The sequence below is a fragment of the Platalea leucorodia genome (genome assembly GCF_965183815.1).
Source record: "Platalea leucorodia genome assembly, chromosome: 12".
Lineage (NCBI taxonomy): Eukaryota > Metazoa > Chordata > Aves > Pelecaniformes > Threskiornithidae > Platalea > Platalea leucorodia.
The window spans coordinates 9,149,342-9,265,566 of record NC_138834.1 but is presented as its reverse complement, the minus strand read 5'-3'; the positions used below and the strand labels follow the sequence as shown (position 1 = coordinate 9,265,566).

Here is a 116,225-nt window from a genome sequence, read left to right as displayed (position 1 = left end):
AGGACAGTGCCGCCGCCTCACGGAGCGCAGCCAGGCAGGGGGAGGCTGCGGTTCCTCTGTGGGAGCTGGCACTCGACAGCTTCCTTTGCTCAACTTATGATGCAAATAATTAAAGCATTCTTTAGATTATTAATGCTAAATTAAAGCATTATTGCTAATTAAAGCTTACAATGCCTAATAATTAAAGCAATTATTTGGCTTGGAAGTGTCCTGACTGGGAGGGCAAACCCCCCAGCCATCGTTGCATCCACCCTGGCACCACGGTGCTTCGGGGACACCTTTGCTGGCCACAGTGGGACGCATGGCTGCGGAGGAGCCGCCCACCCTTGGCCGGGCCCCCCAGGACAGGGCTGAGCCCCGCAGCCATCGCAGTTGGGCTGGACTCTCACAGAGGTGCTGGCTGCGGAGGAGGTGAGCAGCTCCCATCCCTCCTGCTGAGCCCTGCCGCTCACCTCCCTCCGGGCACTTTGGTCTATCAGCGCCGGCTGGTGAACACGGCAATGCCGCTGGCAATGAGCGGGCAGCCGGGAGGCAGGGGGGATGCGGGTGGCATTGAGAGCATTGGGGGTGCGGCAATGGGCCCTCCTCCCCGCCCAGGAGCACGGGGTCAGGACAGGCATCCCGCTGGTGGGGTCCCTCTGCGCCCCCGGGAATGAAGGGGCCAGAGCCGGGATTTTGAAACTCCAAGCTTTATTCAGTTGCTTCGGCAGCGGCGTGCATCACACGGAGGGAGGCGGGAGGCGAGGCCGCGGGGGGACAGCAGCGGCCGGGGTAAAGCTTGCTCCGCTCCCCGCGCCCCGGCGTGGGCCAGGGGCTCTAGTTGGTGGGGTGGTAGGCGCCGCGCTGGTGCCACTGCATGTCCCGGATGCGCCTGACCGACTGGATCTGGGGGTGCTGAGCGCCGAAATCTGAGCTGTCCTTGTAGTCCCCCTTTTCAAACAGGTACTGGTAGCCCCTGTAGCCGGGATACTGGTATCCCACCCACCTGCCAAGGCAAGCACGGGGGTCACGCACCATCACCCGTACCACGGCACAGCCAAGGCTGCTCAGCTACGTGATGCTCTGGCATCGCCCAGGTCCCACCGCCCCTGGTACTCACGTGCCGCTCTGCACCCGCACGGACGAGACCTTCTCCTGGTAGCCGTGTGCGTGGAAGCTGGGCACGTCGTCATCTATGATTTCAATCTTCTTGCCGGTGAAGCTGGGGTTTTCGTACAGCACGATCTTGTGCTCCTGGCTGTCCTGCAGTGGGGAGAGCAGAAATGGGGCATCAGTGGCTGCCGGCACCCAGGGCTGGGCAGGGGGGAAAAGCCCAGGGCTATGGGGAAACCAAGGCAAGGGGCTGGCACCACGTGCCGCCACTCCCACCGATGCCGGGGTACTCCACATCCCTCCATCCAGCTCAGAGAGCCGGTGCCCGCACGGGCACTGCCAGACTTACCAGCAGGCATCCTCCACTCTGGGGCCACCTGCCACTGCCCCCATCCCCGCGCTCCCTCCGACCCCCCACCGGCTCCCCGGGCCCCGAGGGCCGGGGCGAGGGTGCGCAGGAGGGGGTGCCCCTCCGCCCGTGGGGCTGGGGAGGGCGGGGGAAGGCTGGGGAAGACTTCTGGCTGCAGACCTTGGTCTGGCGGGTGGGTAGTGGCTGTCTGGGTGCTCTCACCACTTTGATGGGTCTCAGGGAAGTGATGCTGTCGCTTCTCCGACTGTTGGTCCAGGAGTCCCAGCGGGGGTACTCCCCCTTCTCAAACACAAACTGCTCCCCTTTGCAGCTTGCCTGCTCGTAGCCCACCCAGCTGGAAGAGATCAGGGGACAAGCTTCAGACGGGGCAGCAGTGTGGGGACGGACACCCCAGCACCGACCCCGGCAAAAACCCTTGGGCTGAGCCCCCGGCCGTGTCCCCTGACAGGGCGCAGGCCCTTCTGCTCCCTGTTGGAAAATGGAAACAAGCACCGTGGTGCCTGGTGAGGTGCCGGCAGTGGTGCCAGGGTGGGAGCGGGCAGCCCTGCCTGCGGAGCAATGCCTCTGTCCCACGCACAGGGCCTGGCATGGCCAGTCCTGGGTCTCTGCTGGCAAAGGTGTCGCAGGAGCATTGGCATTGCCGGCGTGGATGCTCTGACGTAGTGACTGCCCATCCTTGGTCCCTGGGGACCCACAGAGGATGGGATCACCCACACGTCCCAGACGGGGCTGTGCTCCTCCCCGGGTGCTCCACAGCTGCCCCGTTGTTCCTGGGTGCAGCGCGCTGCTGGCCACAGGCAAGGAACCCACTCCAGCGCTTCCCCAGACACTTTTCAGGGGCACCCCATTGCCCAGAGCCCCCAGCCTGGGGAGCACAGCCCCTCTCCCAGAGCACACACAGTGGTCAGAAGGCAGATGGGGAGAGGAGGTGCTGCCGGCAGCGCCATGCACTGCCGAGGGGGTGCCATCTCCGCCCGTCCCTGATCCCGAAAGGAAGGGCACCAAACTGGGGGTAATGCCGTGATCCGTGCCCATGCCCACACCCCTCCAGACCCCTCCCACCAAGCAGGGCTGGGGGAGACCAGCCCACCCAGGGGACCCTGTCACCCCCTGCTCACCCCCTGCTCACCCGCTGGCACCGGGCTCCCACCACGGCGAGGTGGGGAAGCAGCACAGCAGCATCAGCTGTGTGAAATCTGGGGTGCAGTGCAGGTGCCGGCTGTGGGGGACCCCCCTCCACATCCCAGCCCCTGCCTCCCTCCCATGCACCGCCATGGCCCCCCAGACCCCCTGGCACGTACGGTCCGGAGTGCACGAGGATGGAGCCCACTTTGTCCACGCCGGCTTCTTTCAGGTTGGGGCAGGCACCGCTGAGCTCATGGCAGCGGCCCTGGAAGTTCTCCTGCTCAAAGATGGCGATCTGGAAGACAGCAGGGGCCTCAGAGCAGGGCACGCTGCCCCTGGCACCGCGGGGGGCACACGCTGTCCCCGGCCAGCAGCTCAGCACGGCCCCACGTCTGCTGCAGCCCAGACCTCATGCTGCCCCCCAAAACCTGCACTTTAGTCACTCTTAACGAGCCTGCTAACATGAACCAGCGTTTCCACCCCTCTGAGCATGCAGCTCTCGCTCCTGGATGACTGCGAGTCCCTGCCGGTGGCGGCCCAGTGCCCTGGTGCTGCTCACAGAGGGATACCTGCACTCACACCAGGCTTCAGAGAGCCGAGCAGCTCAGGCTCTGGCTCGAGCATCGCAGCCGCCGGTGGGACACGGCGCGCAGGGCACCCAGCACACGTGGGGGAGGCACCAGGGCAGCCCCTGGGGCCGGGCGCTGCCAGCTCAGCACAGATTTCACGGGTCAGTGGGGTGGCGGGAGGCAGATCTGCTGTGTCTGCAGAGGTGGCGGGAGATTAGGAGTTGATCCGTTCCCACCCGCTCCGCCTGCACCGGGGCTGTGGGATGCCAGCAAAATCCCGCGCGTCTCCCACCCCGCTCCCCGACCCCTCGTCCCTCTGCAAATGGCTCAGCACCACAGCTGGCCATGCTCGGCACCAGCCGGCAGCGCTGCAGGGTGCTGGCAAGGGGCTGCATCATGGCAGCTCAGCTGCTCCCCAGGGGTGTCCCGGGGGGACCATTTGGGCACTCAGTAAGGCTGAGGGTGCCCTGGCCCCACTGAAGAGCTGAGAAGTCACACACTAACCTTGGAGCTGGCTTGCTGCTGCTTGGAGGCTGGCATTTGGTGCTCAGAAGCCATCATAAGCTGGGTTGTCCGCTGCCTTGGGAGGAAAACTCAGAAGGTTATAGTTGCCACCTAGGATGCACCTGGGACTGCGCTCATGGCCCTGTGTCCATGCCCACCGTCCGTACCCCACAGCCTGCCCGGCGCTTGGCCGCTGCCTGCTCCTTGCTGCTGAGTTGCACAGAAAGGGGGAAGGGGTGCCAGGGCTGGGGTTCGCGGCACGGCGGGAGCAGACTGGGTTTGCCAGGGCCGGTCCCCGCTCAGGGCTGCTCAGCACCACAAACCTCCCCAGGCTCGTAGAGGAGCCCAGGCGATGGTCCCAGGGCAGCATCACCCATGATGGGACCTGCAGAGGGTCTCCAGCCCAGAGCAAGGGCTCAGGGCATTCCCAAGTCATTCCCAGGGGAGCTGAGCCCCTGCGGCCGAGGCTTTTCCCGCTGTCCCTGCCCAGCGAGTGACAGTCACAGAGTCCCTGTCCCACGCGGGTGCCTGCACGGGGTGACCGGGGAGAAGACCAGGGCTCCCACCACTCGCCCCAGTCATGCACATGTGTGTGTGCATGTGTGCATGCCTGTGTGTGCAGGGTTGCCAGTGCCGAGCCCTCCCGGCTCTGCCTGGCACAGCCGCCCCTACAAAGGACCCTCGTCCTCAAGCCCAGTGGGACCTCCCGTGCCTGAGCAGGCTCCAGACCAGGTGAAAAGGGCTCATTCCCGATAAAACAAAAACCAAGCCACAGCCAGGTAGCAATAAACCTGAGCTGGCCACCCGGTTTGGGCTGCAGGGACAGGACCGTCCCCGCGGCTCACCCCCTGCGTGCCCGCATCCCACTGCCACCTCCGTGCCTCCGCCCGGTGCTGCGGGAGGGAGCTCCGGTGCCGGGGGTCGGGAGGAGGCAACAACAAAAAATAGGACAATAAATAGAAAAGTCTTACCAGTTATACCAGTACCCTCTTGAGCCAGTGCAGGGCTGGGGCCGAGAGGTGGAATTTATACCGAGCTGCAGAAGAATGGTGCCAAAACTATTTACAAAATAGTTAAAGCATGATTCAAAGCGAGAATGCTGGATTAAAACCCAATGAAAACCAAGGTCAGCTGATCGGCCGCAGCCTTTGTCTCCCCAAACACCAAGTCGGGGAGTTATTTCATTAGCTTTCACATTCGAGTTGCCCGCTTTGTTGGGTTTGTTGGCAAGGAGATTTGGAGTTTGCATGCATCAGCCGAATGCATGCCAAGACCCAGACCGGCCCTTGCAAACAAAGCACCCGCCAGCCCTGCTTCAGGAGTTTTGGAGCCAGAGACTTTATCCCTCCAACAAACTGGCGGGCCGCCCCGCCGCTGGAACCGCCGAAAACTGCTGAAGTTGGCTCTTTCCATGTGTGATAAAACGAGCCTTCAAATAACCGGTAAACGTCTGGTTTGCCCGTCTGCATCCCCAGAAAGGGAGTGCCCGCGCCCCGCAGCCAATGCCAGTGCTGCCGCAGAGGGACCCTGTGAGGCTCCTGGGCCTGGGAGCCCCTTGGAAGCCCCTTCCCGCTGCCGGCTCCCGTGGGCGACCTGAGGCTGCAGGGATGGGCAGGGGCAGGATCTGGTCCCGGTGGCACGATGCTGTGGGGCAGCAGCCTCAGCCTGAGCATGGGGGCACGCTGGTGCCAGGCGTCGGGCTCCTCCTCCATTAGCCCCCACCCTTTTGCGGTCCCTGAGAAGCATCCCAGCCCCTCGGGGCAGCAGGAACAGCAGCAGGGAGGCCCCTTCATCACACCAGGACAAAGCCAAGGTCAGCGGTGGGGTCTCACAGCCTGGGATGTGGCCCCACAGCCGGGCTGTGCCTGGCACAGGCAGCACCCACCCGGGCATGAGCTGAGGGTTAAGGGCAGCAGCAAAACCCCTTCGCTGGCATCTTGCTGCCAGCTGACCTGGGGAGACAGGTCAGGGCTGTGGGCTGATTTTAGCTGCAGCAAAGTGAGTTTCCCGGGGGGGGGGGGGGGGTGACAAGACAGCTATCAGATTCCCTGGGTGCTGTGCAGCACCCACAGCCCCCTCTCACCCCCGGAAAAGCGGGATCCCCCTTGTCACCCCAGCAAGCGTCACACAGCGTTAACATGGCCCAGATCAGCTCTTTTCTGCATGCAACATTTCACGGGGGTCCCGCAGCAGATGTGCCGCCAGCCCCAGCGACGTGCTGCAGCCCCTCCGACAGCACCTCCAGATGCTCCCCCAGCCCCAGTGCCCAGGATGGCCACACACAAGGTCGCCTCCACCGGGGTATTGCTGTCGGAGCCTGCCCTGGCAGTGACATGTGGAGGGGTCGGTCCCCGTGCTCTGCACCTGCCCTGGCTGTGGGTAATGGGGTCTTGTGGGGCTGCGGGGGCCACAGGCGACTGTGCGGCTCTGCAAGAAATCACGCCATGCCACAGACAGGTTTTGGCAGGTCAGGTTTGTGAGCAAGTGTCTAAAATGTTCCCAGCCCTGCCACCATCCTTCTCCATTCCCTGTGCCTCCAGCTGTGGCACCGCAGAGGGATCCAGCCGCTGCCCTCCCCATCTTCCTGGGCTAATTCATAGGGGACCCCAGCCCAGGACCCCTGGCTGCTGCCCGGCACATCCCGGCCCCTTGTGCACCCAAGCAAGTGGCAGAGACAGTGCTCAGCACAGCTCCTGCCAGGCTGCGATTCCCTCCCCTTGGCTCTGCCAGGACGGTTTTAGCTCATCTCAGCCATGGGCAGTGGCAATGCCGCAGGCAGCCGCAGCCACGCAGAGCCCCGGCAGCCCCATGGACTGTCCTGGAAGCAGCTTTTGCCGCTCAGGGCCATGCAATCTCCTTTAGTAGCTGCAAACCTGGGCCTAAAAAGCTCTGGAGCAGCTGTTCAGTGACTGGCATGAAGCACCCAGGCAGCTTTGAGTCCATCTCCCGTCTCTGCCACCAGCCCCCGCTGGTCCCCGAGCGCGGCCGCTGTGCCCCCGCAGCAGGGCCCTGCCTGCACTCTGCACCTCTGCCTGCGCGGCTGAGGTTGCTCAATGCTGGGATGCCCAGCTCCCTGCTGACATCCTCGGGGCATGTGGCCCAGAGGCGCCTCTAACCCCTGCCTTTGCAACCAAAACAGCTGCCCCACGTGTCAGAGAGAGCATCCCCAGGGAGCAGCAACCCCGGGTGCTGTGGGAAGCTTCCTCAGGGCCAGGCTGGGGGCCCTGCAGGGTGCTGGGGCTGGGCACAGCCCTAACCCCGCGGGGTGAGTCCCTCTTTGGGGTGCACAAGGCCTGGCACCGCCCAGGGACGACCATTCTCCACATCCCCGCTGCCGCCGGGACCACCCCAACCTCACCGCCTCTGAGGCTGCCCGTGTCCCCCAGGACCCTCCAGCCACCACCGTGCCCTTTGGGCTGGACACCCTCCTGCAGCGGAGCAGGCAGGGCTGAGGGAAGTGGGGAAGGAGCGAGGCGTGGAGCTCCCCCAGTCCAGGGAGATGCTTTGAGAAGGGGCAGAGTCACGGCAAAAACCCTTGGCAAGTGCCCCAAGACCACCCCCCAGGGCTGGGCTGCCCCCGGTGCGGGGCTCGCCTCTGCGTCGCTCCACACACCGGCCATGGTAGCACCGCACCACAGTACCATTGGGGGTTATTTTTGGAAAGCTGCAGCCTTTATGTAACACTTCAAATACTCGCTCTTTCCCTGCTTCTGCTGTGCCTGGTAGATGCTGTGGGCACTGCCATGGCACCCATCCACATCGCACCATCCCTGGACCACAGCTCCACTCACTGCACCCCACCACAAGCACGACCCCGGCCCCAGACCAGGCGGGCCCCTGGCAGCCTCCAGCTCAGAGCTTTATTGAGGTTTTTGCACAAAAACCACGAAGGTCATGGCCTCAGCCGGCAGCATCACATCAGCCAGCCCCCGGCACAGGCAGCAGCGGGGGCAGCGCAGGGCCGGGGCGTCTCTCAGCTGTTCTCGAAGCAGCCCCGCTGGTGCCACTGCTGGTCCCGCACACGGCGCACAGACTGGATGAGGGGCTGGTTGGCATCCCACTCGTTCCAGTGGCGGTACTCGCCCTTCTCGAAGACGTGCTGGCGGCCCCGGTACCCGGGGTACTCGTAGCCAACCCACCTGCAGGGGATGGAGGCAGCGCTCAGCAGGGCCCCAGGGTCAGCTCCAGCTGCAGCCCCCTGCCCAGTGGGCACCCCCCCCCCCTCCCCACAGCAGGAGGGCAGCATCCCCATGCCACCCCAGAGGCTGTGGCAGTGCCGGTGCCTCTGCCCACATCAGCCATGCGATGCTCTGCAGCGCTGCCCAGGGCCGCTGCTCCATCACCACCAAGTGCCACTGCAACAGGGCTGCAGCTGCAGACCCCGGGAGGGGTTGGAGAGCCCAGTGCAGAGAAGGGGCCACGGCTCCACCACTCCTGCAGCAGTGCCCAGCAGAGCCCTGGGTCAGGGCAAGGAGCCGTCACACAGCCCCAGTGACACTGCCTCGGTCCCCCTCGCTCCCTGCGGGCCAGGGAAAGGGTGGCAGTGGGGAGGGAGCAAGGCACATGATGGGCATGAGCAGCATTGTGGGGACAGCTGCCCTGTCCCCACTGCAGCAGCTGTGCCAGACATTCCTGCCACCACCCTGGGGGGACCAACCAGAGTGCCATGGGACGGGACCTTGTTGGGGTGTCCCCGTGTCCCCCCAGTGCCACCGTCCTTACGTTCCATTCAGGGCTCTGACGCTGGCCACACGGTCCTGGAAGCCATGAGCCCAGAGGCTGGGGACATCATCGTCCACGATCTCCATCTTCCGCCCGGTGTAGCCCACGTTCTCAAAGAGGTGGATCTTGTGGTCGGGGCTGTCCTGGGGGGAGGCGTGGGTCAAGAGCTGCCCTGCCCTGCGTGCCCCCGGCCCCCCAACACCCTCCCAGCCTGGCAGTCCCCATCGCTGTGGCCATGCTGCTTGTCCCCAGGGGCACAGACACCCCAACACAGCCGCTACTCACGATCTGGAGGGGGCGGATGGACATCAGGCTGTCACTGTTGTGGCTGTTGGACCAGGAGTCCCAGCGTGGGTAGTCCCCCTTCTCCAGCACAAACTGCTCCCCGGCAAAGGCTTGCCGCTCGAAGCCCAGCCACCTGCGGGACCAGGGGGTTGGGGATGGCACAGCCGCCCTCATGCGGGGGGAGCACCCCAGCACGAGGCAGGACTGCCCCCCATGAGCAGGGTGCAGGGGATGCTTTCCCTGCTCTCCCCACCCCAGGGCTTCTCCTTCCTCCACACCCTGGACTTACGGGCCAGACTCCACCTGGATGGAGCCCACCTTCTCCAGGTCTTTCTCGTTGATGTTGTGGAGCTCCTCTGTCAGCTCGCACTTCTTCCCCTGGAAATTCTCCAGCTCGTAGATCATGATCTAAAGCAGGGAGAGACACCATCAGCTGCCACTGCAGCCACGCTGAAGGGGGAACACCCTGCACCGGTGCAGGACCTGCCTTGGCAAACACAAGCAGCAGCAGAGCGAAGAGCTCTGGCCATGTCCCCTCCATCCCTGCCGCCCCACGCCGACATCGCTCCTCTCCCATGGCAGAGCCAGGTCCCGCCACGTGCCTCTGCCCCGACAGATGGCTCCTGGGCTTTGCTCCACAGCCAGGTATTGGCCAAAGATGTTTGCTTGGTAAAACACAGGTTGATATTTCATCCATGACAGGCTGAAAACAAGTTGACCGGCTCAAACACAGCATCAAAAATACAGAGGATTTGTGCTAAGAGACCTCCAGGGCCGTGGGCTGCGGTCTCCTGCCCCCAGCCTGGTCACAGCCTGTCCTTTCCTTCTCACTGCTCCTGCCAGATCCATTCGTTCCCCTGGCTTGGCCTGAAGAAGCTCATTTTTTGGTGTTTTGCTCTAAACCCTGCCAGGTGCAGAGACTGCAATGCCTCCCTGGGACCTCCCGCTCTTGGCAGAGCTTCGGGGCTGAGCTGCAGGAGGAGTTCAAGCCAGTACCAGTGGCCAGAGCGTGGCGGGGAGCAGGGCCCCGGGTGCCCAGCACAATTTGGGGACCACGAGGGTCAGCACGGCAGCCAGGCTGCACACGTGTGCGGCCAGGCACCCCCCTGCCCTAAAGCGGTCCCAGCTGAAACCCCTGAGCCCGGGACAAGGGCAGAGCCTCCTGCAGGCACTGCATGATGGGGGATATCAAGGGACAGAGGTGACACCTATGGTCCTCAGGGACTTCTTTCCACCCCCAAAGCAATAAGCAGCCCAAGTTTCTGGCACCTCTTTACCCCATTTGCAGGATCTGCTCCCACCTCCTGCCTTTCTCCGCCAGGAGCAGCTTTGCCCGGCTTCCCGAGCTGGGGGAAGGGCTGCAGCCATTGCAACACCCACAGCTGATTTACCTCTAACCACCCTATGAGCATAAGAATTATAACCTAAAAAAATGCATAAGGAATTTCACTGCTCGAACCCACAGCCGATTCCTGCCGTGATGGGATACTTTATCTCCTGGATTAAAACACTGTGCAGCTGCACACCAGACCGCCAGGCAAATGTACTTGGCAGCCACAAATGCAGCGAGCAGCGTCTCCTCCTGCCAGGCAGCAGCAAATCCCCAGACGAAGCCTCCCTCCCCGGCCCGCAGCCCTGCAGCCCCGCGCAGCTCGGCTCCTTGGGCGAGGAGCGGATTTAGCGTAGCGGTGACGCTAACGCGCTGCTGCGTTAGGAGAGCCGGAGGCCACTGGCTTCCCCCGTGTGACCTGCAGCGCTTTGACACCGGTACCAGCCTGGTGCCTGCATGCTGCAACGCACAGTGACCTACAGCATCACTCAAAGTCCGTCCGTAACCAGTTGCCCCCAGTATACCTTGTAATTGCCACCTCGCTCGCCAGCACCCTCCCCAGTCGCCATCTGCTCGGGGGGACTTTGCTGCTCCGTCATTGTGCCTGGAAAATCCAAATTGTAGGAGATTAAAACAGCATCACTTTTATGTGAGTTTTAAAAGCCTTTAAATTATAAAGTGCTTAATAAAATAGAAAAGATGAAGCTGGCATGGGAACAGTAGCAAAAGTTAATAGAGTTCCCCCCGAAAGCTGCAGCTGTAACTCCCCAGGGATGTCCAGGCTGGGAGGAAGCGCTCCATTACCCATCCTCCTCTCCCTCCTGCACGTGGGCCCTGCATCCTCACCCGGGCATCACCGTGGGGCCAGAGAGCCGGTGACCGAACCAAGCCATCTTCCAAGCGACATGGGATCCCTCTCTGACCCTGGGCAGCTCACCCAGTTGCTCATTAAACTCCTGTCTAAAAGCCTGTCCTTTGTTTCCAGCAGGAATTTGCTGAGTTTCAGCTTCCAGCTGCTGCTATCTTCCCTACTAATGTAAATCTGAAGGCTCTCCTTTGCTCCTGAAGCCCAGCATCCCGGGGGGCATCAGACCCTCCAGGAACATCTCACAAAGTTCCTACTCGAATAGGAAACCCCGTCCAAACACGCCTCCCCCGCCTGCTCTCGCCACGCTAACGCAAGGGGTTGTCGAGAGGTTAACAGGAGACGAATAAAAGAAACCGAGTTTGACCGGCATCCTTCATCAAAACCCTGCAGCATCACTTCTCGCCGAGCGTAAGCAAAACATTCTCTATAGTGAGACCTCGACTGAGACATGCTAATTCTTTTTTAAAGCCCCTTCCAGTCCAAGCAGTGCCGCCGCTACCTCTCCCGGCGTAGTTCCGCTCTGCCGGCCGGCGCGGGCAGCCCTGCTATTTATGGGTTGCTTCTGAACAGAACAGCACATTATTTGGACGCTGATACAGCAGCTGCGTCTACTGAATTCCATCCATGAGATTTCATCTCAATAGCGCGGGCTCGCAGCGTGCTATGGAAACGTTATTCAGATTTCTCCCGGCTGTCCCTTAAAAATGTGCCACTCGATTTACAGAAGATTAACGTCGAAATTCCCATCAGCACGTTCATGCTGCTTCTTGCCAGGTTCTCTGGAAAACTCTCCCGTCAGCAGTTAACAGGAGGGTTTAGCTTAGAAACCAAGCACAGCGCAAAGCAAAAAAAAAAAAAAACCACGCAAAATATTTACAGCTTGTTTGGGCTCGAATGCAAGACGAGACGCGGGGCCAGCATCAACCCCCAGGAGCTCTGCTGGAAGCACGGCGGGGAAGCTGGGGGCAGCTGGTACCACGGCAAGAGGGCAGGACTGGCACTCAAGATTTGGGTCCTTGCCTCAGCTTTGGCCCTTAGCAGGAAGGTTTTCTCCATCAAGCCCCTTTTCCTTCTTTGCACCCCAGTCCATCTCCCCGCCCTGCGTGTTTGCTGGGAGCACTGCACACACGCTGCCCTGGGCTCAAGGAGACCGATGGGGTCCTTTGGGAGCCAAGTGCCTCGCACGTGGGTTGATCCATCTTTACAGGCAAAGCACGATCTAACGGGGGGAAAGCGCAGTCCTTCCACACCAGATGCCAAGCTGAGAGCGTTTTACTTTGCTGGTAGTGGATCCAGTTCACTCTTCTTCAGGGAACACTAAGCTACGTTCAGCCTACACACATCTCCACTTAGTGCTGCTCTCGCAGGCTTTTCTACCTGCTCTGAGCGTGTCTCATCTTGAAACTAAGAACTACACATGAAACATTTACTGAAATTGCCAAAAAGCTACTCCACTTGGCCAGGCTGGACAAACTTGAAGTTTGTCTAATTGGCAGACAGCCAGAAACCTGTCCCGTCTGCAACAGCACCCAGATGGAGCTCTCTGCTGCAGTTTGCTGTAGCATACCGTGCATCGGAGCCGCTTATGGCAAGGCTCTTCATCCCCATCCCATCACTGACGTACAGCCACGCCGGCGGCTCCCCCGGGCAGGACACACAGTGTCCGGTGTAGCACTGCGCTCCGTCTCCAACGGACTCTTTGTCACCACTGCGCATTGCTGCAGTTTCTGATGAACGATGAGAGAAATCACCTTCAAAGGAGATTTGCCTTCCCCATCGGAGCCTGCCCGCGGGAGGCCACGCAGCTCTCACAAACGGCAGTCGAGGTGGGGTGGGACGGGGTCTGAGCAATGTAAAGCTAAACATGAATGCAACTGGCAGCGCAGTGCAGCTCCGTAGCATTTGTTGTCACTGGTCAAATGATGTTTTATACCTACAAAGACCCCAGCACGGGCAGGGGTCTGATATAGTCCATTATTATTGCAGTGCCTTTTCACAGGTTCATCTTTTCTTTGAATACAAAACTGTTTGGCTGTAAAATATAAAGTCACTTCTGTACAGAAGGAGGACTCAAAGGAGAGCATGGAATGGATTAATTTGTCTTTTACCAACCACAATAGCATCTGTTTTCAACAAATTAGAAACAGAGTTTTTCTTACCAGTCCGTTCCTTGCCAGCGTCCCCATTACACTTAGCTCTGTAGCGGCTGCTGTGCCCATGAATCTTTGTTTCTCGAACTCGCAGAGCTTGCACGTTGATAAGGCAATTGCAAAAACATGACAGAAGGGGCACTAGATCTCATTGATTTGTCTTCCTAACAGAACTCAATTTCCTTTTGCTGTCAGCCTCTTAAATCCCTTTGAGAAATGCTTACAGTATAGTGTTAGAAAATAGATTTTTCTTCTTAATATCTCGTAAAGCTAAACTTGAATTGTAATTGTACAGTATGATACACAACAGCCAGAATATCTTTATTACTTAGGAAACTATGTAGTACAAAATATTTTCTGTAGCACAATATATTTATTGTGACCCATATTTACATATTTTATAAGGCTACGTGGAACAATATAAAATTTTAATATATACAATAGCTTCTTTAAAAACAGGCTTGATACCGTCATGTTCAATATGGAAAGAGAAAAATCTGTAAGACATTAGACCTTGTCTCTCCTCCTCCTCCAAATCCCACCAGAAGAATTGAAAGTTATTTCAGATGGTATTTTTGCAAAAATACCTTCAGCAAAGAGGATGGCTGCGGGAAGGGGAGAGGGGGAGGCGGGCGGCGGGGCGCGCTCAGGAGCAGAGCTCACCACGGCCAGCTCTTCCTAACCCCCTCAGAAAGGATGCCCACCGTTCACCCTCTCCACTCGTACCAGTGCAGGCAGAACCAGGTTGGACCAGAGGTTCCTGGACGCCGCAGTCCCAGCCGAGAGGCCTCAGAACACCCTATCCCCAAATCCACGTTCAAGTTCCACAGAGGCTGGTTTCTGACCCTGTCCTCCCCAAAAGCCCACCTTTGTTCCTTTAATTCACATGAAGATCTAGGAAAAACAACAGATAGCTCTCACGAGTACAGAGCTCGAGTTGATCAGAAAACAAACATTTGCTTTCCCTTCACAACATTTGTATTTGAGGACCGTGAGACCTTCGCCCCCAGCACTCACCCCGAAGGCAGCGGCTGGGGCGACTTATCCAACGCGTCCTTCGCACCCTGGGACGCGGGGTGCGCTGCAGGCTGCTTTGCTGGGTCTACGCCACGGGCTTGCACAAGCGTCCTTCAGGAAGGTGAAGACAGCGATCTCTGACCAACAGCGTCTTCTCCATGCGAGCAGAGTTACGGCGACAGCAGCATGCTTTTACTGGAATGGTTAGTTTCATTCACGGGGGCTGGCGTGGCAGCAGCGGTAACAGTGCTGAAAACTCGGCTCCAGGAGCTTCTGTACGCGGACGCACCTTCTGCGGAAGAGCCACGCTGCACGGCAGCACGCGGAAGCTCCCCATCTCCCAGCAAAACCAGGTATCCCAGGAGAAAGTGCGGGTTTACTGTTCCAGGTCAGGCATCTGCAGTAAGCGATCGGCAAACCCCTTCTGCCACACCACGTGTGGAACACACAGCCATCTCCCAAAGTACCACATGCAACTGACTTTACCATTTTTCACAATCCGGACACAGCCTAGCCCGTGCCGGCGATCCTGCTCTCCTCCATGGATTCGCCCTGACGGCACTCGGGGTACCACACACGGTGCGCATTGGGGCTGGGACCACAGGGGTTCTGGATATGCAGCTCCTCTGCCTCCAGAGGATCACGTTCAACATCTGCCAAAGGTGCTCTCGCTTCCTACACGCAGTAACGCTAAGGGCAGTAACACTGTAGTATCAGCAACAGATTTTTTTTTTTTAGTAAGGGGAAAAAGGCGTAGAAACAGAAGTGCCACTTACTGGGGCGCAGACTTTTAAAGTATTGTACTTAAAACTATTTATATGATATTTGTCTTAGAACTGCCCTGATCCCCACTAAGCTATTTTGGTGTATCAGCTCTCCATTTAACACCTTGACATCAAACCACATCCTCAGTTTAATACCTAAGACAGGAGGCATATTTCAGAGTGTTTGCACAAGTACTAAAGGTTATGAGCTAACTGATGCTGCTGCTCTGGCTGAAATGGATGATTAACAGTTTGCATTTATAAATCTGACACACAGTGCATTTAACAGTTTGCCCATAATTGTCTGCAAACACATAAGAGGGTAAAGCAAACTTTTGTGCAAGCGAAAAGATGAGGGGGGTTAATTCCTATAGGGCCGCTTTATAAAAAGGTTTCAGACTTCAAAGGCTGAAGAACAGAAACGTTGCATCTTTCTCTGCAGAAAGTAAAACCAAAGCAGCAACACTCTGAACAGCTACTCAAATTAAAGGACTCAAAGCCACACAGAGCTTAAAAAGGTGAATTTGCAAAAAGAAAAATAAAAAGGAAGAAATCTGCAACTGGGGATTCCAATAAAAAGAAACAGACTGGCTGTGTAAAACCCCAAATGACAAACTAAAACGGAGGGAGGATTTCTGGTAATAACGAGAGAGAAGTGCAATCAGAAAAGAAGTATTTCTAAATTCCACAAGCCATGTACTCTCACTTTTAAAAAGCATTGCTCTCCTGCTGCAGCTTTTTAAGCTGAGCAGCTGTAAAGGGAGGGACGAGGGCACTGCCCTCCCCGGGGAGCGCCAGGATCTCCATCACGTTCGTTACCACCCAGACACGGTCAGGACACGAGTTGAAGCCTGCTCTCAGGCAGGTTCCAGTAACCAGTGCAAAAGCATACCTGAACAAAGTGCTGAAGCTAAGAGCTTACTCCCGTCTCGTATTAAAAGCAAAATAAAGTATGTGGCAACAAAAGTAAAAGCATAAAAAATTCAACAAGCATTATTTGGAATTAAAATAGAATTGTATAAAGTGTATTACAGTATGTTCTATCATTTAAGAAGTAATAACATATTTATAGATCTTTTATTACATAGTGATAACCTGAAGAGAAGGAAATAGATATTTAATCCATGTACAATATAAAGAAATGATAGAGCAGAAAAAACACTTTCCCATTCAACAACATTCTAAAGATGCTTTTTAATTAGACATTTAAGCATTAAACATTTCTCAGTAGTATGTTAAACTACTAGATACAGTAAGTTTCAGTGCATTGTCCAAGCAGGTGTGGAAATGCCTACACATTCAAAGGGCTTTGTGGAAACCTAGTGTTAATCCCCTCAGTTTCCTCAAACACAGAGCAACGCTGCAGGTACAGAATTTCTGGCCTTCATTTATTAGACCAAGAACCAGTAAATCCTCCAACTACTGGTAATGCAACACTGTCCACCTGCTGAATTCGAAAATCAAGCCTGTGTAAATATTCTCGTAAGCAGGGGGAATTTACCTGATTTCTAGATACTGCTTAAAGTAAGCCCCACTTCATCTGAGTAACGGTAAGAAAAGCGCTCATCGTTCTTCTCTCACACCCACGAACACCGCTGCTCAGGGCTGACCGAAGCGTGTGTGTCGCACGTGGTATACAACTGATGGCACACCTTGAGGGCTGCCATAAAAAAAAGTATCCCAAAAGACAGGTATGCAAAGCTTATCTTAAAGAGTCGCCTTTTCCACCACCATCTAAAGAAGAGGGAAGAAAATATGTGCAATATTTTAAAATTAGCTAAGTGTAGCTCTTTAATAGTGGTCGACTGCATTCAAATGGAAGTCCATCTCCCATCGCCCAGGGTTAAAAGCCGCACAGAATGAAACGCTTGGCAGAAGTCTTGGGTGATCATTTCTTAATTAGTAGCAGAAGAGCTGTAAAACTGTAACGGTGGCAACAGCTCTGACGTGAAATAGGGCAAAGCAGCAAGTAAAGATTTTTTACATAAGAGAAATGTATTCATTTCATCTCTATTAAGTACAGGGAGCTGCTGTCGGAACTAAATCTGGGACAGAGAGATGCGCATATGGGACTTGTCTCCTGACATACTACTGTTATTTCCTATGAGCAGACTGGGACTAAAAATCACCTCATCTGTGACTCCTCCATGAGAAGAATTGGCACATGGTTTTGGCAGCTACAAGCTTCGTCGACAGCAGACCAGGCATGCCACTCTGGTTAGCAGATGCACCATTGTGGTAACCCCACGTAAATCAAGCTTTCCGAAACGCTGATCATTGAAAAAAGGAGAATGAGTTCAAGTGCTGGTGCTTTAATATCTAGAGAAGCCCATCAGCAGGACACGGGAAGCGCAACGCGAGGAGCAGCATCTGCTGCCGCTCCAGCCCCACCGCTGCCGCGCCGTCCCGCCGGCGCTGCGGGAGGCTCTGCCCTGCGCTGCAGGAGGGCACCGGGCAGCAGAGCGCTCCGGTCTCCCTTCCTTTTTCCACATTGCTGCTTTCTTCGTCGAGTCAAGAGGAATACTGACGTGACAGAATAACCTTCCTCGTTGGGCTACATTTTTAAAGGTTTACTGAAAAGAGCACTTATTTGGGGGAAGAATAAAGTATGTCTTAAATGGACATCTTGGTTGATTTCAGAATCTGTATTCAAAGATATTAACATATTTGAGATATTAGTGATATTTGCAACACCCGTGTTATGCATGATATATCTATACCGCTATTATAACATTGGTCTTACCAAAAGAAGAAAAGTAAATCATCTGAGAAACTGAAGATCACATTCAGGTTATTCCACAAAATCAGCATAAAAATAAAAACTTAAACCTGGTATTTACAGATTAATGAATAAAAATATGAAGTGGGACTATCCAAACTGCTACTAAAGTGACATTCAACAATTAACTAGAACCCTGATATGAGTGTAACATCCTCCCTCTTCCCTTCCTTTTTTGTTATAAAAACAGTATTTACATATTTTTTTTTTCTGAAGAGAACTGGTTGACATTATTGCTTGATCCTTTTTAGGAAAGACATTCCAATGAAGCAATTATTCCACATGCTGACAAAACACAGAATATACCATTTCAAGAGTGACAAAAGTTAACATTTTGTTCATCTAAAAATTATATTCATCTGCTAGGTCAGCAGATCACATGTAAATATAAGCCAATCAAAAATACATTTTACAAAAAATAATCAAGTTTCCTTTTTCAATATGGCAGTAAACATAATTTGTTCTTTCACTCTCACCTTCCACAAACTTCATTCTAAATAGGAGCTTACTATTTTTTCACAAAAAAGGATAAATTTGATTAAAATTGTTATTTTCATAAACAAACACAAAGCCCAGCCTTACACCTGACATGAATACCAAAAGTCATACTTCTGAGTCGCTGAACACCTATGTGGAAATGTAGTCTTTGTTCAACAGCAAGGGGATTTTCCTGGTGCACAGCACTCCTAGATCAAATATTACAATCTTTCAAGACTTTCTGAAGTGCTAACTATGAACCACCGGTTCTTCTTCCAGGCAGGTCTAAAGTGACTATCCTCTCATATCTGAAAAGATACAGCTTTGTATTTGACTATGAATATTAAGCAGCTTTCTCCACAAAACAGGAAGGCACCATGCACATAGCAGTTGAGGCAGGAAGCAAACAGCAGCAACATGACGTGAATTTTAGGTTCAGATGAGTTAAGGCTTCTGTTAAAACTTCTTTATCTTCTCCTAGTTAGATTCACTATCTGGAAAGAAAAAACAGAAGCAATTGAAGTAATGGTATGACATGGTCAAGAAAGCAGTCAGACCCCCCTCAGTGTCTGTAACAGCAAAGCCCCCACAAATGCATACTACTGTTGCAGTGTCTCGTCCTATTTAATGCACTAAACGCTCAAGAGCTGCCCAGAATACTGCTGAAAAGACATATACCAAGGTTTATAAAATGTGTGCAAGGCTGTTATTCAATGATCTCGCTTGATGAAAGCTCTATGAAATGGCAGCACAAACAGACTGAGTGTTGCTAAAATAACATTATTTGCAGAGAATCAGTGAAACTGCATCACCTGTGCATGAAAACTTCACTTCTATGAAACCTGCTCTGCCTCAACACAGAATTATTTTACATTCCTGGGTGGACCTTTCATAGTAAGTCTGCTTTAATGTTTATGCTCACAGGGTTGTTATACTGACTCATTAAGGAAACACTTTCCACGTGTGTTTTTATCACTGCATACTTTCACTTAGCAAAGCTCTGCTTTCTGTCAGAAGGTACCTTTTCAAACCTGATTCTCATAATGGCTCTGTCTCTTCTTTGATTTCAGCTCCTTCAGCCACTGAGGAGACTTTTCTTCTAACCTAAGATATAAAAAAAATACTCTTTATTCTTTAATTATGAAAACTCATTACAGAAACAAACAAAAAAAAGAAATATACAATTTCCCCTACAGCCTTGGGAAGCCTACTTGTGTTATTTTCTCTTTTTTCCACCAAAACGAGCATTAACATCTTTCCGACAGTGGTGGAAGTCTCTCACCTGTCCTCCTTTTCTACACTGGAGGGCAGCAGTCTGCTACCAGGAGTTCCAAGCTGCAGTTGTGGTTTAGGGGATTTGAAAAGCTGAGCAGAGCTTATTTCACCAGGACTCTCAGACTCTTGTCTTTTCCGCAGTTGGGCCTAAAAAATAAAAATCAAGAAAAGAGCTCCTTTTTAAGGCAGCACTCAGACTTTTTTTAGAATGCAAAACAAATCACTACGATATATAAAAACAAAGAAATCCATGCTTGAAATCAGCAAAGGGATTCCTTATAGACCTATGCAGTTTTGAAAGCATGTTTGCTATTGCAAAGCTCATTTTTTTTCCAAATGACTTAATATTTCTCACCAACAGTTAAAAGTGAGAAAGATAACTGTAAGGTTTTTCTACACATCACACCCACCCCCCACAAACAACATTGTCAGCTTCAGCAAAATTTCCTAGCTCTACTCCTAGAGAGCATCTGCAGCGACTGAACTGGTCTAACTCTCATGTGATGTGTTCTGCCCGTGTTCACCTTGAGAACAGAGTGGTCCATTCCTGGAAATATGGGAAGTCTCTGAGCTTGTACAGAAGACGATCTCGCAGTATGCTGTATCTGCTGTATCTTGTCTTCCTCGTCAGAATCTTCCTGTTGCATAGTTTTCTTCTCTTCTAATTAATTGTTTAAAAGAAAAGCAGAGGGGAAGAAACAATAGTCAGCAGGCTTTTCATCTATACCTTGTTCTAGATCTCTCCTTCCATTCAAAAACGTATTAACAGTAATATTAACACACCACAGGACTGGGTTCAATGCTTCAATAGAGATCAAAGCAACAAACGTACTAAGTACTCAGCAACAGAAAGATTTCTTGCTGACAGAGATGAGAGAGCAGAAGGTACTCCTAATTTAATGAATGTTGCTGCTTCTAAACGTCTCACGTTCTGTGATCAACTGAGATTAATTTAGATTGGAAGAGACATCTGAAAGTTATCTGATCCCCCCCCTGCTCAAAGCAGGGCTTTGATACAAAGAGGCCGAGGAGCAGAAGTCTGCATACCACAGGGAAAGATGCACTGGTATGGTTGGCTTTACATGCACTGGGTCTTTAGTTGATAATTCCACTCCAGCTTCCAGTACAGCATTTCTTGTTAAGGTAAGTCTTCAAAGTATTTTAGGTCTGTTAGACCTGCACCAAAGCAACCACCACACAGATAACAGTCTTTCCATTGATTAGGAGGCTACGGAAGAGATCAGTTTGATCACACATTCTTCCCTGTATTCATAGGCTTTAAGGGAAAGCAGAAGTGGCAGGTCACAAAATTGACTTTTTTAATAGGTCCCCTCAGTTACAAGAGCATCACCAGCTTCTCTAAAGAACAGGCTGCAACACCAGTAATTCCTCCGCTCACGGAATATCGAAAGGATATCTGCAGCACGTATCACCACAGCACCAAAACACTGCAGGGTACTAAATGGTGGATCTATAATAGATGTGTGCATTAAGCCATTCATTCACTTCCATGAGCAAGGATTTTCAATGCCCGATGCATTTCCTTATTGCATCCTAATGAACAGGACAGCCCAGGAGGGGGACATCTTTAATAGAATGGATTTGAAGGAGTTGATTTATCCTTAAACTAGGCCTCTTTAGTCCTACAGTACTTACAGATGCTAGAAAGAATATTTATGAGCACCTACAGAATATGAACAATTACAGTTGCTCTTATCAATAACACACAGGCTTAGTTATCAAGAATGTGCTAGAGAATGCATCCAACCATCGCAGTTTCTAAACTCGGTATTTTCTCAGCAAACAAAATTCTCTTAAGTCAGCAGCCAGAAGCTAAAGGCAATTGCATCAAAGCTCTCCTTCGCCCTGGTCTTCTGTAGGTCTGGTTACTGCAGCTTCCCTCACTCCAAAGGCTCCAAGGAATGGAGGCGAAGACTTAATTTAGAGAATGACCCAGAGGTGGGAAAAGGAAGCTGTTGTTAAACCTTGATGCACCTTCAGGTATGTTATACCATTCAGAAATTCCTGCCCTTACAACCCAGTTGATTACGGCTAATTATTTCAGACAGTTGAGGAATACCTGTGGAATCTTTAAACATCCAGGTATTATCTGGTTCTTCCGTCAGAGAAAATCTGTTTTCAAACTCCAGCCCTCTGCTTCTTCTAAGAGAGTGGGAAATAGGAGCCCGACGGCGTCTCTTTTTGCTGAGCTGTACACGAGTTTTCAGCGCACTGGAGTCCAGAATAGTGGTTTGCTATAAAAAGAAATAAAGCCTTTACTTTCAATCAGCCTGAAAATAAAAGTCATCTCCTCCATAATGATTTCCCAACCTACTTTAGTGCATTAACCCATTCAGTTTCATTAAACTATATATATTTGCCTGATTATTATTCTTGTAGTTACTTAAAACTATATTAAAGAGAATTTATGATGAGGATATGCTACATTGTGGCTAACTGGGTGCAAAGCTGGTTCTTTGATCTCTGTTGGCTGTGGATGTCTGATCTGCATGAATTATTTTCACTGAAATAATAAAAAAAATAAAATAACTGCAATAAATAGGATTTTGTTTCCTGGAGTGTTTCAAGAATACAGGCCTTGCTAGCCAGTAACAGCTGAAGGCCAATAAGACAACTGGGATCTAAAAAGAGCGACTACACAAAATTCTCTTGTAGTAGAGTGCTGTAATTTCATTGTTCTGATGGGTTGCCATCCACAGAAATTTCAAGCCGCTCACCAGCAACAAGGAAACTGCAAGTTAAGTGTCACGGCATTCAGAACATTTCTGTGATCGGTCATTTCAAACACATCCATCCCTGTGCCTGACGGTAAGAGAATAACATTTACAGAGCAAAAGAAGGAGCTGTAATTTATTTATTTATTTAAAGCAATTTGTTATTGAAGACTTGCCTGTAATCTGCAAACATCACTGAGCCTCCTCCTCTTATTTAGAAGATGTGTTTTTATTTCTTTTCAAGAGATTTCAGGTCAGGAATAAACAACTCATTAAAACAGCATATTGCCAGCTGTACTTGAAGCTATTAATGTTTTAAAGAGACACCTGTAGCTGTCCAGGGAACAGCACAATACAGGACCATCTCCACTACCTGCAGAACCACTGACAGACAGAGACAAAATGCCATCCGTGCTGTTCTGCGCTACTAACGTTTCCTTTACAGAGCAAAAAGTGCACTTGGGATATCCTGCCAAAGGATCATTAACCGATACCAAAGCCAAGGCGCGTGCAGTTAGGGATCTCAAATCAATGGACCACCAAACATGGCCTCTGCTTCAGAGCCAGAGTGGGCTGGAAGAGGGGACCAGCACCTACTTTGGAAAAACACAGATTTCTGCAGTTCCCCATAGATGACACCACCAGTGGAGAACAGAGCTGGCTGGAGGCGCTTTCCAACAGCCTACGCAGGAAGCAGCTGTGATTTTAACAGTCAATTCTGCTGCACCAGACCAAACTGCCTCCAGCACAAACCTGCTTGCATCCTTCATACGTTTTACAGAGCAGTCTACTCCTCAATTCAGAAGGCGTTATGGCACTGCGACAGGCAAGGCAGTATATCGGAGACCTTCCTAGCAGCTGCACGATCCATGTAAGTTGGGAACCTTGCACTTACCGATGTATCTGTCATTAGATATTATGCAATAAAAAAAGGTGCACCAACTCTTACTAAAGAAAAAGCAGTACTTCCTAGATGCTATACTGAAAAACTACAGTTGTGTCAGTGCTTTCAAAGAACATTAAACCTCATCTAACTGTGTATGGCCAGAAATTACTGTTCTTACACTAGCTGCAAGATTCTTAAGTATGAAAAAAATCCTTTAAAATGCAATTGTAAGCTACTACAGAAAGAGACCAACTGTAAATAAGAAAAATATTAGTAAATGTCTTTATAGGCTTAAATCTGCACGGCTGACAGCAGAGCAGTCACTAGCTATTTGTGTTATCTAATTACGTTTCCAATGTTCATAGAGGCATTTAACTCTTCTGTTACAGCTCACTGAGGAGCAGAAAGAGAAACAGTAACTTTATTAAGCCACTGGCAGACCCTCTCGGAGACCAACAGCTTTTTGGAATCTCTTGGAACCTAAGCATTACAGAAACTAGAACAACTTTGTAGCTTTCATCTTAAACTTTTCAGGCAAGAAGTCAGCTCGGAAAATTCAGTGTGATAAAGAAAAGGCAGAGGAAGATTCAGTGCAAAGTTTCCAAAGATACTGCTTTGCAGTGATTAACACAGGTAACAATATAGTTAGCACAGGAGAACTTCTGTTTCCCACTGTGGTAACTTACATCAATGAAAGAGAAATCAGCGGTCTTTTCATTAGGGCAAGTGTCTCCCGGAGGAGGTAAATCAGTCCCGTCAGTAGAGTCCATGTCAGTGCTGGAACGGTCCAAACTTGTGCTCCTTTGGTCTTTTGAGAAGTCATGGTGATCAACCAGGGAGGCAGGTTCCGTTTGAGAGGACAGTGAGGACGGGTGGCTACTTGGAGGTTGCTTTCTCGTTGAAATGACATCGTTTTCCAAGGAAGGCGATTCGGGCACAAAGCTGCAAATTAAGAAAATTAAATCTATGAGACTTCAGGGTAAACAAATACATGCAAGGATAGTTTGGATCACACATACTCAGCAGATGATAAATAAAGGTAGAACTGAAACTACGGCTACAAGTACCAAAGGCATCTTTGGAGGCAGTAGGTACCAGCAGCAAGGGTGTGCATCACTTCCATTACCACAGCTTTTTACCCACGTGGATTTACAGTGTCTTGAATAATGCAAGTATGCAGATAAATTGTAATAATTTGATTGTAACATGCTTTTATTGCTTGGGGTTTCTTTCCCCCAGCACAAGGGCCCCTTCAAACATATACACACAAACGAGATGAGGGAAATAGCAAGCTGCTTAAAAGCCCTAAGCAATTTGCCCATTTGATATATAACAGCAGCAGACCTTACACTTTGGCACTGTATACATTTGAAAACATTGTGACGGGTAATACCCTGTTTGCAGGCCTCAGGCAAAGAGTAACTGTTAAAAGATTCTTCTTCTTGCTCATCCAAAACTATCTTAAATACATATAAATGCTTATAAATACAAAACAATAAATACTCTTTTACTGTAAGTGAATTCCTGCAGGACACTAGAAGCTACTTGCAGCCCTTTCAAGAACACACCTTACAAACAGCTCTGTTGTTCATGTTCCCGTCTTTTCTCTAGGAGGGCACTTTTTAATATATATATCAAAAGTACATTTGTATTCTATTTATTTTAACGTAATTCATATTCACCTATTATTAATACATTATTATATATTTATATATATATGGTAGATACAAAAGTTGTACGCACACTTTCTGAAATCACAAGAAGGCTGTGTATACACGTCTGGACCTGAGGAAAACGTGAGTGTACTGGGAATGGCCCTAGCCACCATGGCAGCTCCTGCACCACAGTTTGTGCTCCGTGCATACCAAGCAGCAGGTGTGAGATGTATTACGCATCTTTTTCTATTACTTCATTAAGATTTCAAGTTTTATGAGCATATCTGTAAGCTACCAACAATGTTCAACAGGCATCAATTACAGATACTTGCTTCTCTGAAAAATTATGCTTCACGTAGTGCACGCAAGTATCAGCAGAGTAGTTATCACAAATATGCAATAAACTGAGATCAATCTTAAATTTAACTGCAATTAAAAGTGAATTAGTTTTAGCAAGACAGTGCTAAGAGGCCACAAAGAATGTGTTGCTTCAGCATGTGAAATTAGGAGTCAAAGTAAAGGAATCCTACTTTTTATAGTAACACTGCTGAGGACTCGGAATCAAAAGGCAGCTCTCACTACTTGCCTAGGGCATCACACAAGAAATAACGTCCATTTAAAAATGCCCTTTTATATTCTGTAACTGCAGATTCCCATCTATTATGGGTAGCTGACACCCTATAGTGGGTTTTCTTTTCCAAAACTTTGTTGTAGTCTAGCTTCAAGGATTTGAAGAAACAAATAGCTAAAACCTTATGAAGTCAGAGCTGTATAGATCCATCATCTCAAAAACACTGTCCCTTTTCTGTAAAAGAGAATTGTTTTTCATTATGAAAACTGTTCTGATCTAAAAGTAAGAATTTGCTATGATGTCAACTTGGAAAAGCTTACTAAAGCACTTGAGAAAAAATAAAAATAAAACCTTTTAGATAAGCTAAGGGAAATCCAGTTAACGCCTCCAAATTAAACCATCTCCTTCCATTCTAACAAGTTATTTGCCAAAGCCCATTGCAACCAGCCAAGAGCAGCCCCTTACGCTTATTCTAGTGGTGACTAAGTTCTAGTTGAAAACGATCCTTCCTCCGCCTTCCTAGAAGCTTATCTAGCAAAACAACCACGTTTATGCTGTTGCCATGTAGTCATGTTTTTTTATTTTAAAATTCTCTTCCTCTCTTACAGAGAATGAGTTCATTCACAGATGCATTAATGAAACACTCCTGAAGCAGCTAAAATAATTGCTTCACGACTCAAATACTGGAAAATGCCAGAAACTGGAAGTTCTTCCCACACAGCAGCAGCAGGCTGGTGACGTTGTGTTGTCCCCGCTGCCGCGGTGTTCCCCGTTTGCTCCCTGGGTGCCCTCCCAGGACGCAGGTAAGCGAGTCTCGGTGCCTGCCCCCTCGTTGCTCTCTCAGCTGTGGTTCAGCTTATGGCCAAACACCGGCTGCAAGGGCGTACTGGGGTGTGCGAGGAATGCAACACCACGGGCCATACGGCCGGCAAGATATAAAATCTAAGGGAAGTGAGCCAGGAAACAGGAAAGCAGAATTATCAAAGTCTCCTGTAAGTTCCTGCCTCTGGGCCGAGCAGAGGACGAGACAACTGCCTCAGCAGCGGCTGAATGCAGAGACGTGCTCGAATCACCCATGGCAAGAGGATGTCCTGGTTTCGGCCAGGATAGAGTTGATTTTTCTTCCTAGTAGCTGGTATAGTGCTGTGTTTTGGATTTAGTATGAGAATAATGTTGATAACACACTGATGTTTGAGTTGTTACTAAGTAGTGCTTATACCAGTCAAGGACTTTTCAGCTTCCCATGCTCTGCCCGGTGCACAAGGGGCTGGGAGGGGGCACAGCCAGGACAGCTGACCCAGCCTGGCCAAAGGGCTGTTCCATACCGTATGGCGTCATGCTCAGTATATAAACTGGGGCAAGCTGGCCGGGGGGCAGCAATCGCTGCTCGGGGACGGGCTGGGCATCAGTTGGTGGGTGGTGAGCAATCGTATAGTGTATCACTTGCTTTGTATATTATTATTATTATTATTACTACTACTACTACTATTATTCTATTTCATTTTACTTCAATTATTAAACTGTTCTTCTCAACCCATGAGTTTTCTGACTTTCACCCTTCTAGTTCTTCCCCCCATCCCACTGGCGTGTGGGGAGTGAGCGAGCGGCTGTGTGGTGCTTAGTTGCTGGCTGGGGTTAAAGCACAACAAGGAGGAGAGTGCCTGCGCTTGGCCCAACTTCTACTTCATAAAAATAAACTGCAAACAAAATGCAGGTTCAGTATATTCCAGGAAGATTTCCATTATGAATTTAATATTTAAAAGTACATTACTCTCATTCCTCTCCAAGTGCTTGAATTAATACACCAGTAATTCCCCTGCAAGGAACCATAAGTCAAGCTAAAGCAGAGCAAGGGGGTGACAAAATGCTGAAAAGTCACTATACTGTCATCGTTACACTGTAAAAAAAGACAAAAAACAAACATTTGTTACAGTGGAAATAAAATTCCAGGACCTGGGGGTTAAGAGTTCAATACTTCAATAAACTAGAATTTTTAGGTGGGGCTTTTCTACCCAGGAAGAATCCTCCAGGTTTGAAATAATGTTCAAACGCTGTTTATGTTGGAGCTAAGACAAGCACCTTTGTCAAGAAACTGATTTCAGAAAATGTCTATAACATACTGAAATCAAAGTTAATTTTACAGAAGACTTGGCACGCCACTTAGCTCACTGAACTTCAAGCTGAAAGCTACCCTGATTTCATAACCAATAAAGTATTTATAACGCACAGTTCTCAAGTGTAGAACACACCAAACATAATTGACATTAATGTCTGCTATAAGATCTCAACAAATATAGCATTAAAAAAAAAAACCCAGATAAAATGTTATTTTCATACTACACTGAGCAGATAAGATATTGATTCAAACAGTGCAGATCAAGCTATAATTTACACAACAGGTGTAAATTATAAAAAAACCTCACACTTTAACGCTCGAGGTTTATTTCATTAAATCATTTTAACAACAGAAAAGGATCAGTAACACTGTCTTCCATTCAACTGATATTCCATTTCATCCTCCACTTCACCACACTAAAATGCTTCAGAGTTAGCGAGTTGCGGACGTCGTACCCCAAGGTTTATCAGGACGCATCAGGGGCGCACCGCGCGTCATCCTGCGGTCGGAGCAGGTGCCTGGCGTCCAGAGCACCCATTTCCAACAGGTTTTGCCATTCAGCCTATCTAGCAGCACAGCTTTTAAGGCAACGTTAATTGGTATGGGAGAGACCACATTTAAACAAACCAAACCCCAAAACTGTTAGTGTACCCCGTCTAACCCTAATCAGACACTTCCTTACCTACCGGAGAGGGATGAAATCAGACAATTTTAGCAAAAATCTTCCCAGAGCCCTAGTTCTACCCATCAGAGGCACGTAGCACACAAGCAGGTAACCGCTTTCTGAATGTGAAAATGTACATTTCTAATTATAATTACAAACACATAAATACAAAGCATAAAAAAAGTTTTACTACCTATGTTAATCTAGTCAAAGCCATTTGCTGTATTTATTGAGGAAAAAAATGGTTTTCCCATATCTACCATTTTAGCATTAAAAAATGACATCCAACTTGTGTTTCACATAATAGTGGACTTGTTAAATCTATTCCCATCCAAGATGGCTTTGTTATTGCTTACAAAAGTGGTGATACTGCATTCTCACTGGAGGATGGAGTTTAAATTTCAAACCTTATTGCAATTTGCAGATATTAAAGAAGTATTTCTTCGCTTATAGACTAAAGAAACTTCAAAAAAAACCATACATGTATGCACATGGGCACACATACACACCCAAAACAACAGTTTCTTCTCATTACTGAGCTAGGGAAAGCTTGCAGGCATGGCAGAGGGGACCTTTCCCGCCCTTACCTGTCCCCACTGTGCCGCTGCTCATTCCAGGTGCCGTACTGGCTGTCGGGCTCCTGCACGAGCGTGTCTGTGTCCTTCACTCCCGGGGGCTGTCTGGAGAAGCACTGCTTCAGCTGATCCTGCAACAGAACAATCAGCAACATTTCAGCATTCCTGTAGCCCCTGGCTGAATGATTAACAGATTTTATTTGCAATAGTGTTTTTGAATGTACCAGTTAAACTTGGTCAATGTAAAACTAGGAATAAACTTAAACATGGAAAATGGCTATGAACTCAGAACAACGATTCTCTATAAAATGAGCACTGTTTTCCTGGGCGAATAACTGGTTCTAGAGGCCAGAACTGACTCCCTGGTTTTAGTAACTCCATATTGCTTTAACATTATTCTTAGCTCAGGTTGTACAAAATTTTTAGAAGCACCTGTGCAAACACAAAGAATTCTGCTGGGGACTACAATCTCCCCAGGCAGATAAGGGAAACACCAACTCTACTGCTCTTTTCCCAGGTTTAATAAAAGGACTCTTCCCCTCCCCCAACCCCCCAGCTCTTTCTTTGGAAGACATTCAAAATAAAAAGCATAAATAAATAAATAAATAAGCATAGTGCCAGACACTAGAAAGCTTTTGACAAATTGATGTGTGCCAATGTAAAGTTCAAACACAACGTACAATGTAGAAGGACAGACCACGGTGGTTTTTTCTGTGTTCTACTCTGACCTCTCATTTCCTAAGTATTTTTATTTCATAGATCTGCTGCTTTCATCGGAGGGAAACAGTGCATCTCAGGAGCCTTCCCTTTCAGGGGAGAGAAGTGGGTCAGCTGCTGCTGCTGGCACCCTAGATTTGCAGCAGACCAGCGTTAATATGCTCTAGAACATAGCACTGTCGCACCTTTTGTTTTGCAGTTGTATTGAGTTACACACTGAAGTTAGATAGTTACTGAAATAATACATTGTGTGCAGATAATTAAATGTTGGCCTCTTTTGCATTCATTATCCTGAACAAATACAAGAATGGCTTTCAGTGCCGTATCAACTTTGCCCATGAAGATCTCATCTGACAGCAGATTACATTGTCTTCCACCTGTCCTAAGCTTCTTCTCTCTTTAAAAACAAAGGAAAGAAAAAAAAAAAAAAAGAAACACCCACCCACCCCCTCAAACCCACCTAGCAGAACACGCTGGTGGAAACTACCAACACATCTATGTCACTTCAGGCAGCACACACAAAGTAACAACCACATTCAATGAAATGGGATTCCTTAACCTTATTGGAAAAACAAGAGATTGCATGTTTTCTTGTTTCCTTAATTTTCTAAACCTAAAGAATGCTGCCTTAAGATTCTAAAAATATTGACATTAAGAATAATTCACCAACACTGATACTTGGCTACTGAAGAAGTCCTACAATGCTTGCACCTTTCCTAACAAGTTGCTTACTTCCCCCACCGTGCTATCGGCCATCGCCATTCTCTAGTTCTATCACACTCCGCTGCTGACAAAGGGGTCTGTTTTCATGCAGAGTGAAATAAGCAACAAAAGGCTCCACCACTTATTCCAACTACTACAATGCACCATCACTAGACAAAGTAACATTCTCGGTTTGCAATACTCAAGTATAACAGGGGCTCAGTTTGTGAGTTACGAGAAACAGAATTTTCCTGCTTTTCATCTTCCAGATGTTCCCACGGCCTAATAATTCACTGGTAGTAATTCTTACACTTTATATATAGATATATACATGTATGCCCAGAGGTACATTTTTCAGTCCATTCCAGGTACAAGCTTTCAACTGCAAGCAAGGCATACACTTCTAACAGCTACGTGAGCGGTAGGAGAAATAGTCTTGTATTTCTTAGAAACCACAGGGCATTTCCTCCTACGTGGCATATGTTTTCCTTTCCACAAATTCCCTCTGTAGCTTCATGATGAGGCCGCACCTCGAGTACTGTGTTCAGTGTTGGGCCCCTCACTCCAAGAAGGACATCGAGGTGCTGGAGCGTGGCCAGAGAAGGGCAACGAAGCTGGTGAAGGGTCTGGAGCACAAGTCTGGGTGAGGAGCGGCTGAGGGAGCTGGGGTTGTTTAGGCTGGAGAAGAGGAGGCTGAGGGGAGACCTTATCGCTCTCTACAGCTGCCTGAAAGGAGGCTGTAGCGAGGTGGGGGTCAGCCTCTTCTCCCAAGTAACAAGTGATAGGATGAGAGGAAACATCCTCAAGCTGCGCCAGGGGAGGTTTAGGTTGGATATTAGGAAAAACTTCTTCACTGAAAGGGCAGTCAGGCATTGGAACAGGCTGCCCAGGGAAGTGGTTGAGTCCCCATCCCTGGAGGTATTTAAAAGACAGGTTGACGTGCTGGAGGACATGGTTTAGTGGTGGACTTGGCAGTGATAGGTTAACGGTTGGACTTGATGATCTTAAGGGTCTTTTCCAACCTTAACGATTCTATGATTCTATGATTTTATGCTTTGCACCAGGGGCTAAGCTAACACTCCTGGGCTCAGCCTTCTGCTGTCACTTGGTGGCCACGTAACCGTTGGCAAAGTTCTAGGAAAAGCCCTAACCACTGCACATCATTATTCTCACTTTCCTCCTTACTGTCCATGCTTGTTCAGGGTTTTTTTTTCACCTTGATGCTTGTTATGAATTTTTTTCAATCCCAATCTCACACTACAAGCTACCACATTCTTGTAAACAATATGAACAGAGTATTTATCAACTTTCGCCACCGCCTGCACAGAAGTTGCACCTGTATCAAGGGCTGTAACCGCAGCACCTGGCGGTCCTCGTGGCAGCACGCTCCCCTCCGCAGCCCCCGCCTGACACCCCCGGGCAACGCTGCCACAAACAAAAGGTGACCCAACAGACACAAGCATGTTATCCTTTTTGTTGGAAGCCGGTATTTTCCACTTGCTACAACTACAGCACATTCTCTCTATGCGTGGTACAGACTGTATTACTTGCAATTACTCACATTATTTCTAACTAGAAAATATACTCCAAAAAGCTCAGAAACGGGAATGGGAGCAGCAGAAAAGCATCTTGGTGTATTGCATTTAGGAGACATTGTTTACAAAAGTGTGTTATCATGAAAGTGACAGTTGTAAGAACAAAGCATGCACAACCCAGATAAGACCATTTCAGCAGCAACAGGAAAGAAATTTAGATGCAAATGTATCGCTCATCTGAAGGCGCAGTAATTCTTAATAAGATTTTACATTGCAGACAAACTGATCAGCACATACTCCTCAGTTTCGGGCAACATTTTACTTGGTGTGTGGTTTTATAACCAAAATGACACCATTAACACTCAGCGGTTCTCTATGCTAAAACCAAAAGAAGCCTGAAAAAAAAAACCAACATTGCTACTTCTGTAGACATCGTGGACTTCAATAAAACAAACTGAAAAAATCTAAATGTAAGGAATAAGACACTCCAAATTCTAAGAAATTACTTTGTTATATGGAGTAATGTTATTGCATTTTGCTTCTGGAGGCGGCTACTTATTTCAGAAGACGACGGTGCCTCTTTCCCTGGTGATACCCTTCAACCCATACTTTTTAATAGGCCAAATGATTAGTTGGAAAAAATAAACGTTCTTTCAAGTCTACAAATCGCTCCTTAGGCCTAAACTATTTAAAGACTCCAGTTTCTACCAGCTGAGAAGAACTGCAGAGAATTTAATGAGGTATGATAACCTGGTCAGCTATGTGTGAGAAAAAAGGTACCAATGACGACCAAAATAGGGAGAGGTAAGAGGAGCCGATCCTCTCCCCAGCTTGTGGAGGAGGTGTCAGCTGGGGGGACCGAGGGTGACACAGAAAAGCAATTTATAGCCCATGCAGCCTGAAGAAGATGGCGTGTGTTGAAGAAGGAAGCGACAACAAACCATAAAGAATATTCTTTCCAGAACATGATTATTAGTGAGCATAAGAATGATGAGTTTTAGCTTTTCTTTTGAAGATCTCTCTTGTATCATCTTCACCGCACTCCAGAAAGACTCAAGGCAATCTGGTAATACAGAAGCACTGGGCATTGGCACCACGGATGTGCCTGGGAAAAATCCATTCCCTTTGTTTTCAAAATGTTTACTCTCAGTAACTATAAGCTTATTTTTAAAAAATGGTAGAGGCTAGTCAAAAAAAAAAAAAAAAAGGCAGGGGAAGAGGGGGTAATTTTCTCTACTTGCATCCTCTTTCGGCCTTCATGCCCTCTGGATAGCACTTGTTATTAAACTTGCTATCAAGTTGCTATTAAACTTTTGGGGTTTTTAAATACCAGTCAAAATTACACAAATTCTCTGAGAACTATACATATGTATCATTGTATTTTATGGCTGAGATGCTTTTAGACACAAGAAATTCAGATTAGCTCATACAGATCCATTTGCATTTTCTGGCACTAACATTTTACTTGGAACAACTTGGTGTTACAGACAAAGAGCATGAATGAAGAACAAACTGGGATTACAAATCAAAAGCTTTAAAACATATGACACACTGGGAAAATAATGTATGACTCGCTCAATGTACTAGAACAACAATTTTTAGGTCTGCCACAAGCCCATTATATCACACAGCACACAGTGCCCTGTACCACGTTAATTTACGTAAAACCATAGAAGACAGATGGAAGCACCCTACCTATGCCCTAGCAGCACTTGCAACGTATCCAGTGGCACAATGAAGTGTGCTAAAGCCAGTTTTTACTCAAGTAAAAAGTAAAAACTTGGGTAAAAAAAACTGGGAGGAGAAAGAAAGAAATACTTTCTGACACGTACGGCTCCCAAACATGACCAGGTTCTGCCTCATACTTTGTTCCCTGGCCTAGATCCTGAAAGATAAAGAACTGACACATCTGGCTTTGACTTTTGTTGCTGTTAAGAACAGATCTGCGCTGAATGGAGACCTTTTTTTCTGTAAGAGACAACTACCCATTATTAACTCAATAAACTTGTGCTAATATCTGTGATCCATTCTCTTTCTTTATCCATCCTTTGGAAGAAGAAACCAAAGTTGAAAGAAGTACATGTGAAGCTAGGCCAGATACAGCCATTTCCTCGATAAACAGAATAGTCATGATACAGTAAAACCAGACATTTTAAAGGAAAAGGCAATAAAAAGAGGGGTCTGGTGTCTTCTTAGTGCACAAGATAAACCTAAATTAGGAATTTTCTTACTTACAATCACAGAAAAATCTCCCCAATCACATAAATACTATTCTCGATCCAGTATTCAAATGCCGTAATTCTCCGTGCTTTGATCTTTAACTTCATAATTCTTATACCAGTAGCCAGGAAAAAATCAACTTAATTTTCATATGAAATAAAACAGCCAAGTTGTATACTGATTTGCCTCTAGTTCTTCTTCTAAAATGAGACATTATGATTATGCCTCTTCTGGTACTCCCTTAGAATTAAGCTGGGTTTGGAATAGTCCAGGGCTGATTACTCCTGCAATTTCCAGTTCCTGAAAATGATGCACACACGATATTGGTCCTACCAGCACAAAAATTAACCGTAACTAAGAATGAATGCATACAGTTATGTGAAAAACTCTTTTGCACTGATGTGAAATAAAGACCTGGCATATGAGGAATACCAGTTGAAAGAGATCTCATGAGTCAGAATCTGTACAGACAGTTTCAAAAATATCTTTGTTTGCAAAAGAGACCGGAGACATCAGACAGCCCAAATGACACCCCACAGCTTGAAGTGCAAAAATTAAAAGTTAAACTCTACTAGCATAAATTGAATATGAATAGGTACTTGTACAATGGAATGAAGTTTTGACCATCTGCCTTGTTAATGCAAAACTCAAAGAGAAAACGTTTTGCTAATTTCTTGAAAAGCTTCCCCCCCCCCCCTTTTTTTTTTTTTTCTTTTTCTCTCTCCTCTTTTTAACTAGAAGTCAGAAGTTTGGTCAAATTGCCTATATTCAGAACAGCCCTGCCCCTTAAGTGTGTCACTGCACTTAAGGAGACTTTACAAGTCCTTACAAATCCGGAAAACGGCCCCAGTTGGTCCCCTGCAATATGCCAGGAAGATGGCAATACACCTTATTTTATTAAAATTTTATTCTATTATTTCATAGTTGGCTCTGCTTTGAACAGGATGCTGGGCTAGATGACCTCCAGGGGTCCTTTCTAACCTGAATTATTCTACAATTATTGTAATGATTCTAAGGATTATTACTAAAAGGTAAACTATATATTTTGGACCACTAACAGAATTATCAAGAACATAACACCATATCAAAACCAACCAACCACCAAAAACCACGACAAAAAGAGGGCCTTAGAAACCATCCAACATTTCACAACCCATATTATTTTTCCTTTGTATCTAAATGCCAATACAGCAAGTGGAAAGTCTAACTGTGTGGAATCAGCATCCTAGGATTCCCATATATACTTACTATCCGGCGAATTAGCGCTGCCCACAAGGAGTAAGTCATGGTTCAACACCAACGCTCCAGTTAGTTCCTAGCAATAGGAGAGATTTACTAACTCTGTGTTTATATAAATTATTGAAAGGAGTAACTGCCTTAGTGTAATGTCCTAGGCAGAAGGCAGCACCTTCTGCCTCTCACCCCACCCAACATGCTGCAGTGACAGATAAACAGTTCCAGGAATCGTACATTCTCTTTCTGACCTCACTGATGAGGAAAGTTAAGAGACCTGCAGTGCAGGCTCCATCCACGGGCATCGATACGCGAGGATGACTTTCCCAGCCCCGTCCAATACCTTATTCAGCACAATAAAGATCTTCAAGGAAGCACTTTACAAACGCTGGAGACCAAGTCTAAGAGCAGTGACAAAAGTAATTGAATTAATTGATCTCATAACCTCAAGGTCTTTACATTACTATATAGGCCATCTCCACTGCTGCCAGCAGGCGAGGAGACTGCAGCGAGCAGCCTTGGTGTCTCTGCTTACGAGGAACATCCCACCGGCCCCACTGCCCTCCTGGGATGAGGCTGGAGAGGACAAGCGGGTTTAACGTGGCAAACTGCAGCAGTTGCCGCTGCAGGGGTGCACAAGCACACACCCGGGGAAACACAAGCGTGCCCCAGCCGCCCCAGCCTGTGTCCGAAAGCACTCGGAAGTCCTCACACACAGCTCATTTAGCACTGTTACATCCTAACGATCCATGCTGCTCTACCCAAAAAGCCTTTCAGTCATAAAATGTTTAATTTTTCCCTGTGCAGTGGAGTATGTACTGAGTCCCACGGTATAAAACATTCTCATAAATGATATCAGCCACTATATCCTCACTGTTGCTATGCAACCCAGGGCTGTCTCAGCCATATGTGTTTTCTCTACCTCTTCCACCGGGATACGATAAGCAACAACCAATTATATCCCTAATGTTAAAAGCTGCAGCGTTTACCTTACGAAACATGGGCTGTTTTTAGCGGGTGACTGGTTTAATTCCCCATAGCTTCCCAGCTTGATGCATGGGCCTGAGTCCCAACCCCTTCCCCCCAGAAAGGCATGGCAAAAATTGCAGAAAAGCAGACCTGCATCTGCAGAAATAAGGGGAAGGGCAAGCGTCCCTTCCAGCCCCTAACCCGAGGGAGCAAATGCCAAGAGTAAGTTGTGAACAGCTGGTACCTGAGAGTAACTGGGTGGAGAGGGCAGAGAACGTCCCAAGCTGCAATATCCCACGTACACTCTTAGCTCAGCTGCTCTCCTTCAAAAAGCTTTATGCTTCACGACAGGCCTTATCACTAGTCCTACAGCCTTGCTGATAGGAAAGCCAGCCTTAATCTTAGAAGCGAAACTCTTTGCTTTAGCACTGTATTTGAATTGAATCGGAACAGAACTAAATCCATTGTATTTAACATACATTTCTTTGAAACGTATACATGCCTTATGCTATGGTAAAAATATTTTCACCTTAATCAAAATACCCAAACTGTGCAACAGACCTAAACACTACAAATGATTTGACAAGCAGGTTAGTGCTGAGCTGACAGGGATCCTCCGTGCCACACCAGCACAAAACATTTGGTGCAAACAGCGACAAAGGAGCCAGAGGAAATCACTGCCAGCAAGTTCAATGATTTACTCACATTCAAACAGCTTGTGCCCAGCAACACCCTTCCAGCCTAAACTTGAACCTGAATACTATCACAGCTCCCCCAACCCTGGCATTTTCCACACCTTTTGACATACAAAATGACTTCTCCTGCTTGCCGGTCTTTAGCTAATCACTTCTACGTTAATGCATCTTTCACTCATAACCCTCAGCTCTGTCGTGCCTCCCGGGCACCAGGTCCAGCTGAGAGACTCACAATTTGACAGGCGGCAGCACCAAAGAGAGATCCGAAGTCTACCCAGGGCTGACTCTGGCCACGACAGAGACTGTGGCCAAATTAATCCACGTGAAGTTAGTTTTGCCAGGAATCTGGTTACCATCGTGCAATGAAATCTACTCACTGCTTTTGCAGTGACTCTCAGTAGAAGTTAACCTCCTCGCTCCATTCAGGATTTCAAAGACATTTTAGAGTTTGTAATTTTTTTATACCCTGAAAATAGGGCTGCTATGACTTGCTCTGAACACTCACCACGCACATATCATGTGGTTTCTGTGCAAGGCTGAAGACAGAGCAGAGGTTGACTCGATGTGCAAAAAGCAGACAAGAACCAAATTCTAAATATACACCTCGCTAGGGCTGAGTGAGCCATGACGGTACTTCCGCTGAGAGGTGGGAAAGCAGAAAACCAAAGCAGAGCAGAGGAAATAGTTGGGAACATCTTTAAAATCCCTCTTATATCAACATATTAAATTTTCTTTTCGGCCTTAGGCAGTCAAGCTAACACGAAATTAAACCCCAAGAAACCAAAGGCAGCCGGATCAGAGCCGGAGGCATGCCAGCCTGTCCATCAGGAAGACCGTGAGCAGAACGGCGCTGTCCTACCTCAGAGCCTGAGGAATTCACTCCTTCCCAGAGGGCACACGCAACTCTCATCAGCATTAATAAAAGTTGGCACTAGGAGTTGAACAGGATCCCTCATCTTCAACATTGCAAGAGACACAAGCCAGAACAAGACCATTTTATACTGTTATGCTAGGAAGTGAATATATTTGCTTTTTTTGCAAAGCTACATGCTTGAAATCAACACCTCCTACTTGAAATACTTTATTTCACAGCTCTTCTGCACAGTTAACGTTTTTCCACATGAGACACAAGTTAAACTTCAAATAAACATTCCTGGGAAGAAAGGCTCTTTAGTTTAAAGTCTAGATTTAAAGATGCACAGAAAGTGATAGGATTTCTTGACAACAAGTGAATAACAAACACGCAGACTTTGGAAACTGTGCACTGCTCGTTTAAACAAAAATTTCAGACAACTTAGAAGATGTTTTAGAAGAGAGCAGTCAAAATACACACACACAGACCAATGAAAAACCACTTAGTATTTCCTGAAACTATCACACTGTTATAAAATTTCAATAAAAATGGATTGCCAGGGTTAAGAGTTGTGTTCAGTGGTGGTTTTGTTTAATGCAATTTATTTCCCTCTGAAAGCTAACTGCTATCACTCAGTGCTTTTAAAAACAAACAAACAAAAGCAAGGTGAATGAGCACAAAATGACCAGCTCTAAATATATTTATGTTCTTTTCTTATGCTCTAAGAACATGGTAAAAACCAACTCCTTGCAGCCAGCCTCAGTAAAATCACAGAGCAAAGTCGTCTAAACAATTATTCCTGCCAAAGTAACAAGGGAACAACAAAGGCAGTCTACTAAATACCCATCACTACAGTTTTATGGCCCAGATTTATGCTGCCAGCTATGTTCATGGCCTGTTAAACCAAAGAAAAGTTATTAAGAATGAAAAAGCATGAACTGTTTCAGTATTGGCCCTTGTATCTTCATTAATTAAACTGAACAGCTTTTACTCCTCCCCACTCCCCCCGAAACAAGACAAACAACTCAATGTAAAAGCGTGCCTTCTGCGAACATGCTTCACGCTACCATAACAGCTCTCCAGAAATTTAAAGATAAAATTTGATTCACTGATGGTACAAAAAAAAAAAAAAAAAAATTTTTGATAGCAATTCATTATGCTTTTGGTGAATATTAGGTCAAAATAGTTCAGCAACTACTTGTTGTAGGGTCTGTATCAAAGTAGCCAAGCTCAGAATAAAAATGCCAACTTGTATTAACTTCTTTTTACAAACGGTTTGTTGAAGGATGTTCACCATAAAGGACAAACATTTGCAGACAGACCTTGGGTAAAATCAAAACAGATAGTACAGATCAATGTTCTTTTCAAAGCAGAGATACAGCCCCAGGCGATGTGCAGGTGAATGGCACGTGCATAGTTCAAACCAGGTTTTAACAGCGCTCCTCTTGGTCCCTCACCTGCTCTTCAGTGCCAGAGAGGGATCCTACTCAGATGGACAAAGTGATAGCCCACCAAGTTTTCCAAGAAACAAGCTGACTGCACAAGCTTATATTGGCTAAACCGGCTTAGAAAGAAACATCTGTGAAGACGAAAAAGAAAAAACAAGATGGGAATTTCAACCTCTAGTAGAGAGGACGATAGTGAAAGGGCTGTAGGATGCAACAAAAACCTTCTGAAGGACTAAGCACCCTCCCAGCACATCTGGGACTCGTGCAGTCACACAAAACACTCAATTCCCATCTTGATTTTGGACCTATATTAAAACTGAATCCAAACAAAATAACTGATGCTGTCAGATCAAGCTTGAATGAAAAGACCATTTTCATCACCTCACCAGTACAGCACAAGTAAATGGACTTCGGTGTGATTTTTAGCACATGATCAGAACAACTCACGTAAAACACATCGACTACTTACAGCCCAAGCAGCCACAGAATTAATCGTTCCTGTTCTATTTCAAAATCTTCTCCCAAAGAATCTGAAACACCTCTGAGGTTTTCCACAGCTTTGTTGTTCATGCTAGCAGTCTGAAAGGAGTTAAATTTCTTACAAAGAAACAAACTACCACACTTTCTTAGCACTGTAAGGGGATAGCTAAGGAACTGAGGGTATTAAACTACCACCTGATTTTATTGCATGGCAACAAACAGAGATCTAGAACTAATGGTGTTGGCTGTGAAACCAGATATCATACCTGTAATAGAAACATGAGTGATATTACCATGATTAAAACAGAGGCAATATTTAATGAAAGTATCTCTGCTCTTATTAAAACAAAGACACTGAGCTGATGACATGAGACAAAAAAAAAAAAAAAAAAAAAAAAAAAAAAGGAAAAGCCTCAATAAAAATGTCTGGGAGAAAAATCAACTTCCATTTAAAAGGTTTCACTGTAAAGTAAAAACTTCTGCAAGCCCAGCCACAGATTCCCAGATCTGATATTAATATGCCAGAATAATGACGCAATTAAAATCGGTCCTGTGTCATTATGTGCGGACGGTTTTCAGTACACGTGACCTGCAACAGCAGGGCCCAGGCATTCTTGGGTGCAGCAGCCAACAAGTTTCTTCAGCCCGTGGTGACACCTTTTTTCCTTGAATTACATATGAGAACACTACATTACATCTATTTGTAGAAAATATTCTCAGACCAATTGAATTCAGTTTCAGTGGAAACAAAAAAGGCAGATGACTAGCTTTGAAGATATGGCTACACGAACAGACTCCCGCAAGGCAAAAGAGAGGAAGGAAAAGCTTGCTGGGAAACAGCAGCTGATGAGAAAAACAGCGTGCTCGGGGGTTTGTGCTATGAATGAAGGCAGGCCAAATGACAGAGTATTCCATCTCAATGAGGAAATTAATAGGAGTACTATAGGGAAAAATAATAATAATAATCCTTTTCCAAACAGTCCGCTGTTGAACATACCAGAGAAGCTATTTAAAATAAAAATTATTCCTGCACTCCTGTTTGTGATTTGCAGATTTGCATATATTAAATTCTAACTGATCAACTGGTGGTTTGAGAACCACAAGATAAATTCGTTTTAGCTCTCAGGCTCATTTTATCCCTTGATTGTCCTAGCTTTTAAGCAATTCTTAAAAACATGGCTGTACTTTCTCTAGATTCAGAATCGGATTAGACATTTATTTATCTAGGTGTAATTTAAGGCGTATGGATTGAAATTTAAAAAAAAAAAAAAAAAAAAAGAAAAAGTGGAGGTTAGAAGAGATTTTATAAGGCACAAATTAAATTCACAGTGTCCTGTGTATAAAGACTGGTTCCCATATAAAAACTAGAGGATGACATTTTAAATAAAGTATGTCCGCCCAGCCTCCCTCCCTGAGGAATCTGCTGCAGAACCTCCTCCCTGCGGCGCTACAGAGAAACACCGAGCGTCAGAGGCGGCGTTGGGTCGAGAAGCCAGCCCTGCCAGACGTGGAACAGGAAAATGTGACAAGGTATGAACAGAAAAACAAAGCAAATATGTAATCCCTGAGCTGTTAAAGAGAAGTGTTGGAAAAGAAAATTATTTCCTCTCTCTTGCAGCCTGATTCCTACTTTTATGACCTCCAGCAAGGAAATAACCAGTTACGGCAAATCCCTTTCACTCCAATCCTAAAGCTCCTCTGTAGTGGATAAAAATCTCTCTTATAGCCCAGAAAAAAATACAATATCCACGAGCCCTTTCCCAGCTACATAGCTTGCAGTAGTTACCAGCTAAAATATGTTGTAGTATGTTATTAATAGGTGCTGACCTGCCAGTTTCCCCACATTTAAAAAGACTGGGAACTGCCCCTATGTCAGACCTATGGAACAGCCCCAAGTTTTCCCACTGCAGGATCCAGCAGACAGCGTGCACAGCATCAGCCCTTTGCCATAACGGCTGCTACAAACATAGGATTGCAACTTAAGTACAGAACTAAAGAGAAAACAAGACAATATTTGAGCCTCAGCATTTTTTAAAAGTCACAGGTATCCAAATAAATGGATGAATACTTTAAATACAATACTCTTAACTCCTCTAGAAGATATCTGAAGCAGTACCAGGAGATTCATACAAACTGTAGCCTATTGTTTCCCTTGGTTATTTAATCTGAAAGTCCACCAAAGTCACGAGAGGGGACAAATGGACAGCTACCTCGATATGGTGGAATGCACTCACACCTCCACTATCTTCAATCTCAGCAGCAAGTTTACTCACACTATCTTAAATTGTGCTGTTTGACTTGAGTTTTAACAGGTTTCTTGGTCTTGTACAATGCTAAATTCTCAGCCAGCAGCCACCAGCGACAGCGGAGACGGTAGCTGAACGCTACCGGCCCTCGCTGTGTCGGGCACACGGCGGCAGCTGGCTCAGAAGCCAGCGAGCCCGGCTGCTCCTTCTTTAAAAACTGCATCACTGAAGTATCAGCACCAAGTGACTACTCTACAGGACATCCCTAAAACAACAAACAAGTCAGTTTATGATGAATTACGTGCTTTATACTAATTCCATATTTTTTTGTAGAAAAATGTTAGTAGCTCCAAGGACTACGTAAAACCAGGACCCTGTTCCAGACAGATAAAAAAATAATAGCTCAAGGTCTGCGTTCACAAGTTGTTCTGCAGAAGATGCAGAACTTTCTACGAACTTTCACAAATGCCAAGACCTTAAGTTTGGGCACAGGAGTTGGGCACAAGTTAAATCAAATTCACGCATAAAGCCAAGCACATGCAAAATTACTGCTGAAACAGAGGAACAGCAGCTCCAGCGGCTGTCACCAGTGAATTAAGTGAAAAGGTCGTCCTGTGTCCCACGATTTCTGCTTTGTAAGCAGCGCAGTGTAAGGAAAGTAGTACAGTTGCCCTCTGCAGGTTCCACGTCTCCATTTTTCAGTCTTCACCTCTTTTAAACAAGTTTTTTATTCAGATGAGTCTGATAAATCTAAAATATCAGCTTAAAAAAGGAAACCAACAGAACTTCACCATGCTAACACTGTAACAGTGGTTACCAAATATTTTCCTCTTCATTCTTTTGTGCTCACTTGACAACATTTTCTTTTCCAGTACAGCCAAACAGGAGATGAATAGCAAGCTAGGACAAAAATGCTATAGACCATAACTGATAAACAGTACAGGAAATAGCCCATACACAAACGCCACGCCTGCCCAAGGAATGCAACTTTACCATCAATCCTTCAGCGAACAAAGGCCACATCAGAACTTTATGTATTTACACTTACAACGAGTAACTGCTTGGTTTAAAAACAAAACGTTTTAGCCGCTTTAGACCGCATGCTGTTCAGGATTTACTCTCACACTGGTACCAAGGCTTTGGTCCCAATTCCACTCAAGTCGACCACAGCACATCCACTTCCCATGGTTTAAACACCAGTCTTAAATTATCAGTTTCAGGTACAACTCAAATCACCAGTTTAGGTTCCTCTCCATAAAATAAAACAGAAGAAGCTGCATCCGTTTACCTTTCAACACACTAGAACCTAAACCCGTCGCTGCTTTGCAGTATTTGCTGGAACTAGAAACAGGGGGTGTCGAATAATGGCTGCCAGGAGCATGGCAGACCCCAGCCCAGCTGCAAGAGCCCGCACCCCTTCCACCCGGGAAGGGGCTTCCCTCTGCACAACCGGCGATTCCTCCACCGCTTTGCCATGCCGTTTAATACGGACTGTCCTTCCTGAAAATAACCCAGAGACTAGGAAAGGTATTTCATGGAAAGGGGAGAGGTGGGGGGCTCTGTGTGGCACCCAGTTGTGGTGAACCCAGGCCTTGCTCTTCACCTTGCCTTTGCTGCCATGAAATTACACCCTGCCTCCACCCTGCTACAGCCCTCAAGTCATGCTGGTATGTAACTTCTATTACATGACAAAGTAGCAATTATACAGAGAAAACACATCTCTTTTTCAATAAAAGAAGAGAATAATGATCATTTACCATTGACTACAGAGTGACAGCGCTTAACTCTTCTTACAAATTTAGCTTCAGGCATTTTTTTACTGAAAAATTGCAAGTGTTGATGTACATTAAAAGTCACGCTGACCTATGGTGTTTGAAATGACCAACACGAGTGCAGTTTCAGACTAACTTTCTAATTTTAGACAAATATTTGTCCTGTTTTACTGTGTTGCTTTAAAAAAGATCAACAACGTTTTTCCCCATTCCCAAAACCGTGATTAACTGTGTTCCCTGGCAAATGAAAATATCCACCTGCGCTGAAGAAAGAAACCAGCTGGGAGCAGGCAGACAGACACCACTACTTGGAAGTGTTTTGGGGGCTATGTTTACATTGAAAAGCAGACATGATATAGGTTTTGTTATTAGATAAAACGCTGCAACAAACCCAAGATTTTTGCATTGTATTATCTACCTCGAGAGCTTCAAAAAGGTGTATAGCTTACAAGCTCAGGTGGCTCTGAACTGGTCTGCCTCTTCCTCAAAGAGGAAAACCTCTGCTGACTCCGCACTGAAAACCTTCGGAAGGACTCTCTGCTCCGGGATGCAAAGTGCCTGAAGGAGGAGGTTCGCTTGAAGGGAGTCCTGCTTCCACCTTCCCCGCTAGTCCGTTCATGAGCAACCGCAGTAGTGACTAAATTTAGTGCTTCCTGTAAGGATCTCCGCACTGTACCCATCCACTGGGTCATGTGAGTTTGTGCCACTGTCAGTTTGTCTCCAAGGTAATCCATTTTTCCAGCAGAGATGAGAAACCAATATTCAGTAGCAATTACTGTAAAAGATACTCTCCTTAACAACCCTGATTTTATTTTGCAAAAAAGATTCCACTTAGAAAATACTGTCAGCTAGTGTAAATAGCACACTATAACCATCAGCATATTTCTGTATTTAAATAACAAAAGATACGTGAGGTTGGAGATTGGTATTTGTCAAGTAGGAAAAAATAAAAGACTTTTCCTACTTACAATCAGATTTCCAGAGTTCCATCAAAATATGTTTAATTCAGCCACGTTAAAGAGAGAAATCAAGGTTTAAATCCTGACACAGTCACTTGAAATTAGTCCATTTACAAGCACAGAATCAGTCTCTTACTGCCTCATTTCAGAGCTGGAAAAGCAACTCCCTTTTTAAAAGCCAAGTTTTTGTTTTGCTGTAAATATCAGAAGGATAAAAGAAACCGTATTCTTCTGGCTCGGCAGCTTTTCAGGTAACAGTACATTAAACAAAGTTCTGATGCTTCTATGCAATCCATTTAGCAGCAAAACGATTAGATCTTCTGAACAATAAATCCAAATTATCTTCTTCCCAAAAAACTCTGCAGGAAGGTCTCAGCATCGGCAGAATCCCCTCCTCACCAGTCTTCCCGTCTTCAGAAGCATTCTACAAGATTTTCACTTCCAGAAATGCAGCTCACAAGCTCGTGAGGCAGAGCGAAGCTGAAGGGGAACCGTGTCAAGCCTGCTGCCTTCAAGACCGGACTTGCTGGCTGCTCATAGCCTGCCAACAGATCTTCTGAACGGTATCAGCTCCTCTGCTTCAAGGGGGGGTTCCTAACAGAGGAATGTAGCCGGGAATGGTAAAACGCCGTACCGGTAGCCAGCATAGAGACTTTCCCCACGCCTATTAAAGCCGCTGCACGCACCAGCTCCTCTCCTCATACAATCTGGAGACTCTGAAGAAGCTGCTGTATCTCACAGCTGTTTGCAAGCCCATCTCAGTCACCCCCAGCCAGGTTTGCCATGCTCTGAACGCTCCCTGCCTAAGGCGCAAGAGGTTACACGCAGGCGAAAGCTGCCGCTGCCTCCGGTATCCTGTTCCCTCCTCTCCGTCCCTGCCTTGCCTCTTCTCCGGAGAGGAAACAATGAGCTAGGTGAAACAGCCGCAGAGGTCTGCCTAAGGAAGGATCTGGGCTGGGCTTTATTATAGTACAGGCAGGGTTGCCATGGCAACCAAGGGAACAGCATCTGCTTGCTGCCTAAGCAGGCAGGAGTTGCACAGATCTATTGGAATGATTCATAGTTTGCATATGTCACGTGTACTTACTGATTTTAACCCTTCCTTGGGAAAACAACGGTAATATCTCCGCCAGGGAACGTTTCACATCGACAACAAAAGGCTTCCTATTTGGACGGGGCAGGTTAGGACAAACCTACACCCCGTTCCCGTTGTTTGATGGGGTACTCGGGCAGCACCATCACATAGAACTGTTTTATTGAGTTTTACAAACTCAAAGAAGCTACTTCCAAGTTAGTGACTACGATATCAGTGCAAGATAATGATTAAGCCAGAAGCTCAAAACACAGCTGAACAGGTCTGACAATTCAAAGCAGTTTTTTCCACTTTCACGCACTCTTACCAACTTTCACTGTCCGTCCCCAACTCTGCTCCCTCCCTGGCAGCTGGGACACCCCAGGGTCGGTACTGCCGCCGCAAAGCCTGAAATGGGCGGGGGTAACCGGAGGACCCCATGGATAAAAGCACTTAACACTGAGCAGTCAGACGTCACCAGCCGTGGAGTTTCTGGAAACAGCTCATTCACGAGGACAGCAGAAATAAAAGCTAAGGTTTTAAATCAATAAACCTAAGTAGGTGTCCAAAGTCAAGACATGACTAGTTTAGAACTGAGGGGAAGAGAGATACAGGTATGATGGCAAGAAAGGCATGTTGAAAGCTGCTTGCTTTCTTGTTTATTCAAGGGGGTTTTTTTGTTGCTGTTGCTTAATTTGCCATACAAAGTACCATGGTCTTGCATCATCCTCTCCTCCCCTAAACCTTTCAGGAAGAGATTTAATGGAATGAAAAATTTCTAGATAATATTTCAGGAAATGGCTCTCACGTAAAGTTTTATTGTATCAGAAATTCTACTTACAAACATGCACACAAGCATAAGACGCCCTGAGAAAATGGGGTGTCTTGCCTTCTAAGCATTGTTTTTAAGAGTTGAACTCCTCCAACCTGTAACTTATCTCCAAGAAAAATTTTGGTAACAGAATGCAGTGTTCCATATCTTACTCTTCATTTCTGAATACATTATATTGGTTTTGAACACTGTCAAATTAGCAGCCTAACAAAAACCCTCAGTGTTAAAAGGGAATCCAACAAATAGAGAAAAACCTTTTTTCCTCACATAGCTCTTCTTTTAAAGAGCTACAGAGTTGGTTTTGTATGGAAATGGATAGAGATACTTTTGATCAGATGCCCCAAGAGCTGGGTGTTTCTTGTCTTTTTAAAGAAACAGAAAAAAAAATTAAATTTATTCTGACACAGTTATGGACAATGCTTTACGAACAATGGAGATCCTGCATCCACGGTTGAAATTTAAGACTTACTACGGATTTTTATGCTGTTTAATGTAAGCTCTATATTTCAAAACTCTGCGCATTTGCAAGTGCAGCTCTGTGCTTGCTGCAGTATAGGGATTCTTCACGAGGCACTTTGCTATTTCGGGGGGCTACCGAATCAGACAGAGCCTGAAACCATCTAAAATAGCAATCAGAGAGCTCTGGACTGTAGCTGCTATGCAAGTTAGTCAGCAGTCCCTTCACCTAAACAGAATGAAAGAGCAGAACTGAAATTTAACCAACCTTCTGGTATGTCTCCCGTCACAAAATGGGAGGAGATGCATGACCAGACTCAACCCAACATCCACAGAAGGCGGCTTTCTTACAGCTTGCTGCAAGAACTTCTCACGCATGTACGTGACTTGAAGGATCTGAAAATTCACTAGAGACTATATTCCATTTTTTATTAGATCTCCCCTGAAAAGAGTGAGATGTTATGCCCAACTTACCATTTTCATCCTTAGAAGACTGTAAAACTGCTGATCTGAGTCTATCTGCAATACTAAATTTAGTATCTTCTGGCTACCACATGAACAGACTGCTAGGTATTTAAGTATACTCAGCATCTAAATTATTGCTTAGATTTACACTTCAATTAACATCATGGCAAAACATTTTAGAAGATAATCAGATGCGCTTTCACCATCAAATTCAAATGGTTGAAGATTTTTCCACCCCTTCAGCTGAAATGCAATAAGTGACTGCATCTTCTCCTGCTTGAGCTCCATACCAAAACTGGCCGAGTTCAGCAGCTGCCAGGAGACTGACAGACCACGTGGTCAAACTTAGTTTCCTTAGAAAATCTGTCTAAAAATAACTGAGGTCTGAAATAAATGGATTAAGTTTTAGGAAAATTTGTAGGAATGTTGCTTTATTAAAATGCATCTGCATAGCAATTACATAGAAGAAATGTCCTCAAAAATACCTCTCACTGGACACTGCAAGGATTGGATAGATTATTTCACAAAGTATTTTTTTATTTTCACCCCTCCCCACCAAAAGCATAATATGCTGACCTCTGCCTTGATCTATGCAGAGCATGTGTGTGAGCAGGGTTATTCTACTTTGTTAAAACGGACTGCTTCTATCCCTTCTATTTTGGTAAGTAAAATAATCCACCAAAACCTCAGAGGACCCCGTTACATCAGCCAACCAAAGCTGGAGAACACTTGAAAAGTCTAAAGGATGAAGTTTTCAAAAGCTTTAAGAAACCGAGTAGCAAATCATGTTTTGGGGCTTTTCTGATTCAACTGAGATTTCACCTGTATGAAAAACAAAAGCCACTATTAAAAATAATTTTAAAAGACATGAATCAACTTCACAATAGATTAAGGACTATATTAGCCATAGAAAAGTACTAATTTCAAGAGCACGCTGCCATGGACAAGATCTCCTGCCTGTGGGCGCGCACACAATGGGGCCAAGAAAGCCTGGGCTCCCCAGGGAGCACACCAACTTGTTCTCTTTATTTCTTTTCTAAGGCTCCCCAGAATATGATGCTCTGTAGGACTCCACACAAACTTCCCAGCTGGCAAAAGCGCACAACTGTATTTTAATTAAATAACAGCATGTGGGTTACACACAGGCTCTATTTAGTTCTCCTCTGGTGAATCCACGTATCTTTTTATAACTACCAGCCTACAGAACATAGCTCAAGCCATACAGATGTTCTATAACTGTCTCCCAGCCACTTCAGTCCAGCAGTCTTTCTAGCTGAGCAAGGGTTTGTTTCTGAACAACAGTGCAAGACTATCTGCTGCCCTTGGAAAATACTAGTGATTATCTCACGCTGCAGCCACCCTGGCTCTGTCAAGGGTCTGCAGTTTCAGAAAACAGAGAGCACACATTGCTAACCATTACTGCATGACTAATTACCACAGTAGCAAATGGGGCCTCATTATTCAAACGTTGCTGGATACTTTTATTATTAACATCTATTCCACCTACAACTCAAAAATACAATCCTGCACAAAGAAGTAACAATCCTTATTTTTTCCCTCATTCAGCAGAAAACAAAATTCTATGGTCACATTATATTTTCCAAAAGCTTCCTTCAGCTAATTTTGAGCTTTACCTGTTTCAAATACATATAATTATGCTAATAACTATATAGGATTGGAAGGTCAAATGAAAAACAGGCCTGCGTGTAGCACAGTACACAATACACACACCACGAGAGGCAGGTGGAACTTGCAGCACAGCCTCATGATGCGCGTGAGCCGTTCAAGTCCGCAGCGTCTTTAGCCACGGCTGGGTCCCCCCATTACCACCTCCCTTCTGGCAGCACTAGCCTGCATGGAACTGGGAAGGCAATCCAGCTGAAGACCTATCGAAAGGATATTGGGAATTAGTTTTCACCTAGACTGGATCTCTGAATGATCCTTTGTAAGCAAAGCAGATGTGACAGAGAAGGATGGGCAACGCGAGTTTAAGCTAACTGCGAAAACAAAGTCTCTGCTTTTCCCTTGTGGGACCCTCAGTCAGAAACCCATTCTCCTGATGCTTACACACCCCATCGCTGCACTTAAGTTAGCAATTAATAATACATGCATTTCTTAAGTGTTTTCTGCGAGTCATCATCCCACGTATAAACAAATACCATGATCAAGTACTTGCAAAGATCATGACAGCTTTAGTTCCATCTCAGGGCTCTTAGTTTGTCCATCTCAATTACACTCAGTCTTCAGCAACCACCGAGGAGCAAAGCCTGCCCTTGTAAGGCTGTTCTGGTCTTGCATTCCACATCGACTCTCATTAGTAAGAGAACCTAATTTAACCTGTTGTGTTTGACATTATGGACTATTTAAAGACGCAGCACTGTGCTGAGCTTAGCTACGTGGCTCCAGACTCAATTACTCTTTGGGTTCCTCAGACACTACAAAACAACTTATGTTTTTTATATCCTCCTTATTTTTGCCTCTGCATTCTCTATTTTGCCACCTGAATTGTCATGTTCCAAGAAGGACTAGCAAGCATTCCTAACTACAGGCTGAATTTCTTACATGTAGCATCCCATAATAAAAGTTTTTACCATGTCACCTTCAAATTCTCATTTAGAGTAAAAATGAAATCCTTTAATACTCAGTCATCTGAAATGCCAAGTAATATTTTCAAGGCTTCCCAATGATCTGCCAGGTCGCAACAGTCCTGCTCCCTGCTATGAACTGTTCCCCACCCGCCCCACTGCCCCGGCCGGTCGGCAGGGCCCCGGCCGCACATCTGGCAGAGACACAAAAGCCTAACAGCTGCAGCAAAGGGGTTTGGTTTTTTCCTTTCATTCCAAACTAAGACCAACTGAACTGCTTTAAAACGGTCTTAACTTGGGAAAACACATAATTCGGTAAGAGCCTGGGCAGATACCGTATGTTTTGCTTTCCACATACAAAGAACAAAACTGTTTGTGTATCAAGTTGGTTTCTTTGAAACGCTCCTATCTACTTGCCAGTTCTCATGCCCCTCTTTCTCTTCAGAATGACTTGCTATTACACAAACAAAAAAAGACAGATCCCCTGGGTACATTTTGTAGAATATCTGGATTTGGGGAAATCTGAAAAATGTACAAGTTTCAATCAGGTTATCAGATTTACGGGTAAAAACTGTCTACATTTGTCTGCCAGGTTAAATCCCACTTCGCTGGCAAGAAGTCAGGCTTATAGAACCAAAGGCACTTGCTCTGTTGCTGTCAGTGAGCTGCCACAGCTGTTCACAGAACAGTCTTACTGCAGAGTCTTTAATTTTTATCTTTGTTCATGGCACATAGCAATCTTTTTCATTTAAGCTAAAAAAAAAAAAAAAATATTAACACAGAGCTTAAGTTAAACAAGAAGCTTACATTTAGGTCCATGAGCAAAAGACTGGAATTGTTCAGGCTCCTGCACCTGTTTATACTTGACAGAGCTCAAAACCTAGAATAATTTCAAAACTATACCAAGCTGCTTGGTGCATGGGTGCAGAAGATTGCGGTGAGATGCATCATCTAGGGGAAACAGAAATAAATACTACCTGAAAGGAGGTTGTAGCGAGGTGGGGGTCGGTCTCTTCTCCCCAGTAACAAGTGATAGGATGAGAGGAAACGGCCTCAAGCTGCGCCAGGGGAGGTTTGGGTTGGATATTAGGAAAAACTTCTTCACCAAAAGGGCAGTCAGGCATTGGAACAGGCTGCCCAGGGAAGTGGTTGAGTCCCCATCCCTGGAGGTATTTAAAAGACGGGCAGACGTGGTGCTCGAGGACATGGTTTAGTGGTGGACTTGGCAGTGATAGGTTAACGGTTGGACTCGATGATCTTAAGGGTCTTTTCCAACCTTAACGATTCTATGATTCTAAATCCCTTGGTCCAATCAAGGTCTGTTCTGAGAGAGGAGAAAGAGATGATACGATTCACACTGCAGCATCCATGTCTGTCTCGAAGCCAGCAGTCCAGGCAACGATCTGCAGCATGCTGGGCACCTTGTCTACAGCTGAACGTCCTTCGGACTCACACCTTCCCCGTATGCTTCCAACACACTGGGCATCATCAGCTGTGACACAGGTACCTGGTAAGCCCACGCCGGAACAAATTTATGACACGGGCCCCAACGAAACCAACACTGCTGCACAGGTACCCTGAAGACAACAAAAACCTTGCTTCCCCTCTGATTTTTACACAGTATCACGTATACCATCACAAAATAATTGCCATGACATGGACGCTAAGCCAATCATTGAGGTAAGTTTGCTTCTCACTCCATCCTTTTCCCCACTTGCTGTACCTAGCTTTCCTATCCGTGAAATCTAAGATTCCTCATGAAACTTAACACAGGCAAAGATGAAAGGGCTTAGTGGTTTTATCTGGTTTGTTTTGTTGTTTTGTTTTTTTTTTTTTTGTCTTTTTCATGGTGGTACGATAAATAAAATTCATTCAGATGCCTAGACTGTTTCACCTGCCACGATAACCATAAGCACTCTATGGTCAAAAGAAAAAAAAAAAAAAAAAAAAAGAAAAAATAACAGAGAAAGAGTTGAATGGATGGAGTGTTTTAGCACAAGGACTTTGTACAGTGAAATCTCTTTTGTAACCTGAAACACTGGCTATCTCAATATTTACACCAAATATTTGTTTTCTATTCCTACTTTCGTCTCCTACTGAAGCTAAGAAAATTAAGCTCACCTTTTAAGCTCGCAGTTTTAATTTATGCTTATCCAGAATTTACGACAATTTGCATAGAACTTGACATTAAAGGTGTTCCCCTCGTACAAATAGCCAACTACAAAAGAGACTGAAATTCCATTTCCAGACTTTTTTTTTTTTTTCTTATATTAGGTTATTTTAAAAGCCCACAAAGGCCTCACAAACTAGTGAGCAAGGAGAGACGGCAGTAGCAACAGGTTCTGGATCAATGCTTGTCAAGTTTACACAAGCACACATTAATGCAAGAGACTTCTAAAGAAAGGTGCTAAAGCACTGCATAAAGTGTCTCATCAATGTAGTCCATGGCTATTTTTTAAATCTTTATTTTAAATAGAGGTAATAACAACCTCAGAGTAATAATAATTTCTTAAAGAAGTAATGCATTTCAATTTAGGGAAACAATTACATTTTGAAATTCAGTGACAGTGGCTTTGCAGACAAATCCTTTTAATTTGTTCCTCCAGATTGGAGAGCAAAATGAAATTTCTTGATACTTATGCACCATAACTGCAAAAGGCCAATGCAATAAAACTGTCTTTGCAATTTGCCTCTGAAATCTAAGTCTCATCTGATCTGGAACGGGACAGAAGAATTCTTTATTTATCATCCAGTCAAATTTGCTTCAGGACAACCTTCGCTAAGAAACTAATTTGTGTCCCTTTGAAGACATCACATTTCCCAGCACACAAGCGTCCGCACAGACCACGTCACGTTGGGACAAACACTCGTCATGGTCTCACCTCCTACCCCGCAGCGTAACGAATGGTGGCAGTGCAAGCTCTAGAAGACTGAATCACTTTGACAGCCGGCAGTTGAAAACAGAAGTGATACCACCCGCACACTGCACGGACGTTATTCCACAACTACCTTATTCTTGAAGTTCACCTCTGGCATTACTACTTTTCTTTGATAAATAACAGAGCTGAACTCCCTCGGCTGCCATCATGCTATCCTGCCTACTCCAGCTGAAATGTCCAGGGTAAGGAAAAAACAATGATCCAGAACAGCCCAACTCCCAGGCACGGAATGGGAGGCGAAGGCTTTATCCTCTGCCTTGCTGCGTGCTATCCTGACAGTCCTCTCAAAGCACAAAAAGCATCATAAAACCAATCCTGTTTTATGGCAAGCACAACAGAGTCCCCTCGTGCAGGGGCAAAAAAGCAACAAGAACATTCCCTGCCACGGAAAGTGACTTCAGGGTGGAAACCAGCAACTTCCCCGCAGTCCTATGGCACAGGTTTTGCCGCTTCCCCAGTATAAATGAATACACGCTGTCAAGGTTTCACAAACAACCAAATAGCTCACAGTCACTGCACCTATCTTCTTGAATATCAGCTAAGAGAGGACAATAAAAAGGAACAAGGAAAGACAAAACAAGAGAAATACATCCTTTCTCCAGGTCTCACAGAAAGAGACTTGGTTAGATTACAGGGGGGACAAAATGGCAGTGAAATAAAAAAAAAAAAAAGTGAAAGAAGAAACAACTTCTCTCTACCACACTCCCCAGGTGCAACTGTCATCTTACAGCATCACGGGAACAAGCGGCCAACGCTGGCCAAGAACACTGGCCAAGCGAAGGAACAGGTATGAGCCGTTCCCAGATCAGCGTGCAAAGGGCTAGTGGACACGCTGTTCCTCGGGCTTGGCACTGGCTGAGCGCTGCTGCCAAGCGGAGCCAATGCTCAGCGCTGACAAACACGGAGCTTACATGAGACAGGGCCTCCGTCCTCGCCTGCAGGCCAACTCCCCTCTCCCCCACTGCAGAACAGGAGGTTTTGTTTCCAAAGGTCTCTGCAAGCAGCATATTGCCTGTCTGGGGACCAGAGAGGAAATTTTTTTCACCCTATTTTGTATCATTTGTCTTGACTGCAGGCATTCCAACCTTCTCTCTGTATACATTCATCTGCAGTAAGAATGACTTCGAGTTAGAAGCATGAAAACAAGCAGAAAAACACATCTGGTGCTCGGGAAGTAAAGGTTAAAATGGCCAGCTCTAAAGAGAATTAGAGGATTTGGAAGCAAGTATGAGGGAGGTCCTTGACACTCTATAACCCCAACAAGGTGGCAGGAACATTAAAGGGGCAAACATCTCAAACCCTGTGTCTAGTGGTCATTTATTAAAGCTGAAGCTTATGCCTGAACGTGGATTCCCGGCTCACCCACTTCTGACAAATCAAACATTCTCCGCAGCACACAGTGAGAATTGTCCAACACAACACTGTGAAAACTGTCAAAGTGTCACGCGTGCAGCTGATTAAACTTCCGTGCGCAAGGTTCCAAATCATTTTTATACACAAAGAGCTGGCACTTTTAACATCTTTTCTTCTTCAATCTTTTAAAAAACACAGAGTGACCCAGTCTGATCAATAAATTTGAAACACACAGACATCCACACACTTCAAACAAGACAAGAAAAAGATGAGGAATTTTGCTGGGACATCATCTTTTCCCTTCCCACGCAAGAAGCACGTTAGCGCATATGAAATGAAGCTTTTTATCACAGAGAAACGTTTTGCAATGTTTGCTAAAGAAGGTCAGATACCGAATGCATCTAATCTGCCTGCAAGTCCACCCCACGGCCTGACTCTTCGCACCAGGAACGCTTGGGCCCCAGCTGTCGTGCGCTCTCTGCCCGCTTTTGTAAGCTCCCATCCACATCCCCCTCTCTGCTACCACCACCCCTCCCACCGTGCTTCACGGTATCACATGGCTTACATCCATTCTCCAGATAATGCATCTTTGAGGGTAATTTGTCTTACTGTTTCTGTAAAAGATAGGTAACGTTCATGTACATTGTAACAACAACAAAACAAACAAAAAAATCACGGCACTATCACCTCAGTAAGATAAAATTTGGTACCTTACGTTCTCGTTTGAGAAAAGTCACGTTTAAGTACGACACTTACCCTTCTTACAGATTTAAATCAAAAAATGATAACAGACAGGGCAAGACGAGGGGAAAGCAGAGGCACAAATTGAGTCTTACTAAGTTCCAAATGCACTTGAAAGCTGCACTCTCCTCCAAATTAACCAATACTAGAGAAACCAGATAAGAAGAAAAAAACCCTTAGATTTGCATTCCTTGTTTTCCTTACAGAACTACACTTGTGATTAAAGAGAACACATTAATGATTTTCATGACTGAACACTCCACATACTTGTTTGTAACTCGCAAAATAATTTTACCATTCTACTACCATGGTCATCCTTGATGGGATCAGTGGAAAACTGCAGTTTCCCATTTCTTTTGTAATCAAAGTAGAAAGTCAGCCATCCTTTGCTCTGTACAAAATTCTGCGCACTTTTACAGTAGTATGTCATTATTCCAAGATTAATACAACTCTATAAACAAAGGTAATTGTGAAATATAATTTTTAATCTAAGTTTTTAAACCATTTAAGTTTAAATACGATTACCAGTAATAATTGCAACAACTAGAGTGCCAAAACAGTTTTTCGGAAAATGTCAATTCTTTTGTCCCCCAAACTATGTTTCTCTTGAACTTAAGAAAGGCCCAGTTAAACATCCTGAACATGCATAGTTTTTGTACCTTGAATTGTTCAGTATAAAACAAAGCTATCAACGTTAAAGCTGAGGGAACAAGCTAAAAATATACTATGTTGTTTGAAAGCCCATGTACATAATCATTCGGCACTTCCCTTCCATCTCAATGGAGGAGGAAAAACTGAAAAACAAAACAGAAACAGGAAATTCCTACAGCACAAACATTCTGGAAAGTACTAAAAACGTTTTCTTTACATTTGTTTACGTCAAAACGATCAAGTCAAGCAAAAGCTGGGTAGTTACAGTTTTTTTCCATTTATACAAATAAAAACCCACAATGAAGAACGTTTTTTGTTGATAAACATTACCATACAAATACTAGACATTCCCTCCAGTGTGGGCTGAAAACTACAAATAAATTAGCTACAAGCTTAGCAAGAAGCTAAGCACTCGCTTTTGTATCACCTAAGAAAGATGCTATGGAAAACCAGGAGCTATCTTACAGTAGGGGAGATATCTAACGTCAACGAGAAACACAATATGAAACTTATCCGTAAGAAAAGGAAGCTATTTGCACAGTGAAATGAAAATATGAGCATGTAAACAAATACAAAGCAGGCTGAACACCACATGCTCCCTGCAAACGTGCCCAAGCGTTCGCAGGAGCAGTTCTGTTGTTTTGATCAAATACACAATCTCAACACGCGACTGATTCAGTTTTCCCTGAGGTCCCAATCTTCAGTTAGGGAATCTCCCCAGCATGCGGGGCAGCCACAGGGCAAAAGCTTCAGCCTGGAAAGGACCTCCTGGCACCAGGGAGGCAAAACAAGGCAGTACCACAGCCAGGGCTCTTAAATCTTAAGTCCAACCTGGGAACAATGATTTCTCCATCATTGTTGGATCCAGTGGACTCTCACACGTTAAGCACAGGTAACTGCAAAACATCTTTAACAGAGACTTCCTGGGGACAGAATGGGGCCTAAAATACCTCCAACTGCTGAACTTTTCTCACAGGGCAGAGAAGGTAAGTGAAGTGAACGAAAACAAGCATGGGAACATGCTACTTCTGCTCAAAAGGATAACGGGAAGAAGAGGGGTTAAGAAATCTCTTGTTTCCGTAAGAGTGAGTCAAATTACATGCAAATGAGAAAGGACAATCTGATATGAAGAGACATTCAAAGTATTTCCTTCTCTTTGACTGACATAAAGTTTTACTGTCAATTCAGACCTGCACACGAGTAGTCATTCAAACCCCTCCTCACCAACACCTTTCCGCAAAGGCATCAAAATCCGACTTCAGGGATAACGCCAGATTCACCAATTTCATTCCATCTCCTTAACATTTCGCCATGAAATTCTGATTCATCTCGCTAAATGCAGTCTGAGCAGTCCTGTAGCATCACACCTCAGCCAGCATCTCACTTTTCATCAGAGGCAGTCAGCCCCGGTACGTAGGCTGGATGGGGTTTGTCATCCCTGTAAGAGCAGGAATCCCCTTACGCGAGAAGGGCTCTTTTCTTGTGCACAGCTGAGCTTTTGGGGAAGCAGGAATTGGCCCACACACGTTACGTTTATTAAGCAGGTTCTAGCAGTCAGAAAACATCTCCTCAAATCTCACAAGTTTTAGGTACGGTGTTACCAAGCAACACTAAAGTCAGAGTTCGTTTCAGTGTGCTCCCGAGCGTCAGGCAGCACAGGCAATTCAAAACATGCCAAATACATGCGGGCCAATTTCAAGAAGTGACAGACAGACAGACTGCATGCTATACTGGGGAACGATATGTTCTCTGAAGAGTTAGATTTGGTCCAAAGCACGCTGCTCTCTTAAAACAGTCAGCAAATGCCAAGTTTACTATTTCTTAAATAGTGCATTTCTGTCATCCTTTTCAAAGAGGTAAAATACGGAACTTTTTAGTACCGTCTGCCTGGAGAAATTTGGTAGTATTTCTCTCTCTCACAGAGGGTGCTCGGGTCATCTCCAGCTGCTGAAGCTTCAAATCTGACTTTCAGAATTCAGAGAACACTCTGAAGGAAGAGCATGCTTTTTTGTGCAAGGGGTTTCCTTCAGAGAGTAGTAACAAGAAGCTGGAAGGTAAAACTGAGTCTTAAATAATTTCAGCTGTTCTCAGCATAATGACATGCTGCCTAACAACTGTCTAAACCACCTTCCCACTGCACAGCTGGGAAGCACTGAGCACCTGATTGTTCTTTCCATTTTCTCCCTACAAAACACTATGCCATGTGTCTTTCATTTACATCAGCCACTTCTTGCTCACAGTAAGTAGAACAAATACCAGGTATAAGTTTATACAACATGTCCTTCATCCATTTTATCTTGCAACATGCCATTTTTATGAAAAAAGCAATAGCATTTATTTGCCATTGCTGTGTAACGCTGCATGCGTACACTGTTTCTTGGACTCTTTGCTCTTACTGCCTCCTCCTCCTCCTCCCGTGCACAGCAACGTCAGCCCCACGTCACCTGCCGGGAGGGTGGCTGCACAGCCCAGCCGCACAACGGCCCGATGCTCCCACATCCCCAGGACATGGCCAGTGCACTGATGGGGGGCCACAAGCCAGCCGACCCCACGCTTGCACCAAGCTACGCCCAGCCAGCATGCTTTTCTGGAGCCCAGAGCAGTGGCGTGGTACAAGTACAGCCACGCGACTCTGCAGAAGGCTACGTCTTAAATTGCTTATCAGGGTCATTGTTACAGGTGTGGCCTTCGTTTACATTTTTTAGATTAAGTAAGTGCATTATTTCCTGCTTGGTCTGGAACTCTGTGGAGATAAAATGTTGATTTGCTGAAATTCCTTCTGCATTCTCAACTAGATTTCCTGTATTTCCTGCCCTGAACTGTGAAATACTGCTGAATTATGGAACAAATGCAGAAGTCATTCCAGTCTCATCTGACATCTGCAATCTCCAACCCTAGCAATCAAAACTTGCCAAATATGTACTGTGGTTAGCAAATAATCTATACGGCCTTCCTTAATGGGGCAGGTATTTATCAGCCTCAACCATGAATCATGAAATCAAATACTACATTTTTTCCAAGCTTCATTCAGGCTTAAGATTTACTTTTGAAGAGAAGCTTTGCACTGCAGCACAAAGTCCTGTCATATCTTGAGGAAAGGCCACTACAAAGAACTGCTTTCGCCATGCTCAAGTTGCTCTCTAAAATGCTGTTTCTTTTCAGTACAGTAAACACGCACTGGCTGTACGAACAACTCACAACTGCTGAAAGAACAGGAACAATAGTGGGAACTTGGCTGTCTCCCAGCATCAGCGACATGGACAACAGCATGGGAAAGCAGGAACCGAGTCAAAACAACTTTAGATCAAAATATTAGCGGGGAGGCAGTGAAGTTACCTCTGCTTTGTATGTATAAATGAAGTTTAACAATACACTTTAGCCTCGTATCAGAAGTGTACTCACTTCTTCGGACTCAAATTAAAAAGGAGAGGGGCAGGGGCAGACGGTCCCCCAGTTCCAGCTGCCCTGAGCCCGGAGTGACACAGTCACTACAAAAAAAAATTACCAGGTCTACAAAGGGTTACATCTTACTGAATGCAAACCTTATTGCACCGAGTTAACCTAGAATGCACTATTTCACGAAAGCATTTTATGGTAAATTAAACTTAATACCACACCTAATTATAACAAACCGTCTTGGATTCTGCACTGTTTGCCTTGTGCGAGCTCTGAAGCTCGAGAGGACGAGTGGCCTCACGCCAGCACGCCGGCCTCGCGCGGCTGAACAGCACTCTCTCGCGTTCCCGCGGGGAACGGGCTTCCTCAGGCGGGCTTGTTTTGTCTGCTTGCTCTTAGCTATGACACAAAAGTTAGAATTCCTCTTCTACAGCAGCATTCAGGAATTAGGAAAATGCCTTTCTAAATAGATTTTTCCCTGCAACAGGGCTTCGTTTACTCAGATTATTTGAAAGGAAGATTTAGCTGCTGACATCAGCACAGCAGATATACCTCAGCCACTACCTGGGTGTGAGGGATTTTTAAGTCTTTGGAAAAAAAAATGCATGCCTGAAATGCAATTGCCCCGTCATCAAAAGTAAACCCCGTAACAGAACAGCTGCAGACGCTGCCCACAGGCAATCCCAGGCAGCGCACGCAAAGGGAAGCCACGCAGCGCCGACGCAGAATGCCTTCCCTCCCTTAAAGCAGGGATAACCACTACGCGCGGCGTGCAGACCGACGATTGAGGTTTCCTTCCATCACCCATCAAAATGCTGGTGCAGTGACATGCCGCGGCAGCATGGCTATTATCGAGCTGCCACTTCCTTTGGAATCACCGGATAAAGAGGTATCAAAACCACTCTTAAAAGGTAGTAACTAAAACCTTGTCAAAACAAACCTTAGATCTTGCTTCTTACTTAAATACCCAATTTTCTTTTGATTTTGTAATTGTTGTTTAACAACTGTCAATAAAGATAGAGAAAGTCTTTTAAACCATCACGGTGCTGCAGGGTAACATTTTATTTAAAACATGCCATTTTTCTTTTAAATGCTTTCAGGATGTAGCATTTGTTTGCTATTTGAACAAAGACAAGTGCCAGACTGAGAAGAAACAACTCATCAAGAACGGTACCTAGCATGTTCAGGAAACTCACCACCATATCCATACCAGAAGGCCTTAACTGAGCAATGAATCCAGAGCCCACTGCCATTTCCACTGTGCTTCGCAGTACGACGTATGTGTAACACAGAGCTACAAGATTTATGAGAGATTCTCTGCTGCCAATAGGACGCTGGTCTCCCACAGGCTTTTTGGAACTACATTTTGTTAAAGTGGAGCCAAGGCCGCTTTCAGACCATGTCTATAATGTTTTCATGGCATCTTCAGCCACTCATCTGCCCCAGATGCTTTTCCTGTCACACTCAGTTGAAACTAATGAAACCATTCATTTTATGAGGTGTCAGGATTTATGCATCTACCACACGCACTGTGGGGGGATCCAGACCAGGCCAACATCTAGCTGTCATGAGAAAGACCACAAATTCTCTCGAGATCACGGTGCGCTCTCATATAAGGGCACGCACTGGTAGCTGCTCTCAGCTCTTCCAGCTGCCTTCTCTCATCTACTGACATTATCTGTCTTATCTGGATTGAACGGCAATCACATCGCTCTCCATTGAGCCCCAAGGTTTTGGTTGTTGACTGTCTCCGATACCACAGCAGCACAGCTGGGGGCCCAGCACTCTGAGCCAGGTCCCTCACCAAGCATCAAACCAGCCAGGACCATTCTGAAAGCGGCTGTGACCAAAGTTGCAGCTGGTTCCTGACCAAGGTACTAAAAACTCCATCTAGGACAGCTCACGTCCTGACACCAACTCTCCTTCTCCCTGCGAGTACTACAGCGCCTGTTCAAAAATCAGCCAGGGCTCCTATTGTTTTCCTTCGGCACCTATTCTGGAACAGATCCAGTTTTCTTATCTCTCGCCAGCTCTGTCCCCACTGCAAGAAGTCTGGCCTCCGCTCACTGAGCTGGCTTATGTTACCTAGTCGTACTTGTAACACTGATCATTGTTTATCAGTGTGCTCCTCCAGTAGCCTCAGATACACCAAAAAAGAGATTATGTCATCAAAATTGGAGCACCCCACAAAATGCCCTGGGGAGAGCAAGAACTGCTCACAACTCTGAGATGGCCAAGGACAGGAACAGAACCAATTGAGAGCGCTCTGCTGGTGGCTGTGTCCCAAGCAAGCCAAAAAAAGCTGGTTATTGGGCGAAGGGCATTACAAAGGAACAGGAAACCTCATCAGTGAGGCTGCATACCTGGCACGCTGACCAGCTCAACAGTGTGACTGATGCAAGCAGCTGGCCAGCGGACTACTGAGCTGCACTTAAAGGACTTCTTATCCAAGTCAGACCTAAAGATGTCTCATATCAGCTGCAGCAAAGCTCCTCACCAGCTGGAAAAGGAATGATGAATACCCCATGTACCCTGGAACATACTCAAATACAATAAATATAGCACATGGTCACTGAAAGACTGGCACTCAAATACACAATTACAATAATTAACCAATTAAAGATGATGAAAAGGTCACAGCTAGGAGGAAGGTACATGGCAGAGCAGAGAAGGAAGTGGTGATGGGGGATACAGAGAGCTATGATTCACTCTCTGAATTTCAGCTGCTGAACTACGGACCACCACAACGCATTTGGCGATTACCATGCAGTGCTCTGCTTTATGCTTATCTGAGCATTTGACTGAAGGGGTCCAAATAACAAATACAGCCTGTAACTGAATGTATGACTGAAAGCAACACAGTTTGGATTCCAGGTTGATGGAAACGGCAGCAAAGAGAATCAGTACTGACACCAGCTGGATGGTAAACAGCCAGCCCTGAAAACGCCAGGAAGGAGAGCACCACCAGCAGCCTATGGGAAAACACAGGCGAAGGCAGGACCAAGCACAGGCAGTCCTACCAAGGGCTGCAGACAGACCTAGGAGGCAGCCCGGACCCTTCTGCCCCCTATCACCAGCAAAAGCCCAGTTGTATGCCATGCAGGTAACATCTTACACCACCTGTAACCTAAGTGGCCAGAATCAAAGAAGATATATTGCTGGAGTCACAAAACCACAAGCTTCTGAGAAATGTCTCCCAACAACGAGGACATTTGTAGCATGAAGAGACAATTTACTGAGAGTGAACCAAACACAGAGTAGTGTTTAAGAGCCCTGCTCTTCCCCTTCTCAAAGAAACATCAACTAATTTGACCAAAACCAGACTGTGTTATCACATCAGCCAGGAACTTCTGGATTCTCGAACAGCCATCCTAAAGACTCATCCTAAAGCCTTATGCAGTAATCTCCAAGGCTCCATCAGCACTTTTGGCTTTCCTCTTTTATTGTTCTTTTTCTTAGCGAGTTGGTACAGTTGCAGCATTAGTTCTCAGTAGCCCATTAGGCCCTCTCCTGTCATCAAAAAAATCCGATGCTCAGTCATCCCTAGGAACCTGCTTCTCAGTAATCCCTGTTTCAGTGTTATGCATCCCACTGAAGAAAACACCAAGGAAGAGCGGCAGTATTTCAGAGTCCTGCGGCATGTCTCATTAAGAGTGTAAATGATCCAGGTTTGATAAGCTTGCTCTCCTCCTCATTATTGCAACTTGAATTGAAAAGGGAGCTCAAGGTTGAATTACTAGACAGAACTCTGCCTGCATCTAATACAACCTACTGAAGAAAACATTTTGCCCAACACAACGACTACTTTTCAGAAACGTAGAGCTGTTGCTCAACACCCCTGACTACAGGACACAGAGTTCTTGGTGGTCAGTCATCATTTCACACATACTCAGGCAGACCGCAAACTATGCTGTGCTCAAAAAATACTATGACGATTTCTTTTAACAACTTTCCTACACATCACAATAACATATATCCTATTCAAAAATCAGAAGAGGAATCAGCAAGTAATTAGCAGATAGCTGGCAATGAGCGGGTCCACTGATGTCCAACAACTCCACCACTGTGCAGGAGTAAAACAAATATACCGCAGAAGAGATGCAACCTATCAATAACTCAAAATAGTAGCTTTAAAAATGGATTTTCATTATAATATTTTCTAATTAAGAGTTACAGCTTCTTCAGGTATGTCTACCTAATGAATAAAGTATCTTAGCTCCCCAAGATAGATTAAATAACACAAAGCTTGACAACTAACCCCAACATCTCTGGTTACTCCTGATTATAAACAGAGAGACCTGATAAATATCTCCTTAGTAGCCTTCAGCTGTAACATCAACACAGAAAGTAACAAAAGGCACAGCTGTGCTTTTCCCTTAAAATTTCTTTTTTTAGATATATTTAATATCATGAATATCACAAGTGTCCTTCCAATATTTTCTTGTAACATGTCAGGAGAGTGTACGCTAATGAAAATGTCCAAGAAATACCTGAAGGCCTCTAAAAGAGCATATACACACAGAAAATAAAACATACCTGTTCTGTACAGACTAAAACTGCACAATATTCCATATCATCCCAGAGATCTTCTGGACTGATCAAAAAGTGTGTTTTGGTTTGTTGGTTTGTTTTTTTTTTCCTGGCCTTATGGAAAATCACCAAATACACATGAAAGCAAAAGCGTTCAGAGATCTCTTTCAGACTTCTCACACTGGCAAACCACAAAGAACATCCTCCCCCTCATCATACTGAAGTCTGATATATCACGCTAATTTTTTAATGTGCAATTTCAAGAAAGCTTGCCTTTTAAAAATCTAGCTAATCAAATTAAAAAAAAAAAAAAAAAAAAAAAAAAAAAAAAAACCCAAAACTTCAGAAATGTCCAGACTTCCATATTTTACAATACTACAGTCTCCAACAGGAAAAGATTTTCAAGAAAATGCCCACTTCTTCAAATACTATTTTGTCTCCCAGCTGCAGAAAAATTACAGCAGGCAATCTCATCTCACTACTCATCAAAGCACATACAAGGCAACGATTGTAAATTAAACTCTAAATGAGGGAAGCCAACTCTTTGCTACAGTTTCAAAATGCATCAGCAAACAGCTAACATTAAAAGGTTTAAAGTGTCCGTGCTGATTACATGCTGAATTCACAGCTGAAAAAATTCCTACATTAATGCAGACAATACCACAAACAAATGAAAACTGGTATCTGATTAGTACAGAAGAAATGAAAACATTAAGTAGTTATGTTCAAAGTAATATATAATTCAAAAAGGCTTTAAAAATCAAATTCATCTTTTATAAATGTGAAAATATCAGACAAATAGCAATCACTGTGCAAAAGTAACCCTCCAAAGCTGGCAGATTAGCACAGTAAAAGCCGCCTGTTAAAAAGAGCTTTTCATTGAAGAGGGCCCTAAGGATTGTTTGAAGAGGAAGTGCTCGCTGAGAAGGTCGAAACCTATTAACACAGTCCAATTTTGAAAAAGTAAGGAACTGTAAAAATACACGCTTCCAAAGCCATTAGTACTGGCCATTTTACTTAAATAGCAGGCAGCAGCTCTAGCTAGCAGCAGCAGAAGTGCTTCTGAAAGCAGCAGTCTCCAGAGTCCAAGGATAGCTTTTAAACAAATGGGGAAGAATATTTCTAATACGCAGCATGCAAAACTACAACTCCTGTTCCTAAACAAGGAAGACATTCCAATTACTAAGAGGGTTTTCTGAGGCACATTTAAGCAGTCTGCAGTCTCCTCATTTTAAGCGAGTATTAAAGATAAAATAGCCTTTCTCACCCAAAATAAATCCCAAGTTTAATGTTACTATTCAGAAAGATCAGAAAGAAACTGCAAAGCAAAGCCATCGCTACAGATGAACGGTCTCAGGACTTCTGAAAACAGTTAAAAACGTCCAACTCGGTAAGCGCAGTTACATTAAAGAGTACACTTACCCACAAATATTGCAGCAACTTCAGCAAACGTGGACAATAATAATACTCCATCTTCCAAAGCACAAAGTCAACGCCAAACCATCCTCCTTAGATTCAGCCTCCCCACTCTTCCTCGCCTCCAGCAGAAGTTAAAAGCAGACTGGAGCAATTAAAAGCAACATGAATAATGTACGGTGTCTGTTTATCCGGCCCACGTCACCACGCTGAGCTCTGTGGCTTTAACAGATGCTGCGGCTACTCATAAGCAGTAGCTGAGCTACCGGCACCATGTGACTTAACTTTGTTAACACTTGTTATTTAGCATCTTACTGCTCAGACTTCTCCCATCTCAGTAATCTGTAATGTGTTAGTCTAGAATTAATAATAGTACTCTGGGTTTCGCACTAAAAAGCCCTTAATCTGGAAGTAAAGAGAAGCTTCTAAACCCACTCTGTTTTGCAGACTGGGTTATGAAACGCTATTAATGCCACCGCAGTTGTCGGGGTTGCTAGCTGACCTTATTTTTCGGTAATGTACAAGAAAAAAACCACATATGAAAGAAAAGCTCCTGCTTTTAATATAAAAATGTCTTTTGTGAACGAGAAGAAATAGACACAACAAAGTGTCTTTTTATATACCACTGGAATGTTCCCAGCAAACGAAAACTACCAAAAAAGGAAGAAAGCCTGGGCAAACCAAGTTATTAACCAACACCGGGTCATCCCCTTCTGGGCTGTTTTTAAAAATAGGAAGCAGAGCTAAATGACTAAATGGCATTAAGTATTTTGTGAAAAGCAAAAATGGGAGTGATAACATTTCTATCTGTTCCTACTTTTTTGACCCATGTCCTTTTTTGGATGGGAAAAGGAAAGACAAGTGACAGGAGCCAGGCCAGGGAGGACCCCGACTGCCTTTTCCCCCAGGCCAGCACTCCCCAGGCTCTCACCTTTCCCGGGCAGGGACAACGTGGAGGTGACACAAAACAGCTTCCAGGACTCCACAATCTCCTCTGCTTGCAATTTTGCTTCTGGATGTTTAAGAAAAATACAACCTACTTTTCTAATGGCCACCTATAAGATCTCGTACAGCTGACAAATTCTTTTGATTTTCTTCCAGGCTGATTCAGTTTTTAGGCTAACAGAACAATTTGCACATGACTGTTTTTTTAGTACATCTGTTTCCATCTGGGAAGGAGTGAAGCTGCAATATTAGAGGCTTTATACAATTCAAAGATGAGAAGGCTTGCTTCTCAATGGGCAGGAGAGAGACCTGTCACGGCACGGCCAGAACTGGAAACTAGTGGTGAACTGTGACAAGCCAAACTATAAATTCATCTGCACATGTTTATAAAATATTTATCTTCTCTCCCTTGCAGTTCATTCCCAAAATATTTTTAAGAGTCAGCTCATGATTTTCTTAAACAAATCCTTCTCCACCCACACATCACAGTCTCAAATAAGTGCATCTTTATATGGATACCATTATGGATACCAGATTTTCCTCACCAAAGGATAAAAACCCAAAGCTTAATATAAAATAAATAAATAAAACCTATAACCAGAGGCCTACACCACTTCTAGTACCAGAGTGCTCCGTTTTAATTACACAAAGCAGCAATTTTGGTTATAAACCATAGTTGCATTAAAGCTGCTCTGTTTCCAGATGAAGGTGCAATCCCAGTTACTTCTATTGGGGGGGATGAGCCGCATGGCACATTCCTGAGATTTTAATTCATAAGACTCGTATCAGTCTTGATGACTTAATCAGGCATTGAGGTTTGTGACTGAACGTCAGAGAATTAAAGACCTGTGTCAGCTGTGATGGAATCATTATGATTTATGAAAGACAATACTTGAAAACAATCACCTGAAATTCAAGTGGTTTGCCATAGCACGGTGCAGTTATAGTGCCTTCTAAGGGGGCACAGAGTGCCTAATAACCCTAAGTCTCACAACAGGCTACAAAACCAGAGAGCATTTTTATTTTACAGATAGTTACAACCGAGGCTCACAGTCCCTCAAACTGCACTCAAGGTCTAAAGGAAAAGACCCCTACAAGAGACGAAGGTATTAAGCCATGCAGATGAGCTCTCTGTCTGCCAGCGTCCGAGAGATCTGCGGCTAATTCTGAGAGCTAAAACCCCAGTTGTCCAGAGCAAATATAAGAACAACTTTATACCTATACTGTGATGCAGGCAGGGCTAAAGCACAACATACAGAGTATTTGACTTCTTCATGAAGGAGTAAATATTTTTAAATGGGCAGGGAATAGTTTTGTCTTCTTGATACTGTTAGCTCTAGCGAAGCAAACGGGAAATTATTTATTCACATAAATTCTTTTCCTTAATTCTCTATTAGGTGAATGCCTTTAGATCTGAAACTACTTCCTTCTTTACTAGAATCAGGCTCTATCAAAGAGTGAAAAAGGAAAGGAAAAAAAAATCTTACGTTGGAACAGCACGTTTAAGCACTGAGCTACAATTAGCAGTAATATTTATAACACAGTCAGTCACTTGTTAAAAAATTACTACCAACAAAGCTTACAATCATAAACTTATCCTAACCTCCAAGAAACAGAAAGAAAGGTCAAAATACCCACACAGAAATCATAAATTAGAAGAATTTGCCTTGCCGTTCACCTGTATCTTTGTCACTCGGGCACCCCAGAAAGCAGAAGTCCATCTCCGGTCCCAGCCCCAAGGACACGACTGCCCGGCTGACTCCTGCCGCGCAAGTCACTTTCTGAACATCTCAACAAAAGGCAGCCAAGAGAACACTAAAACATCCAACTACACGGTAGCAGGAATAGTTGTGCAGATTATAACATGTTCTCCAGTATGCGAGACTGTAGTGCTACTGACCTCAGAGAAAAATATACTCTAAGAAATTTGTCAGTCTTCAAAGATCTTCTCCGTTTGAAGGTTTTAAACCATGACGCCTCCACAGTCTCAAAGACCATCACATTAAAATGCAGGCTTTGTTATCCTCTATTCTGGAACAGCCCAAATAAATAAGAGGGCAGTTCCAAACTGTAATATTTCTATTATTCATGGGGAAAGAAACCATCTTTTCAGGTTGTAGAACACATGATTTTTTTTTAAAGTACATAGACACGCTGTAGCCCAATTCTTCCTCAAACTCCAGCATATAAACCACTGGCAGTACGATATGTTCACAGTCATTAATTCACCACAGACCAATACATTCACAGTCATTAACTGATCACAGTCTTCGAAGGTGGTGAAGTCTGGAAGCTACTGCTGTAAGCACAGAACACCCTTCCTTTCCACCAGGAACATCACCTCTTTGAATGCTGTGATACTTCACCAGCCTTGTAATACTTACAGCCCTGAAGCTTTTCTTTGTAAAAGACATACAGAGGAAAGTACCACCCATAGTAAAAACACAGAGGATGACAGTCTAGCAACGATGCTGGAACCTTTATAAAAGCCTTACTCTGTTTTTAAGCAATACAAACCCAAACCAGCTAATCAATACAATCTAGATGACTGTTAAATCTCAAGAGTATCACCCTTTGCAATTTCAACCACCAATCCCATATCATCAATTGTTTATTGTAATGGTTTGATTTCAAAGAAGCCCGACATAACATTTCAAAAAATAACCTAATTGGAAGTAGTTTCCCTAGAATATAATCACGAAGAAATGACTTCTCCAGAAGTAAAATCATACTATTGCACCTCACTTCCATTTAGAATTGTGTTCATCCATAAGAATCTAGATCATTAGCTGTCCTGGAAAATTTCATTCAAGTAGTTGTTTATCATCATAGGCAGATGGGAAATAATGCAACAAATGCATATTAATTTAAGTTGGTTCGTCAAATATCAAAGAATATGGGACAGTTCATTGCACTACTTTAGTAGCAAATGTGAATGAAAGTGAAGCTTTTATTCTACAATAAAAGTAGCAACTTGTCACTTCGAGCACTACAGTCTCATTAGAAAGAGAGCGATACCTTGAGTGACCAGCGATATGTACTGTAGCATATTTTTTGTCACTATGCCACAAGAAAAAGCAAGTAACTTCACAACTAAACAGATGATAGACTAGAAACTGTTCAAACAAAACAGCAGCAGTTTTGTTTCTTTCTAATCCTCTTTCAAAGGTATACTAAATGATGAAACACAGACTGCATTCAAATGCAGAGGAAATACGTCACTTAACTGTGATTCTCCTCTGGATCTATCTTGACCTCTCGCATCCCTCGAACTCAAACACAACTACAATGCGTCTCTCCACCAGAGGGAAGTATTGAAACGCACTGATGAGAACGGCGACTGCACAGCAAAAGTCTTTGTATTTTCTCCAAATGAAAACAAAGGTATTAACCTTGGTGCTAGAAGAAATGGTTCAGTTTTACATAATCTGTGATATCTATGTGCAGCTTTGGAAAATGTGAAAGTATGGCAAGCTTTCTGCCTCCCGAACATGTGTAAAAATCACTTCTCTGCTCCTGCTCACTCACAATTTATATGCACGAAGGCCAGACTGCCCTTTTTGCTACCATGGCACTGCAGAACAACAAATACACCATGATTCGGCTTTTCAAAGCAATACAAAGGAGTAAAGCACTCAGATCCTACTGAATTCCAGCAGAGGCTGGACACATGAGTTTTCTCTTTTAGTGGGGCTGACAGCCTGCCTTCCTTCCCTGTCTCAGGCTACACTTGATGAACTCAAAGGTTTATTCTGAGCAACCTCACACTTAATGACCAAGTTGTTGGAGAATAACAGTCATATTTATCCAAGTACAATACCTGAAAAGTTCAATTATCCCAGCACTATTTCTGACAGCACTTTTGTCCCACAGATTCTACCTTGTCAACATCATCTTTACACATTTGAAGTGTAAGCTGACAGCATATAACAACTTTTAGGGACTGAATGATAATTGCCAATCCTGTAAATAACTCCTCCTAAGATGAACATGCAACCTGAAGTCCATGCTAAGAATGGGAAAGACAAGGGGATATCAGCCCATCGATACCTTCCATGAAGTTTTAAGACTAGAATTGGAACCATATAAGCCTGTTTCCAAAACTCCTATTAGGAAACTTGTTTACAAAGTCCTTACAGGTTTGGGTGTTTTCTTTTTCTTCACTAGAACAGAAGAAAACTCACTCAGTTCCTTTCCCTTTTTATCTTTTTGTCTATTCCCTGTTAAAGGGCTGTAAATAGCAGTATGAGTAATTACAGAAACAGGATCTCTGCAGAGGGCAATACATTCAGTCACCACAGGAGTGTGCTAGCAGACTAAGAGGACAGGGGAGATTTGACCTTGGGACAGTTAGTAGGGTTACGTCTTTCAGTCACCCCTTTTCCATACAAGTGGAAGAGTTTTGAAAAGATGTGGGACATCCAGATTTTCAAAAACTGCAAATATGTATGTGTAGCGTTATAAAAGAGTGCACTTTGAAGTGACTACAGTATTATTCCAGTGTATCAGTCTGTTTCCATGCGCAAGGTTAAAAAAACAAAAAAAAACCAAAAACAAACAAAAAAAAAACCACCACACCACCACACACACAAAAAACCCCCACAGCACTTGCAGTGGTTCAAAACAGGTTCTTCCAGTAAGGAAGGAGTTCAGTGGCAGCAGCAATGTCTCTCATAAAATTGTAGAGTTCTGTGCTGTTAATGCGGTTTTCAAATCCTTTATTTTCCACAGAAAATCTTTCATTTATTATATAACTTTTAGAAGATCCAGATCTTTGCTTTGTATTTCAGAACAACATCTGGACATAGGATGCTATTTCCTGACATAAAATTCATCTGTGGGCTAAAGTCAGGGCATCCTTCTGCAACTTAGGAGAATATCACCCAACAACTTTAAGTGGGAATTTACCCCAAAAGTATGCATATTAGAGACAAATCAGACTACCAAAAATGTCAGCTGTGATTCTTCACATAAATAGTTCTCTGTGTGTTGCCTACAGAAAGAAAATTAAGTCCATCATTGCTATGACATGGTTCTGCACAATTTTCCAGAAAAGATTTTTCTGGAATCTAACCAGTTTTCATTACCTAAGCTGAGAAACAAACAAAAAGCTTAATGACCTAGACCCATCTTAAGAGTTCAGGATGAAAATTCTTTGCTTAGAAAGAAAAACGAACAAGTTGCATGGTTAATGCTTTGTGTTTGAAGATTTGGCATAGACCAGCGTGGTGGAATCCCAGGGAGAAGCGTTCTCTGCCAGTTAAATTCCACAGAAAGTGCATCTGCTCCTTCTGCTAGGAAGACACATACTTTCTATCACAGCTATTTGCAAAAAGGAAAACAGCGCTGAAGGCAGTAAGCCAGGCTGCAACTCCCTTATCTCTCCCCTAGCCCCTGCCCAAGAACCTCGTCCAAAATAACATACCGTCCCATTATCTGCCCTTCTGTCCATATAAAAACTGTGCCGGCTTCTCTGAGTAGAAACCAATGAAAAGTCTGTTCCGTCTGTTTTGTCTGAGCTCTGCTTGGTCCACTCTTTCCTAGACACCTGTTAAAATAAAGTTATATATGTTGTTACACATACATGCATACACACACATATGTATATAAAATGCCCTTTTGAGGGGAAAACAAAAAAAAAAAACCCAAAATAAACCAGAGGAAGTTCAAAGCTGAAAACACAAAATGGAAAAACATTGTAGCCATCAATATCCAACTGGCTATGCATTAATGCATTAACATGTCACTGTGTTGAGGGAATCACTTACATTCCACCGAAGTCGGTATCACCAGTTAATTTCCACATAAAAACAAGGGCCATTCACCCAGTTAAAAAAAAAAAAAAATTGCTTCCTTCAGGAAAAAAACCCACCCAAGCAAAACCAAAAAGAACTCCAAAAAGATCACTGTTGACAACTTATAAAATAAACCCAAGCTACCTCTTTTCAAATAATAATAAAATTGCAGAGTTAACAATTTAGGATCCCAGGTTCATACCATTAATAAATTAAAACACACACGTTTTAAAGCTTTTTTCAAGCTCTCCATGGAAACACCAATAAATATTTATACACTTGAAACAAAAATCTAGCCACCTAGTACAATACAAATTCCTCAAGAAAATACAACCCAAAAGGAAATGAACTCTATTGAAAAGTATGTATCTGCTCACTTGCTGCAAAGTCACAGCTAACGCTGAAAAGCAGCATAGATAGATAATAAAAGCTTCTCTGCACTTTCAATTTTAGTTACAGGAAACACTTAGATACCATTTGGTAATACCTTTTTATCCTCATGGAAGAATGATTCCGACTGAGATGACATCTTGTGTTTCCACCCATTATCCGCACTTTCCAACGGGAAGCTTTGCCTGGATCGGTAGAGGTCTGTTCTTCCCCTTACTTCTTGCATAAGCGGTAGATTGTCTTTTCCTTGGCGGCTCTTTTCTGAATAGGATCGTCTTAAATCTGGGGGTGCACTTCCTAAACCAGATGTATAGCTCTTCCAATCAGTTTTACTTTTCACATTGGAAGAGTCATTCTCACACGTTGTCTTATTTACATTGTCTTTGTTCCTTGTTACAGAGCTCCACGCTGCATTTCTGCTCCAATCACCTTCTGGAGACACCTCCAAGAACTGCTCTTTTGTGACCAACTTCTTCTGCAAGAGGCCATCATCTGCCTTTATGGACAACTTGGAAGCAAAATTAACTTCCAACCTTTGGTCTGTACCAACTGCATTTATAGGCTGTACCTTATCAATTACAAATTTTGAACTTTGATTCCTGGAAGTTAAGTTCACGTCTTCATCCTCATCAACGATGAAAGTCTTCTTCACAGTGAACTCCACAGGTGAATTTACAAACTTATCTGAAAAAGAGCTGCTAGGATTTCCCCAGTAAGGAGGACTGAACTTTCTGTCTTTGGACTTCTGTTTATCAAATTCAGGGCTACATGATTCCAGTTCCTCTTTGCTCTTTTCATTTAGAATTAATTTCTCTGGCCTGTGGTACTCCTCTGCACAGTCACCTTGTTTGTTATTAACAGAATAGTGATCTGATCCCTTCCACTCTTTCCAGCTATAGGAAGAAGTTGTCCTATCTGAGACATTTCTTTTGTTCTTTGCTTTCTCTCTACTAAATGAACTGTGATCTTCAGAGAGCTTGTCTTGAACATTACTGGCCTTCACTGATTCTTCTTTATATTCTGCCATAAGCGCATCAATATCAAGAATTTGGGACCTGTAACCACCCTCAGCCTTCCTTCCAGACAAATCATAATTATTTTCACTCCTCTCCTGGGGGACTAGTTCACTGTCTTTATGTAACTGTGCAAAACGCAGGGGGGATTTGGGTTCATGGTAAGAGGAGACTTTTCTTCTGCTACTTTTGAGATCAGTTTGAGCTGTATTTTCCAGATCCTGTTTGAACAGGAGAGCATCAACATCTATAATTTTCTCTTTAGAACGATCCAGACCTCTTTCATGATAAGGCTGGTTATCTTTCCTAGGTACATGAAAATTACCAAATGCAATGTTTTTGGAAAAAATATCATCTTTGTCTTCTTTGACCCAATCCTTGTTAATATGCACTTCCCGTAAGTCTTCTCTACATTTTGTACTTGTCAAATTTTTATTTGGTTGCTGCAATAAAGGTTTGGACGTTCCCAGAAAAACAGGGTCCAGATTAATTGTTGCTCCCTCACTTGAGCCAGAAATTGTATTGGTTTCACTTGCACCAGGAGTACCAGCAAAGCTTTTCTCTTTTTTGCTACCAGGAATCTGATAAGTCACTGCAAAATAAGTTGCCTTTGGCTCAAAGGCAGAACTCTGATTTTTCAAGTAATCATCAGGACTGCCAAGAACATTTTGGTTTGCCTCATTCCCTTCCACCTCTTCTCCACTTTTTTTGCTTCTCTTTTTAACTGAACCTTCATCCATTTGCAGTGAATCTGTCTGACTCAGCCTTTTGATATTTTCAGGAGTGAGCCAGCCAACGTCTTCTGTCTTGATAGAATCCTGAGGCAAGGTCCTCCTTCTCCACCTTTCAGAAATCTTCAAGTCAGAAACACTACTTCGGGTTCTCCTGACTTTTTCTTCTGGATCTATTACTCTGATTTTTTCACTGTTTTCATGAGCTGTACTATCTAAGCTAAAGTCTTGTTCTTTGCAATTTAAGTCTAGACTTTTCCTTAAACCAAAGGCCCTAGATTCCTCTTTATTAATGGTTAGTACTTTTGTATCAGGATGGTGGCTACTGGAAGATTTACAAAATTGTCCACTTGAAAGCACTGAAGAAGACTGGGCCCCATGTTTATTTGTACTTGTTGAAATAACTTCACGATCAAAGTTGGTTCTGAATTCATAGCTGTCTGTCCCACCTGGTCTAAAACTCCTTTTCTCAGAAGCACATTTCATCATGCTAGACCCCTCTGTTTTATCCATGGAAGAAAGTTCACTCTTATCATTTTTAATTTCAGAATGTAGTTTGTTTACTTTTGCATTCATTCCCAAACATTTACTTTTGTTTGTAGAATAAGGTCTTTTCTCAGCTATTAATACTGGATCAGTTTCAGTTTTATCAGAGTCTTTTTTCTGTTCAGGTAAAGTGCATTCACTGGAGAAAAAATCGTTAGGTTCTCTCAGTGCAGACTTGCTTGTAAAAACCTTTGTGTCCCTAGCTTCTGAAATAATGTTATCATCTTTCAAGTAGACAGTTTTACTATTTGCCCTAGCCGACTGACCAGTGTGTAAAGCATCCTCATCGTTCTTACTCTCTTTCACAGATGATTTTCTAGTTCTGAGTGTCATGGCCTTTTTTTCAGGAGCCATTGTAATGGCTTCACTAAGAGCTCTTTCACCACATGTCTGAAAGACTTCGTATCTCGGCTCTATTCTTTGGTAAATTAGAGACTCTTCTACGTTTTTAGGAGTGGGTTTTTCACTTTTCTCAACCAAAGATTTTTCCAAAAGTATTCCCGGAGTCATTTTCTTGTCTTCACTTGAACAAGCTGGTTTTCCACTTTTTTCTACATCTGCTATATGTTTTGATGAATCAGATTGTTTGTGATACTCCTTCTTTACACTAGCGGTTTCCTCTACTTCTCCCATCCATGATCGTCTGCTGTGCCCCGAAGTCACCACGTCATGCTTTGCCTCAAGCTCATTATTCATTTTCAGTGCAAAATCAGTTCCAGGATGATCAGCAGCAACGTTATGCCTCTGAACATTATGGTCAAACATGGTGGCTCGGACAGTTTTAATGTAGGTCTTTTCCATAAGTGTGGTTGGTTTTAATTTTTTTTCCAAGTTGCTAGTGAATGAGACAGAATTTTCACTTTGCTGAGAAAAATGCTGACCATCCCCAAGGAAGCTTCCTTTCCTCTCTATCTGATCAGGTTTATTTGTTATTTTTAAAATCTGCCGGGATTTCCAAGGGTTCCCAGTGGCATGTGCTTCAGTGAAATCTGTGCCATATGCAAGCTTGATCTCCTTACTCTGGAACAAGAAAATCCAACAGTTAAGATGATAGTTTATTTAGAAGATGTGTAATAAAGTTTATTTTAAAACTTACTTGCACCTACTCTGTGCAACACAGCCTGCACAAGTTAAACACATCCATGTTTTCGGAACACAAAATCCACTGAGACCAAGGTAATCCAAGCAAATGTTTACCTCCAGCTCCTGAATCTTGACTATAACAGAATTATCTCATAGCTTGATTTTTACTTTTAATACAAAAAGGGAGAAACGTATGAAGTGTTGATATATGACATACACATGAGACCGAGTTCCTGAGCTCAGATTTCACAAAATATTTAATCTGCAGTGAATTTATACCCACATCATACTCCAGAGAGGCAACGCATGCAAAAATAGTACAAAACTTTAGAAGGTTCATAACCCTAGCTACCCCAGAAACATTTATGAACATCTATGTTGCAAGCCCTACAGAAATTCAAGTTCAAGAGCAAAGCGTAAAACAGCACCACAGGGATGCAGGCACCTTCAGAGGAAGTCTCAGCTCCTGGGAGACACCAAATATACTGTATGTTATCAAAACCGTCTTTTCAAATATAGCTGTTCGCTAACTAAATAGTTACATGGTCAGTATCTGCAAGGAACGTGATGATCACAGCTGGAGCTGCTCAGCTAAGAACATTAAGGCTAAGCTGAAGCAAAAAGAGAAAGTGGGAATTAATATTTATTGCCAATTCTTTACTGTTATCTATTTGCAGGAAATACAACTAGCATCCTGAAAGCTGTTATTTTTCATAACATTCTTTGAAAAAGCACAGCATGCAAACAATGAACAGAACCAAAGAATACTCCCTGGTCCTACAAGAGTTCAACCTTTTTTTCAAGTTTTAAAATTTATAACTTGGAATTGACTTAAGAATCTCTTTTAAAAAAGCTGAATAATGTCAGAAAATTAACACTAAAGACATTTATAAATATTTTTAAATCTGATCTATATTCTTGTAGGAATTCAAAGGAATTTTTTTAATCCTACTTTATTGTCAGATTCTGAAAACAGCACTTCCATTAACGAAAGATTTTCTTTTTAAAACAAATTGATCTTCTTTAAAATGATATTAAACTACAGAAACTTTGTATCTAGCTGCTAGTTTCCTTACCATACATTCCTATCTTAAACCTAGACGGGGAAAAAAAGCACAGCCATGAGAACTCACAAGAAATACCCTTAAAACTGCCTTAAATTTCCAATGCTAAGAAGTGTCAGCAGAGGAGTTGTGTTTTGCAAAGTGTTGCTTAGAAACAAAGACAGCCTAACAGCTTTTACAGCAAATCAGAACTTTCTGTATAATACTTGTCAAAACTTCTAAATTAAATGTTATTTAGGAGGTTGACACGAAATATACAGCACGTATTTAATAAGGAGTTGTGACTTAGATGTAGAAATGAACTACACTAATGCTATGCTGAGAAAATAAAGGATAATCACTGCACAAAACCACAACAGCCATATTCGATTCACTCTGGATCTTCATGGATTAAAAGTCCCTTTCAAATAGTATATAAAATACTTTTCACTCTATACCACTGCATGCATTTAACAGCATGCATATTTAACTTTTAAAAACTCAACAGACATGAGACTCCCATACTTTAGCAGCGTGTCCTAAAGATAGACTTACACAAGTAAACCTATTAGGATTATGTTATTTTTAATACTCTCAATACCCATTTTAAAGTCATTGATTGATAAAGACACACTGGACACAGGACAGTGCTCTCTGCCTTCTAAATGCAAACCTAGCTGGAGACCACATCAGCTGATGCCATTTTCTTACTTTTTGATTTTCTTGCATTTCACCGATAGAGTCGTTTCTAGTTTCAGCAGGTTTCTCAGGCTTTGCTTCACTGCTTGATGTCGGACTTGAAAACCTAAGACAAAAGACTTGTGTTACTTCTTTTAGTCCAGTTAGTTAGTTAGTTAGCAGGCACACTTCCTACCAAAGCAGACTGCTAGAAATTATCCAATAAATTCTATTTCTTAAAGGAGAAACATCACTATTTCATAGTAAGTAACTGTATTTGGTGGGTTAATTGTATCTAGACCAAAGGATTGTTGTTTCCTCAAAAACAGTTAGTTATGCAGCTTATTGTATAGTATAAGATTTAGAGATACATAATGAGGCATAGTGAAAGAGATACTAATACTCTCATGCCTCAGTTAAATTTCTTGTCTTTATTTTGATCACAATGTTAAAAGACCAAGGTTTGCTGAAAAATTCTGTTATTCCACTGTTCATAAAGCAGGTCCTGTTAGCCAAACATCTGCTGCATTCGTTACGCGAAGCACGCTTCCTTTACACTACCAAAAAACCATCATCCCTCTTTCCTTATCCCTTTGTCATCACGTACAGAACATGAACTATCCAGACTGGTACCAGGCCCTGCAGCATGGCCCCAGATACTACTGCAAAGTGCACAAAGCGCTCTCTCATTCACGTCACAAACAAATTTTTATGATTTTGAATAATCAATTACCCAACATTATACTGCGAGAATACCTTTTATCTTGGACTACATCTCTTTTCACTGGACAACTTCTTTTTTTTGTTTTGGTATGTAAAAATTAGCAGATCTCCTATTACTCTAACAACACTGCTCATTGCCACAGCTTAGGCAGAACAGACCTCATAGATCTTTAGGCTTTAAAATGACAGCAAAGTAAGATTCCTGTCTGGCTGAAAGCCTGATACTCTATACCGCTGTCAAAGACAGGGTAACCATTCTTTTGCCTTCTCACAAATATGCAAGCTTGCAGTCTACAATGCTCACCCCAAGATTTCAAAATGCATGAAATTTTAATAATAGATATACAGTTACAGTAGCATGCAAAGGCCACAATATTGACTGCTTTCTTTTTTTTTTTTTTTTTGCAGCTGTTCTCAGGGTATATTTCATTAATTTTTTTTTTTTTTTGGGGTAGGAAAAGGTAGGAAAGGGGCTCAAGAATAATAGTATAAAGAATAACTACATTTAGTGGAACCAAAATGATCAGTTATTTTACTGTACTGAGGGAGCAAGTTTTACTGAATGAGATGAAGTTAAGAGGATTAAATAAAATTTCTCTGCAACCTACATCTTTGTTAAGTCCGCAGAAAGTGGTCGTGATTGAAGTGACCTGCGCAGATTTCCTGGCTTAACATCAGTGTTTTCTGTTGTCAGTTCTTTGATTCTCTGTTGGATGTTCACACATCTGTTTTCCCTCTCAGCAGTTGACTGGAGAAGCTCTGTATCCATTGAGGTACTGGGATTTTCTGAAGTAAACAAACTAATGTGTTTTTTAACACTACCTCTTACGATATTATTCTCTTTTTCTGAGGAAGGTGCAGGGCTTTCACAGCCTAGAAACATATATGTTTCCTTTTGATCCGGTCTTTTCCCACCCTTATTAGTTCTGCTTTCACTAGTGGTTTCATGGCTTCTTTCAGAACTGTGGAAGTTCGTCATTATTTCTGGTTTTGTCTCCATTTGTTCACTTTTAGGTGTAAGCTTTGTTTCCCATATATATTTTCCATTATTTAGGATGCCAGTGTCCTGACTACTGCCCTTCAAATTTGTTTTAGAAGAACTGCCTTTATTAAATTCAGTTTCTTCAGTTTTTGGCCCCATTTCAGACTGATCGCGACAGCCCAAGTCAGTAAAAGAAATTATCGATACATTCTCCTTGCTTTCATGAGATGAACAAGTCGTCTTGCAAGAAGAAAGATCTTTATGTTCAAACTTAGCTGTCAGGTCCATGGACAAAGGCCTTGGTTTTCTAACCCAGGATTTCTCTGTAGGAGATTTTTCCTCAGAAGCTTCCACAGTGCGATGCTTTTGATCTCGTAATGATTCCAGAAAAACAGCAGATACTGGTCTATGCTTTGGCCTTAGCTGCACATCAGCAGAGAAATCAACTTTACTGTTAATATTATTTGCATTGTCATTGTTTTTCTCCCCTGGATGAACTTCATAAGCATCTTTTTTTTCACCAGTTTTGAGGGAGTTCCAAGAGACTGGTCTAAGACTGGAGGAAAGTGATATCTGCCTATGAAGAGACCCTTCGGGATTCCTGGATGTTTCAGATGGCCGAGATGGTTTCTCCAGCTTTGTATTGCACTGAAGCTCTTTTGTTTGCATAGCACTAAATACTCGGCAGTCATCAGCAGCCCTTTTTTCTTGGGCCGGGCTTACCTTTGATTGCTCTGTGCCTGCTGTCTCAAAAAGAATGACAGTATTCGCACTGGGACCAGTGTAGAAAGTCAGGTTTGTGACTACTTCACTGCCAGCCTTATTTTCATTTTCAATTACTTTCTGATCGACTAATGGAGGAACACTTCCACTTAATGCCTTAACAGATGATGTTTCTTCAGTGGTCTTTCTAATAAGACTACTTGATCTGAAAGCCGGAATAGGTGGTTTCACATTTGCAAAAGTATCTGAAGATTTCTCTTTAGAAAAAGGCTTCGGGAAAAGTCTTGGTCTTGATCCTAGCGACGGCATTGTTGCAGGTCTCAAAGTACTCCCAAACTTCTTGTTCTCTTCAAGAGTTAGTGATGCTGAAGCCTCCTTTGTCTTGTTACTTGCATCTGAAAGCACACTTACATACACACGCTGTGATTTATCCTCATTTCTGATTTCATTTAAGTCAGGTACTGTCGTCAAAGACGCCAAAGTAGAATTTATTTCTACTCTTGTTGCCATAGTTGTAATTACACATTCAACAGAACTGAAAAAATCCAACAAGAAAAAAGAATCTGCAAAAAAAGAACGAAAATGCAAGTATTGATGCAGAGTCAGCATGAACATCAAATACCATCAATTCTAATTTAAATTCATAAGGTAGCTAAACTCAGATTAAGGTGCCTTTCAGATATGCTGTTTGCAGAGTGTATCACATCATGAAAGACATACTGTTCCTCCTCCTTTAAAAAAACAGCAAGGAACAGCACTATTCATTGATCAGGCCTAACAACCAAAGAATACATCACAAAACCTACAAGAGCATCTGCACAGCACTAAGTTCCCACTAGTCGAGTAAGTTTCAAGGGTTGAGATACTTAAAGATAAATTAATTTCTTTTTTGAAGCATACATCCATCCATCCAACTCCTTTATACAATATAAATAGCTGGCCAGATGCATTGAGTATATACTTCCAAACTAACAAAAATAGCAAGATTGGTGTGACTGAAAGTGTTGTTATCCATTAGCTAAGGCCTACAATTAAACAATGGAAATAAATGCGTATTCTGCAAACCTCCAAAAGCTTTGCTACCACTTACTATAATTTGCATTTTCTGCTGCAACAAATCCATACGACCCGATTCACTTCTCATAGTGAAAACAAGATCTCTGTCGCCAAGATCACATTAAGAACAGGGGAAAGCGATCACTTCAGCAACACTGATCAGACCTCTCCTGCAAATAAACAAAGAGCGTTCAGATTCAAGTACGGCACATACCCAGATCTACACAGGTAATACCACAGTAGACAAAAATCCTGAGCATTTTAAGGAAAAAAAGCTGGCTCCCATTTTGAAGTATAAAGCCACCTGATTTAACTGTATAAAGCAAAAGAATGTTTATTTTTCAGTTATTAAAGAATCAACAGGAAATTATCACTTAAAGCCTGAAAGGTGTAACTGAAAGGTGAAGGGTAAATAACTTGGTCCGCACAACAGACAGACCAAATTTGAACATAGTTAAAACCACACTTCAATGAGTACTGTTTGCAAATTCAAGTGCTGTCAATCACTGGTTAAACACAGAGGTCTGTATTATTGTAATCTCAATTACTGTAATTTATTTTCTATTGTAAATCTCCTTTCTGTGACAACATTATGTGAAGTGCTACCTGAGAAGCTGACCTTCAAATGGCTGATTTGCAATCAAAGTATGACTTTTACCATGACAAAGCAGTTTTTCCAATATCTCACCAATAAAGGCAGGAGATTAGCTTTGGCTTTAATTAGTCTTACTGCAGAGATGAGGGAAAACCAGCAGTAATCAGAATTTCAGCAACAAGAAGTAACCTGATTTTTTCCCTAATAAAAAGTGTATTTAAACTTTGTAGCAGATGCAGGTGGCTATGTAAGGTTAGGTGCATTTTTTTTTTTTTTTCCTTTAAAAGCTGTCATACCCTTAATTTTTAGAAATTCGTACTGTATTTCACAGTCTTTCACTCAGGGGCTCAATTTTGTGTTTGCCAGCCTCTTGTCTACTTTTGGGCAGCATTTGAAGGGGCAGTCTTTGGACTCCTCTCGCCTGATCTATTTTGGTGTGTATTTATTTATCCTACAAATATGCCTATTTGTAGATTCTGTGGAATATGGAACCCCCTGCATGTGAATATTAAAAAAATCAGAATATTGCCTTCCTGAGTCTGCAATCCGGAAAAATGGTTATTTCACCTTCAGCTTCCCTTGAACAGACTAACACTACACTGGCACCATAAATTGCAGAGATTTATTTTTGTCCCTTGCGTTTATGCCTTCCTCTCTCAGGCAGGCTAACGAACTCTGTTCACCTTGCCCGTTCCCGTTCATCTTTCAATCCACTTGAAATTCTGTCTCAACTACTTACACGCTATGCTAGTCCCCTTCGAGTCCACGACCTCTCCTTTCCAAAATAGTCACTAACCCAATCAGCTTATCAGAATCAATCTGTCCCTTCCACAATCTCACAGATCTTAACGAAATCTTCCTCCCTCTCCCACTCCTTATTCTAAGAAACACCACCAAATCCGATTAAAATGCTCTCACATTCCAAGGATGCAAAGGTTTTGTGAAGAGCAGTTATACTCTAGAATAGTAACACTCGCTGAAAAAAGGGCGATGCTAACAGGAAATACTGCAAAGCAAAAATTTAAGCTCTAAAAACAGCATCTGCCTTGCAGTACCTGAGAACAGGTTTGCTCATATCATTCCGTAGCTCTTTTTCTTCGGAAAAGAAGAAGGGGGCACCGAGCTTCTTAAATGGAATAAAACTTGATCCTCAACGGAACGCAAGGCAGTGAGCATACAATGCGGGACATAATCCTTGCTCACAGTGTACAACTCATTTCTCCAGCCAACATTCCTAAACCGCAATTCACCCATTCTGATGATATTTGTTCCTTAGTTTTATTACACTGCACTTCAGCTTCACAGGATTCCATTTTTTCTACATGATCTAGCGAAGTCAGTTTTCAGGTTTTAAATTCTTATTGCGTAGATACCCTACAACAGATATGTGGCCCAAAACAGACAAGTGCTCAAAACAGGAGAACAAAATATTTGGGGGAAAAAAATATCACCCGATTTTGGCAATTATAAAACTCCTGGAACTTCAAAAAGCCGTACATTTGATAAAGAGGAATCATGTTACCAGTGCCACATATAACATACACTAGACATTGTGTCTCAGTTTTGAAATACACACTGGTTTTGATAAACATGCTTCTCTAATAAAATACTATCTAGTCAAGTTGGCAAGATACAAAATTTTGTGCCATTTAAAAAAAATCAACTGTAAACTAAATTGCATGATAATTTTGGATGCTGTTAATATTTAGCGTTACTACCGTAATTGTACTATTAAAATTGTAAATCCCTCATCATCAGCTACAATATGTTATTCCCTTCCCCTGACCCGCCTCTGCTCAGCGACAGTCGGCCAAGTTGCACGTGCCGCCGTGGCCGCCGAGCCGGCTGCGCTGTCCACGCTGCCGCTCTGTCCTCTACGTGTCCCCACTCCGGTCAGCAAAGCGCCCAAACCACGTTGTCACCTTTTCTGGGAACTGTTTCTCTTCGTGCTCCCTAAGCTTCAGTCATGCTCCCCTCGGCTGGGTTGCATTCTGCGTGCGCAAATGGAAGTATAAATGGCACTGAAATACCTTTTGAAATTCTTCCTGCTTTTAATGAAAAGAATAGCGTGTGAAGGCCTGGCTCTTCCCCTGCTGCTGCTTTTCCTCAGCTTCAAAACACATGCAACTGTGATTTTTCCTGGGCCAAGCTGAATCACTACAGGGCGTTACAGAGATGCACACGCAAACATCGCTCCAGGCTTAAAACGAGTCTTAAATTCTTAATGTCTTGAGGTGTTGTTTGGATTTTTAATTAAACCATCTCTCTTTACAAAGATTATTAACATTGCTTATTAGAAATCAAAATGGATTACTCACTTCACTGTTATTTTTGCAAAAATCATATGGGAAGGGCTTTACCCAAAACACATCCTTGATATTTAGCATTTGCCTGCCCTGCCTTGCCCACCAGCGGCACACAGAACTATTATTTACATCAGTGGTAATTCCTTTAAGCCTATTAGGACAACAGGAGCAGCAGCCTACAGATAATTTTTCCACCATGAATCACGTGATTATTGCCAACTTCCTTGCCCATAAATAAGAATGTTTTAAATGAGACAAAGCAAAATAATCTATAATCTGTCCCCGAACCTCACAGCAGATAAACAAGTCCATCTGTCTTTTCTAAGGATGGAAAGCATAAAAATTGTGCAGAGAAAAATCTCTCTGCTATTAAAAAAAAAAAAAAAAACACAAAACAAAACCAAAACACCAGTTTATAAAATTGAAAACAACCAGAAAGCATGGCTCCAATAGTGAATATTCCTGTCTGTTTATACTAAGAATACTCTAGTAGAAAGCTACCAAATAAACACAAGGTTTTCCTTCTTTAGACACAACTTTACCAGCAAACCTACTACCAGTATAAAAAAAAAAATCACTCCCTTAGCGTGTAAATACAGGAAGAGATTTGTATAACTACATATATTAGCAGCTTCTGAAAACACAGCTTTGCCAATGACTATGCATTCATCTGTCCTGCAGGTTTTCTCTAGTATAGCGAGCCACAGCAGCCACTGAAAACAAATGCAGCAACCATACATGCCACACAGACACAAAACAACACAAGATTTATTTCATGCCTTCTACAAAAGGCTTCCCCACTGTCTTAAATGTTTCAGTCTTTAAAAACCTGTTTTTTTTCTTTTTCTTCCTCTCCTCGCTGACCATATATTGGCATCAGTCTACAGCAATGCATGTGAGTTATCCCAAGCAATCATGCTTCTGCTGCTTCCCACAACACTTGGAGAGCTGCTGATAGGATCTGCTCTGCTAATTCTTATTTAATCCAATCACTCACTGTGCATGTATGGAAAAAAAGAATAACTTAACCTTGTGGGTGAATACTGTCAAGAACATAAGACTTACTATAGCACAGTCAAAATAACATGAAGAGGAAAAAAAAAACCCTCTTCTGAAACTTTTATAACCAAGTAGATCATGCAACTAATGCAGTAAAAAAAAAGGCTTTTTCTATTCTTGGATTTAAGCCTGATTCACATTATTAGTACTGTCATTCATTGAAATGAGATCCATCAGTTGTATTTAAGAAGACATACAGGGTCTCTCAACGAGAAAGATTAACAAAAGTACTGTCATACTGACTCTAATTTTTAAAAATATTCCTGGACAAATTTATTCACAAAGTAAGAACAAGCAATAAAATGCATTTAAATTATCTTTTCCCAGATTCACAGTAAGAAGTTCAGTAGAGCAAGGTGCTTGTTCTGCTCCTCACTAATCAAAATTAACAGGTTGAGAACTAAAAATACATATTCCAAATCCCACAAGATAGATATCTTGTGACCCGCAAAGCCCCATAGATCTTTAATACTAATGTTCCAAAGCATTGCAAAATTTAAAATATTCTTTCTCCATTCCCGATGTGCAAGCCTAATTGAAGCCACTAGGTTTTGGGTTTTTTTTTTTAAACAAGGACAAAGGACTGTTCTTTTGGATATTATAGTCCAGTCCCATCACAAGGATGAAATATTCCACTGACATTTTCTCCCACTGCACAGAAAGATTAGTGTTTCGTTAAATAAAGTGCCCATCCTATAAATAGCAGCATTTACAAGCACTTGTAAATCTCTAATTGCTATTGCCAGTCCAATTGCATAACTATCATCACTTGTTAGAGCTTCGCTGGGATCCAGACGTGCACTAAAGAACAGAAATATTTTCAACTGTCCTTTTGATTGTGCTGGCATCTCAGCACTAGAGTGAAAACTTTAGAGCTTATATTTTAATACCCATTATTTTAATAATTTAAGTATTCTAACCCATGTTACAAGGCAAGATAGTTAAAAGGGTAACAAATAATGAAGCGCTACAAGCAAGTAGCTTCAGTAATTCAAACTGGCCCCACACAGGCAGTAACATTTATAGCAAACCAAAAATTGGATGTTAAATGCGCTGGCATGTCCATGTAACAGACAACATAAATCTAAGACAACATTCTTGATGTAGCAGGACAATCAATTGGTTGAGACAATCATTAAGGAAAACACATTAATATCTGTTAAAATAGGATTCAACAGCAAAACACAACTGTCCGTAACCTAGATGGAACCGCACTGTGACCGCTGTGGGGCAGAGGGAGTCATCCTCCAAATTTCCTTGAATTTGTGAGACAAAGATCGGTCTGGAGGGAATGACTTGTGAAAAAAAATTATATGTAATTCTCTGCTTCCGCAGCTGTCAGCATAACAACATTTGCATGTCATGTATAAAAAGTAACCAAACAGGATTAATCTACAAAAATCACAGTCATCCCTAGCAAGCAGTAACGTCCCCAGCCCTTGTCCGTCCGGCAGCGTGTCTGCACTCTGTTCAGAAAGAAAAGGTTATTTCTAGAAAACAGTTTCAGAATTTCACCCTTTAAAAATGCCCGGTTTGGTTCTGGATTATCAGCCTGCTTGTTCTGGTGCTCTTCCCCCCCACGCAGCGCCAGTGGACAGAGCACCCGCCGCCCCTCCTGTCCCACACAACGCTCTGCTCCTCTCTAGGGCTGAATGGTTTTAAAGGAAGAATCTGGGATTCTTCCCGGCAAAGAGAGATTCCCCCAAACATCAACCTCAACCATACTTCCCCTATGTGGCCATCACATTTGTTATCAATCTTCATCCATTTTCAGGATTTTCCACTTTGAAAAGATCTCAAAAAAATCCTGCACTGTGAGTTTTGGGGGTGATTACCACTGTCTTACAGACAATTAAGGGTAACTACTTCTCTGTCAAGATAAACCTTGTTCAAACCAGACTCTTGGCTAGGGTTTCTCCTCTTTGTACGTCATCGCGAGTGTGTTCTCCTCAAGAGAGAGGTCCACCAAGAGCACACAGGCTGAAAGAGCACCTTCGGCATTTCCTCTGACCTGTCCAACTACCTCATTACATCTCATTCTTCTATAATTTCATTCTCCACAACCCTCTCATTGACAAGTTTCAGAGTAAACTCTTTTTCCCTTCCAAGTTTCACAGAGGGTCTAATTTGTTTTGAAAGTCTCATGAGACCTAGCTAGAACAAACCCTAACCAAAGGAAAAACGCTTTGAAATGCTGGTGAATCATCATTTTTTGTGCATCCTCACCCTCCTGAGTGAGTCATCTTTTATTTCCAGCTTGCATTCTGCATGAGGGATTCCACCTGGCTCATTAGTGGGTGGGTATTTTCAGAAAGTCCAATTCTTTTGGTCGTTGAAATAGAGAACAAAAGCAAAATCTTGATTTCTGGCAACGGAGGATGACATTCAGCAGGAACAACACGAATTACTGAATAAGGCTGAAGTCAAGCTAAGAGCGTGTTTGTGCGGAAGGCCAGTATTCCCAGCAGGCCTCAGAAAGCGCTGGGTTGTTTGTTTATGTCATCAAACATTTGCTTTTGTGGTCAGCTTCAACTCCTGTTAATATTCTTTTAGGTTTCATCCTCATAAATGTGTTTCACCCACAAATAAGGCCTGCAAATAACCTCCCCCCATTATATGCAGTTTAGCATGAAAAAAAAGACATTCCAGAAACAATTGCGTTGCATGCCAGGTGAAGCATTAATGATCAGGTTTAGCTACAAGCAAGAAAAATTGACTACGGAACCAAAAAAAGAAAAAGAAGTCAAACCAAGGCTCTTAGAGGAAGCTGGTCAGTTGTTTCAGGCAGAACTCTGTTCTATATGCAGTTCCCAAAGGTCAGCAGGGTTACATCCCGAACAACAGAGGGTGGAGACGTTAATTTGCAACCTGGCAAATTTCTCCTCAAACCTTCTCAGAATCATTACAAAACTTCCTCCTGGTTAATTTGTAGGAGCAACACGGTCTTCTTGTTGCAGGAGGCTTAACTTGATTTTTAACTGTATTTAAAATATATTTTTATTCTAATAAGGGGTTTTTTTGCACAGATTCTAAAGGAACAGGGTTAAATCCCTGGCTATGTCTTTTTCATACTTTTATGCTGTACATCATGAATACGATGAAATTAATCACATACTAATTTATTTATACCTCCTTTGAGTGTATGGTCTCCGTGACCTTGCTTTAGAAGAGGTGAAATTCAGTTCATTATTGTTTCAGAAATACATCAAGTAGCTACTGATCCCTCTGACCTCGAGCAGGCAGCACTTTCAACCACCCCTTTCTAGCTGAAGCCCACAGAGGCGAGGCAGGGCTGCGTTTTCTCTAGAGGCTCCAGCTTTGAGTGTGAATGCTCTCATTTGGCAGGCACACCATGGACACAGCTGAAGGAGAGTAAGGAGATGGACGAGCCAGCTGTCTGCAGCACAGATAGAAATACAGGACTGAAAAAAAACCCTTTGGCCTTCTTCCATTTAATACTCCCCTACAGAATACCATATTCAATACCGTGTTTCAGCAGTAAAAGGAGCTTAGAGACCACCCACACCTGAAAATATTTACTGTAATTGCACGTACTTCTTGTCCTCTTGGCAGTGAGGGAAGACAAAGGACAACTGTCTCCCATCTCAGAGCTGACAGGACACAGACGCTACCACTGCATTTTCTGTTTCGCTCACCACGCTTACTGCCTTCAGAGGTACCAGCTGCTGCAAATGCTTTATAAGCAGCAATGATGTTATTGGGACAGTTTCCTCCCAAAACACTGGTGAAAACTACATGGACACTGACACTATTTACTTCACGGAGCAAATGCGAAGTTAAAATACCTCTCAGAAAATCCCTGCAGTAAAACACCTTGCTAAGCCTGCCAGCACAAGCAAAGCTAATGAGAACTGCAAAGGTGCAACACTCCAACTACTTGTGAGGGATGGGTCTGCTTCTGACCCAAAGTGACATGCAAGTCAAAGTATCTAGTGACACGGATCTGTGGGCTTTGGTTTATTAAAAAAAATCCACCTACTTGTTACAAAAATAGGCAAGTGCCTTCACAGAACTACCGCTTGCAAGCAAAGGCTATGAAGCCTTCAGAAATAAACCTGACACATCACCCTCTGCACCCAGGAAGGAATCAGAGGGAACGGATCATTTCATATAAACCGAGCTTCTGAAGGTCACTATATTACAGAAATAGCGGGATGTGAGAAGACATTTCCTGCTTGCCTTTATGTGTGGCAGGTGCTTTTGTGTCAGAAGGGACTGTAAGAAAGGACAAAGCCCATAATCCTCTGATCTTCCTCTTCAAATTCTAACAGGATTTCCAGTGCTGGAAAACGCATTTGTGACCTGGCCCAGCAAACCACCTTCAGAAAGCATAACCAGCTCACGTTGTTCTGTGATTGACTTGGAATCTCCAGTACTAATTTATAAATGCTATGTCTTTCATACATTTGTCTGATTGCTGAAAAAGGGATTAAGGTATTACCGTATGGAGAAAAGAACAAAGCACTTTCATCAAGACTTTAAGACGACCTGAGACTACTGGCCTTGGAGCATGACCTTCAACATGCTAGGAGATCACTTCAACAGTTTAATCATCTGAAGAAAACCTGAACCCATAAAATGGAGGACAAAGGAAACAGAGTGATGAGATAGAAGACCAAAAGAATCATGACAGATTGAAGGTTACATATAAATATATATGCATATATATATATATATATATATGCATCTTCTCCAAGACAGAACATCTGGGCAAAGCTAAACTGCACGGTTTCCATAAGGAAGACAGCTTTCCTCCTGTTTCAATCCTCAGGATTTGTTCTCACCATGAAGGTTCAAAGCCAGCCGTCTCAGGCCACTATACAGCTACCGCTAACAATTATTAAAGAGCGAAAACTAACCAACCCTGGGAAAATGTCTCTGGTATTAGTTTTACACCCGTACTTGTCTTGGAGGATAGATTCTGAGCTGCACAATCACTAGCTAAGACACTCATTCACAAAAAGCACGTGCCACCTACAGATGAAATACTTAGAACGAAGATGCTGTAATAGATTACGCTGCTTCTAAGTTTTCACTGAGCTAAAAAGAAATTTGTCATTGCCTATTCTTGTTACAAATGTTTATGTTCTGCTTCAGCTCTTACAGCTATACCATTTGATGCCTTCACTAGTTTATTTCCCACTTCTTTTCTTAAAAATAATACACTAAAAAGCTCTGTGTTCAACAGCTTTGGATTTTGCTACTAACAACACATTTTCTTTCAATAGAGCCAGCCAACATCGTCTAGCAGCAATTTCTCCATTCGGTCCACCATTCTACCTTTCAAATATTTGTGTTAGTCATAACAGAAGCACGTAGCCCAGCTTGGTCAACAAGCAACCGTAGTCAAGCCCAAAATGCTTGTCCCAAGCCCTACTCTAGAAATGAACTGCAGCATAATGGGAGAAAGACGCTCTGAACTGGCCCTGCTCTAAACAGGGGCTTGGACCAGATGATTCCCAGGAACAGATTATTCTCTTCCATGAACAAATGAACAATATCTAAGCCTGCTCCTCTAAGTTGTAGTAACCTTTGCCTTAAAGATAAGCTTGCCACAAAGCTGCACCATGGTGGTACCTAGCTGAAGTGGATAATAACATCTCACTGTTACCGCTGGAAAAGACAAACGCTATGACAACAGACTGACAGAGTTAGCATTAATAAACTACACAACTCGATCTCACTTCCCCCCGTTCGCTTGCCAAGGCAGGCAGGTGGTCCCACGGAGCAGCTTTCAAAGGCCCTGCCAGTAGGGACACCGAGTGCCGACACTAGAACAACGCCTTGCACCAAGTTTTGCTTCTCCAAGATTCAGCTCAGAATTACAGAATGCAACTAAGTGTGCTGGGTACAAACATTTAAAAAAAAAAAAAAAAGCCATAGGCACTATCTAGCAAATTTTGACTATCGACATTCCTAGCAGCTGACAATAACAACGGTGGCAGCGCACACAACACTGAATTGCCTAGAAAGGGGGAAGCACCTCCGTCCCCAGCCCCGGGGTCTGCAGGCACAGGGCTGGCTGGCACTGCCAAGACAAACCCCAGCTTCCCTGACAAGCCTCCGTTTGTGTGCCAGCAGAAGCAGATCCCAACACGTCTCTCTCGGATGTGTGAATACAGAGGAGTTTTTATGACTGACCCTTTTTTACACATGGTCCCCATAACCCAAAAAATATTTAAGGCAAAACGGAGGGATTAGTAGAATTGCAATTGGACTTGGGTTTACATGTCATTGGCATCAACTCCGGGGGCAATTTTCCAGTGCACCCAGCAACGGCCTGACCACGTTGAAAATCCAACTTCAGCACCAGTTCTCGTAGGCCAACACCACACAGAACGGAAAATACCAGTCACTTACCTGTTTTACCCAGCACTATGTATGATGCAGGGTAGGAGGTTATCTGATAAAACCCCTCCTTTTCCCAACCTGTTGCTCTTATAGCAGCAATTCAAATGCTTTACTTAAAAGATGACCCAATTTTGAACAAGCCAATTATTAACAATCTTCAACTGGATTAATTTTACTCTAGTTATGCCTTTCAGTATACAGATGGAGCCATTAAAACTCATTCAAATTCAAATGGACATGACCATCAGATTTACAATTTCCAATCGCTCCCCATAAATACTGAAAGAATTAGTAAACTAGCGAGAGATGGGTGGATCTATTTTGAGTCAAATAAAATATTGTTATAAAATGAAAATACTTTTGGTAGCATTCATTATTTGGTATTAATTATTTGCATTTAATTATTTGCATTATTTGCATTAAGCATTTATTATTTGGTAGCATTTATTATTCTCTGGGCCAAAGTCCCTTATGTCATCCTCTGCTCTACAAAACAATTACGTACTTTGAAATTAATCTTTTTGCCTCTCAGGTTGTTAACAATTTTCAGACAGCTCTTTTCTCTCTTCCTTGTATACTCAACACAGCACTAATTTGGGTAGGATACGTTACTGCAGCAGGGTGCTGCCTCCTGTGAGGCATCGATAATCTGCCCCAACCTGCATACCCATAAAAAAGCTGCTATGTCAAGGATGTTTTATGTGCCGGAGGAGCTACTGCTGCTACCTTGATGATAAGGCTCCCACTTTTCCTTCAGTGGTCACATCTAGCTATTCACATATGCAGGAAATAGTCTAAGATTTTTTCCCCACCAATGCAGTTACCCATTTCAGAAACGCTGGCTGTTTTTGCTAATTTGTACATATGTTTCTTTTGTTACCTGCTAGCAAGTTATTGTTAGCAGCAATCCACAAAGGAGTTTCCTCTTCCTCCAAAAGGGATACAAATTGAACACAGCATCAGAGTCCTGTACGACTATGAGGAACCAAAGCAGTGACACTACATTTCTTCCCGTTTGTGAACAAAAGCACGTTTAAGCCAAGAACTCTGACAGCACAAAGCCTGCATGTGCACGTTAGCCATCGTTTACTACCTTGCTCTGCAGAAACACAGTGTTATTCAGCAAAATCAAGGCCTGTAATGAATTATTGGTCAACACACTATCTAGAAACTTTATGGCTACAAAAACAATCCCCTCCATCTCTCTGTATGCTTGAGAAAGCACCGAGAGGGAAAAATTGCATTCACTGAAAGGCAGCAGTTCAGACACTTAAAATGTTAACATTTTTATTGAGGGGGGCAGAAGGAAAAAAAAAAAATAGCAGAAGTGTGAACAAAACAGCACTGAAATCCAAACCGTGGAGGCACTGAGAACCTGGAAGTGCCTGGCTGCGAACAAACACTCGCGTGGAACACACCCCCGCGTCCGGCACACCGCGCTGATGGGCACGGAAGGGAGGCGAAGGAAAGCCTAAGTGGCTACTTAAGCGACTTTCACGAGCTTTAGCACAGAAGTGCATTTTTAACCACAAGCAAACAGTGTTTTTTTCAACTTTCTGGCAAGTTTTAAGCATCGAAGCCACAGAACCACTCTAACACATCAAAATGAAGATAAAAGAGTAACATACAAACACTTTAAAAAAAAAAAATGCAGACGCTGTCAAAGAATACATGGTACGACGTAAAGATCACCTACATTTTAGGGCAGGGTAATAATGAATAGCTGACACAGGCATATTTTGGAGCTCAAAAATTAGCAGGAATGAAAGATCACAGGTATGTCCTCAACAGTTCATCCAGACGTGAGAACCTACACACGAGCACTCACTCACCTGTGAGCATCCAGACCAAGAAGCTTCCCTCAAATCACACCCACCTAACCACACTGACACAGGTATTACAGCAGCCCCAGCACCTGATCCAAATTTCTCAGGGCATATTCAAATATTCATAGTAACCTGAGAATGATCTCACAGTGAACTTAGAAACATCATCTTTCCAAAGTTATTACAAAGAAGGTTCCTTTGACTGAAATCTGATCCAAAACAAAACCAGAATACGCCCAGTTCTCCCAGCTGTCCAGTCCTGCCCTCAGCACCAACTTCGAGAGGCACGGTGAGTCCTGCAGCTACTGGGGAATCTGCTGAGTTGACTCCCTCACTGGCCTTTTTGTTGCAGATCTGCAAATTCAAATAGTGACACAATAATGTGAAAACAACAGGTAAATGACACTGGATCCAGAATTTCTGCAGGAGGAATCCCATCTGAATCAAACCATTTACAGAACAGAAGCCATGCCAATCCAAGGAGCTGAATGTTAAGGCCTAATGTATCTTTGGCTTCCTCAAGTCAGTGGCAAATGTGGTAAGTGAAATCAAAGATCCACACATCCCAGCCTCTTTCACGAGACAGCGGCCAGAGGAGGATGCTTCAGAAGTGACATCAAAATATCATTTCTTTTCAGTTTCCAGTAATCCATAGTTCAGCAACTTGATGAGCCAACAGAAGACCAGCTGCCTGCTCAGTGAAGAAGACTGGCTCATTTTTTCCTTCTGTTCCATCACCTACAAACCCGCCAGCATGTCATGGACAAAAGATACATCTGAACTACCAGACACAAACCCTGCCCAGGAATTGCACTGATCAACCTGAGTTCCCCTCCCCAGAAGTCTTCAGGTTCAAGAGCCAAAGTGAGAAAAATCAGGGTGAACGAGAAACAGATATACAGGATGGGAGAAGAGATCTACCTGACCAAAACTGCCCAAATGTTTAAGCAGTGCCTGGCGTGTTTGTTTTGCAACAAAATGATAAACCCTACAGATTTTGATGCCTAATAAAAGCCAGTCCAACTTTTTATAAACACTGTCTTGCACACTGGTTTAAAGCCAATATTGGTTAAACAGTTATAAACAACCTTCTGTTAATTATGTAGTTCAAAATATACACTCATGCCTCAGCAAGTTTTTCACTCCAGCCGCCTCTGCAGTACACTCTCCAGACACAATTGAGAGCAGAGCCATCGCATCTGGCCAACAGTACATTCTCTAGTTACTCTTTGGAGACAATCTCAGGTATTGACCGTCTCTCTGATTCGTTAGCAGTTGCTACCCCTGGTCTCAAACATGTCTGAGAGCTCCACAACCGGAGCCCATCAAGCACTGGCAGTGGCCACCACACTCAAAGCAAAGCCAGGGACTTGGACTGACCCCCCCAAGCAGGAGCAGCTGGGCAGGAAGCTGCCAGATGGCCAAGTGTCCCAATGTCATCCTTTGCCTTCCAATACGGGCTGTTACCAGTTTTAAAGCTCTCCAGATGCTAACCTGCCACCTGCTTCATTACCTCCTTCTCCACACTGCTGAAGATGTTCTCAAAATGCTGGGTTTAGGTGCCCCTCCCACATTCACCAGCTTTTTCCACACTTCCATCAGCAACCGAGTCCTGGTGGAACCAGTGTAATTAACAGGATGCTGAGATGCAGATCTCCAGAACAGAGTTGCCTCACAGTATTTGAAGGAGCCAACATAAGCAGAAAATGGAGCAGGCCACAGTTTGTAAAGGTTTTAAAGCAGGAGGAAAAATCCAGACTACAGCAACCCTGAAGAGGAGGCAGGCAAGAAAGCAGAAGTCGCCCTGCCCTGAGAACTTGTGGGAAGGCTCCAACTGTCCCGAGGTATAATGATGCTTCCAATTCATCAGGAGCAATACCACCGAGTTCAACTTCCCAGCGTTATTAGAAAGGCCGTAACAGACATAAGTGCACAATCATTCCTAGAGCCAAGCTAAACAGAAAAGATGGCAAGATCTTTAATCTCAAAGTAACCATTTTCAGCACCTACAAAGGCAGCATTTTGAAAGCGTACTAATCTGGAATTAAAGCTGTTACATTTGAAAAAAAAAAAAAAATTTAAAAATGAAACTCAATAGAGCTGAGACGAAACTTTTGGAGACAATTTGAAAAATATACTAAGCTACTCCTTACAGAGCCAAGCTTGTGCAAAAACCATCTTAGTCAACACACATCTACAGTACAAAAAAACTGGATTCAAAATTAACTGCTTTTTACATTGTGTGCAACAGTCCAATATCAACAAACATAACATTCCGCGTGATCATTACATTACACGTATATCACATACGCTTTAACACATCACAAATAATCTCTAAATATACTACACGTGCTGGTTAGGAAACAATACTAATACACATTCCTAGTATTCAAGACCAAATATGAGAGAAAAGGCTTAGTATTGTTTGTAAGAGGTGTCAGTAACAGGACCATGCTTCCACATCTGCTTCAATACGCACTCCCATTCCATTTTGGCACGCACATAAACAATGAATTCCATCATTACAGCTGCTGGTCTACCCTAGCCTTTTATCCCCATATAAAGTGCCTTCAGGAGAGGGAAACACATATTTCATCTTAAACGAGGCTTCAACCTCTCCATCGTGGTGTCATCTCCTTCGATTTCATCTTCATGCATAAGCACGAGCACGACAGCGACACTATTTAAGCAAGCACTTCATGTAAAGAACTTGATACAAACCGAGATTTGCAGACTTTTCTCGCATGCGATTACAATACAGCGTACAAGAAAGCTTCTCCATGTCAAAACTAACCCTCTGTACTCCAAGCGCAGAGCAAAGGCTCTGATGGAATCTGCAAGCACTGCAGAAGCAAAAGGAAGCACAATTCCAATATGTTTAACAACTGAATTAGCATAATGCTCACCATGCAGAAACCAGTTTCCCTGACCTTCTTAAAATGCTGATCTGGAAGTATTGATGAGTCTTTCCTGTGTGTACTGTGATTCAACTATATTAAGGAAGAAGTCAAGAAAACATCCGTTGCCCCATCAAGTTTAGTGAGAATAGGTCAGACGTGCGGAAACCTCTCCTGCAGCCTCACACAAGCATGTAGCAACAGCGAGCATCTCCTTCCTACTAGGTAAAATTGTATTTAAGAGAGCAACAAAAGATCTGAAGTTGTACTAGAAACTCTAGTGTAACCAAATCAATTCATTTAATCTGTCCTTCGCAAGCAGTAACCACAGAGAGCTGCAGTGATCTTAAAAAAAAAAAAAAAAAAAATTTTGTGAATAATGTAAACTGAACATTATGACGACTAGTAAGAATTACAAGACACAAATTCAAACATGTTTTAGAAATAATATTGTTTGCGTAAATCAAGATATCTATTTTCTTCGACATAACTGTTATTGTAGGCTCGAACATGCAAGAGAAAATCCCTGTATCATTTGTACCTGCATACTGCAAGAATAGGATGATATTTAGATAAGTCTGCAACCATCACGTTGCTTAAAACATTAAGGCAGATTATACAAGGGCAGATTATACTAATATCTGACATTTAATAGTGCCAATACAGTAAGAGCACTGTTTGACAACAAATAATAAAAATGACATTTCTTGTAAGGTCTCTAAGTAAAGGAACGAGCCAGCTGAGCCGCACAACTTCAGCATAAATGCCCGTTTTAGAAAGGCATCTGTGCTCATTTTGTTCAATGAAGAATTCTGAGTGTTCTCATGAAAAATCAAACACAATTATGGTGGCCAAAAATTCCAACCCTGTTTAAAATGTATCATGGCTTTGCTGGGCCGAATGCTTTCGTTACGGATGAGACAGCTTTGTCCATCTAAAGCCTTGTATGGTTGAACATACTTGCAGCAGATAAACACCCCTTTTAAATTTTGGCACAACTCACTGCTTACCAAGAGTTAGTGATACTATGGCTGAATTGGAAAAGCAGCCAGACTTAATCCAAGCTGAAGTCTGAGCTCATTAAAGGAACAGAATAAAGACAAACTTAAACTCCATTCCTATTTATATCTTTCAAATTGTCACGAACACTGTAAAATAAAGATCATCCCAGTTTTCCAACAGTAGGAATAACAAGTTTTTGAACATCACATTTATTAATATCACTTGTTGAAAGGCACAGAAAGCATGTATTTAACCAACACTAAGACCAGAAAAAACAGTGACTATGAAAATATAAACAGAAGGGGCCGATGTGTATGGCAACAACATTGTTTGCATGGGCAAAAGCACACACAAATACTCATATTTTCATGCATTTCACTAAATGGCTGCTTCTTTCCCTTAGAAACTATGAAGGGTAAAATTGTTTTTAACTACTAGAATTAAAGAAAAACTAACTACTAGAATTAAAGAAAAACTAACAAAATAAAGCATTAGCATCTTCACTTCTTCGCCTCTTCTCCAATGTGCCAAACCTACCTATTTTAGATTTAAACAACAAAAATGCAGCTCATTTCTTTTTCTTCTATTTTTGCCACCCATCGTATTTGCATCCAAGTGCTGCTTCTGCAGCAAAGTTAAAGTTGCCTGTTCCTGGCCTGGCCTAGCTCAAAGCGCACACACGCTTCCCAGCAATGCCAGAGCTCTGCAGACCTCGCTGCCGAACTGTAACTGGGTCAAGCCCGTAGCTGGAGTTAACAGGGCACCCGGCTCATGGCAATGCTCTCCCCAGCCCCCAACCAAATTAAAGGGGTGTTTTGACCTGGAAAAAAGAGTTAGATCTCCTACCACCCCACATTAAGGCTTACGCTAATTCTGTAAAATAAGACAAGTAAAAATTACACCAAAGATAGATAGAGTCATTCGTATGCTGCACACATACGCTCCACTTTAAAGAAACTGCTGGAACACACATGCACGCATTTTCCCCTCTTCAGTGAAAACTGTGTAGATAACAATTCAATTGCTGAAGGTTTGGTTATCTTTTTCTACTTGTTACAGCAGGCTAATGACCATCCTGACTCATAATTACTACAATAGTAAGAAGCTTTCAGTTCTCACAGTGCTGCAAGTCCAATACTTATCTTCTTTCAGGCATGCAACAGCTTTATTATAGCCCAGAACTGAAAGTTTTGGCACTTAATTCTGATAAGAACTTCTAATGAACAGCTCTGTAAGTGGCTTTAAAGGACTCCCCTTAAAGATTCCCCCTCCCTAATGTTTAAGTGCATGTTCATAGGACATGACTCAAAACAAAAACAAGCAACGTTTCGGATAATAACCCTCTGTAGTCCTAGACTGCTCAAATTGCATCATCGCAATCACACAAGCCTAAGAAAAAAATCATTTCCTCTCCTCAAACATGTTTTGTAGAGATGAAGAGTCTAAAAAGAAAATTCAGCTCCCATTGTTTCAACATAATCGTAAGGTATTCAGGAACTGTGAAAATATGCATTAACAATCTCCTATTTATACAGATGCATTGAAAAATAACCCCAAACACTTTGGAAAGCTGTTTGAAGGCTTTCTTGTCTGCAGAAGTTCCAGCATTACATATTTCCAGAACAAACCAAAGACAGTGGGAAGCAAGAACATGAGCCACCTTGATTTGAGAAAAGACTCTAATGATTAAGCTGTTTATGGAAGTATACTTCTTCTAGGAGTCTAGGTTATTTAAGCTACTGTACATTTTTAGGAAAAGTCTGTATGCCCAACTGCATAGGGCAGGTGCACCTAGAGTTCATCAAGCATGATGGCTTCCAGTTAAACTGTTAAATCTACCAGGTCTGTGGTCATTCAGGTTGTGATTAGGATTCAAGACTAGTTTGCTGCGGAGGGAATTCCACAGCCCTCCTGACGCTATTATTCCAGTCTCTTTGGCTGCAAACTCAAGACAACCACGCGGTGGTTTGCACTGCAAAGGCTACTACTGCAACCAGGGAGCCTTCATTTAAACAGATTTCTGAGGCAAAAGCAAAAAGTTTGTGGCTTTTTCCATACGATGTCTTTCAGCGATTCCTATATTCAAAAGAAAAAACACACCTAAAACATTGCAACATTTCGGGTTCTAGTCACCCTTGTGCATCAAACACAAAGAAGTGATACAGATTGTGCTCACAGCATCACTGCAAGCTTCATGCCTGGGCTTGCAGGATTAAGTAGTTTACTTCAGTCTCGCTTTTACAAACAGCCTGAATACAGTATGACCTCCTATTCCATGAATGTCTCTTTAAAGTATTGAATAGACATAGTACTTTCCTCCCAAAAGCTGCATGCTACTTAAGAATTGAACAAGGAGCCCCAAAAGGCTATGCCTGACTTAAGAAATGAATTAATAACATAAATTAGCAGAAAAGCTAAGACATTGAATACCCCCCTATAACCAACAGCATCGTGTAAATTTACCAAGCTATGAAAGTGAAAGAAAGACTTCCAACTAGCATTATTCATATCCTCATGCAGGAAAACATCCTATAAAAAGAAATAGCTTGAAAATAAGAAAAGAACAGTGACATTACATGTAACTGGATGCAGAACATTTAAAACTTGCATTTAGACGTGCATGTACACACACACCCCTTTTACTAGTTACATTTTTAAATAACTACACAGCACACAACTCAGCATGACAAACTCATTCACCAAAGGAAACCTCCCCTGGCTAGTGAGCAGCGCCACGTTATCAATTTCTGTGGAAATTTGAGAAAACATACCAAGTCTTAGAGAAAAATCTTGATATATGAGACTCCTCAATAAGAAACCAGTACAATTTTTAAACACATGAGCAGCCAAAGGTATGCGAGAAGTAGTTTTCTGCAGCCACAACTGTACCGTGTCCCTAACTGACATGCTTGGCGTAATCTTCCCAAATATGATCCCGAGTCCTGTGTCCCTGATCTGCAGAGTATTCCCCACAAGCACCGTTATACTGAAATTTTCAAGACTATGGGAAGTGTTCTTACCACTATTTAAAAACTCATAAACAGGAGAAAAATCACCAGGAGTTCTATCAACTTGATTCTGATGATACTTGGAAAAGCTACTGGAGGAGAGAAAGCTCCGTGACCAAAGATCAAACATAGACTAATCCCGAGGAAAGGACTAGGTAGCGAACATGGCAACACATTCTTCACCAAAGAGAGAGAGCTCATTTTTTACTTTATAGTAACCAAGCACGTGTGAAAGAAAAGGGAGGTGACAGGACTGGTTTCAAAATTATCTAGTAGCCAGAGAAACAGAAGCACTGAACTGAGCAGAGTCCAGGACAACACCCAAGCAAAGTCACAGAGCCATGCAAAGAATCCCGGGAGGTGGAGTACCCGAGCTCTCCATCTCCCTTCCACCTGGGACCTGCTGGTCAGGACTTGCTTCTTTCATATGCAGTCTAAATTTTACATTCAGTCCATACAGCAGTAAGCGCTGGCAAACTTTTCAAACATAGTCCTTAGAGTCTGCAATTCTTTCTTTCAATAAAATCTATTTCCAAGTTGTAACTGATTTTTTTTTTTCTTTGGGAGGAATCAGGCATCCAGGAAGCATATTACGACTGTCAGAGGAGTCTGCAAACACACAAAAGGCTCAATTACCATCCAAGATAACAGTGCTACACATAGTTGGAAACAGTATTTTAAAAACAAAACAAAACCAAACCACACACAACACAAGCATCACTACACATATCTCTCAGTATGGCAATGATCAGAGGTAATAAATTGTTTAATCACCAGATATTAAAATTTTCCTAATACATTTGTATCTAGGCAGTTAAGAGCCCAGGTCAGGAGAAATGTAGATGGGTACCCTGCCCTTCCTCCTCTAGCCATAAGATAGGCAGCCTCTAGAACTGCGTGAGCGCAAACCTTGGCGACATTTATTACCATATATAAAATGAGATAGTAAAAAATGACAAGCGCAAGTATTTGCATTAGAAAACAGTCCTAGATTTTTACTTCTTTCAGGGACTTTCCATACTATGAGACTCTCTATAGAGTCACTTTGTTCTGTCTTATATACATTAGAAAAGAAACGTTTAGCTTAGAATTAGTTCAGAGCATTGTTTGAAAGAGAACAGACTAAAGTTTACAAGTATATTTTCAACAAACTATACACCTATCAAAAGTGAATTACAGGCTAAGTCTTCTATTTAAATAGGATTCCTACCTCTTTAATTATTCTACAGTAGAAAGGCTTTATAGATTTACTTGATAATAAATATCCTTGACAATTTTTACAGAGAAAGGCATAACACCCAGTGAAGAAAATCCTACCAAAAAAAAAAAGGGGGGCGGGGGGGGGGCAAAAAAAAGTTTATAAATTCTTGAAAGATTTCTTGGGAAAAGTCTTTACTTGGATTAAGCTGCCAGGCAACTTTATCAGCATTTCTGCCATAGATTGTCTGTTTCCCTACCACACCCTAAAAATGTCACAGGAAAACAAAGAAAAATAATATTTTCATGTGGTCGTTAAAAAGATGCAAAGCCTTCTACTAGTTTATGGAAGAGAGACAAGGAAAAGAAAATACCAACAACCTTCAATTCTGGCAAAAAGTACCTCTGAAGCAGCTAAACAACTTCACAGTTACCCTGGAAACATAGTTTACCTCTTCAGCCTACCATGAAAATTGCCTGCAATTACCACAATGGCATAAAGCATCAGTTTTGACAAAATATCAACTGCTATATGCTGTAATTCCTTTAACACGGTACCAGTATTTTATCATGAGCAATACTTTATCTTGAACAGAATTATATTACTAAACTCTGAAGAATCAAATCTGTAGGTATAATAAAAGGTTACGATATCTCATAATGGTACAGAAGAGCTCCGCCATCTGCCAAGTGTGATTTCCCTTAATCCCATTCCTCACACACAAATCAAAATCACACGGATTACGCCACAGAAATAGAAGTCAAGTCAATACCTGAACCCACAAGATTAATCTGCCTCCAGAGGGGAGAAACGCAAGAACAGTAACAATGCTGCAAACAGACTCAGAAAGGCAAAGCTTTTCACACGACTCGATGCGATACCACGCAGGAAATAAAGCGATTTCACAGACCAGCTTCACCCTCTCAGAATCCCGACTTTGCTCCCTCCCAGATCCAAGCGCAGAACTCCATGCAAATTCAGGGAACTGGGAACTGACCTCCATGTGATCTTCTGGACCAGCGATTTCCACCCATAAACAGAACTCCACATCCCTCCACCCACATATAAATCACTTACATTTGGAGTTAGGAAGAAAAATGGACAAACGAGTTGCATAACACAAGAGAGCAATACAAACCTGCCCACCCAAATGTCAGACATGCTTCTAAAACACAAACATACAGACATGCATGGGCTGATATGCCAACAAGCAAAGGTACGTGCATCCGCAATGCAAAAGAACCAGCATGATGACCTTAAACTGGCACTTAAAACTAACTCTAGAGAGCAGATACATTTCCTAAAGTCCAAGGCGTAAGAGAGTCACATACCGCACTTCTGAAACGCCTGTGTCCCTTCTGCAGGCTGCTGTTAACCCAAGCAGCAGTCGGCACGGCTGTAAACTCTTCGGGGGGAGAGGGGGGGGCATCTTTATTTGTACGTTTAAGAATGCCAAGCACATTATCATCACTAATCCAGAGGGGAACAGATAATTGCAGCGCTTACAAAAGTCATCTTGGATTACAAAATAAGGCTCTAATCTGCAATGCTCGCCAGCAGAACGTTATACCCACGAACCATTCCAATCACCACGAAAACTACCTATAACCAAACGCAGGCGGTAAATTAAAAGCACGAAGCGTTTTGGTTTTTTTTTTTTTTTTTTCTCTTTTTAACTCGGGAGCACACAGACGAGGATCCAACTTCTCCCCTCGCCCTTGGTTCTGACGCAGTGAAAAACAAGCAGCGAGGCCATCCCGACACCTCCGTGACGGACCCCCACGGCCCTGGGCGAGTGGGACTCCCGGATTCCCGTGGGGAAGCGGGAGCCGTCGGGGAAGCACGACCCCGGGGGTCCCCCCCTTCCCCCGGGCCGGCTCTGAGGGCTTCGCCCTCAGAGCCGGCCCGGGGGAAGGGCGGGGACCGGGGTGGGCGCTCCCCTCAGCCCGAGTGAACCGGACCCGGGCCGGGCCGCCTTTGTCCCGCCGCCGCCAGCGCGGCTCCGCGCCCCCTCACTTACCCTGACGGGGCACCGGCTCGTCCCTCAGAGGACCCGGCGCTGAGCTGCGGAGAAGTTGCTAACTAAGTTTGAGCACGGCGGAGCCCAACGGCCTGCCCGGCTGAGGTGATCGGCGACCGGGCTACAGCCGGACACCGGGGGGCGGGGCGGGACGGGGCGGAGCGGGGACCGCCCCTCCGCGCTCCCCCGGGGCGAGGGGGCTGCCGGGGGCAAACGGGAGGGCCGCGGAGGGGAGGGGTGGGGTGGGGTGGGGAAGGGGGGGCCGCGACGGGGCGTCCCGCCCCGCTCCCGCCGCCTCCCGGGCTGAGGGAGCCGCCGGTCCCGGCCCCTTCGCCCCGGGAGCCAGGAGCCGCCGGCCGCGGCGCGCGCGCAGCCCGGCCCCGCGGGAAGCGCCTCTGTTGCCATGGCGACCGCGCGGCTCCGCCGGGGTGGGCGGGGCCTGGCGCGCGCGCGCGCAGCCCGCTGGCCCTTCACGGGTGGCTCCGCCCCCTCCACCTGCCCCCACCCGCTGGTGGCCCCGGGAGCGGCGCCGGCGGCGGGGAGGGCGCGGGTTCGCGTCCCCGGTCCTGGCCCCCGGCCAGTGGTGCCAATCCCCCCGGTCCCCGGAGGGGGAGAGGGTGCCGAATGAGGGCAGCCGCCCCTCGGCACGCCGCGGCGCTCTGCCGCTGCCCTTCCTCCTCCCCTAAGGAAAGCACAGCCCCTGCCCCTTCGCCCAGCCTCCCGCAGCCCCCTCGGGCCTCTCACCCTCCCCGGGCCGGCGCTGGGTGAGGGGCAGCCCGGGTAGGGGTGGCCCTTCGGGGCGAGCTTTCTGCCACCATTGTTCGGGCCCGCCGCTTTGGGCTGCAGAGAGGACCCCGCCAGAGCCTCCGCTCTACCCCTGCCAGAGCAGCAGCCACAGCCTTTGCAGGGTGCTCAAATGGCGGCCTGGAAGGCACAGGGGCCTGGTCCGGGGGGTGTTTCTCCTCAGATGGGGAGCGCTTCTCCTCAGCCAGAAGCTCCCCCTTAGGAATGGCGCCCGAGTCACTGAATCTGCCCACAGGCAAACTCGGTGGCTGTATCCAAGGGCTGTGCCACAGTTGTAGTAATTCAAATACTCCGAATGCTGCTTTTTGTCATTACAAAAGGTGTGGTTTCGTGTGAGTGACGGAGGAGTCCAAAGTCAGCTTCTGAGGCAGGGCTGGTGACTCATGGCGGGCGGGCAGTGCCCACGCTGGGGCCTGGAGAGAAAGGAGGGCCCAGCTGGCAGCGGGGGCCGGGGGGGCCAACGCTGTGGCGCGCAGGAGAAGGCAGCTCCGCATCCTCATCCCAGCTCTTAGCAGGACCTCGAGAGATCGGGCAGCAGGTCCCGCGTCCCTGCCATCAACGGGGAACTTATACTCGTCTGCCATTAACCAGCCCTCAAGGGAGCCGGTTGAAATCTCGCCTCTTTTGCAGATGCTGGGGGTCCTGAGCAAATCAAGCTGACTGGGCTCTCCGTGACCCGTTCCCGAACTGCACGAGGGAGGTGACGCTTCCCCGGCGTGCCTTAGCCGGACGGGCGCACAGTAGCTGCCTCTCGCAGTAGCAGGTGCACGGATGGGGGCCAGCGGAAAGGTTTCAGCAGCAAAAGCAGCTGCAGGAATAAAATCAGAGCACGCCTCACCTCCTCTGTCCCCACCCTTGTTGTATACGCCCACATTCCATTTAAATTAAGATCCCTTTCCCACAGAACCCCCTTGCTCCCAAATCAGGATTATATGTGTGTTTTCCCCACCTTAGCAATCCTTTTATCTTCACCACACACGCAAACACAAAGGGATCCTAATTCCGTGACTCATTTGCCCTTCTCTTTTCCAGAAACCAAGACATAACCCATCCCCTCATCCACCTATCCCCCCCAGCACCCCAGCAGCAGTCACCTCTGTGCCAGCACCCACCCTGCAGCTCAGGCTGTTGCTGGCGACCAGTACCGGCCCGTATGGAAGAGGGTGATCCATGGCTTGGACCAGTGCCTCTGCGAAGAGGGTGTTACTGCTTCTTACACCTCTTTGAAGTGGTTCTTGTTCCACCCATGGCTTGGGAACCCCTGCTCTAGCACATGGGGCTTTCAGCAAGTAATGCGAAACAATGAAATCGTCTCATCAGTTATTCAGGAGCCGCTCTAATGGCAGCACCCTCCACAAAAACACCTACATGCATCGACACAGCTGGGGACGAGAGAACTGGCCAAGCCAGGCTCCAGAGGCTCCGTACCCTCTGGGAGGCTGCATTCAAATGGACGACTTCAAGAAGAGCAGACGTGTTCCCAAGAAGCTGCTGCCTCGTTTCCCACTGTCTGAGGAGGAACCCCAGCGTGTGCCTTTTTGCAAATTCCCCGGGGAGATGAGACCTGGGAGCTTCAAAGTAGCCACAAAAACTCTCAATGCTTCAAGCCCCGGCAGGCCAGAGGCGCCAGCTGCACCTGCGGGATTGCAGAGCTGCGGGGTAGATGCAGTGGCACGGAGCAGGCCTGGTCTCGACAAGCCTCCAGTGCAAAGCTGGAGGGGCCGTATCCTCACCCTCACTCAGCCTCTGGTGCCTTGGGGTTATCCCAACCGTGCGGGAAAGGGAATGGCTGTAGTGCGGGTCCAGCACGGAGCAGGGAACCGTGGGACCTGCAGTGCTGCTGTGGGGAGCTGGGTACCCCTCCAGCCGTCACGCTCAGCCCTTGCAGCCCAGCTGTGGCACCAGGCAGGAGAACCGCCACCCCACCGCCACCCCACCGCTTGGGCAAGCGCAGGACCTAACGTGCAGCACGCAGCCCTGGCTCCAGAAGGGTTTCTTCCCCCGTGCTCTCTCCCCACCCAAGACCCTGTGTGAACCTTTCTGCCACTGCGTTTATCAGCAAGTATTGGACTAGAGTTAACCGCAATCTAGGGGCAGAGTTAAATGCAGAGTCCTGTTCTATCACCCCATGTATATAAATTAGAGCTGTAATTCCACCCTGCGGTGTGGATGGCAATAGCAAACAGACACTGCCAGACCCATCTCACACAGACATTTGAGCTTTGAACCTTTGGTTTATGATTTCACCAGAACCGTCAGTGCGATGATATGCAAGCAATATACAGTGAAGGAGTGCTCATACTGGGAAAAAATGACAGGCCCCTTATCTATGAGAAGTTTCCATTTTTTAAACACAAATATTCTTTGCCATCAAACCAACAAAAGGCTCTGCCAGGCTGATGCACCAGTTTACTAGCAGCTCCGCTTCTCAGATGGGTAACGCCACTGTTTCCCCTCTCTACCGTAAAATTAACTTCCAGGGTGGGACCTTTTCAGAGTTAAACTAAGAATTGCATAAAACAGTGAATAACAGCAAATGTTGCGTTGTACCAGCGAGGCTGCTGCGGTGATCTGGTTCCTCTCGCATAGTCTGTCAGTGCCCTATAGTGGAGAAATGGGTTAATTGCATATGCCACATGGAGCGACTGCCAAACTGCTGGGTTACGCTCCTGCAAACCTGAGGGCAGGCCACAGAGGCCGGTGCGGAGATCCCAGGCAAACACGGTTGCCGCTTTGTAACAGCAGCTGGCCTGCCGCCTCCGCGGGGACAGAAGTCTGCTCCTGTGTCACCTCTGCCGTAACGGCAGCCAGGCTCTGCCTGGCTTCACCAGCTGCAATGGCAAAATTCCCTCCTTTGTTCCAGGCATCGACGATCTCCGTCTCTTCCCACTGAGCAAGTTGCTCCCGTTACGAAGAGGTGGAGATGTATGCAAAAACACTTCATCGGATCTGAGGAACAAGCATCTGCTCTTCGCAGGCCCACATGGGTTTGAAATGCTCTAGCCCTAAGCAAGGAAGCCCTTCAGTGTCCTGTCTTGCAAGCCTCCACGAAGTAAGTGAAAGCCAAAACTTATCGGTGAAGGTTCAAGATGAGGCCCCAGGAGGAACCGGTCAGGAATTCCCTGCACATCTCAGGCATGAAGTACTGCAGGAAGGTGCTCTGCTGACAACTACAGATAATCTGCAAGAAGGAAAGCAGAAAATCCTCCTACTCCCCATCACCACCACGGCAGGGGGGCTTAAAAGCTCCTTTCCCACCTCTTCATGTTCATCCACCATGAAAATCGGTGCAGAGCTACACAGAGAGCACTAAGTGCCCGGCTCAGAGCACAGCGGAGGGGACAGCCCCAGCACAGCCCTCCTGATAAAAGCCCCACCAGCTGCAGGACCCCACATTGCTTCCTCTCCTGCCCCGAAGTTTCCCTTCGGATTTAAATGGGAGCAGGACTGGGAGAAGGAATGCAGAAGCGAGATTCCTGATTTAATGGGAAGAGTCTGTAAAACACACAGTCCAATGTCAGCCGGCTCGCTTTTTAACCATCATTCGTGCCCTTGCAAAGGCTGAGCTTTGCCAGGGCACTGAAAGGGGCATCACCCCTCCAGCGGGTGCATGGTGCCTGCAGCATCAGACCTTCAGTAGCCACAAAATACTTCTTCCTCCAGAAAGGAGAAATTCAGGAAGGCAGAGGCTGTTAAACCTCAGCTGCTGAGAGCAGCAATAGCCAGAAATCCTTGACAAAAAACCAAGGATAATTGAGCATTAAATTTGTACATACAATGTTCTTCAGTAGGAAGGAGTCGTTAGATTGCACTGTAGTGGAGGTTTTGTTGCATTAGAGTCAAAAATCAGTGGGTGTGGGATTTTTGTCAATTATATAATCTCTGGCGGTTTTGCCTCTGCTGGTTTGGGCGAGGACGCAGCATCCATCCCCATCGGAGGCCCGCCCGGTGCTATCAGCGAACCGCACATGGTCAGACGTGGGGGGATTGTGGGGAGAACAAAGGAAAGCAGATTTCCTGGGAGTCTGGTTTTGTTTTCCCAAGCAGAAGAGTGACTCAGATTTCAGCTCGCACTCGTGTAACTCAGCCAACAACAACACATTGTTAGTCAAAGTGATAAAGGCGCGTATCTTTGTTCCACTTACTGAACTAATAGAAGCTCAAATAAACTTGTCCACCCAACAGCCAGCTCGGTCACTAAACCACAGACCATGCACCGAACCCCAAGCCCCCCTCACAGTGGCACCAGCACCTTGCTCCCGAATGGCCTCTCTGAACTCCTGGGAGCTCCTCAGCACACACACTTCTGCCTAAACCAGCCCAGATGATGTCAGTTTGTGCATGATCATAGTTGACAGCTTTCTGATAAATATTGGGAATGCTTACACGTCATTCTAGTGCAGCTGCTAAAAGTGTTGCAGAAATGCTTTCACTTTCTGAGAAATGCTCCAGGAAAAAGCACTCTACTTCCTTGTGCTTAAGAAACGGCTTCACACATCCCTGCTCCTTTGTCTCCTGTGTATGAGCTTGTTTTTCGTGGCTGTGAGGTACATCCACAGATCTTTGCAAATACCATAGCACAAATTGCTCCGTCACAGCCACCGCACACAAATCTAGCAAAAGGAGACTCCAAATCACAGGCTGGCAAAGCCCATCCCTATGGCATCAGGGTAGGTTAGTGGCGCCTGTGCAAACCGTGCTGTACTGGTGCAAAATGGGGCTCTCCAAAGGATTTGCCCTGGTATTGCTACAGCCGGTTGTGCGTAAGCCTTTGTATACTGGCTTTCTTTTCCCTAGAAAAAGGGAAATACGTGTTAGAACACCTTAAACAAGTCAGATGCAGCTAGAGGTGTTAACAGGACAGAGCAGACCTTAGCAGGAGTAGGTGTTTAGACTAGAAGTACTTTGTTTGTGCTGAGATTTAACATGTTCATCCATGCATGTTAACAACGTGCTATAAATAGGCCTGGTCCTTCCCAGCCACTGCGGCCACGGCGGAGGCGCTGCGCAGGTGCTGCGTGCCACGACGTTGTGCGGAGGGTGTGTTAGGACAAGCACTGCCGTGCTTACCAACACAGCCCTTCGGCTGCCCCCTCGCCCCCGTCAGCCGCAGCCACCGCCTTGGGCTGCCCTGGGCATGTGCCACGTAAAACTGGTTTGTCAACCGCGGTTGCTGCGTTCGCACAGGCAGCCTAAGGCCTCAGACTCATGCAGCAGAGGATCAAAACGGACCATGGAAAATACCCAGGCTGCCACCACCCCTCCCGCCCTCGGAGGAGCTGCCGCCCTCCGACACCGGCTGATGGCGAAGCATCTCCTGAAGTGCCCTTGTTTGCAGCCCAGTGCACAACGTCGGGAACGGTTCTTCTTCTTGCAGTGGACAGAAAGTTGCTACCGTTCAGGAGCTGCTTTGCAGGCTGTTGTCTCCTCCGCTGCATGGAGGTGGCAATTCTGATGGAAAGTTCAGTGGCTGTACCAACGTAAGTGCACTTCAAAGCACAACCTCAGGACATCTGCTTTTGTGAGAAAGTATCCCGAGTTAAAAATTAATGAAATTCACTTTTAGGATCATTTACTTTCCTCCATCTAAACAGCAGGATTTTTGCCAGTCTCTCCGCACCATGAATGCAGAGGATTTCTGCTTTTGCACGTTGGGGACCTGGCCTCTAGTGATTAGATTGCCAATTAATATCAGGTAATTAACACATTTGCAAGGGCTGGTTGAATCCCACCCTGACATTTTGCAAACTATGTGTGTTTGGGGAGTGTCTTCATCAGCCTTTTGAAGTTCTTAACTGTGAGCTCCCTGGCAATCAATTAGCCTGTGCTAAAAACTGGTGCTGTGCCATTAGCGCAAACATGCCCCAAGAAGCAAACATATTAAGGATTAATTAAATACCAGGTTTTATTTAATTAAGCCTCTTCTAATAAGTATGTAGAGGCAGAAATCCGGAGCTAGCATCCAATCTTGCTTTCACTTCTATCCCATTTTTAGAAATGCATTTAAACTTGGTCGGTGCTGTTTAAAACATGATGTTCAGGCTGATGCAAATCTGTTCTGCCTTCCCCGTGTGAGCGCAGGAACCGACAAGCACAACATCATTAAAAGGTGGCTGATGGCACTGAGCACTCCCAGGGTCAGGGTTCACTTCTTCCCCGCGCCCACGCACGACACCCTCCCGGGGAGCACTGCAAGCCCCCGCAAGCACCCAAAGACCTTCTGGAGTCTACAGGGATGACAAGTGCCGGCCCCGAGCACAAGCAGGGGCCCGTGAGCAGCTCGTCCTCCTGCTCTCCTCTCATCCTCCTTGCATTTTTTAATGAAAAACTTGTCATTCCTGTTACCTGCTTACCTGCAGCGAGAAAGGCACCACAGCCTGTCATATCTCTACCAGTTTAAAGGTCTAGAGATAGATCCAGGGAATAGCAAGGCAAGCTAATGAGATCAAGTCCAAGGTCATTTTACGCGCTGTTACAGAGAGCACTCCCTTGCCTTCTGCACACCCCCTCTGTGTTAGCGGAGGATCACATGCAGATACGAAAAATCACCACCACGTCCTGGCTCTGGGCTGCCCCGTGGCCAGGAGCTGCCCTCGCACCAGGGCCCTCTGCTGTCTTCCCATCGGCTGTATGCTGGTGCAATTCACCCACTTGGTGCAGCAGCTGAGGGTCTGGCCCAGCCATTCCCTAGCGATTGGCAGCTTTTTTTCTCCTCTTTAGGTGCTCTATTTCAGCTGAACAGTCATCAGTTTAAATTCTCCATGCTACCAGGGGGGGTACCAGCAAGAGGAAGGACGGAGGTGACAGTATCAGCAGGCTGAGAGCAGCAGGCAGCAGAGGCAAGGAGGTGTCAGTGCCTGGCTGCACCCAGCATCTGCCCGGGGAGGGACCGGGTCAGGCAGCGAGGCCACGGGCTGGCTGGACAGAGGAGGCCAAGAGATGCCATCAGGGAAGGCGAGGACCATGATGCAGATCAAAACAAGCACTGCAACAGGGCAAGAGGGGAGAAGTGCAAAAGGGAGAAGAGGTGACAGCGGGGTCCCTGGGAGAGGAGGGACTCAACAAGAGCAAAGGAGGGCTCTGAAAGCTGGGAGCGATGTGAAAATACAAATCTCCTCAAAAACGCAGTTCTAACACCATCCCTGTGGCTGCTGGGGATCCTGCGGTGCGTGCTCTTCACCTGGCTGCCTCTGTGCCTCCGGGACCCAGCCCTTGGCTCTGCAGAGCAAAGCTGTTGTCCACCTCCTGCGGAGCGAAGGACTGGCTCCAGGAATGGGACTGGGTGCGTGCGGAGCTGCTGCAGGGTCTGAGTTTGAGAAAAGATGATCATGGGGAAAAGCCACCCCCGGCGAGCTCAGGGCGGTGGGATGCGGAGAGCTGCAGTTTCCCAGCACTGGGCTGTGTTTCCCCAGCCCGGTTGCAACCCACAGCTCTCCCTGCCCACTGCAGCCCCTGCGCACCCTCCGTAGGGCCATGCTGCCACCGGGTCCGTGCCCTGGGTCCCCAGCTGTGGAGCAGGGCTGGGCTGCGGCAGAGCGTGTGCTGGCCTGGTGCCGCGGCGCGGGCCTGTCCCGGCATTTCTCCAACCCCTCCAATTCATTAGCACGGCACTCCCGCCTCCCCCTCGGGCCCAGCTCGTTCCAGCTCCCCCATCCCACACGCTGTGATTCTCAGGGTCTTGCTAGAACTTGGCCCTGGCCCCAGACGAGTCACTCAGCTGGCAAGCAAGTGGAGCAGACTGCAGGCCCACGTGCTGGGACAGGAGCCCAGGTGACCATGGTGCAGCTGGTCACGCCGGCATCACCAGGGGGCTGGAAGCAGAGCCAGGAGCCTCCCGCCGTTCCCCTGGGCGGGAAGGAGCAGCAGCTCTGCCCCAGAGCATCTGCCGCACCGGAGGCCGGGACTAACGGGATGCTGAGGAGCATCTCGCCCGGCTCACGTGCGGCTCCCGGCAGACCTCTGCACAGCCCGGCAGCGATGGTGCTCTCCTTGGAGTTATTTTGGAAAGGAGACACTGGGCAAGACACACACGGCCCCCAGTGCCGCGGGGAGCCTGGGATCGCTCACACGGGCAGAGAGCCGGAGCTCTGCTGAACTGCAGCAGGCAGCCAGGCTTCCCAAAACATCCCAGAGCCGTTCCCCATCCCACTCCCTGCGGCCACACGTGAACTCCCCTGCACAAGCCAGCCTGCAGCCCGGGGCCATTCTCGCCTCTCTCCCTGCAAGACTCTGGTGCTGAGGCACCTCTGCCGAAATGCAGGCAGGCCTCCAGCCGAGCTGCCTGCAACCCAGCTGCCCCTGCTGCCTGCAGGGCTGCACATGCCGCAGCTCCACAGCACCCAGGGGGACGAAACCAGCACGCCTCTGCCCGCCCCGGGACGACCTGCTCCCCGATTCAGTTGTACCCAAGAGGCATCGTCAGATCTCAGGCCTTCCCCTTGCCAGTGCCATGAGGAGAAGAGAAGCTGCTACCCAGAACGAAATGAACCGAACCGCGATCGCAGCACTGTGCAGAGCCACCTGTAACTTTCAGAAAATAAAAGCGTATTCCCTGCTACAGAAGTGCTAGAAGTAGGAGGAGGGCAAGCAAAAGATTCTGCTCTAGAAGATCTCAGGCTATGCAGTGATTCTTACTTTGAAAAATTCCTTGTCAGCAAATTAGCACAAAAATAGCTTGGTGCAGATTAACTTCATTGGAATTACCGTTTCATTAATGGCACCAGTGAGCATTTACCGACACGCATTCAGCAACGAGAAGAGCTTTTTCCAGACCAAAGTTGATACAGGCCCAGTTATTTTGCTGTGGCTTGGTAGTAGTCAGTTTTTCTAGCAACAAGGAGCAGCTATTCTGAGGTGGGAAGCAGAAGTCTGTCCTCAAAACAAGGATAAAAGCACCAGACCATCCTGCTGCTCCCCCAGAGACGAAAGCATTTTTGGGTGCAGCAGAGTCACCCCCAGTGCTCCCAGGAGCAGCCTTTCTGAAGGCATCAGCACTGCCTTTTTGGGGTGCTCCCCGTTTGCCGTCTTACCAGGGACTGTGCAGCCGTAAAGAACAACCAGGATTTTATTGATTTGAAAATACATTAACCATAGACAATAGAGCTTTAATTTTTCCTTCTGAACAACAATAAGGAACAGTTTACATAAAAAAACAAAAGCATGGATAAAATAATATAAAACAGATATTATACCACAGTGTGGAATTCAAATAATCTAAGAACGTTAGCAGCACTTCTACAAATATATTAAAAGCTATAGTGCTCATCAAGCTCAGATAGAGCAACTCCCAGAGACCAAAATGGCATCCAACATATAAAAGCAGCAATTCAGTGTAGGGCAACATAAAAGTCCAATGCCAGGACGTCAGATACATTCATAACCCTGCTGTTGAGAGGTAATCCCGTGTCCCACAGACCTTGGGATGGTACCTGTCATCTCCACGATGGCTGCGGCAGGGCGACAGCCCAGCATCACCCGCTCGCCCTGCCAAGCTCTCCAGAACACACCTTAGCGCTAGGGAAGCGACAATCATGTGTCTAAGGTTACGTCTGAGTTGGATTTTCAACAAAAGTTTTCGTTAATTCTCGTTGTGAAAAACAGCTTTCTCCTTCCCTGGCTCCCGGGAATTACTCTCCAAGAAGAGACTGAATTTCTGAGAATTTAAGTAGGTCTTCTTATATTAGTCATGAAAATTAAACTTTTAGTATCTCAGTATCCAGTATGAGGATTTTCAATTCTTTATCTTCCTTAGCAGTGAAGCCAGACCGATTCTTAAAACTTCCATGTACTTTTTGAGATCTTGTGCATAGTTTAAATTTTAGCATTGATTTATTTTTAAAAAAAGGAAAAAAAGGATAAATGTTTTTACCCCTTACAAAAAAGTTGATGAGAAGTGGCCTTCCTCCTAGCCATCCCCCCCTTCAGCGGCACTTAATGCCCGGACCCTGCCACGAGCCGAGCTCCTCAGCGGCTCTCACCACCGCCGAGGGCACGGGTGACGGCTGCTCTTGCTGGGCAGAGGAAAGCGGGGGCTTTCTGCAGGAGACCCGAGAGACTGGGCAGACCCCGTCTGGTGGGGCAGAGGCTGGGACACAACCCGTCTGCTCCGGACGCGGCTGGGCGTGCAGGGCTGGCCCGGCTGCCGGAGCCCCGGAGCCGACGGGGCCGCAGACCCTCCGTGTGCCAGCGGCTCGGGAGCGATCGCACCCGGCCGTGGACCAGGGGCTGTCACCTGCAGCTCTGTCTGTGGGCTCCCTGCTCAGTCTCCGTGTGCAAAATCAATTTTAAAAAGGAAGTTATTAAACTACTGAATGAGAATTTAAGGTTGAATATGCTTATCACTAACCTAAAATTAGACACATATTAAAAGACTGCTATGGCTATTCCAACAACATACATTCTCCAGGAAATTCAGGATTCGGACAAAGTTTAGAGGAAATCCAAACACTCTAAGCTGTAGAAACGCATGGCTACGGCACCAAAACAGCCTTAACTTTGGCCCACGCTGCCACCATAACACATAAACATGGCGAGTGTGACTGGGGACCACAAAGCCTTCAGGTGCCTTCATCAGCAATTTGTGTTTACTTCAGGGCAGACAACGAGGATAATGAGCTTGAGTGAAGATCATGGGAGCGTCAGAAATACTAGACAACAGTAAGTGGCATTTTATCTACTTCAGGGTATCTGAAAACTTTTATAAGAACTTCTGAAAACTGGTTCTGGTGAGAGTGACAACCCTTCCATATTGCTAGAAAACTGTCACTTCATCTGCGAGTTGTGCTCTTTCACTATCAGTTTGTGCTCACGCGATAGTAAAATGCCGGACATGTGCTCAGAACTGCGCAGTACTACTGGAAATTCCCAGAGTGAAAAATATTTGACAGATGTTTTGATGAAGTGACAATCATTTTGGCCGCACTGGTGAAGGGGCTCAGAGGCTACCACTAGCCGAACAGCAATGCCACAGTAGAGAGCGGCAATTTGAGATAGCATAAGGTATTTTAAAAAGCAAACTTACATGATGAGAATCCTGAAACTGGTCCCATACCTATTTTGAGGACTGTTTGCCACAGTGGCTCCCAGTGCAGAGAGTTAGCCAGCTACTCAAAGTAAATGGGGAAAGAAAGGAAAACTAGCCAGCCAGATGAAAATAAGTAAACAAATAAATAAAGAAGAAAGAACAAGAAGAGTCTCATCCCGTAAATTGCTCTTCGCCACCAGCCTGCCACAAGGCTTGTGTCTCCAAGGTGGGATTTAGGGACGGGCTCAGCTTGCCCAGGGATGGGTTCCCAGCAGAACTGCGATTCCTAGCTATCACATCAAGAACAGTCACTGCTCTTGATCTGCGTTTTACTTGTCAGTGACAATGGTTGCTCATACCTGCATTTTGACTGCTGGCTCTAGTTACAAGAAAAGGTGTATTTGGGTATCTGAAGGGATGTTCAAAATGTAAGAGGCTGGATGAGAGCAGAACAGGGCGGCAGCAAGAAGCTCCCATGCACAAAAACCCTCTCAGTCTTCATGAAAAACGTTAATAGCAAAGCAATTCAGAGACTCAGCACAGTAAGAGAAAAACTCCTATAAAAATATCACATTTAGGAACAAAGACAACTTCTAAAGTGTTTACATGAGTAACACTAAAAGAGATGGGTACCAAGAGTTATTTGGTAGGGTGCATCAGCAGAAAGCTCAAATGCAGAAAGAGAATCCATTAGTAACTCCCTCGGGGGAACACGGGGCCAGGACACAAACATTCACTGTATTTAAACATACTGAGATTATTTGCGAGCTGAGCAGCTCTAACAAAAGATAAAGGAAAAACCCCACACTTCTGCGGATGCTCAGTGTGGGTGCAACGCGAGTTGAACAGCTCAGCCCGTGGAGTCCGTCCTTCCCTCAGGCTCAGCTCTGGAGCGACCCGGAGCAGAGGACACGGGCTGGGGGCAAGTGGGGTGCAAACCTCACGGCGCCCGGCGGGAAGGATGCAGCAGGCTCGAGTCAGAAGGCACAGCAGCTCGAGTCCCTGGTCCCACAGAGCGAACAACAGCAGGCTAAAGATAGTCCCCGGATTGTAGTGCCATTGCACAGGGTGGATTTCAGCTGCACGGAGCTGCTGGGATGAGACATTCCTCTCCCCCAAGGAGCCAGACAAGATTACTGTATATGGGCAAGCATTCCCCTGCAATGGGTTTCTCTCTCTGTGGTAAACAGGCGATCCTCCGGCTGCACAGTCGGGAGAGATCCGTGCTGTCGCGCAGGGCCACGGGGATTCACGCTGTCGGAAACCCAGAATAATGCTTTTATCTCAGGGCAATCTCGCAGAGGGGCAGAGCCAGGCAGGAGCGGCTGAGGCAGGGGAAGGCCTACGAACAGCTGGGCAACAAAAACCTCTCCTTCAATTTTAGCAGCTTTTAACCATCAAATAGATCTTGAGCCCCAGACTCCTGGTGGTGCTTCACTATGGGTCTCCACAAGCACATAAACGTCCCGGTCGGACAGCGGCCATCCCGGAGGGGTCAGCAAGGAGCGCAGCTGCTACCCACTGCGACTTCTGAGAAAGATGCTCATAACCAAGCTGGGACCACGCATGGATAGGGGCTGTGGAAGGGCAGAGCACAGGGAGTATCACAGCCT

At 44.9% G+C, this 116,225-nt stretch overlaps 3 protein-coding genes across 5 annotated transcripts; all 3 read right to left on the bottom strand.

Moving 5' to 3' along the window:
• Positions 1-816: 816 nt before the first annotated feature.
• On the bottom strand, positions 817-3,717 carry CRYBB2 (crystallin beta B2; the record flags this gene model as incomplete). Its single annotated transcript, XM_082324602.1, has 5 exons — positions 817-985; positions 1,100-1,242; positions 1,664-1,796; positions 2,764-2,882; positions 3,661-3,717. 5 exons carry the CDS (start codon positions 3,715-3,717, stop codon positions 817-819), a joined length of 621 nt encoding a protein of 206 aa, XP_082180728.1.
• A 3,806-nt stretch (positions 3,718-7,523) lies between these two features.
• CRYBB3 (crystallin beta B3) lies at positions 7,524-17,213 on the bottom strand. Of its 3 annotated transcripts, XM_082325490.1 has the most exons (8): positions 16,298-17,213; positions 12,433-14,722; positions 11,365-11,684; positions 10,522-10,601; positions 8,957-9,075; positions 8,668-8,800; positions 8,383-8,525; positions 7,524-7,799 (listed from the first exon to the last, which is right to left on the bottom strand). In XM_082325490.1, exons 4-8 carry the CDS (start codon positions 10,594-10,596, stop codon positions 7,634-7,636), a joined length of 636 nt encoding a protein of 211 aa, XP_082181616.1. In that variant the 5' UTR covers positions 10,597-10,601; positions 11,365-11,684; positions 12,433-14,722; positions 16,298-17,213; the 3' UTR covers positions 7,524-7,633. The 3 variants fall into 3 exon arrangements, with proteins under 3 accessions (XP_082181616.1, XP_082181615.1, XP_082181617.1); XM_082325489.1 differs by lacking the exon at positions 11,365-11,684; XM_082325491.1 differs by lacking the exon at positions 11,365-11,684 and having other exon boundaries at positions 14,033-14,722.
• Positions 17,214-17,351: 138 nt separating this feature from the next.
• On the bottom strand, positions 17,352-79,956 carry KIAA1671 (the record flags this gene model as incomplete). The annotated part of the gene is made up of 11 exons (XM_082325488.1): positions 17,352-18,546; positions 19,074-19,156; positions 19,335-19,474; positions 19,852-19,988; positions 21,408-21,582; positions 23,635-23,890; positions 28,542-28,660; positions 71,165-71,287; positions 72,022-75,234; positions 77,052-77,145; positions 78,350-79,956. The coding sequence occupies 10 exons, from the start codon at positions 79,954-79,956 to the stop codon at positions 19,078-19,080; spliced, it is 5,943 nt and encodes a 1,980-aa protein (XP_082181614.1). The 3' UTR covers positions 17,352-18,546; positions 19,074-19,077.
• Between the last annotated feature and the right edge of the window lie 36,269 nt (positions 79,957-116,225).

What these genes read in the sequence shown, in the direction of transcription:
- CRYBB3 (XM_082325489.1), bottom strand. An exon ending in ATCCAGGTGGAGTCTGGCCC is followed by an intron (nt 8,801 to 8,956) that starts GTAAGTCCAGGG and finishes CTGGTCCCGCAG; the next exon opens with GTGGCTGGGCTTCGAGCGGC. An exon ending in GTCAGAGCCCTGAATGGAAC is followed by an intron (nt 7,800 to 8,382) that starts GTAAGGACGGTG and finishes CATCCCCTGCAG; the next exon opens with GTGGGTTGGCTACGAGTACC.